Here is a 142583-nt window from a genome sequence, read left to right as displayed (position 1 = left end):
AAGCGTCAGACTTCGGCTTGCGTCACGATCTCACAGTTTGTGGGTTCCCGCCCCATGTCGGGCTCTGTGCTGACGGCTTGGAGCCTGGAGCCTGCTTCAGATTCTGTATCTCCTCTCCCTCTGCCCCTCCCCTGCTCACGCTTGATCTCTCTCTCTCTCTCTCTCAAAAATAAGTAACATTTAAAAAAATTAAAAAATAACAATAAAAATAAAAAATTGAAAACCTGTTTTTTAAAGTGGTAATTTAATAACAGTTCTAAATAAATATGTTTGGTTCATTAAGGAAGAAAGAAAGAAAGGAAGAAAGAAAGAAAGATGTCTCATCAAATAGAGCATATCAATAGGGAGATAGAAATTATAAAAAAAATCACATGGAAACTCTGGGGTTGAAAAGTACAATAAGGGAAATGAAAAAATTCACTAGCAGGATTCAATACATTTGTGACGGCACAAAAAAGAATCAGTGAGTTTGAAGGTAGAGTAATAGAGATTATGCAACGAAGAACAGCAAAAAGAAGAAAGAAAAATGAACAGATCCTCAGAGACCAATCCTACCAATGTACATATAATGGGAATCTCAGAACAGGAAGAGAGAAAGAGAAAGGGACAGAAAAGGCAAACAGAGTATTTGAAGAAATGGTGGCCAACACCTCTCTGAATTTGTTGGAAACTATTTATCTAAAATACAAGAAGCTCAGTGAATTCCTAGTAAAATAAATTCATAAGGATTTACACGGTACACACTGTAATAAAATGGTTGAAGTATGAAAATTGAAGACAGTCTTACAAGCAGCAGTGGAGAAGCTATCGTACAGATGGGATCCTCAATAATATTAACAGCTGATTTCTCATCAGAAACTAAGGCCGGTGGGATGACGTACCCAAAATGTTGGGAAAAAAATCTGTATCAAGTAAAACCGTGCTTCCGTGAAGAAGTTAAGACATTCCCACATACACAGAAATGGAAAGAATTGTTGCTAACTGAATTTTCTTGAAGTTAAGACATTCCCACATACACAGAAATGGAAAGAATTGTTGCTAACTGAATTTTCTTACCAGAAATATCAAAGGGAGTTCTCCAGGGTGCAAGGAAATGACACCAAAAAGTAACTCAAGCCCACACAAAGAAAACAAATTACCAGTACATGGTAAACATAAAAGACAGTGAAAGTGGATATTTTGTTTGTAACTTTTTTCTCCTGTATGATTTAAAAGATGATTGTATAAAGCAATAACTATAAAACTCTTTTGAGGACTTCCGATGTACAAAGATGTGATTTGTATGATAACAATAGCACAAGCGAGGGAGAAAATAAAGTTATAAAGGAGCATGCATTTATTTACATGCTATTGAAAGTAAATTGGCATTAATTTGAAGTAGATTGTTATAATTTAAGATGTTAATTGAAATCCCCAGGAAAATCTCTAAGAAAATAACTCAAAAATATAGTAGGGTTGCCTGGGTGGCTCAGCTGGTTAAGCATCCAACTCATGATGTTGGCTCAGGTCATGATCTCACAATTTGTGAGCTGAGGCCCTGCATCGGGCTCTGCACTGACAATGTGGAACCTGCTTGGGATCCTGTCTCTCCTTCTCTCTGCCTATCCCCCACTGGTGCTCTCTCTGTCAAAATAAATACATTAATTTAAAAAAATACACACACACACATATGTGTATATATATATATATATATATATATATGTATATATATATATATATATATATATATAATAAAAGAGAAAGAAATTAAAATGTATGCTAGAAAACAGTTCTAACAAAAGAAGGCAGTATGGAATAGTAAAGGAACAAAAAGACATAAGAAATACAGAAAATAACACAATGGCAAAAGTAAAGCCTGCTTTATCGGCGACGGTATTGAATGTGTATGGATTGAACACACCAAATAAAAGGCAGAGATTGGAAGAATGGATGAATAAATATAATGCTGACTCCATGAAACAACTCTATGTTGACTATAAGAGACAAACTTTGGATACAAAGACACAAACAGTTTAAAGTGGAATGCTGGGAAAAGATCTCCCATGCAAACAGCAACCAAAGGGAATCGAAGTGGTCGTTAAAATAAGAGACAAATAAGACTATAGATAAAACTTGTTATTGGGGGAAAGGACATTTATGTGACAAAATGGTCATTCTTTGATGCACATATAACAATTATAAACACATATGCAGCTAATAAAATAGTCACCAAATACACAAAGCAAAACTGACACACTTGAAGGGAGAAGTAAACAATTCAACAATAATAGTCAGATACTTTAGTAGCTCACTTTCAATACTGGATAGAACAACTCAATAGAAGTTCACTAAGGAAAATGAAGAGCAATACATAAACCAACAATACCCAACAGGCATTTATAGAACACTACACCCAACAAGAACAGAATGTACATTCTTCTCAGGTGCACATGAAACATTCTACATTTTACAGGACACGCCATGTATCAGGTCATTTCAACCTTTTTACATTTATTAAATCATACAGAGTATGCTGTCTGACAACAATAAAACAAAAGTAGAAATCAATGTCTGAGAATTACATAAATATGTGAAAATAGAACAGTATAGGAATCACAGGGGAAATTGAAAATACTCTGAATAAGGGGCACCTGGGTGGCCCAGTCGGTTGAGTGTTGACTTCAGCTCAGGTCATGGACTCATGGCTCGTGATTTTGAGCCCACTGTCAGTGCAGAGCCTGCTTGGGATTCTCTCTCTCCCAGCTCTCTCTGCCCCTCCCCTGCTCGCTCTTTCTCTCTCTCAAAATAAATAAACTAAAAAAAATTGTTTAAAAAGAATAAAAGTGTAACTGAATCATGGATTTAGATTTATGATTTTACATTAAAAAGTGTAAGTGATTTTATGAAGTTTGTGAACTGACTTGAAACATGAAAGAAGCCCATATGATAAGCGTTACTAAAGTATTTCAAAGTTTTTGTTTCCTGGGCAGATGAAACACCTAAAAATAAAATCAACTGTATTAAATTTAATAATGTAGTTTAAAATGTTAAGTTAATTGCAAAGGCCCCCTGAAATTTGATTATTAAAGTTTGCTAGATCTAGAGATAGAATAAAGATGTATAAGTTGGATTTAAAAGTTTAAGGAACTACATTTTTAATTTATAATTTTAATATATTTAATGTAAAATTAAAACTTGAAGTAAATAAAAATGGTCTTTTCTGTGTATAAAAGTCATTTTCAGGGGACCCACACTAATACTTCAGGGATGGGCACATGACCCACCAGACCCATTCAGAAAATGTTTGCCAGGATTTCTGGAAAGGTGAAGCTGTTTATTCCTCCTTTCTACAAGGGCTCTCAAGGCATACCTTCTCTCTTCTCTTAGTCAATAACGGAGATGATACGAAATCTACAAAAATGGGACCACTGTGTACACAAGAGAATCTGGGCCTATTTTCGGATGGGACAAATATGGAGTCAGAGGAAAAAACTAACCCCAGCATTGTCAGATAAAAAGAAATTAGGCCTTTGGTGACATAATTTGGGCTGCTGGATCAAACCTTACCTGAACCTACTGTTAGGCTCTTTGGTTACGTGATCCTGCAAATCTCCTTCTCTGTTTAGGACAGTCTCAGGTAGGGGTGCCTGGGCGGCTCAGTCAGTTGAGCGTCCAACTTCGGCTCAGGTCATGATCTCACACTCCGTGAGTTCGAGCCCCACATCAGGCTCTGTGCTGACAGTTCAGAGCCTGGAGCCTGCTTCGGATTCTGTGTCTCCCCCTGTCTCTGCCCCTCCCCTGCTCACGCTCTCTCTCTCTCTCTGTCTCAAAAATAAATAAAAACATTAAAAAAAATTTAAAGACAGTCTTACGTAGATTTTCTGAAGGTATCCTGACCGGTAGAAGGAGTTAGTATAGTGGTAGTGTTGTGGATTGAGTCTGGATTGGATTCAGATATATCTGGGTTTATATCCTGACTTAGCACTCACGGGTTATGAGGCCATGGACAATACTTCTCCTTTCTGGGACCCAGTCCTCTTCTGAAAAATGGCAGTAAACCCTCTACCCACATACCAAAGGTGCCCAGCATTGTTCCTCTCAAACACTGTAGGTCACTAATAAATATGCTCATTTAGCGTCTTCTAGTTGCTGGAGACCAATCAGGAACAGACACCCTGCCTCATGCATGTCTGTTCCTTTCCCTCCTTTTCCTTTTCCTTTTATTTATTTTTTTAAATTAATTAATCTTTTTTAAAAGAGAGAGAGAAGAGAGAGTGGGAAGGGACCGAGAGAGGGGAGAGAGAATCCCAAGCAGGCTCTGCATTCTCAGTGTGGAGCCGACGTGGGGCTCAAACCCACAAAACCGCGAGATCGTGACCTGAGCCCAAACCAAGAGTCAGCCGCTCAAACGAGTGGACCCCCCGGGCGCCCCTTTTTATTTTTACATGCTGATGCCACATGTGCCCCAACAGTAACTGAACAACCGAATGGAATCTTCCTCTCGTCCACTGGAATTGCAAAGCCAGAGTTGTCTCACTCTCCAAGACTCCGGCACATTCTGTTCCTCTATCAAGATTCCCGAGATCGCTTTGGTTTATGTCGTGGTTTTTTGTGTCCTTGGTTTGTTGTCCCCACTACACGCAGAGTATCTTACTGATACCCGGCATGAGGCTCAGTACACAGTACGTACTTAATAAGTGTTTGACGGATGAATCAATTAATTTAAATTCTAACAGGGACGCCTGGGTGGCTCAGTCGGTTAAGCGTCTGACTCTTGATTTCAGCTCAGGTCATGCACTCACAGTTGGTGAGATTGAGCCCCACATTGGGCTCCGCACCGACAGCGTGGAGCCTGCTGGGAATTCTCTCTCTCCCTCTCTCTCTGCTCCTGCCCTACTCACATGAGCACAGGCGCGCGCATGCTCTCTCTCAAAATAAGTAAATAAACATTTTTGAAAAATTTAAATCCAAACAAAGCCCTCTAAACTCTCATTCTGTTTTCTCATACATAAAGTAGGGACGAGAGTCACCTCCTCCTGGCTGCTTTTTCCTGCCCATGAATGCCTGCTCCTGCCCCCGCAGACTAGAAGTGGACATCTTTTCTCGGCTCTCCTGTTGGATTGTCCATTTCTCCACTGGGATCTTGAAGCTGTTGATGATTAAGGGACTAAAAGCACAGCAAGCTAACAGCTGATGTGGCAGCATCCATCACTGGCTTCATTTTGCTGCCTTGGCTTTGCCTGTGGATGAGATTGAGATACACTATTAACTTTGATGCTTCACTGGAGGGCTGTTCTGTGCCTTCAATAATGAGATTTGGCAGTTCTTTGCTATTCTCTACTGGGGCTGGAGCTGAGCCTGTTTGGTTCCAGGCATCTGGTTAAATTGTCCTTTGAATTTGTCTTTGATTCTCATAGATGAGTAAAATCAAGTCATTTGGGGAACAGTTTCCTTCATCTACCTCTGCATCACTTAGAAATGTGTTTAGTGCAAGAAACAGAAAACTGGGCTCTGGTGGTTACAATCCAAGAGAGGTTTGTTTTTCTCATGTAACAAGATCAGAGGTAGTTGGCTGCTGATTTTGGTTCAGCAGCTCAACCACCTCAGGATATATACTTCCATGATTCTCTTGACATTTCCCTCATGGTTACAAGATGGCTGCCACCACGCCAATCATCATGTCTGTGTTCAAGGAAGAAGGAGAAGACAAAAGTTTTCAGAACCCTCAACCCCATCAGCAACCCAGCAGACTTTTGCTTAGGTCTCTTTGGCCAGAACTGGGTCACGAGGCCACGCTTGGCTGGGAAAGTGGGAAATAGGACTGTAGAGATTGGTCTCGACCAATTGCGATCCATGCCATTGGTCTGGACCCAAAGTCTTCCCGGGTAATGTCTACCTCAGCCTTCTTCAGACGCTGCTGCTGTTGTGTTTGGGCGACGATGTTTGGAGTTGTAATCTCTTAGGTTTTTATTCAACTGTTGTGTTCGGCTGGGCCTCTCTGCCTCTTGGGGTCTACATAAGATTGGCTAGAACCCTTTGTCCCAAGCCCCGTCCAAAAGTCCTTTGGAGTATCTGTGGATTTCCAGGGTGGGGCAGGAGGGGTAGGAATATGGCTGACACTCTCAATGTCAGTTCTAGCCCTGGACTCCTATTTCCCCAAGGGTTGTCTCTGCTCCACTCTGGGTCCCTTCACATGTTCCCATACTGTTCTGTCCTATCCATTCTCACCTGAGCCCCTCCAAACAAAAGAAAACCGAACCACACAAAGTGAAAATGGCAGACTTTAATGATGCGTGAGAGTCACCGGGAGGACCTGCTTTGTGAACCATCCTTCAGGCACCACCACCCTGCGTTGCCCACCCTGTTCTGAAAATCCATCTGGTCTCCTGGGGGGCTTCCTTCAGGCGCTTTGCCCCACACAGTGCAGGGCACCACATCTCTGTGGCTAATCCCCTTCCCGTCTCTGCTTTCTTTTCTCTCCTTCCCTTCTCCCTCCCTGGACGAAAGCACGATTCTCAGCAAAACGAACACCTCAGGCAGAGCCATTCCAGCTTTTCCCCCCTTTGGGGCCCCGACCCTGCCAACACTGGAGCACCCCCCTCCCCGTCTTCTACCCTTTAGTGATTTATCAAGGTGTTTTTTTCCCAAATGGTGAACGATCCCCACCCCAACTCCCCACCAGAGAAATGCCAAGGATTAACAGCATTTGACTTTGTCTCTTGCCCAACCGTAGTGTGGAGTGATAGAGGTCTTAATTAATTCCTGAATTTGAGCATCTGAGGGAGAAGGGGTGAGGCCAGACCAGAATGCATTGGCTCAAAGCTATTTTATTCTGACACCCTGAGACAGGAGGGACTCCTTATGGTCTACGTCACTCACTAGGCTCTCTCCACTGGCAAAGCCAGCCCCTCATACGGGCTTATCATGCTTCCATTCTGTCTCGATGTTCTTTCCGTAGATACCTACTCAAGGAGAGATTGTAGAGGGTTTCATCTTCTTGCTTATGTGCAAGGAGCACGCATGAATCAACACGCTGATTTGTACATATATCTGTGTGCAAACGCACACACGTGAAACTCGACTTCACACAAGGATTTCACGCCCATCGTCTCCCTGGATTTTTCAGTGACACCAAAGTTCAGAGCTTCCGGGGAAGCATAGCGTTTCTAGACCTGGATATCAGATACGCGGGAATTTTGCCAAAATACTGTGAAATTCACTGAGCCATCTGGTTATGATTTGTGGTCGTACCTTAATTTTTATTTTTTAATTTTTTTAAGTTTATTTATTTATTTTGAGAGAGGGAGGGAGAGAGGGAGAGAGAGAGAGAGAGAGAGAGAGAGAGAGAGAATCCAAAGCAGGGTCCACACTGTCAGTGTGGCCCGAACCCACCAACCCTGAGATCATGACCTGAGCAGAAATCAAGGGATGGACGCTTAACCCAACGAAGCCACCCAGGCGCCCCAATTTTTATTTTTTAAATTTTTAATTGAAGTATAGTTGACATACAACATCATTTTAGTGCCAGGCGTACAACATAGTGAGTTGACGATTCTGTCCCTTACACCGTGCTCACCACGGTAAGTGTAGTTACCGTGGGTCACCATACACAATTTTTGTGATGTTATTGACTGTATTCCCTATGCTGTACTTTTTCATCCCCTTAACTTCGTGTTTTTCAATCTATGTTATATTGCAACTTAAAAAAAATGTGTTTAGGGGCGCCTGGGTGGCGCAGTCGGTTAAGCGTCCGACTTCAGCCAGGTCACGATCTCGCGGTCCGTGAGTTCGAGCCCCACGTCGGGCTCTGGGCTGATGGCTCAGAGCCTGGAGCCTGTTTCCGATTCTGTGTCTCCCTCTCTCTCTGCCCCTCCCCCGTTCATGCTCTGTCTCTCTCTGTCCCAAAAATAAATAAACGTTGAAAAAAAAAATGTGTTTCAAATGCTTCCCCAAGATCTAATCCCCGCTACAGGGTTCATAGAAGGGTAGACACTGCTTGGCCTGATGGGAAGGCACTGTATTAAAGCTTCAGAAATTTCGGTTCTAGAACAGCCCGCACCTCATCTTAACCTGCCTCAATGTCCAATGCCTGCTTTCTTTCTTTCTTTCTTTCTTTCTTTCTTTCTTTCTTTCTTTTTAATTTGAGAGAGAGAGAGAGAGGGTGTGCATATACAAGTGGCAGAGTGGCAGAGGGGGAGAGAGAAAGAGAGAGAGAGAGAGAGAGAGAGAATCCCAAGCAGGCTCCATGCTCAGCAGGGAGACCAACAGGGGGCTCGATCCCATGACCTTGGGCCTTGGGATCTTGACCTGAGCTGAAATCAAGAGTCAGATGCTGCACCGAGAGCCACCTAGGTGCCCTCCAATGCCTTATTTCTGTAAGGAGAATGTTAATACTTTTCCTGCTAAGTCCATACGATTGTTTTGAGGACAAATGAGATCGTGGATGTAGAAGAACGTTGAAAACAGACATGTGAGTTTTCTGCTCTCCACTTGAGCTCTCATAATTCTCCTTTTGTGGGGGGCGGGGGCAGTGGGAGGGGGTGAGGCGTTAGCTCAAAAGGGACTCAGGGATCCAATCCCTCCCAGGAGCAAACTTCAAAATCCTGTTTCTGATGAGGGCAGCAAGTCAAGGCGACATCGAGACAAAGCCAAGACGAATTATTGGCAGGGGTGGCCCGTCTTGACCCTCCGGGCATGCTCTCTGTGGAAGCTGACCGCTACCCTTGCCGACGTCGCGTGCCTTAGCTGCCTCCCTCTGCCATCTGTCAGGGCTGGGGCACCGCCACCCGGAGATGAGGCCAGGGTCTCCTCCTCTCTCTTCATTAGCAGCTCCTTCCAGAAGAAGCGGGTCAGCAACCTCTGCCCTGGGGCTGCAGGTTGGGGACCGCGGAAGATCAGCAGGGCCAGAAGACGAACTGTCAGGAGCCCAATTAGAAGTCTCTGGCGATCTGGGTCCTCAGTTCTCATGCCATCCGTGCCTCTGACGTTGTAAGATACGGTCCAAGTTCAAGACTGAAAGCAAAACACTGTGGCGTGGGATCAGGCTGGAGAGAGGGAGGCAGAGGGGCTGAGGGTGGGCTGAAGGCGGGGAGGGCTCAGCTCCGGATCCAGTGGATTCTGCAGAGTGCCCCCCCCCCCCAAAACACACACACACAACCAGCCCCACCTACTCTGCCCCACATACCGCGTCTCGCCTCAGACACCTGGTGCAAATTGGTTGTGGTTGTTGCTGATCGTGCATGGGGGGCGCCAGGCCCCTCACGGCTCTGTGGCCCTCTCCCTGGAGGAGGAGGCCAGATCCCCCCTTGGAGTTGAGACCCCGGAGCCCGCAGTGGTAACTGCATTTCACTTCCCTGTATAACCCCCCTCCCTTTCCTGTCTGGATCCACTCAGATCTTAGCCTCAGGGCCTGCTTCTGCCGGATCCAACCTAAGACAGTGTGTCTTCCTTGCTGGAACGTACATTCTACGAGAGCAAGGGTGTCTGTTTGGTTCGGGGATGCAGATCCCCGCGCCTAGAAATGTGCCCGGCGCATTGGGGCCCCTGCAGAAACATTTGTTGAACAGAGTGTTGATGCACGGGATGACAACTCCCAGGTGTCGGCGGAGTGCCCGCTGCCAACTCTGTGCCGGGCATCTGGAACATTCCGAGAACAGGACAGGCGTTAAGTCCTGCCCCTGCTGCTCACAGTCTAGGGGGAGGAGAAAAATAGACTGGATGCGCAGAGGACCATGGGCACGGAAGAGGCCCGGAGTGGAGACACTGGGGTGATGGACAGGAGCGGGCCTGGCTTCATGAATGTGTCACCTGTGCGGTCATACAGGGCCCACGCTTAGGAGGGGCCCAAACTTGGTTTCATGCTTTGCTGTTGCCATCTGGAAACTTTTTTTTTTTTTTTTTAAGTTTATATATATATTTTCAGAGAGAGAGAGAGTGCACAAGTGGGGAAGGGGCAGAGAGAGAGAGAGACAGAGCATGAGTGGGGGAGGGGCAGAGCAAGGGACACAGAGTCTGAAGCAGGCTCCAGGCTCCGAGCCATCAGCACAGAGCCCGATGCAGAGCTCGAACTCATGAACTTCGAGATCATGACCTGAGCCGAAGTCGGACGCTTAACTGACTGAGCCGCCCAGGCGCCCCTGGAAACTCTTAATAAAGTTTCAGCACGGTCCCACGTTTCCATTTTGCACTGTGCCCATCCAGTACTTTCTGGTGTGAGATCCACACTGAGACCCGAGAGGCTGCATGGACGGAGGGGGAAGAAAAAGTACAGTGCTCCATGCAGGGCCCGTGGCACGTGCAAAGGCTCAGAGGTGGGAGAGATCCCAGAACATTCTGGAAACGGTAGTACTCTGGTCCCGCTGGAGTTTCGAGGGCAAAGGGGTGCCGGAGAGGGTGGCGGGGGCCAGGCTGTAAAGGGCTGTGCAGGTGTCCAGAGGCCGTGTCAGGTGTTGCTTGCAGAGCAGGGGTGGGGGGTGGGGGGTGGGGAGGGTGCAGGGGCAAAACTGGAGGCAGAGAGCCCCGTCAGCTGCTTCCAAGAGTCCCGGGCAGACAGACAGGGAGAAGCTGGCAGATCTGAATGGCATTTAGGAAGTGGAAGCTGGTATTCAGTGACTGGATATGGAGAGCAAAATCGTGCCAAGTCCACGTTTACCCACCACCTTCAGATTGAGAACCCTGGGGAGGGGCTCCCATAGAGGCCTGGGCATCGCGCCCCTCCTGATGCTGGCTTGTGATGCGTCCCAGCTCCAGCCGCGGAGACGAAACCCCTGCAGGAGGGGCTTGGTTCCAGCCTCTCTTCTTGCAGCTCAAACATGCGCTCCAAATGAGCTTTCTGCCCAGAACTTTAATATGTTAAAAATGACCGTGGAGTCTGTGTCTGCCTCCCAGCACCTGATGCTGCAGGACCCACCCCCGGCCCCAACCGGGGTGTGAGAGAGGGAGAGAGAGGAGCGGATGGTACAAAGGGGACTGGCTTGACACCACCTGAGTCTTCAAGGTCAGATGGTACCGTTCTGGTGAATCCTGGAGTGTCAAAGACAGAAGAAAAGTTAGCTGTAACCTCACCCAACCTCCTTCCCATGTATGGATGGAGAAGACCCCACAGGGAGGGAAGGAAGTGCTCAAGGCATCCTGGGCTCCTGACTTCTGTTCTGCTGCTAGATCCATACCCCCAAGCTGCCTCCCTGACCGTGACCCCTGGCCTCCCTTGCCCTAGAGGATTTGGGAGGCACACAGCTCCAGGTCACAGGATGCCTCAAGGTGCTTTGGGCTTCCTAGAATAAAAATATGGACTCAAAATGCTTTCAACAGTAGTTCTCAAAGTGTGGTTCCTCAGACCAGCCAGCATCTGCATCACCTGGGAACTTGTTAGAAATGTAAGTTCTTGGGGCCCCTGGGTGGCTCAGTGGTTGGGCATCTGGTTCTTGATCTCAGGGGTCTTGAGCTCAAGCCCTGCATGGTGCTGGGCATGGAACCTACTAAGAAGGAAGGAAGGAAAGAAAGAAAGAAAGAAAGAAAGAAAGAAAGAAAGAAAGAAGAAGGAAAGAAGGAAAGAAAGAAGAAAGAAAGAAAGAAAGAAAGAAAGAAGAAAGAAAAAAGAAGGAAGGAAAGAAAGAAAGAAAAAAGAAGGAAGGAAAGAAAGAAAAAAAGAAAGAAGAAAGAGAAAGAAGGAAGGAAAGAAAGAAAGAAAGAAAGAAAAAGGAAGGAAGGAAAGAAGAAAGAAAGAACGAGAGAGAGAGAGAAAGAAGGAAAGAAAGAAAGAAAGAAAAAAGAAGGAAAGAAATAAAGAAAAAAGAAGGAAGGAAGGAAAGAAAGAAGAAAGAAAGAAAGAAAGAAGAAATAAAGAAAAAAGAAGGAAGGAAGGAAAGAAGAAAGAAAAAAGAAGGAAGGAAGGAAAGAAAGAGAAAGGAAGAAAGAAAGAAGAAGGAAGGAAGGAAAGAAAGAAGGAAAGAAAGAAAGAAGAAAGAAAGAAAGAAGGAAAGAAAGAAAAAAGAAGGAAAGAAAGAAAAAAGAAGGAAAGAAAGAAAGGAAGAAAGAAAGAAGGGAAGAAAGAAAAGAAGGAAAGAAAGAAAAAAGAAGGAAAGAAGGAAAGAAAGAGAGAAAGAAGAAAGAAAAAAGAAGGAAGGAAAGAAGAAAGAAAGAAGAAAGAAAAAAGGAAGGAAGGAAAGAAAGAAGAAAAGAAAGAAAGAAAGAAAGAAAGAGAGAAAGAAATATAAATTCTTGGCTTTGCCTACTGAATCAGAAACTCTGAGAGCGGGGTCCAGCCACCTGTGTTTTAGCAGGTGACGTTAATGCCCACTGCGGTTTGAGAAGCAGTGATGTTTATCATCTCCCAAGAGGCCTCAGGGCTGCTGACGTCAGTGGCTTGACAGCTTTGTGAGGACCCTTGGACGCTGTCTGTCTTTCCAGGCCTTCATCCGTCGTGCACAGGGCTCTGTCTTCAGGCTCGGCTCTCCCCACGCACTGGGTGGCTGCCTCCATTGACAGCTTCACCGTCACATCAGGAGGCAGAGGAGGATGCCACGCGTCTCTCTTAATCCACGAGGAAACCGGACCCCCCCCCCCCAACATGGCATCGGCTACAGGGGGCCGTGTGCCCTTCCCAAAGCAATCACTGGTCGGGGGTGGGGGGACGGGGAAAAGAGAGTGATTATGATCGATGGGGAGTCATCTCCAGCTTCCGACGGGAAAGACAGCAGAGCGACAGAGAGCTCAGGTTTTCCAGCCCCTCCACCCTTCAAGCCTGGCCCTGCCATTCGCTCATTTCGTGACCTTGGTCAAGTTCCTTAACCTCTCTGTGCCTCCGTTTTCTCATCTGCAAAACAGACGGAATACTAACACCTATTTTACAAGATTGTTCGGACTAAGTGGATTCATGTGTGTACAGCACAATTCATTAAATAAATAGCATACGCCCTGCTCTTTATCTTGATTTTTACATTTCTTTTGCCTTTTTATAATTTCCCTGTAGAGCTTGGGGATCATCCAACAATAGTACAGAGAGCACGCTCTCATTCCCTATCTATCATCTATCTATCTATTTTGGTTGTAGAATATTCCATCACATGAGTGTACATAATTTGCTCAGCAGTTCGGTTATTTTAATTTCTTTGCTCGTACAAACAATGCTGCGATGGATAAACTTGTAGATGCGCTGTTTCAAGTGTGCGTGAGTACAAATGTAGGATCACATTTTAGAAATAAAAGGAAGGCTGAGGATTTGTGCATCTATGATTTTTTTTTTAAATGTTTAAATGTTTATTTATTTTTGAGACAGAGACAGAACATGAGTGGGGAAGGGGGAGAGAGAGAGAGACAGACAGACAGACAGAATCCGAAGCAGGTTCCAGGCTCTGAGCTGTCAGCACAGAGGCAGACGCGGGGCTTGAACCCTCGACTGGTGAGATCATGACCTGAGCCGAAGTCGGACGCTTAACCGACTGAGCTGTCCAGGCGCCCCTGGGCATCTACGATTTTGACACATACTGCCCCCCGGCCCTCCCTAGCCATGATACGGGGCCTGCTTCCCCACGGGCTCACCACCCAGAGAGTCACCATTGCTCAACCCCTCCCACCCTGTGTCAATCCACGTGCGTGGTCGCTCTCCTTGGCCCCGGAAGAAATAGACTCGGAGAGGCAACATGACTTTCCCTAAGGTCGCCCGTGAGCTGGGAGAGGAGCCCAAACCTGGTAAAGCCCTCCACTGTTTTCAGAGCACTTCCCCTCCGGTAGTAGATGACCCCTTGGGTGCCGGCTCCCACCAGGCTTCCACCCCCAGCAGCCAGCACCTGTCTCTTTCAGAGGAGCGCATCTGGCCCGCATTTATGGAGAGCAGGAAGTGCCTGGAAAAGCACTGGCAGCGTCCTCCTGAGGGCAGTGGTCTCCCTCCGATCACCGATGAGCACAGGAGTACAAATACCCCAGCATCGCTGCTCCCCCAATGCGACAACTCTGAGACGCACCCTACGCTCTTTGCCGAGCACAGCTGCAGGATCGACCAGAGGTGGGACTTTAAGATGATGCCCCTGGCGTGGCTTCTGTCCCTCCCCTGCTCGATTTCCCACCGGCTCTCCTGGGAAGAAGGCTCTACAACAAGGTATATTCTATTCTGTATCATTATAATACGTGGGATTGCCGCGAAACCTTGGTTTCGTAATTTCGCGTAATTCGTTCCGGAAACATGCTTGTAATCCAAAGCACTTGTGTTATCAAAGCGGATTCCCCCATAAGAAATAACAGAACCTCAGATGATTCGTTCCACAACCCCAAAATATTCAGGTAGAAATGATTCTAATAGTGTAATATAATATAAAACAATAAAGGAAATACAAAACGAAAAGTAAATTAACCTGCATTTGACCCTTGAAACCTTTGCGGCTGGTGTGAGGGAGAAAAGAGAGAGGAGGGTTATTGGGTAGGACAACTTTCACGATCACTAATGGAATCACTGCTATTTATTGGCTCAATGGAATCTTTTTCTTTTTGGGCAACTTTAACCAGGAACTTATCCAATGACCTAGAATGAGTCAAAGCATTCCTAAGCTTACTCTCTTGTGGAAAAGCAAAGGTGCTTTGAAGTGGCAAAAAATACATTAGAGCTAGTTGTGGGCAACTTCCGGTGTTTTGAAAATCATTGATTTCTGCCAAACACCTTGGCCTGAGACCGAGCCTGAGCAGGGGAGACGATCACCCACAATTCGGCGGAGAGAGAGAGAGAGGGAGGGAGGGAGAAAGAGGGAGAAGAATCGTTGGCTCAGTTGTGATCATGTGATACCCGGTATCCGTACTACTCGTATGGCGAGACATCGCTCGTTTATCAAGTTAGAATTTTCTGGAAACGTTCGCTCGTCTTGTGAAACTCTCGCAGCACAAGTCACTTGCCCTCCAAGGATCTGCCGTAAGTGGAATTCTTTCCTTACTTTCACGGGAATCCTTGTCTCGGGGTCAACTTCTGCGAACCCGAAACTCGGGCACCTTCCGTGGTCTCCTTCCTGCTTCCCTGTCATTGTACCCATTACACAGAAGAGAAGACAGGTTGGGGAAGTGAACAGAGCTGTCAAGCAGGGCCGGTGGGACTAGAACCCAGGACTCCTGGCTCCTTATCTGTGGTCCTTCAAAAGGACTGAAGGCCAGCCCTGCCTGAGAGTGAGATTTGTCCCTTCCTCTCTTCTTACCTCCTGAACACAGCGAATCTTCTCCACGCACCTGAGCCTTACAGGTGCCTCTCTCCATACGGCGCGTCTGGGTCTCTGGGCCTCTGCCTCCTCTGGTCTCCGAAGCGATTATGCTGTCTGACGCGAAAATCAGTTCCATATTTCATGTTGGTCACATCCTAAATGCTGAGTTTGACTATGACTGCAGCGAGCAGACCACAATATATTTATTTAACAGACCCTGAGTTAGGACCTCTTGCATACATTTGCATGCTATTTGCATCTATTTGATTAAACTAGAGAAAAAAAAAAATCAACAGATGCAGCCCCGAAGTCAGGCCAGCGGGAAAGGACCCGAAGAGCACCAAGCTTCATCCTGCCCCAGGGTCTGCACTCAGTCAGTGGCTGAGAAAACCCTCCCCTGTGTTCTTCCACAGGGCTGCCCTGGGCCAGAGCTGAGGCTCCTACGTGAGTCTCGCTTTGCCCCAGGACTCACCATACCCAGGACTGGGGGGATGTCCTTCTGGGGCCAAATCCCCCCCTCCCACATGGACCAGACCATGCTTCATGAAGGCCACTCTCACCTCTGTCTGGTCACTGCTGGATTCCCAGAGGCTGTTATATGAATGAATGAATGAATGAATGAATAAGTGAATGCACATGGTCAGGTTTATCTTTCTGAAGGACAGATCTGCTGCGATCCCTCTCTTGTTGAGAAACTCTCGGAGGCCCCTTATGAACTGCAGGATGAAGTCCAGAGCTTCCTCCCAGCATTCAAAGCTGGTTGCGTCTTCTTCCAAACCTTCGAGAGAGTAGAGACACGTACCATAGCAGGCCTGTGATAATGATCCTGAAACTTGGCCTGGAGCGGTAATAGAGGTGAGTGAGCTCTCCCCGCACCCTTGGTTAGAACACCCTGAGGTCCAGGCCTGGGCAAATGCCAGGGTAGGGAGGGAAGGCTCAGAAATGACACAGAGACCCACCTGGCAGGGGACAAGCGGGCAGAAGGGCCCTGGTTGGTATCCTCAAGGATGTAGACTCAGGGTTAGGCTCAGGTCGGCGGCAAGACCCTGCCTGCACTCCCCCGCTCTGTCCAGGAGGGGGCGGCAGCGTCCCTGGTTACAGGCACCTGAGCATCTCCAAGTTTCCGGGGCAGGATGAGTCTGGGAGTGTCTGAATGCGTGAGCCAGGTGTGGATGGGCGTGTGTGTTTGCTAAGAGCGGGAGAGGGTCTGGGCGTGTGACTGAGTGCCCGGAGTGAGAATGTGTGTGTCTTATATAGTGCATTTATTCATTTGCCTCTCTCACTCATTCACAAGCATCTGTGTCAACCCTGCGCCCAGCCCCGCTCTAGATGCTGAGGACACAGCAGTGAGCCGGACGGATATGGTCCCTGCTCCCATGAGATCAGGCTGGGTAGAAGGGAGACCAATCAAAAAAGCAGGCAAATAACTAGAGTGACGTCAGAGAGCGATAAAGGTCTCGGGTGAAGGGTAGGGATGCGTTTGGACCAGGAGGTCAGAGGGCGCCCCTCCAAGGAGGTGGCGTTGGAGCTGAGACCAGAAGGACGAGGAGGAATCGGGTCGGGCAAAGCTGTGAGAGACGTTTCCCAGCAGAGGGAGCCAAGAGGGCCCAAGGGCTGGCTGGTACGAGTCTGAGTTTGAAGAGTTTGGATTGTAGTCTAACATAGAAAGTCCTCAGAGTTCAAATACAGGAGTGACATGATGTTTGGGTTGCAGTTTTTAAAACTCTCTGGCCAGTGAGTGGAAGATGATTTGGAACTGAGCAGGGTAGACAGTAAAGAGGCTACTGCAATAGTCCAGGCAAGAGCTACAGCGGCTGGGCCCCTGGACCGCGGTGGAGCTGACCAGAAGGACACAGACTCACGCACTTTGGACGGGGCGCTCGCTGACTGTGGGGCACGAGGAGGAAGCAGGGGCACCCCTGGGCTCTCGGCCTGGACTGGCCCGGACCCCTGAGTGGGGGGCAGCTGTGGCAGTGGCAGCTTTGCATTTTCTTTTCTTTTCTTTTCTTTTCTTTTATTTTATTTTTAAATATAAGTTACTGTCACATTGGTTTCCATACAGCAGCTTTGCATTTTAAAGGCTTGCTTCTGGGGCGCCTGGGTGGCTCTGTTGGTTAAGCGTCCGACTCGGGCTCGGGTCATGATCTCGCGGTTCGTGAGTTCGAGCCCCGCATCGGGCTCTGTGCTGACAGCTTGAAGCCTGGAGCCTGATTCTGTGTCCCCTCTCTCTCTGTCCCTCCACCGTGCTCTCTCTCTCTCTCTCTCTCAAAAATAAATACACATTTAAAAATTAAAAATAAATAAATAAAGGCCTGTTTCTGCCTGGGGTCTCGCTCCCTGGCTCCTCTGACCAGCTCAGACCTCCAGGGGCCGGTCCCTCCTCCAGGCCCTCCTCCCACCTCTGCCTCTGCGAGAGGGACTTCCCGGGGCTGGAGGTTCGGGGCTGGAACATTCTGCTTGGATCCTGCTGGGGGTCATCAGCTCCAGGCAGCTCCCCCCTCCCAGTATTTCTGGCTCCTTCAGTCCTTCCTGGGGGGGGGGGGACAACAGGGGCCTTGGAGACAGACTCACGAGACTTGACTCTCGGAACCCCTGGCCCCGTGTTGTGGGGAAGCCCGGGCCCCACGGCGAGCCGCTCGGCCCAAGTCACCGCTAACACCCCACGCGCGGGTGGAGAAGGCAGCAGATTCCAGCCCCAGCCCCCAAGCTCCCCCAGCTAACACCGACAGGAGGGGGGGACGCTGGTCTCCGCCGCATCCTGGCCACCTCCCACACGCCTGCATGCAGTGAGTGTTACTGTTTTAAGTCACCACGGTCGCGCGGCAACAGATTGCTGAGACGAGTAACCTTGTGTCCCGGCTCAGCCCACCTCTGCCACCAAAGCTGCGCTGAAACCCCGTCTTGGCCTCTGGCCCTTCTGCCCCTTCCCCTCCTCGGGCCACAGTCCAGGGGCTGTCCGCTGACCCGCTCCCGGGCAAGACACGTGGCCGGGCTGGGTCTCGCTTTCCTTGCCTGTACAGAACGGATGACAGTCCCTTATTTGCCGAGGGTCTTGGCAGGACGAAAGGTAGTAAGGACTCCACAGTCGTACCTGGGTGTTTCTAGGAGATGCTAGAAGGCTGGGGGCGGGAAGGACCACACGGAAATACCCCTGCAGGGGGGAAGCCTGGCTTCGGAGCCTCCGAGGACACGCTGCCCGCCTCGTCCCGCACCCCGGGGGCCGAGCTGGTCTGGGCTGGTGACGTGGGCCACAGCCAGAACCCCTTGCCACCCACGGTGTGTGAATGGTGCCTGTTGCCAGGCAACAAGCCTCAGTTCCGGCCCTGAGTCCCGAGGTCAGCCGCCCACCAGCTGGCCTGCTATTTCTGGGCCGTGGGGGCTGCCAGGGGCCTTCCAGACTTCTCTCCTCCATCAGACCCGGGAGGGAGGAGGGGGCAGGCTGTGCTTTGGGGACTCCGTAAAGCCGTCATGCCCCTGGAGAGGCAGACCTGGGAGAGGCGGGAATGAGGACTCCCAGTCTGCCATCGGGTTTGGGGACCAGTGAAAGGAGGGGGCTGGGGGCTTGCCAAGGCACAGAGCGAGGCAGCATGGGGACCCAGGCCCTGGAAACCCAGGTCTACCTTCTACTTCCCATCCTTACTGCAGAGATGATACAGATGGGACAGAGAGGTCAGAGGACTGACCCAAGACCGCACAGCAAACAAGGGGCAAAGTGAGAATTCCAGTCCCATGTTTCTCTTCCGAGGCATCGTTTCTGCTGCTTCTGTTTTGCAGGCGGGTCTCCTTGGAGCCTCAGGTGTCTGCACGGCGGCGTCTCCGGGGCCTCAGAGGGGAGGCCGCAGAGCAGCTGGGCTCACCAGTGGGACTCTGAGACTCCCCCTGCCCCTTTCATCCATTTTATTTGGCTCTCGCGCGGAAAAAAGGGAGCCTAAACCGTTTCGGAAAAATCCCTGACCCCTTCCAGCACCTCAATCACATCAGCAAGAAAGCCGAGGCCCAGAGAGGGGAAGGGGCTTACTCCGGGAGCCCAGCAAAGGCAGGGTTCCTGCCCCCCAGCCAGAAGGCCGGCCCCGGGGGGCAGAGACTAGGTCCCCCTCGCCTCTGTCTCTGTCCCCGCACACAGTGCGGGGCGACGGCATCAGGAATGATGATGTCGGGTCCTCACAACATCCCCAAAGGGGGCATCTATCGGTTTTGGCCCAATACCTGTCCCCCCCTCCCTAACAGTGCCCCGATCCCCTCTGGGGGATTACCTTTCCCACATCGCATGGAGTCTTAGTCATGTGACAGATCCCTCAGGATGACTTTTGCAGTTCTCGTCTCCCACTGCAGCACGCAGAATATAATGATGATGATAATAATAATAATAATACGAATTAACTTATCAAGGGCCTTCTGAATGCCAGGTGCTGTTCTCAGGCTTGACATGCATCAGGTCATTGCATCTTTGCAGTTAACCCAGCTCGTTTCCAGAGGACCAAAGCAAGCTCAAAGATTAACGTGCTCCTGGGGAGCAGACTGGGATTTGAGCGGAGGGAGGCTGGCTCCGGGGGCCTCATGCTTTATCTCTGCCCTGTGGCTGTCTTTTCCTTGGGCTTCTCACTGTGACGCTACAGCCCAGGCCCGGCACGTGATCTCTTTCCGCCCTATGGGATTGTGACTCCGAGGATGGGGGGGATGCAGGGGTGGAGGGACGGTGGACCTGCTCATGCTGTACTCAGGGCCCTGACAAATCTTCCAGCAACCGTTCCGGTTCCTGCTCAGACCAAGCCTGGTACTCCGGGCTTCCCCTCAATTCTGTGATCCTCAGTAATCTCCCAGTGAATTCTCCTTCTACCCCCGAACCAAAGGCCCTACCAGATACGGGACCAACAGCTGATGTAGCAGTGAGCTGCTGCTGTGGAACAAAACAGCCCCTGAAAAATCAGTGGATGCAACAGCCGGCAATTATTTCTCACAATCCTATAGGTTATTGGGAAGTTCTTCCAGTCTGGACCAGCTCATCTGGGACTAGATGGTTCGCTTGGCCCCCTGCACCTGTCTGGCAGTTGACGGGCTGGTTGGTCTGGGGGCTCGAGGCTGGGACGGCTCATGTGTCTCGTGCAGCCTCCCATCCTCCAGCAGGGCTGGCTCAGGCTCAATCACGTGGTGGCCTTGGAGTTCTAAAGAGGAGCGCGTGCTCTGCAAGCCTCTGCGTGTGTCACATTTGCTGTTGTTCCATTGGCCAAAGCAAGTGACAAGGCCATGCCCGGAGTCAGGCGAGGGAGGACTGCAAAGGGGCACGGACGGGAGGGCGGGGATATGTGTGTGGCCATTTGCACCATCTACCAGCGGCGGGAATGCTCCTCAGAGGCTCCACAGAGGGTACTGTGACTCTGACGATCGCTTTTGCACAGACGAGGCACTGAGGGCAGAGGGGACCGTGGCCGTCCCGGGGGCACAGCGTGGGGTAGCAGCAGAGGCGGGATTTTCCAGACCCTCTGGAATCCCTCACCTCAGCCTCCCTGGTGAAGGCAGGGGCCAGGTTTACCTCCCTGATGTGAAACAAGCTGATTTAATAATCCTTCTCGCAGTAAGGAAAAGCTACAGTGAAACATTTGTTGTGTAAAATTAGCGGGTCCCATTTCCCGTGTGGAGTGCTGACCTGGGATAATTGCCTTTATGCACAGAAAAATAAGAAAGGACCCTGAGAGCGCTTTCCAGAGCCCAGAAAGGTCACCTTCTTTAAGAAAATCAATTACCTATTCCCACTTCAGAGGAAACACTTCACACACACATTTTACATTCTAAGTGGAATTCAGCGCTCCCGGCTGAAATCTACCTGAAAATTCTTTTCAGGGACCGAGCGGCCAGACAGAGGACCCCAATTACCTTGGCTATCGACGTTTCAGGTGGCAAAACGCAGTGGCCGTCTCCATAACGAACTGCTTTTTTCATCCAGAAGAAAACCCCAAAGTGTAAAAGAAGCCTTGGGTTCGGATCCTCTGCCCTCCGCCCGGTCTGCTATCGACCAGGGTTTTCTGTCCCCCTTCCCCCTCCCAGAAACACTCAACCGTCTCCTGTAACAGGCTCGGAAGAAACTGCCTTCTTCTGCGTCTGCACAAGCTCTGACATCGCACAGACCTGCGTTTAAGCCTCGTCTGCCGCTTTCTAATTATGCGAAATTGGCTAATGCCTCCACTGCTCCGGACCTTGGTTTTTCTCATCTGTAAAATGGGCGCGGTCACAGCGCGTCACAGAGTCGGGCACAGCGGTGGGTGTCGTGAGGAGCCGTTCCAGGAGGCGGCACTTTGTACAAGGGCAAGGGCGAGGGCAAGGGAGTGGATGCTCGTCAAGCACTCTTCATGTTCCTCGAGTCTTAGCCCCTCCCCAGTCCCGGCTGGCGGACAGTGGAGGGTAGGGTTAGGCTCTGGAGTAGGACGGCCCGCTTCAGAGCCCGCTCACCAGCCAGCTGACTTGAGAGGCAAGCCGGCGCACTTATTTGTGCCTTGGTTTTGTCATCTGTATAACGGGGCCATCCACAAGGTACCTCCTTCCAAGAGTAGATGCAAGGGAGGGGCAGGGTCCTCACCCACCCAGGGATGGGAAGAAGAGTGTGGGTGTGCATGGGAGAGCAGGTAAGCTCTTTGGAGGTGCCCTTGAGTGGGTGGGGCTATGGGAACACCAGGGTGCAGGGCGAGGTGCTGGGCAGGTGGCTGTGGCATTGGTACAGAGAAGGCGCACGGAGGTTTCACTAGCCCTGTAATGAGATGGGGGGAGCTCTCTCAGAGCAAAGGGCCATGAGTGGCCGGAGGGAGAGTGTGCAAGCCCTGGCCTGGGCCACAGCCTCCCAGGAGAGGAAACCTGTTCCGGGGGGTGGGGAACAGAGACCACTCTGCGCCACCCTGCCCCGGGGTTCCTGTCCTCCCCTCTCACGGAGCCCCTGTTTCTCTATCTTTACAATGAGGTCAGCAAGCAGCTTTCGGGGCACTGTGGCCCTCTGAGACGTTTCCGTAGGTAAGGGCATGCCCGGGAGCGGGGACGAGGTGCCGATAGATGTCATTAGTGCACCTTGTCACCGTCTCGTCTCGTCTGCTGATCCCGGGGGCCCTGCTTTCAGGATCGCCCCCGACTCTGACCACTTCTTGGATCTCCTGGGTCCCCCCGCTGCTTCCCCGCCCCCTCCCCGCCAGCCTCTCACCCAAATCTATTACCAGCATGGAAGCTGAGAGACCCTTTGAAAATGGAAACCGGGTCCTGTCACCTGGCTCAGAGCCCTCCAGAGTCTCCCCGTACCACTGGGAGGAAAAGCCAAAGACCTTGCAATGACCGACAACACGCCCTGCGTGGTCTATCGCGTCCCACCTCATTCCCACACCCGCTTATTCTGCTGCAGCCCCCCCCCCCCCAGCTCCCACCCCATCCGGACCCGCCACTCAGGGCCTTTGCACTTGCCGCACCCCTCCCCAGCCGTGGCCTGGCTCACCCCTTCCTTCAGGTAGGCCTTACCCCCCCCCATCGCCTCTGCGGGGAAGCCTGCCCTGCCAGCCCCATGCTTTCTGTCCCGTTGCTCTGATTTCTCTCCTCTTTCTTTTTTTTAACTTTTGAAAATCTTTATTTTTGAGAGACAGAGAGAGACAGACAGACAGAGCACGAGCAGGGGAGAGGCAGGGGGAGGCCCAGAATCCGAAACAGGCTCCAGGCTCTGAGCTGTCAGCACAGAGGCCGATGTGGGACTTGAACTCACGTGAGATCACGACCTGAGCTGCAGTCGGGCGCTTAACCGACTGAGCCCCCCAGGCGCCCCTGATTTCTCGCCTTTAAAGCACTTACCGCTCGCTGCATGCTTTTATTTGTCTCTGTTTCCCTGCTCGGGGCTGTTAAGTGCCGGGAAAGCAGACGCTGAGGGCATGGATGGTTCTGGATCCCCAGCACCTGGTCTGGGCCCGGCCGACTGGCCCCTCTGTGACTGGGACCATACCAGTAGCTCTCACTTGCTGACCTCTGAGGGCGACCCACCGCTTCCTGTAACTCTGTGAGGTCTGTTACCCGCACAACTTCCTGGTAAAAGAGGACGCCGAGGCCCGCAGGGCCACCTGACCTGACCTGGGTCACTCTGTGGGGAAGAAGAGGCCTGGGGCGCTGGGTTGCACCCCTTGAGGCAGCTCAGGCCTGAGTCCCAATGCAGGGAACATCAGCGGGCACTTGGGCTGGGTTCCAAGCGAGCGCATGGAACCCGGGGCGTGTGTGGGCAGGTGGACAGGTGAGCTGGGTCTTATAGGGTCATCAGTGTCCAGGTGGGGCACACCGGGACCCGAGCTCCTCCCGCGCCCCAGGCATCCGTGCAGGCTCCTTTCAGAGCCAGTGGGCAGGCTGAATGGGCGGTGGGTCCTGTCGGGGCGATTAGAGGGCACAAAGCTGAAGGGTTGGCAGCTTGGGACGTGGCCTGGGAAGCTTCTCTGGGCAGACACAGAATAAAGGCCCTGCCTGCCCCCGTCACCCCTGCCCAGTGCCAGATTATGTAATGTGTTGATGCTGCGAGTGGCATCCACCCAACCCTCTGAGAACTCTGCCCACACCCCAGGAAATGAGTCTCAAGAGACTGACCCAGATGGCTCCCGGCTCCCCATCCCCCAGCCCGTCCGGCACACGCACACGCGCGCACACACGGCCGTCCGGAGGAGAGGGGAAACCTGGCCTCGGACGCGGTCGCTCGAGAAACCTGTACTGAGCACCTGTCGTGACAGCAGGCCTTCTCAGGGTGCGGGGAGTAGAGGAGTGAACACGACAGACCAAAATGGCTCCCCTCGGGCAACGGGCACTCTAGCGGGGAGACGGCATGACAAACCCCCGGCAGGGTGAGGTGGTGACAGGTGCTCAGGAGAAATATACAAAGAAAGCCAGCAAGAGGGACCAGAGGGGAGGGAGGGAGCTGAGTGGATATCGGCTACGGGAGGGGGAGAATTTCAGGAGAACGAGGAGGTGCAAAGGCCCTGGGGCAGGGGTGTGTGGCTGGGATGTGTGTTCTCAAAACTGCTGCAGAAGTGTGGGGGACTGGCGCAGCATGAGGGAGGTGAGGAGAGCACTTGGGGCAGGATGGGGACGGGAGCCGACCAAAAGCCTGTCAGGGCCTGTGTGCTGTAGAGAGGACTTTGGTTGTCACCTTCCATGAGACGGAAGCCATCTGGATAGGTTTTAGTGAATGGATCTTGGGGTAAACATAGTCCCGGAAGCAGACGTAATGTCACTCATGTACAAACACAGCTGGTGGCCTGGTACCTCTTGAGGACATCGCAGCCTGTCCTTGTACTGCCCGCCCCTCCCCCTCCCCCCCCCCCCAACTCACCCACGCTTTATTCTGAGCTCCAGGGAGCTCTCACAGGGAAGAACCCGGCAGGAGGGGATAACTGTCCTGTCCCGCTATCATGGTCTGATAAGACCCAGCAGGGCTGTGGCTGCTATGAGGAGAAAGAGGCCTCCAGGAGGGTGGTAAGTCGGGAGAGGCCCAGGTATGGCCTGGTGCTCAAAGGTCTGAGCCCTAAGCTGTCTCTCCAGCTGGCAAGACCCTCTGGGCTCCCTACCCTCACTGGTTCTCCTCCCTTTTTTAAAAAAAGTTTATTTATTTTGAGAGAAAGATTTTGCGCATGCACGAGCAGGGGAGGAGAAGGGAGAGAGGGAGAGAGAGAATCCCAAGCAGGCTCCGTGCTGTCGGCCGAGAGCCTGACCTGGGGCTCGATCTCACGAACCACGATCTCCTGACCTGAGCCGAAATCAAGAGTCAGACGCTTAACCCACTGAGCCACCCAGGAGCCCCTCTCCTCCCTTTTTTTTAAAAAATGCTTATTCAGGGGCGCCTGGGTGGCTCAGTCGGTTAAGCGTCCGACTTCAGCTCAGGTCACGATCTCGCGGTCCGTGAGTTCAAGCCCCGCGTCGGGCTCTGGGCTGATGTCCCAGAGCCTGGAGCCTGCTTCCGATTCTGTGTCTCCCTCTCTCTCTGCTCCTCCCCTGTTCATGCTGTGTCTCTCTCTGTCTCAAAAAGAAATAAACATTAAAAAAAAAATTTTTTTAAAAAATGCTTATTCATTTTTGAGACACGGAGAGAGACAGAGAGTGAGCGGGGAGGGACAGAGAGAGAGAAGGAGACACAGAATCCGAAGCAGGCTCCAGGCTCCGAGCAGTCCGCACAGAGCCCGACGCGGGGCTCGAACCCATGAACCAGGAGGTCATGGCCGGAGCCAAAGTCTGACTGAGCCCCCCCAGGCACCCCCCTTTTATCCCTCCTATTTTAAACTGTAGTGTTTTCATACCGGCAGAAGAGTTAAAAGACTCGTACAACGAACACCCACACACCCTTGACCCCAGTTGTTTGCACGTGGCCCCATAGGCTCTCCCTCTCCTTCACCCTCCCTTTCTCTGTCTCTGCAGGGGTCAAAGAGAGAGGTACAGCTATCATAGCATTTCATCCCTAGATGCCTCGGCACGTACCCATTTACCACCTAAAAATAAGGCCATTCTTCTCTACAACGAAAACACCGAAATAACCAAAACGTTGACCATTGTCCCAATACGATCGTCACACTCAGTATGCAGTCTGTCATCAGACAGCCCGTATCCGGAGTTCTCCAAATGGCTCGACGATGTCCTCTAGAGCTGTTTTTCAATCTAGGATTCCATCCAGGAGCAGACCCTTCATTTGCTGGTTACATTCTTTTAGTGTCAAATCAAGAATGAATAGTGCCCACTGTACTGCCCACACCGCCTTTTTTTTTTTTTTCTTTTTTTTTCTTTCGTGACACGGACATTTTTTAAGAGACAGCCCAGTTGTCTTGAATGACCCTCCATTTGGGCGTATCTGATTGTTTCCTCGTGATTAGGTTCGGGCGGAACATTTGGGGCAATAACACAGAGGTGAGGTCACAGCAACCCCCCCCCCCCGCCCCCGCCCCCCAGGCCAGGGCGTTACATAAGGAGGCATCATGCCAGCTTGTCCTATCTTTAGTGTTGTTAAATGTGATCATTCGATTAAAGTGGTTCCGACAGATCTCTCCATTGTAAAGTTAATCTTTCCCTTTGTAAATAAGAATCCGTCTGTGTAATGAATTATGATGTCTGAGACTGTGTGAATGTCCTGTGCGAATTCCCCCACAAATTTTCACACCGTGATTTTTAGCAGCTACTGAGACCTTGCCTGAATCCATGAGGGCCTTGGGGGGGCTGCAATGTGGAGAATTTTCTAGTTCTATTAACCTTTCTATATTGTTCGGTAAAGGAAAGTCTTCCCCCACCTTCTTGTAGTATTACGATGCACTTAATAGATTTTTTTTTTAATTTTTTTTTAACGTTTATTTATTTTTGAGACAGAGAGAGACAGAGCATGAACGGGGGAGGGGCAGAGAGAGAGGGAGACACAGAATCGGAAGCAGGCTCCAGGCTCTGAGCCATCAGCCCAGAGCCCCACGCGGGGCTCAAACTCACGGACCGCGAGATCATGACCTGAGCTGAAGTCGGACGCTTAACCGACTGAGCCACCCAGGCGCCCCAATAGATTCTTTTATCATCGTTACTATTCAATGGGTTTAAAAATCTGTGATGATCCCTGTTCTTCTTGATGTCCTGAGTTTGGCCGGTGGAAGTCCCTTCAAGCTGACTCTTTATGTCCCCCAACAATTTTTTTACGAACAACTTTATTGAGGCATAGCTGACATAGAATAGATTGCGTGTATTTAAAGTGTACAATTAATCCGTTTTGACATATGTCTACACCCATGAAATCATGACCGTGTTCAAGGGAGCGAACACTCCAAATGCTTCCTCGTGCATTTCCGTCTTCATCTGGTCACCTTCCCCTCCAGCCCTTCACCGTCCCCAGGCCACCTCTGATCTGCTTTCAGTCATGTCAATGAGCTTGCAGTTTCTAGAGCATTCTAGAAATGGAAGCACCCTTCTGTGCTCCTTCACGTTAGTTCCTTCCACTCAGCGTCATCGCCGGGCTCCTTCCCTGTTCCCGTGGGTCCCCAGACTTCATCCCTTGTGTGGCATCCATTCCGTCGGATGGATATATCGCAATGTGCCCACGTGTCGCTCTGGTGATCGACATTCTAGCGGTTTCCAGCTGGGGACTCTTACAAATAAAGCTGCTATGAACATTCGTGTAAATCTTTGCAAAAGCATATACTTCTCTTCCTCTTGCATAAACACCTAGGAGTGGGATGGCTTGATCATCTGGGAGGTGTGCATTTAATCTTGGAGAAACCATCAATGTGTTCCCAAGGTGGTCCTACCATTTCGTATTCCTGCCAAGCAGTGTCTGAGCTCTGGTTCCCGCATATACGCACCCCCAGACTGTCGTGGTCAGCCTAAAGGAACAGAATTGCAGCCATTCTATTCGGTGTGCAGTGACATCTCACTGCAGTGTGAAGTGTCACGTTCGCATGTTGAAAACTTAAAATACTCCAATTTCCCTTAGCGACCAGGGATGTTGAGTGCCTTTTCACGCGCTATTCGCCCTATGTTTGCTCTTCACTTGTTACACGCCTACTCAAATCTTTGGCCAGTTTTGTGCTGGGTTGCTTTCTTGTTCTTCAGTTGTAAGAGTTCTTTTTTTTTTTTTTTTTTTTAATTTTTTTTTTCAACGTTTATTTATTTTTGGGACAGAGAGAGACAGAGCATGAACGGGGGAGGGGCAGAGAGAGAGAGAGGGAGACACAGAATCGGAAACAGGCTCCAGGCTCTGAGCCATCAGCCCAGAGCCCGACGCGGGGCTCGAACTCACGGACCGCGAGATCGTGACCTGGCTGAAGTCGGACGCTTAACCGACTGCGCCACCCAGGCGCCCCTGTAAGAGTTCTTTAAGTATCCCGGATGCGAGTCCTTGATGACATCTGGGTAAAGACTTTCTCCCAGTTTGTGTGCTGTCTTCACATTCTACGAAGCGTCCCTGGAGCTGCGGGAGTGTCGCGTTTTGATGTCGTGCTGCTCCTTCTACGGTTTGTGTTTTCGGTGGCAGATCTAAGAGATTCCTGCCCAACCACGGACCACAAAGATTTTCTCCGGCGTCGGTTAAGCGTCCGGCTCAGGGCATGATCTTGCTGTTGGTGAGTTCGAGCCCCGCAGGGGGCTTTGCACCGACAGCACAGAGCCTGCTTGGGATTCCGTCTCCTTCTCTCTCTCTGCCCCTCGCCCGCTTGTTCTCTAGCTCTCTCTCTCAAAACAAATTTAAAAAAGGAAAAAAAAAGGCAGTACTTCCTCTACTGAATTGCCTTTGTAGCTGTTGAAAATCAGTTGTCCGAATGCGTGAGTCTATTTTTTTTAAGTTTATTTATTTATTTTGAGAGAGAGAGAGAGAGAGAGAGCAGGGAGGGGGAGAGAAGGGGGTGGAGAGAGAATCCCAAGCAGGCTCCACACTGTCAGTGCAGAGCCTGACTCTGGGCTCGAACCCACAAACCATGAGATCATGACCTGAAATGAAATCAAGAGTCAGTCGCTTAACCCACAGAGCCACCCAGGCGCTCCTGTGTGGGTCTATTTTTGGACCCTGTTCTGTCTTGTGATCTGTATGTCTGCATTTATGTCATACTGTTGTGATTACTATAACTTCATAATAATTCTTTTTTTTTTTTTAATTTTTTTTTTTAACGTTTTTTATTTATTTTTGAGACAGAGAGAGACAGAGCATGAACGGGGGAGGGGCAGAGAGAGAGGGAGACAGAGAATCGGAAGCAGGCTCCAGGCTCTGAGCCATCAGCCCAGAGCCCGACGCGGGGCTCGAACTCACGGACCGCGAGATCGTGACCTGAGCCGAAGTCGTCCACCTAACCGACTGAGCCACCCAGGCGCCCCTTACTTCATAATAATTCTTAAAAGCCGTCGGTGTTAGTCTCCTAAGTTTTTTTTTTTTTTTCATATCTGTTTTTTTTTTTCAGTTTATTTATTTAAGTAATCTCTGCACCCCGCACGGGGCTTAAACTCACAACCCTGAGATCAAGAGTCACATGTTCTTCTGACTGAGCCAGCCAGGTGCCCCCTTTCAGATCTGTTTTTGACCATTTTAGGTCCTTTTCATTTCCACATGAATTTTAAAATCAGCTTGTCAATGTTTACAGAGAAGCTTGCTGGCATGTTGGTTGGGATTACACCGAATCAATCCATAGATCGATCTGGGGAGAACTGCCATCTTAACATTGAGTTTTCTCATCCCCGAACAAAGTCCGGTGGACTCTCATCATTCACAGTAGTCACGGTCTAAAAAAGTCTCCGTGAATGCTGAATTAGTGCATACCGAACCGTGGCTTCCTGGGGAAATACGACGTTAGCTCCCTGGAGCTTCCGGTCCCGTTTTTGCCAATTGATCGATAAACAGTCTTGTTTTATGTGTGTTTCTGTCTCAAGGGAACTTAGGTAACATCTGCGGTTGATTTATGACCATCGAACTCACAGCCAACAGTCCTATTGCTCACGCCCGAGTGAAGTTTAACACGCACATTTTCTCAGTAAGGCACGTCACAGCCTTCTTGCACAAAGGACCTTCAGATAGCACGCGGTGGCCGTTTTTAAATCACGAACAAAAAGTACAAACGTGAAGAGCATACCCCTAAAGAGATTACGGAAAGGACCCTGGCTCACTTGCTTATGGTCTGGGAGCAGGGACGAGAAGGCAGAGAGCATTGCCTTGTCTGACCTCAGCTAGGAATGTGCATCGGGCTCCTCAAACGTTTTGCTGCCCTGCGCGTGTCTGGGAGTTCACTGCGACAGCACCGCCATTATTGATTTGGCGGGCACGAGTACGTCTTCGCGAGCGCGTGAATTCGCAAACGTGGAATCTGCGAATAATGAGCACTGACTTAGGTCCCTCCGCTTATTTAGGCTTTCCTTCATTTCCCTTGACAGTGCTTTGTCGTTTTCACTGCCCAAGTCTTTCGTATCCTTTGTCAGATCGATCCCTAAGTAGTTCGGACTTTCTGATGATACCGTAAATGCTATTTTTGTTGTTGTGGTTGTTCCTGTTTTCAATCCTCGATTATTCATCGCTGGCAGGTACAAATACAGTGGACTGTTGGGTATTGATCTCGTGTCCCGGAACCCCGCCAAACTCGATCAGCGCTAGCGGGTTTTTTTCATGGATTCCCTCGGATGTGCTCCAGAGATGGTGATGTCGTGTGCTGATCGTGACATGCTTTTACCTCTCTCTCATCTCATGCCTCGTCTTGAGTTGTAGCTCTTGTCTGCTGGCACTGGCCGGAAACTCCAGAAAAGGTGGAATGCCAAGAGGGGACGTCCCTTCTTGTTCCTGATGTAAGAGGGAAAGGATCCCGTCTTTCAACTTGAGGGGTGATGTTGGCTGTAGGTTTTTTTCACAAATGCCCGAGGGAGGAGGGCGGGGTTTAGACCTTGTTGGAAAAGGCGTAGGGCCGTCACCAGGTAGCGGGCACGTGCGATGCCTCACCAGGCTGGAGCCGGTCTGGGATTTCTGGGGGGAAGCCACAGGCCACGCTCCAGAGGGTGTGTGTAGAGGGGAGCAGGCCTTCAGCCAACCGCCGAGGGCAGCGGGAGACCGGGCGCCGGCCGGCGGGTGACCTCCAGACTCCCTGGGCCGCACATGGGCTTGGAGAGAGAGCACTGTTGTGTCTGGGAGACTCTCCAGGCCACAGGCGACTGTGTGTGGGTCACGGAGGGGCTTTGGTTACAGGAGGGCTGTAGAAAGGTTATCACCGGGCTGAGGCCGCAAGGGCACAGGCGGCTCACCTTCCGGGTCTATGCCAGGTAAGAATCCACCGCAGGACCCCCAGCCCCACCTCCCAAGCTGAAATTGCAAGAGGCCTTTCTTTTCCTTCTACAACGGCCCCCCGGAGTCCTCTGCTGAGATCTTAAAATCATGCTCACTTTGCGGGAGAAATACTTAAAGGAATTTTGTTGCTCACTGTAGAGTATTTATGGAAGGAGCCATCGGAACCGAGGGGCTGTGAATTAACTGATACGGGTTGCCGGGCGGGGGTGCGCCTGGGTGGCTCAGTGAAGCGTCTGACTCTTAGGTTTCGGCCCAGGCCACGATCTCATGGTTCGTGAGTTCGAGCCCCAGGGTTGGGCTCTTGTCCTGACAGTGCGGGGCCTGCCTGGGATTCTGTCCCCCTCCGTCTGTCTCTCTGCCCCTCCCCCACTTGCTCTCTTGCTCTCTTTCAAAATAAATGACAAGAAACTTAAAAAAAACAACAACAGGGGCGCCTGGGTGGCGCAGTCAGTTAAGCGTCCGACTTCAGCCAGGTCACGATCTCGCGGTCCGTGAGTTCGAGCCCCGCGTCGGGCTCTGGGCTGATGGCTCAGAGCCTGGAGCCTGTTTCCGATTCTGTGTCTCCCTCTCTCTCTGCCCCTCCCCCGTTCATGCTCTGTCTCTCTGTCCCCCCCAAAATAAGTAAACGTTGAAAAAAAAAATTAAAAACAAAACAAAACAAAACAACAACTGAGTGGGCAGAACTCATGATCTTCACCACTCTCCCAAGCTGGCTGGGGTGGGAGGGTCTCAAGAATAGGCAGGGGTAGGCGAGGGGTCACAGGAACTGTCCCGGGAGGCGAGCTTGGGGCCCTGAGAGCAGAGAACTGGCTGGACTTTGCAGGCATCCAGGGCTAATCACCTTTTGTTCCCTGATTACTGCTCATTCGATGACCCAGGAAAATAAAGGACGGCTTTTCTGTGCTAGAATCGGTAGCCTCCTCTCCCAGGCCCTGTCCACAAGGCCCGGCTGGGCTGCCCGTCCAGAGTCACGGGACACAGGCGTCCACAGGCGGCACCCCACCAACGGAGCCGGGGCCAGACCCCGGGTCTCCTAGGTCCGTGTCTGAGCCAGGGTGCCCACCGTATGCCCTCTGCGGGTCCTGCCCCAACGCCACACCTCTGCCCCGTTCCCTTCGGGACGGTCTGCTTGTGACACGGAGCTTGGCACACCGTAGGGCCTCAGGAAACATCCCTGTGGCGAAGGAATATGGACAGGTCTGGATGCATTGCATCTCTGAATCTCCAGGGAGCAGCCGAGAACGTGCTCGGTGAATGGTCAGTGCGGGCAGGAAGGAAGCGGAGAAGGTATGGACAGGCTTGCTGGGTCCATTGAAGAGATCGGAGGGATTTTTTGGGCAGGGTTCCAAGCCCTTTATTTGTATTCATTCCTTTAGCTCTCCGAATCACCCTGTGATGGTGTTTCTCGTCTTCTCCATCTTAAAGGCGAAGACGACAAAGCCCAGAGAGGTTAAGGACATCGTCCAGCAACACACAGGAAGTGGCAGACGTGGGACTCTAACCCAGGCCCTGGATTTCAGAGCCTGCTCTCCATCGCCGTTAAAAGAAACACTGGCTCTCCGCCCGTCTCCCCTGGGTCCCCAGCCCTAGAGGGTGGCGCCCCATACACACGCACGGAAGAAATGACAGGCCGGCAGACAAGAACGCAAGGCTACAGCTTTCCGCATCGGGCAGTTGTGCTGGTGGCACCACATGGCCGTCACCCCAGCTCTGTCTGAGCCTCCCTAGACGCCCGCTGGCTAATTTGGTTATCTCTTTTCTTTTGAACCCAGGTCCGCAGAATGGTAATACTTGACCTTCCTTAGCATCAGCCTCCCTCAACCTCAGTAACAAGACGGCGGCCGCCTCTGTTTCCCAGCCTCCTTGGCACCGGAAGTGGGCATGCTAAGCTCCAGCCAGTGCTGTGTAAGCAGAAGGGGGGGGGGTGTGGGACTTCAGGGAAGTTTCCACGGAAGGAGGGGGCAAGCTCTCTTCCTCCCTCCCTCCTTGACGTTGCCCGGGATGAGAACAGGACCCTCCCGCGGCCATCTTGGGCTGGGAAGTGACCTTGAGGGTGAGCCACTTGCTGAAGAGGTCAGGACGGGAAGGCAGGAGGAGAGGGGATCCCCTGTGACTTCACCGCGTGACCAGCGCGACAGCGCTTGGATTGCCGCCTCACCCTTCCTTCACGGGAGAGAGAGACCCAGCTTCTCTCCTGCTTCGGCGGCTGCTGCTTGGGGTCACCTGTTCAGGCAGCCACACCGAGTCCTCACAGCCACGCTTTTCATAGGAGGAAACTGAGTCCTGAAGAGGTAAAGCAACTTGACCCCAGGCGGTCTCCCCGGAGGGCCTGCGGGCGTATCCCCCAAACTGCAGGTGCCTCCCAGCGGAGTGCTAGATCTGTGCTGGATCAACACTGGCCGCAGAGTGCCTGGGCTCCGGCCAGACGGGCACCAGGAGCGAGAGGGCTTTGGCAGTGGCCCGGTCTGCTGGCTGGGGCCACTGCTCTCTCTGTTCTCACCACATTCGAGCCGTCCGGGCCAGGGCCCTACAGCATTTTGGCAGGGGGCCCGGACCGTGGTTATTAAATTCCTCATACTCCGATCTGGCCTCAAGGAACCAGCAGACCAAGCAGAGGCAATTATTGGAGGCTTTTGCAGAGGGAAGTCACTCCCGCCCCATGGGAAACCGGATGGGGTGGCTAAAGTCCCCTGATGGGGAATTAGGATCTGAGAGCTGCAGAAATGGTCTTGTTTAGCTCTCCAGAACCCTGACGTCAGGAGACGTTAGTAGGTGTTCGATGTGGGGGCATCGGCGAAGCTTGAGAAGCTGGGCTCATACGGACCTTCTCAGGGCCTTTAGTGGGCACTGGGACACGGAAGGGGTATGAGACACACAACATTCCTGAACAATATCTGCACTCTGAGTGCTTTCTTTCTTTGGAGAAGCACCTTAAAAAGGATGTTTTTTTGCCCCTCCAAAAACTATTATCAAGGGGCGCCTGGGTGGCTCAGCCGGTTAGGCGTCTGACTTCTGCTCAGGTCACGATCTCGCAGTTCTTGAGTTCGAGCCCACAGGGGGGCTCTCTGCTGTCATCGCAGAGCCCGCTTCAGATCCTCGGTCTCCCTCTCTCTCGCTCTCTCCCTGCCCCTCCTTCAAGGCTCGTGCACGTTCTCTCAAAAGCAAAGAACATTAAAAAATAGTATCGATAGATACCATTTATGGATTAATTTATTTCACGTCAGGCACCACGCTATGGATGACATACGCATTATCTCATTAATTCCCAGAAACACCTATGAAGTGGGTACAGGTATTGCTGCCATCTTCTAGGTAAGAACAGGCTCAGAGAGTAACGTGCCAAGGTCACGAGCCTGTCCGATTCCTTCTGTCCGATTCCTAGCATCTACCATACAATTCGGCCCGGAGAGGAGAATTTGCCACACCCCACACAGCCGGCAGGAGACCTTGCTGGGTCTGGATCCGCGTTTCTTGATTGCTGTTCCAGTTGGGTTTTCGTACTTTGCTGCGTCTAGATTCACGAAGATAGGTCAGATGGGGAGTGACGTCCGTGTCCCTAACAGGGCACTTCCCTCCCACACACCCAGAGCTGTGGCCAAGGGACCAGCTGGAGATAGAGCAGAAATTCTGGGCCCGGTTCTTGCCCCGTCACCGACACGCTGCATGCATAGCCTCTCGTTCACCTTTACGGATGTGACGCAGGGACACATCCCTGAACTGGCTCCATCGGTTATAGGCCGTGCTGTCCACCGTCGGCCGCGCTCGCAGACGCTCGCCCCCACCCTGCAGGCGCCCAAGCAGGTTCCTTCCCCTGGGGCTGTGTTCCTACCAATGCAATCTGATCTCATCCATCTACCTACTAAATATGTATTGAAGGCCCACCATGGGCTTCAATGTCAGGCACTGTTTAAGGAGAGATTATTTACATATACACACACACTTGCATGGGTGATGTATACATGCATGCTATACGAAAGCTTCCTCCTACTGACAGGGCTACCCAGAAACAGAGAGCATGTTAAAGAGATGGTGACAGTGGTGAGGTGTTTCTTTAAATAAGGAGGCCAGGGAAGGTCTCTCAGGTGTGTGAGCAGAGACTGATATGAAGCGAGGAGGTAATAATGTGCTGCAGGCAGAGGGGACAGCAGGTGCAAAGGCCCTGAGGTGGAAATGTCCCGTGTGTGTGTGTGTGTGTGTGTGTGTGCACGCTTAAAGGACAGCAATCAAGCCCAGCCCGCCAGAGGGTAGAGCCTGGGGGTGGGAGGTGCTGGGCAGCAAGCAGGTCTGAGGAGTAAGGGGAGGAGGTGGAGAAGCGCCTTATATAGGCCAAGGAGAGGGTCTGGGCAATACTCTACGGGCAATGGAGGGCTACAGAGAGTTTTGCGCGTTGGCCCGTTTTGATGCTTTAAAAGGAAATCTGTGGTGTTGGGGGCTGGGTTGAGGGCTCGGTCTCAAATGCCATAGACCCTCCTTGGGCTCCTCTGGGTGGGACGTGGTGCAGGGACCTCCCAAGCCAGGGAGGTGCTGCAACCCTTCAAGCGGAAAGACCAGCGAAGGGCGAGGGTGCCGTGCCGCTGCGGTGGGTTTGTCCGGGCCTCGCAGGCTCAGGGCCCAGGCCGGGCAGGTCTGACGAGCGTGGCCTCCCGCCTTCAGTGGGTCTCGGTGGCCTGGCTCCACGGCCCCCGGAGCTCCCCTCTTTCCCGGTCCGGCTTCTCTGCGCCCTGCTTCCTCTGGCCCCGGAGCGCCTTGCCGGCAGGGCCCGTCAGGTTCAGGTCTGGAGGGGGTCAGTGAGGCCCCGCGGGGGAACCGGGGGGGACACGCCTCTCTCTGCTCGTGTGGCCAGTGACGCAGACACACTGGGAGCCCCGGGAGCCTCTTCGTTTGTGAGCCCTGCCCTAGTTAGGCCCGGTGCCGGGGACACAGGGCCAAGGAGGCGCCCTGAGGAGTGCCCACCATGTAGCTCGCTGGACAAAACTTTAGTCTTGCCAACTACCCTGTGCAGGGGATAGTTACTCCTCTGCAGAAAGGTCATCTGCCTCAAGGTCAAGGGAGCCAGTAAATAGAGTCAGCCTGCGTTCTTTGAACTCTGCTAGGCACCTCGTATTCGCTGGGTCAGGACCGAACTACCTATTAGCTCTTCTCCCCTTGTCTGCCGTCAACAAATCGCACAAGGGCGTAGACGTCTTTACCACGCTAGGAGAAGCACAATAAAAAAAGCAGGGTTACGAGTGGGGGCCAGGGTATGGGGAGAGCAGAACCCTTGCGCGTCCTTGGCGGGAACGTAAGATAGCACAGCCTCTTTGGAAAACAGTTTGGCAGTTCCTCAACAATTGCACAGGCCCCACAGGCCCCACCAGTTCTGCGAGATACGCGTGTGCCCAGGGGAATTAAAACCTTGGGTCTGCATAAAGCCTTGTCCACGAACGTTCACGGCAGCAGTATTCTTAAGAGCCCCGGACGGAAGCAATCCGATGGCCATCGAGGACGAAGGGGTACATTCTAGAACACGACGTTTCCCCGACCACAGAACACAATTCCACAGTAAGCGGGGACGAAGCCCGGACGCACGCTAGGACACGGACAGGCCCTGCAAACACTGGAAAGTGACAGAAGCCAGGCACAAAAGGCCACCGGGTGTCTGATTCCACTCACACGGAATGTCCAGAATAGGCAAATTCACCGACGAAAGGTAGATCAGCGGTTGCCCAGGGCTGGGGGTGCGTGGTTGGGACGGGGCATGAGAAGTGATTGCTAACGGGTGTGATGTGTTTCCTGAGGTGATAACGTTCCGGAATCGGCCGGTGCGAAAGTTGCGCAGCTCTGGATATATGAGAAGCCACGGGCTCGTGCACTTCAGAAGGGTGAATTATCTTGACCAAGTTATTAGAGAGAACTTGCGGGTCGTCCTTCTCCGAAGCTTGCAGGCTAAGCCCGGAAGGATCCTTTGCAGGAAGCTCTGTTCCCCCCCCCCCCCCCGCAGCCTCTCAGACACCAAAGCCTGGGCCTGGAATGCGGCGTGCCCACTCTCAGATCAGGCAGGAAGCCTGACTTATCTGTTCCTCTAGCGCACATTCCAGAAGCCTGACTCAGCCTCCAGCACTTTTAGTATTCCTGGGTCAACAAGGTCCCTCCGTCCCGAGTCGGAGGCCGAGTCGTGGGCCCCACGAGCACCACCACCGGCCCGTACGGATTGATAAGCTTTCCGGAGGCCGCGTGGTACCTTATCAGTCGGCAGACTCCGGGAAAATCCCAAACCTGTCTCCCTGGGAAGAGGGAACTATAGAAGCGTTTGCTGGGAGCCTAAGTGCCGGGCCCAATACGAGGTTCCTATTTAGTCTCGGGTGCCCTGGAGGTAGCGATCATCACCTCCATATTGCTTGCGGACCTCACTTGTGCGGCGAGACGAAATCACCCGTCCCTGCCCGCCAAGTGGCATTAGTTCCCTTCTTCCCCGGTGCGCCAGGCACTCAGCCAGCAGTCTGGATTATTCTGGGCCTCAGTGTCCTCGTCAGCAGAGGGGCACACCCCCCGAATCCACCATGCAGGTCGGTGGTGGCAACTGAAGCACCTGCCTTTTTTTTTTTTTTTTAATGTTTATTTACTTTTGAGAGAGTGTGAGTAGGGGGAGGGGCAGAGAGAGGGAGACCCAGAATCGGAAGCGGGCTCCAGGCGCTGAGCTGTGAGCCCAGAGCCCGACGCGGGGCTCGAACTCGCGAACCTCGAGATCATGACCTGGGCGGAAGTCGGACGCTCAACCGACTGAGCCACCCAGGCGCCCCGAAGCACCTGGCTTTTAATTAACGCCAGTCCCGTGGAATTAACTGGCTGCTGTTGGCCAGGCAAAGGGAGAGCGGCTCTATGGCCAACCAGTGCGGCCTAGCTCGGAGAGAGCCCTCTGCTCTCCGGACGCGTGTGGTACCCCCTCAGCTCGCAGAGGTGCTCTGTGCTCCTCTGTCAGCACACCTCCCCCAGAGCTTTTCAAGGACAGTCCCCTGTCCCCTTCCCCCTGCAAGACCCTCCTTATCTCTACATTAAAAATCCTGAGGGCCGGAGTACCTGGGTGGCTCAGTCGGTTCAGCGTCCGACTTCGGCTCAGGTCATGACCTCACGGCTCAGGAGTTCGAGCCCCACACCGGGCTCTGTGCTGACAGCTCAGAGCCTAAAGCCTGCTTCGGATTCTGTCTCCCTCTCTCTCTCTGCCCCTCCCCTGCTCACGCTCAGTCTCTCTCCCGCTCTCTCAAAAAGAAACATTAAAAAAAAAAAAAAAAAAAAGGAAATCCCGAGGACAGAACTTTGTGGAAGCAGTGTTGGGGGCTGGAAGGGCGTTTGAGTGCCTGGTAACACTGGCCGCGGCCCTGGAATCCGCTGGAACCCCTGTGGCGGGCTGGCCAGGCTGGATGGGGTGGGGCGGGAAGCCCGCTCACAGGCCACCAGGGAGATTTCTCACCCAGCGGCCAAGGTCTTCTTTCTTGTCTGGTGCTGTGCCCCGCCCCCCCCACCCACCCCGATCCTGGGCCCGGGGAGCCACCGCACGGGCTGGCCTCTCCCTCCCCCAAACAGGTGGCAACAAAACCACAAAGCACTCGTTTCCAAATCACGTATGGCTTCTTTGACCCCATCAAATAACTTTATTCACACAAACGTCCCTTAATTTACAAAGCCTCAGTCATTCATACACATTAGGGGGATCCACAGTGTTCAAGGAACTTAAATATAATGTATCATACCAACCCGAGTAAACCAAGTACAAAAAATAGTCATATAAAGTTGTTCACACGTAGGTCCTAGATTACCAGCTTCTGTGCAAAACAAGAAAATAAAGAAAAATAGATTTATCAACTAGTATTCGAAGCTAACTTTGTGCCTGGGCTACTTCGTGCCTCCCTCACCCCCAAGTCAGCCCCACATGAATGTGAAATCGCCCGCAAATGCTCCCCTGCTCTGCTGAAAGAGGTCCCTGGGGCACGAAGGATTTCTTTACAATGTTCCCGAACATTCCTTTCCTCTTGTGGCCTCTCGCGGAAAGTGGGGACCCCCTCCCCCCCCCCGGGGCAACCGACAGCAGCTGGATTCACTTCTCCATGGGTGGCCGTGGAGGAAACCCTCATATCCCACCTCCTGCTTTCCCTTCTGAGGGCATCGCTCTAGACAGGAGTCAAGTCCCTGCCCACCAAGCCCGGCGGGCAGGAGCAGAGACCGGCCCAGCGTCCCAAAGGCCTGGCCTCAGCCCCAAGCTTGGCTGTGGTCAGGCTGACCGGTTCCTAGGTGACTCCAGTAGTGCTGTGTCTGTCTGGGGGCCACCGGACAGGCCAAAGAAGGGGAGAGGAGTTGGGGGAAGCAATCGCCCAGGAGCCCCCGGATGTGTTTCGGGGGAAAGGGGGGGGGGCGCGAGCAGGATCGAAGGTGAGAGGCGCACTTCGGGGGCAGGGCGGAAGCCCAGGCAGCAAAGGGCAAGCTGAGGGCAGAGAGTTGGGGGGGTCCCCTGCTTACGGGGTAGAGGCCCAACTCCTGCGGTTCCAACTTTCCGCAAGAGACTCTTGAGGCTGAAACCCAGACATCCATCCTATTAAGATCGTCTTCTAAAAAGGTGAACTGCGACAGCATAGAAAGAACGTTCCCACCATGCCAGCTCCACCTTTTCTTAGAAAGACTCAAGCAAAAAATAACCTAGCACTGGTTTTCTAGGAGCCAGCTGATATGTCAAGGAGCAGAGAACCTTGGAGGAAGGGAATGGTCGAGGCGGGGAATGTCCAGGGGGCAAGAAGGCTGCGAGGAAGGTGGTGAGTGGGTAGTCTTAGCACCGCGGGGTCAGGGTGCGCGCCCGGCCGTCTCTGCCCTCATTTGCTCTGGGACCACCCCTGGCAGTGCCGTAAAGGAGGCCAGGCCCCGTCGGGAGGCAGATCTCCGCCAGCGTTGGGCACGTTTCTCCTCCAGCTGTAAACAGGGTATTTCTCAAGTAAACATTGAACACACTTCCTCGGAAGGGCAGCCGTCGGGGGCAAGCCACGTCCAGGTGGGAGGAAAGAATTCCCACCCTCCCGTCCTGATGCCTCTGGGAAGAGAGGAGGCTAAGGCCTGGTCCTCAGTCCCCGGTGCCCAGAAAGGGGTCAGGCGGAGCCGGTCTTGAGCGAACAGATGGCGGCATCCTCCTGGCTAGAGGTAAGAGGGAGGGGACCTGCTGGGGGGGGTGAGAGCCAGAGTCCAGTCGGTGGTTCTTTTGTCCTCAGCTAAAGGACACCCTATGCCGAACACCCTATGCCTGGCCGCAACCCTCGGGGTGGGATGGGGCGAGGGGGCAGGGGGACTCTTCCTTCGTGGCTCTCTGTGGGCAGGGATGAGAGTGTGACAGACGGGCACGACACGGACACGGACAGGGAGAGGGATGCCGCGGGCTTCAGGCGGAGCCAGCAGGTCTGGTCAAGGGAGGGCAGTGGAATAAGGCACTATGATCTGTCTTGCTGAGTCCTCGAGCCGAGGGGGGAACTGAGCCCCACACCCACAGGGCTCAGGCCCAGAAGCTCCGTCCTCCGGGCTAACCTTTTCACAGATCCAAGAAGAGGACGACTGCTATTTTAAGGTCTGGAAACTCCTAGAACTTGGACGGGCCTTCCGAAGGCGGTGGCATGGAGAATGAGGTGCCCCTGAGCTGCTGCGCAGGTGGAGAGGATGAAAAGGCAGGAAGCTGGTGGGCGGGGGCGGGGGGAAGAGGGGGAAGGTGGCCGAGGAAGAGGATGGGGCTCCTCGGGTCCAACCCTAAGCTGGTCCACTGGCCGCGGGCAGAGCCGGCGCTCTCTTCGGGGTGGAGAGGCAGGCACTTGGGGCTAACGAGCGGGCCATCCCGAGCCAGGGAAGGAGGCCCCGCCACCAAGCAAGGATCAGCTGAGCTCTGCGAGGGAAGGGCACGCAGAAGCCGGCTATCCCTACCAGGCCACCCGCCTTGTCCAAGGGCACAGACACCCTGGGACCTACAGGGGCTACTCTGATGCCAAGAGAAGTAACAAAGGGGGACCGCGGCAGCTCCAAGACCTCGCCCAGATGGAGGGAAGGGACCTGGGGAGAGAGGGGGAAAAGTCGAGCAAAAGGTAAATACCTTGTTAGGCCTGAGCCTTCACCAGGGACTTGAGGGCAGGGGCCGCAGGCAGGGAGGGCTGGGGTCGAGTTCGGGGACTGTTTTTCCCATCCGTTCACATACAGAGACAGCAGCCCCCTGAGGGGAAGTGGGGGCCGGGCGACAGGCAGAGAAGGGGAGTGTGCTGTAATTAGGGACACTGCGCTGCCCAACCCCGAGGCGCCTGAGAGGAGACAGGAGGCAGGTGGGCACAACGGGTCTCACCAGGAAGGGAAGGGCCCGGCTCGCACCTGCAGCCCTGCTCCCAGCTGCCAACCACCTGCTCGGGGTGGGGGGCCCGTGGGGAGCAGTACGAAATGTGTGTTGCGGGGTTGCAGTCTGGGGGGTGGCGTCGTGTGGGTCTCTCCCAAACTCCCGGGGCCAAAGGACGGCTGCTTTGGGGTCGGGGGGGGGGGGACCCCCACCTTGGTCACACACCAACCCGAATGCCCTCCAACTACCTCCCCCTATCGATCCTATGCTGGTTTAGAGAGAACAGAAAACAAACGTGAGACAATTCCTTTCCCCTTCCCCCAACACCCTTTCCTGCTTGGCCGTTAGGGGGTGAAAAGCCTCTGAAGCAGCCCCAGCAGCTTCTGGGTGACAGGGACCACACAAGGCCAGTCCCCGTGCCCCTGCCAGGGTTCAGAAGCCCGAGAGGAGGGAGCTGCGAGAGCACTGCCAGAGGGCACGGACGGCCAGACAGACCACAGCCCGAGCAGACACTGGTGGTGAGGTCCACGGGGTGGCGCTGGGGAAGCTTTAAGGTGGCAGGTCACAAACGGGCACCTGACAGCTGCAGGGGGTCTACCCCGTCCCCTTCTCTGCTCTCCGCAGGTCCCTTCTTTCCTCACCAGACACGCTTACGCTGAGCGGGGACACCTAACAGTAAGTCCCTAGGGGTGAGGAAGACGGCACCCAACCCTGTCTCCAGCCATGAGACCACAGGCCCACACGCGGGGCACACCCTTCACGGGGCGAGGACAGTGGCAGGCAGTTCAGGACACCCTGTTCTTATGGCAATGGTCACAACGGGATCTCAGGGACTCAGGCAGTCTCTGTGACAACGGGGACGTTTGGCGGGCACATGTGGGAAGGGGACGATCCAGGAGGCAGGAGGTGACGGGCGCTGACCTCACAGGAGTGACAGCTGCCTGCGGAAGACCTGGCCGTGTCCCAGGTAGAGGTTTGGCACAATAGTTTTTTCCTGGGGCGGGGCGGGGTGGGGGGGTCTTCCTCAGGGAGGGAGACCCGATAACAGAAAGGTAGGCTTGTCGAGCTGGGCGGGGCTGACACTCAACCACTAGGAAGCTGGGGGAGGGGGGGGGGGGAAGTCACCTCGATCCCCCCGCCTGCCCCCGCCACCCGCAGACTCCCACCACTGCGTGTCCTGCGTGGCCCAGAGTTTCCAGAAGCCGAAAGAGAACAAACCCGCAGTTTGGACTTTCTTGAGTTCTCCTGGCCAAACCCTGTCTTCCTCTTCCAGGTGGTTCTTCGCCTCTGATCATTTCTAAGGCCCGAGGGCGAGCGAGGAGCAGCACGGCAGTGCCCGCGTCTGGTGGGGGACACGGAAGGACAGCCCGCAGGCTGCCTCCTGTCTTCACGCCCCCGTGGTGGGACCGACCCCCCGCCCCGCTCTGAGGAAGTGAGGTGTTGGAAGCAGAACCGGGGGATGGGTAAAACCAAGAAGACAGAGGGAAAATAAAGGAACAAAACAAAATAGCTCCCTAACCCCTTATAAAAATTAAAAATGAAATTTACACATATGCTTTGTCCGTGTCGTTTCTCCACAGCATTAGTTTCTTGCTCTTCTGAAGTCTTAATCGTTTAAATTAAAAAAAAAAAAAAAAAAAAGAAACAAAGAAAAAAGAAAAAAAAAGGACAAAAAATGAAAGAAGATTAAAAAAAAAAAAAAAAAAAAAAAGAAGCGAAACTAAAAGGAGGGGGGAAATCCCAAACAAAAGCTTCACATTGTCGGAGATCCAGCTGTTGGGAGATCGCCAACCGACCAAGCCACCACCTGCATGCTCGCCGTGCTCTGTGTGAGACGTGATGAGACTGTGGGTCCCGAGGATCAACCTGGAGGACAGAAGGCAGGGGATGAGCGGACACAAGGCTGGCGATTTAGGCTCCAGCATCCGACCACAGGACGGCAGGACCTGTCATGTGCTGGGGGCCGGGGAGGCTCCTATGTTCTCCCCCTGCTAGGGAGTAAATCTAGTTATGCTATAACCACCCTGCTGTAGGGACACATTATTCTTTCTTTCTTTTTAATTTTTCTTAAATGTTTATTTATTTTTGAGACCGAGAACGAGTGGGGGAGGGGCAGAGATGGGGAGACACAGAATCCGAAGCAGGCTCCAGGCTCTGAGCTGTCAGCGCAGAGCCCCCACGCAGGGCTCGAACTTGTCAACCGCGAGATCATGACCTGAGCCCAAGTCAGACGCTCAACCCGCTGAGCCACCCCGGCGCCCCGAGACACATTATTCTTTCTCACAGAGGGAAACTGAGGCACAGGTTAAATTACATGACTGACATCACGCACTGACCGAGGGGCAGGCCCTGGCCGGGAACCCAGGCTTGTGGGCTGCAGCTACAACTCTGATCACGAACTCCTTCCCTATGCTATTAGGAAGAGTTGCCACGGGACCCCAGCTGTCCGTCCCTGCAGGCCCTGGCCCACTGTCCTCCTCGCCCTGATTGTGCCTCGTGGCCATGCTCTCGAGTTGACTTACCCTATCTCACAGACAAGTGAGGTTCGGGTCCCTGAGAACCTGTAGCCGAAGCTCTCAGGTCTCCAGAGGATACAGCATCCCACAGCCACGGACGAACAGGGGTGACTCGGGGCCGTGGTTTAAGAATGAGGCTCTGGAGCCAGAACCCGCAGTGGTGAACAGGTCCTGCCACTTGACCATGAGGTAGATTTACGTCCTCCGCCCTGTGGTCCCATCGCCTGTACCAAATCGCAGGCTATGATGAGGACCAAATGAACGAATACACGTGACATTAGAAACATTGCCTGGGGCGCCTGGGTGGCTCAGTCGGTTGAGCGTCCAACTTCGGCTCAGGTCATGATCTCGCGGTTCGTGGGTTCGGGCCCCGCGTTGGGCTCTGTGCTGACAGCTCAGAGCCCGGAGCCTGCTTCGGGTTCTGTCTCTCCCTCTCTCTCTGCGTCCCCCCACCCCAACCATCTCTCTCTCCTTCAAAAATAAACATTAAAAAAGAAAAGAAAGAAAGAAACTGCGCCTGGCCCTATTATGATTAGCCGTTGTTTGGGAACGGCCTTGGTGCCAGGTCTCGGGAGCAAAACCAGCCACCAGCCTTTCAGGGACCTGTTTTCTTGGAGGCCGAGAACACAAGAGCCTACGGAGATTAGCCTTGGGCCAGCCCCTGGCTCCAGCCTGGCTGTCCCCGTCTGAGCTAAGCAGAACCCCGTCCTAGGCAGGCCGGGCACCCAGGGCAGCAACGTTCCATCTGTGTGGCACACGGCCTCATCTCGGGGTTTTGGAGTGCCTGCTCTCACCATGAACAACTGAATCACACAAGTCTTCCATGGCACGCTTGAAATCCCTCCAAATCCCCCCCCACGGGCCTCACTGTTGGATACGCTCCGTCCGGCCTGAAAGGTCTGCCCTCCCCGCCCAGCGCCCTGCCCACCGTCTCTCGCTGCCCGTGCAGCCCGACCACACAGGCCTGTCGTCCTCAGGTCCCGGGGAGATGCCTGGCTAGTCCTCACGAGAGGCCGTGGGGTCCGGCGGTTTTAGACAATTTGTTTCCTGTCAGCCTGTTTCCTCCTGGGCGAAATGGGGGTGGGGGGGGGGGTGCTTCTTTAAGGTCTGACTTGAGTAAATGACTGTAAACTACCTCGCCCACGGTGGGAACTGACTTACTCCGCGAACCTGTCCTCCCCTCGTCGCTGGCCAGAAATCGCGAATGTGTGAGATCTGAGCAGGTTGTAGTCCTGTGACCACCAGAACTGCTCCTAGCTGTGGGTGAGGGGAGCAGGGGAGTCCCTGCTGGAGAAGTGCACCGACGCCTTCGGGAAAGCCATCTGGCCATGTGTTCTCAGAGCTTCAGATGGGTGTAAGACCTCTAGACCCCAAAATTCCACTTCTAGACCTAGTTTAATGGATCATCTTAAAACAGGAAAAGGGCTTTACGAATAAAGATGTTCACCGGAGTGTTATTTAAATTTTGACGCAACAACCCACAAATCCAAAAATAAAAGATTGAAGCCAACGATCCATCTACTCAGTGATAGAATTACAGAGGAAATGAGGCTGCGTGGTGTTTTGAACATACTTCCCAGGGTTAAGAAAGAAGCTGGTTACGAAGTTCCGTGGCAGACGGTACGGCCATCACTGGGCAACAACCAAAAACCTCCAAGTGGATGGAAATTGGCACGAAATACGTCGAAACGTGGTACTTGTCACGGGTGTGTTTTCTTCTACCCCCACTTAGGAGCGAGGACACGTCGCATTTTCATGCTTTACTTTGTGATGGGAAAAATCGCGCACTCTAACGGATAAGAAAAGCGGGCAGCCCCCAAGGAAGGTTGGGGAGGAGCAGCCCAAGATGCCAGACCCAGGCTCTTTTCTGGGCTCTTCCACACACAGTGCACGGCGAGGAATTGCCACATCTGTCAGGTGCGGTTAGACCGTGCAATTCCTCCTCTAGTTCAAGGCGAGGGAGGGGGCTCCCGGGGTCTGTAGATGAGTCAAGTGGGGAGTGCATTATAAAGGCACTTTTCGGAAAAGTATTTGATCTGGAAGAAAACACTGGACTTCTCAGCCCCAACCTTTTCCTCTGCTGCCTCTGCTTCCCTGCAGTTAGGTCCCCTCAATCGACGACAACAAATCCACTGGCGGGTCTGGTATCCCAGTTTCTGACTTGGAAAAATAAAATCATCATTAGCACACCCTGGGATGATGTAGAAGCCACCTCAAACTCTGGCTTTATTCAGCTGTGCCCGCTGCCTCCCGGCCCCATGCTTTCAAGATGAAGCAGAGCAACCAGCAGCCAGGGGGCGGGAGGGCTTGGGGGGAATCTCACCATCCAGGACATCCTAAGTCCGTGTAAAATAGGACAAGAAAAGCCCGGGAAATTGTAGGCTCGTGTGTGATCTCCTAAGATACTCTTTGGGACCAGTGACGACCAGTTTCAACCCTGCCTTCCTCCCTCCCCTGGCAGGACGCAAGCTGAGGACAACCTGCTCGAAGGGATGCCCATCAGCAGAGAGGTGGCCCACGGCAGCAGCAAAGCAGTGGTCGAGGAGGCGGAGAGATTCAGAACCCGGGACTCCCTTGTATACACTGAACGAGCAGAACCAGAGTGTGCCCATGGAAGGTCAAACCAACAGCACAGCTCTCTGCAAGCGCTCCCGAGACACCAGCGTGTAATGACCGCTGTGATCACCGGGTCCCCTGCCAGGAAGCCTGGCGGACATTTCCCACCGGCTCCTCCCCCCTCCCCCTGCTTTGGCACTGGGTCTGGTCCTCCCGGTAGGATGTCCCAGGACGGCTAGAGGTCAGGGTCTGCTTCTTCTACGGGGTGGCGGTGGGGAGGTGAGGGGGGGGGTGGGCAGGGACAATGAAAGTAAGAGGGCTGTCTTCCAGGAAGAGGACCTTGGCTTTGGGTTTCTCTCCCATCTCCCATGACAGAAGGTCCTCCGACCCTCTTATGGAGCCAATGGCAGCGGCCACACCAGAACACAGAATCTGCGGTCACGAGTGGGAATGGCTCAGACCACCCAGTTCCGGGTTAAAAGCAGCAGCGGACCCTCCCGGGCACCTGCTGGAACAACGAATGGGCCCCCGGGCTTCATCCTAGCAGACGTCAGACCCAGCTCCCTGACTGCCCCTTCCGTTCTCAGCTTCACCCAGGGGCTGCCTCATCCCTCCCAGTGGAAAGCTTACCTCTGACCACAGAGCCCTCTTGGGAGGAGGCTGGGGCACAACCAAGAGTCGTGTGTGATTAACCTACAGATGACGTCAGCAGCACACTGCGCCAGTTCGCCTCCCTGGCCATCTCATTCGGTGAGGATGACTGCCCCATTTTAACAAGGGAACAGGCCCAGAGAGAGGCCACAGTTCACCCCCCGCCACAGAGCTGCTGAGCAGCAGATGCGGCACCGAATCCAAACTTCCCCAGTGTCCCTGCCCAGTCTTTCCGCTCTGACGGTTCGCACTTGGTACTCCCAGAGCTGCCTGGCCGGTGGCTTCCGACAGCCCGAGTCTGCGATGGTCCTGGGTCGGGGGGAGAGGGGCCGGTGATCCGGGAAGGCGTGTTGGCAAATCCTGCGCTTTCTTATTTCGGCTCTCGGATCAGGGCCCCTCAGCATATCCAACCTTATTTCTCTGTACTTATCGTAACAGCAATCACTCACGGGGCACTAACATGCACGTGCTACGGGTTTTGTAGGGAACAACCTATCAAGGCGGTGTTCAGCTCTCTTACGCTGCCACCCAGCGTGTCCCCTCGCGGAGCCCGTGGGCTACGGCTACCGCCTCAGCTCAGCCAACCACCCGGTGACGCAGGACCTATCGTCACCCGGTTCCAGAGAAGCTCAGAGAACAAGGACTGCATGGCGAGGGGGGCAGGAGGGGAAAGGGTTTGGGCCTAGGTCGGCCTCCCCCCACCTCCCCCCAGCCCCTGCTTATAGCATGTCACGGTCACGGGAAATCCCTTCCTGGAGCGACCGGAGCTTACGTGGAGCTTAAAACCCACGTAATCCCTTCATTTACGGACACGGTCACCCAGGAAAGGGTTCACGGACGGCCTGGCTCAGGCACCGCCGCACAGGCCTGGGGTCTAGAGCACATCACGGGATGCGGTGTTCCTCTGCCAGCAAAGCGGTTGTGTGGTCTGATCAAGGAGACGGGGGAGCAAAGTGCTCCCATTAATGCCACCAGCAGTGTGGACAACGGAAGTGGGGGGGAGGGGAGCGTGGTGGCAGCGAGGATGACGGTGCAGGATGGATGGGCTCCCACGTCCCCCCCTCCCGCCCCCCAGGACGCAGACGCGGACCTCCCGGGTGAAGAGGGGCCTGTCCCGTACTCCAAAGGTGCGGCCTTCCTACTCTGTTGATGTCAAAAGGTCATGTTTTGATGGAACCAGTTGGGACTGGTTGGTGATCCCCCAACTCCTATACTCCGCCTCCTCCTTTCAAACTGCAGGGGGTCCTTCAAAATGCGCAGGTCTGGGAGAGCCGCAGGATTTAAAAGCCTCCAGGAGCCACGCCTATGTTTTAACTCCGTTATCTTCACTCAAGTGCTCTATGGGGAAACAGCACAGCCTGAGGTGGGCGGTCCTGGGTTCAAATCCTGCCTCTGCCGCTTACCAGCCATTTTTAATCATCTGAGCCTCCTTTTTCCTTACTGGCCGATGGGGTTTACCGTTTCAGGGTCTGCCGCGAGGATTCAAGGGAACTGCCTGCCCCAGCACTCGCCACCGGGCGGGACACCGGGACGGGCTACCGTGTTGTTAGCTGTGTTAATGGTCACTGCGGTTCTCAGACCCAACTGTACAGCTTATCCAGAGATGGGGCTTAATTCAGGAACTTTCTGCCCTGTAAGTTCCATATGGAGATGTAACATGAAGGCAGCGGACGGGGTAGTGGAGGAGAGGGGCGCTCTCCAAGCACCTTCTCTGAAAGCGAGCCCCTGCCTCAAGGAGTGCCAGCGGGCAAAGGTACCCTTGGCACCCTTCAACCTGCTCAGGCCTCAAGATGGAGTTTTAATGTTTATTTTTTGAGAGAGAGAGAGAGAGAGAGAGACAGACAGACACACAGAGCGCGAGTGGGCGAGGGGCAGAGAGAGAGAGGGAGACACAGAACCCGAAACCGGCTCCGGGCTCTGAGTTGTCAGCACTGAGCCCAAAGCGGGGCTCGAACCCACGGACCGTGAGATTGGACACTTAACCGACTGAGCCACCCAGGCATTCCTCCTCTCATCTGTTCAACAGAAAAGGAAACCATCTGGTTGGCAGGCCCATACACTAAATACAGCACAAACTCAAGTTGCAGTGTTAAGAACTCAACTCTTACCCAAGTTCTCCCCGCAGTCCGGGGTGGTCGTGTCACCATGGAGTTAATGATGCCTCTGACACGCTACACACCATGCAAGGCCTCATCAGTAATGTTTCCTTTGCCCCCAGCGAGGGGCCACGTAGGAACCGTCTCCACTTTACAGATGGGCAAACCAAGGCTCAGGGATTCGTTTTCAGCCTATCATATGCCGCGGAGGCACCAGAGGCAAGAGGACGGCAGGGTCACAGAGGGGCAGTCCCCTCCCAAGTAGGATCAGCTTCAAACCAAGTCATTCCTCACCTGTTTAATACAGCAGAGCCGCTGGCTTTTCTCCTATTCAGCAATCGACATGCCCGCCCCACTTCAGCGGCCACGGCAACACTGTCTGTCCCCTCACTGGCAGAGGGACCGAGGCCAGGAGCCAAGCTTTCTGACGTACCATTTATCTAAGGCTTTGTTAGCAACCGTGGGGCTCGGAGCGGGGCTGTTCCACTAGGGAAAACCTTGCCACGAGCGGCCCATGGCACAGCACACGGGCAGGGTCCTGGCATGCGTTACGGTCTCTGAGCCCCGACCCGGAGGCCCAACGGAGGCGCCAAGTTTAGAAGCAGGTGCCGAACGTGGGGAGAAGATAGATCATTCGTGGAGCATACTGTTACAGAGTGGCAGAGGGCTGGTGCTGTGTCGAGGGTCTGGGCTTTGAGGGAGAAGATCTAAAACGGACACCCCACCTTTTCCCATTACTAGTTGGGGCCCCGGAGCCTCGGTTTTCTCAACTTACAACGTGGACGTGCCCGCATGGGTACATGGGCACGGTGAGGGGTGCGGGAGGTCACGGACGTGCGGGGACGGCCACGTGAGACCACACCCCAAACCAAAACCTCACGGCACCACCAGCTGAGGCAAAAATGCCTGGCAAGGCGACTTGGCTTCAAGTCAGCCCTCTCTCGAGGGGACAGCCTCCTTTCTGCTTGGGGCCTCAGCAAGTGCTGGTCTGGCTGCGTCTTCCCCTGGCCCTTGATCTGCCCCCTCGCCGTCCCGAGACCACACTCACCCTTCCAGGCCTCTTCCACATGCTTCCTCCCGGAGGCCCCAGTCCCTGCGCTCCGGCGAGCAGACACAGAGGGACCACAGACCCCCACGAGCCAAGCCGTTGTGCTCCCCTCTTTCCACCGCTAACCCCAAGCTGCCTTAAAGGACAGGACCGTCCTGTGCTTCTCCTGAGCCTCTCGGGCTGCCGAGCCCAGAAGGAGTCCAATCCTGGCTGACGGACAGGAACCGGGAGTTCACACGAGGCAGGAAGAGAATTAATTTACAAACTCCACAGAATCATTCAGCGTGACAAGATCTTAACGCGAAAATATGGTTATGAAATCCCTGCCTGTAGTTGGGGTCCCACTGAACGTCCCCCACCAAGCTGGGTCAAGAGAGATGCTCGCCCTCACCTTGGAAAACCAGGCCACGTGCCCAGGCTCCAGCAGGTGGCAAGGCAGGAGCTGGGATGCTGCTTGTGCAAGCGGGCCACACCATGCCGCCCCCACATACCTTCCGAGCTGGGTGGAGAGACCAGGCGCATGGGGATGAAGGGTTTCCCCGACATGACATCGCCTACCCGTTACAGGACCGGGGGGCTCCCCGGCCGATTTCGGCCCTCTCCCCCATCCCCTCCCTTACTGCCCTTCTGTTCAGTCTAGAGAGGGAAGCCTGAAATCCAGGGGTGGCCACCTGGAAAATGCAACAATGCTCAACGACGCGCCTTAGCCGGCCAGGGGTGGGGGGTGGCGGTGAGCCGGCCGGGGTCCTGTCGGGCAGGGCGGACACCCACACTCTACACTCGAAGCACGCGGGTTGTTGCGACAGGTGGTGGCAGGGCAGAGAGGGGCAGGGCAGCCTCCCCCCCTCCCGAGGAAGCAAACACCAGCTCTCCTGCAGCCAGCGGCCCACCTCTGTCTCAGAGGCCACCTGCCCTGTCTCCGGACTGCGTGTCCGGAGGAAGCAGCCCCAGGAATTCTGAAAGGCAAATCGTCACCCAGGCTGTAACGGGCACAAACCCAACTACAGGAATTTACTCCTGTGCTGCAATCCGCTAAGAGACACTAAGGTAAAATGCGGAAAAATGATACAGGACCTCGCCTGGCCTTGGGAACCCGTTTCCGGTCATCTAGCTTTCCCTGCTCTTTGCCGAGGACCTCATTTCTTCCTGGGCCACCAGGGCGCTTGGGAGCAGGGCAGGGGTTCTAAATCTGAGGTCTTCGGAACTCCCAGGATGCACGGGGACTGCAAATGCCCTGAAGCCACATGAAGTATCACAGCGCGTGTCGGTCCTGGGCCTTTTTCTGGAGGGACAGCTCCAACACTCAGATTCGGAGAAGGGCCCACGATGCAAGGAATCTTGAGAGCCATGGGCACCTCTGCGGGCTCCCCATCTATCAGAGCAAAAACTCTAAGCAGAAAGCAATGCTGGAGGGCTTACTGGGGTTCCCCACCGCACAGGTGAGCACGACAAGCCAGGCCGGGGCTCAGGGCTGCGGGGCGCGCTGCTGGGGGGCAGGCTCCGGCTTTACTGGGCCAGAGCCCTTCCTCCAGGTGGGCTGGGGAAGATCCCCTCCCTGCAGATGTTCAAGGCAAACCACAGACTCCTCTTTTTTTAATTTTCTTAATGTTTATTTATAATTGAGAGACAGACAGAGACAGAGCACGAGCATGGGAGGGGCAGAGAGAGGAGACACAGAATCCGAAGCCGGCTCCAGGCTCCGAGCTGTCAGCACAGAGCCCGACGCGGGGCTCGAACCCACCAACCGCGAGATCATGACCTGAGCCGAAGAGTCAGTCGCTTACCCGACTGAGCCACCCAGGAGCCCCAAACCTGAGACTCTTAGAGCGGACAAAGGCCGTGGGGAGGAGACAGGCTCTGTGCCGAGTCAGCTGAGCTCGATCGGTGGCCCACTTACCACAGTGAGGACACACACTGTCGTGGCAACAGCTGGCAGGGCCTGGTTTGCTGAGCGAAAGGGGAGCGGGCAGAGCTTGGAGCCAAGATGGCGAGCGGCTGCAAACAGATGGCAGCCTCATCCCCAGGATGTCAGCCAGGTCGTCCAGGGCAGGGAGCGTTTCCGCATACGATGCAGCCAGCAGGTACCACGCAAGCTTGCAGACTCCGAGCCCGGGACGGATTACAGCAGTGTTCCTGTCGTCACCGCTGTGGACTTGCCTAATAGTGTTTCAAACCTTCCCATTCCTCCAAGTGCGCGGCCCCAAAGCTTGCCAGATGCCCAAAAGGAAGTATTTCAATTTTTAAAAAATATTTTATTTATTTTTGAGACAGAGAGACACAGAGCATGAGCAGGGGAGGGAGAGAGAGAGAGAGAGAGAGACACAGAATCCAAAGAAGGCTCCAGGCTCTTAGCTGTCGGCACAGAACCCGACGCGGGGCTCGAACTCACAAACCACGAGATCATGACCTGAGCCGAAGTCGGACGCTCAACCGACTGAGGCACCCAGGCGCCCCCCTCAAGAGGAAGTACTGGCAAGACCCAAGAGTCGGACATCTGGAAGGTTCTCTGGTGACCAGCAACCACAGGACTGTACCGCATCACCCCCACCTGGGTCCAATCTGAGGATGCAGACCCACTTAAAGCCGGTCTTCCTGGCCTTGGTAAGTCACCTCGGGAGACCCTCAGGAGCCGGGGAGCACGTGACCTGGTAGACAGGTAAGGGCTGGCACTCCAGATAAACTAAGGGGGAACTTTCTGTCCGCAGAAACAGCCCTGGTAATTGGCAGTCGGCTACAGGGACACCCTAACGAATTCCCCTCCTCAACTGATTAAGTGTGGGGATGAAACGATCGCTGCCAAGGGCCTCAATCGGTCCCCGAAGAGACGGAGGTGCAGCTGTGGCTGCTGTGATGAACAGACAAAGGGCTCCGGGGAGAATTCTCCTCGCTGGCCCCCTGCCAGGAGGAGATCTAAGGTGCGGGCACAGCTAAAGGGAAGAGGTGGTTCTTCCATATGGTGATGGGACAGTTGGTGGTTATAAAAGGCAAGACTCCCGACGAGGTCGTGCCCACAGTGGTCTGGGCAAAAGGAGACCATATGGATTTCTGGCTACAGCCGCCAGGCGGAACGAAGCCCGGCGTGCCCAGGGGAACTCACTGGGGCCACTTGCTAAGGGGCCTGGCGCTCTCTCAGCGGAAAGAAGAGCCCTGCGGATCGCTAGCGGAAAGCCACGTGAAAACGAATGATTAGCCCGTACGGATTTGGCGAAAACAAACAGGCGGATCGAAGGCCAACGCACCGAGCTGCCGGTTAACCGAGCTCTCCCCGTGTGCTACGACTTGCGTCGGGCCCTTCCTGCTTCTCGTGCGTGGAGTCTTCGCAACAGCGGACGGTGAACGGCCGTGTCCAACGGGTACCACTGAGCAGACGGGAAGTGGGGACCCAGAGAAGTTAGGGGGCTTGACCAAAGTCACCCAGCTAGGAAGCGGGAGGGCTGCAATTCAAACCTAGATTTATCAGCATACCAGATCCCCAAGCAGGTGCCTTCCTGGCACCAGCGTGGAAGCACCGGGCTCCCGATGGCTTCCCCGGGTGTGGCCCCATCGCCCTTCACGGGCTCAGGAAAGGGCTGTGCCGTCTCGCACCTTCTGGAGGCTGGCACGGTCGGGTGTGGCATCTCCTCCCTCCCCCTGTGCGGACTGGCTCATCTGCCGAGAATAATACAGCCTTGTATACAACCACTGCCACCCACCCCCACCTTTTCTCCAGGGTGAAGGTCACCCTCCTTAGGTTGACATTCAAGGCTCTCGGCAACTTCACGCTATTTCGCTCTCCCACTGCACCGCTGTGTGAACCAACCCAAAGACCCGCTCTTGACACAGATTCTCAATGTTCTCATGCGGTGTCCCTTGCTGAGAACACCCGTCGGCCCTCCTTTCTTCAATGGCTACCTTAAGTCACAGGTCCCACGTGTTGCCATTACCCACTTTCTCAACCAAAAGCCAGTGCTACCTCTGCTGAGCTCCCAGGAGCACTGAGCACCAGGCCGCTAGACTTGCTAACGTGACCTGTCTTCAGAAGCGGGTGGAAAAGAGCAGGGACACCTCTAGCCCTGGAGGTGGCATTTGCTAGCCACGTGGCCAGTGGGGCAAGTCACTTCCTGTCTCTGGAGTGGAAAGGACGCCATACCCAGGACGCACGTGAGGTTTTAACAAGATAATAAACATAGTGGGAGAGTACGAAGTCTGGCCAACGGCATGTGCTCAGTAAGCGAGTGAGTGAGAGAGAGAGAGAGAGAGAGAGAGAGAGCCCCCCATCCCCTGCCCTCACGCCTTACAATAATAATAAAGACTCCAGGCTGTACCAGGCCTGTTCCTACGCAGAAACAAATACAGCAAAGGCAAGGCCACCAGCTAGCTGCAAAAGCTCTCAGGAAGCATCTGTAAAGGAGTAAAGAAACGGACGGTTCCAGGGAAGGAGATGTGAACAGGTGGGGCCAGCTTCTACCCTGTGCCCCACATGCCTTGAAAACCAAGGCGTCTGGGGACAGCTGAAGGACTGACTTTGAAGCCCCTTTCCCCGTGTCAAGTTCAGGCCATGGGGCCGCCCCGCAGCTCTTGGTTCTTGCACAGACATGCCCAAAGGCAACCGAGAGCAGAGGACTCCCCCGCACCTTCTCCCCCTGTACTCCTGTCCTTAACCCAAAATAGAAAGTAGTTCCCAGTTTACAAATTAAAGTAGCTCTCAAAATCAATTTTATAGCCAGCAATCATGGTCCTGATGTTATATAACCACACACACACACACACACACACACACAAACCCACAAAGAGCGAGATGCCAGCGCTAGAAAGCTGCTCTCTGGCAGAACCAGCAGCCTGCCCATGTGACAGGACGCTGCACAGGTTTTCAGCTCTGAAAAAGCAAAAGTAAATACAAAAAACAACAAAACGCTATGTTCTTGGGACATAATTATAGCAGAGTGCATATGCAAATCAAGACAGAAGAGCCAGACACATCAGTCACCTAATGAGAAGCTGATTACAAAAGAACAGATCACAGGAAGGCACGGTAATCAAACGAGGGCTGCGAAGGCAGCCTCGGGTCTCAGGGGGGCTCTCGGGGCTCAAGAAGGTTTCCCGTGTTTAGCCCCAAATTTGGGATCCAATGGCACCTCAAAAAAGACCCAGAAAATCACATACAACTTACCAGTTGCCTGTCTAGAGGAGAGAGGATGGGTTTATGGCCACAGCTCCAAGATATTATCTGTGTATTTTCCACCCCCCAAAGCCCCTCTCCTCCTGCAGGGTTCATGGTCTCGTACATGGCTCTGACCCCCAGCCCAGAGATTCACGGAGCCACCCCTACCTTCCTCTCCCTCATTCGGTCCACCTGCAAGCCTCCGGCGGTTTCCAAACGCACCTTGAATTCACTCTTCCCCGTCCCATGCACCATCCACCCTAACCTGGGAAACTCGACTTCCCTGTTGCCCACCCTGTCCCACCCGGGTCTGGACTTGCCCTCTCCAACCCTGGCCACAGAGCCACAGTGCTCCTGTAAACATGGAAACCGCTGGTTACCGGTGCAGGGACTTACCACCTCCAGAGCCTCACAGATCAGGCTCCTGTCTCCTCCACCTGCCCCTACCGATTCATTGCCCCCCTGCCTGGCAGACACCTCATTCCTCAGGTCTCAGTTTCAATGTCACCTCCTCTACAAGACTTTCTCAGACCGCCTCGGGCAGGTCCCCTATCTTCTGCTATTTCCTCTACCCGTACATGCTTGAAATCATAACTCTAGTTTTCCCTTAGGACCTGACCTGTCTCTCAAACCATGGTCCAAGTACCTGGAGGGTGGGGACCAGATCTGAGCTGTCCCCGATATACTGCAACACCTACAGGCTATCAAGAAATTTAACGGGGGGGGGGGGGGGGGGGGGGGGGGGCGCCTGGGTGGCTCAGTTGGTTGAGCGTCTGACTCTTGACTTCGACTCAGGTCATGATCTCACGGTTCGTGAGATCGAGCCCCCACATCGAGCCCATGCGCTGACAGCACGGGGCCTGCTGGGGATTCTCGCTCTCTCTGCCCCCCCCCCCCCCCCCACCTCTCTCTCCCTCTCAAAATAAGCAAACTTAAAAGAAATTAAAGAGCCCCTCTGGGGTGTGTGTTTTCTTTTTATCGGTGGGGGCAGGTGGGAAGCACATGAACGCACACACATTCTGAGACTGCTTCTAGCTGTTACCGGCGTGGCCAAGAATTAGTATGGAAAGACAACAGAACCCAACAGCTATGGAGTGGCTAACGCATGCCTAGCCATTCCTAGGCTAGCTGTATATTAATTTTCCTTTTAATCCACATGCAAACCCTATAGGGGACGTGCTAGCAGGCCATCTAATAAATGAGGGCTCCAAGGCTCAGAGAGGTGCCGGAGGTTTAGCCGGACTGAGGTCAGGGATTAGCTTCATCTCCATGGCCCAAGCTGGGCACAGAGCAGGGGCTCCGTGCGCGCCTGGGGGATGAACAAGTGAAGGTTTCGAGTCAGGATTCAAAGCCACGTCTAAGACTCCACTTAGACATCTAAGCCCCACCTGCATATTGTTGCTCCCCCATTCCCTCGGTCCAGCTGCCTCTCAAATTCCCCCCCTTTCTGGAAGGGCGATCGCCCGTCCTACCACAGAGACCTCACAGGGCGCCGTATTCCCCTGGCGGTACTTGCTGGGGATCCTCCCGAGAGGCCCACTGTATTATTATGGCTCAGCAGTCTAGTCTCCCAGGGCCACGGAAGCCCATGGAGAAGTTCAATTATTTCCTTTCTCCTCCCAGGAGCAGGTGGCTGCAGGAACTCAACCTCACCCTAAGGACACTTGCACAGAGGGAGAAACCGACAAAGAATCGGGAGTCTTGAGTCCTGGAAACTCCTCCACCTTGGAGCCCACGAGTGCGCCAGGGCTGAGGGAGCGGGAGAGGGGGGGCCGCCAGCGGTCCTTCAGCTGCCCTGGTTTTCTGGATGAGGAAACCACGGCCCACAGAGAAGTGACTTGCCTGAAGTCCCCATGCTAGGTAATTATGGAAGGCAGAGACAGGATCAGGACCCGGTGGCGTCCCTCCTCCTAGTGCTTAAGCCTAAATCTAAGCTTTTTGAGGGCAAAAGGTTAAGAGGCAAGGTGCAACAGACAGCAAGGTAGGCAGGCCGTGCCGTAGCCCTCTTTTGTGCGGCCCGCTCGCAATCCTGAGTGGGCATCAACTTCGCCCAGAGGGCTTGCCCAATACCGCTCCCTGGCTTCCAGCTCTATAGGACCGAAGTGGGGCCAGAGATCCGCATTCTAACAAGTTCCCAGGGGATCCCGCCAGCCTCGGGACCACACTTTGAGAAGACTGGTCACCAATGCCGTGTGTGCTGGGGCGTGGGAGCTCGTGAGGGGTGGCGGGGAGGAGCGTGGCAACAGCTTGTCAATATCTTCAAGTCCACGGGATAGAACCTCGATCTATCAAGTAGGAGACTTCTCACTTAGGTCATTCACAGTTCCTGCCACTGCTGCAATGGAAGCAATCTTTCGGACCCTCGTTAAAGCCTACCCGAGGCCACGTAATCAGGCTGCAGACCCTGAAGACTCACATCTGGGTCTGCCTACGGCACCACCAGCTTACGCCCAACTCCAGGACACTCTAAGAGTGGGCAGGACGCCAGAGTTCCAGAACAGCTGTCCTACCGCCACAGGGCTTCCAAAACACTGGGCTGGAGCGAGGTGCTCTGCCGAGGTTCCTCGTGCTACACCTGGTTGGTGCCCCTGCCCTGAGCATCTGAGGGGCAGGGGAGAGGGGTGGATGTCTGGATCCCATCAGCGGGGACATCTGGATTTCAGCTTAGGCAACTGGCCTAACCTCCCAAACAATTTTTTTTTCTAGAAGGTAAAAGCCACTCTGTTGTTTGTCTGGGGTGTGGTATACTCACCCTCGTTTCTGTTGCCCCATGCGAACCAAGGGTTCCTTCCAAACATTCGTCAAACCGAGTATGCAATCTGGTTACTAACAACAAATGAGTCTTTACTTGTGACTTCCAGTTCTCCTTATGTCTGCGCGAGGCTGGGCTGGGCCGCGAAGGCCCACGTACTCTGCCAAGATCTGACTGCATCATACTTCCAGCCCAGGCCTCAGATGTGCCCTAGACCAGAGCCTTCTTTCTGGAAGGACATGTCTGAGACACGGCTGAAAAAAGCAGAAAGGAAAAAACAACAGCAACGGCAACAACAAAACCTAAAGGGTGCTGTCCATGACATTTCGGGGTTTCCTTTCTCCAGAAGGATGGACGTAAACGCAGAACGAGTCCACTGGAACGAGTCCATCGCTGTGACTTTCCCGTTGGAGCAGCTGGCCGATGCCAAAATCCCACATCATATACCAAAGCTGACCTGCTCTCCATCACTGCTACAGTACCGACCAGGCCTTGGAAAGACGAAGAGCCAAGGTTTACCACGCGGGAGGTTACCTGCCCAGGTGCCTTCCAGGCTCCTTTTTGCTTTTTTGCAGCCTAGAAAAATAGAGGCATTTTCCTCTTCCTCACTATGCCCTATGGTGTGCCTGGGTGGCTCTAATCCATTCCTCCCGAGTCCCTAGACATCATTTTCTTTTACAAAGAAACAAAACACAGAAATCTGACCTGTGTATGATGCAGGCTGAGTTATGGCTTTCCCCGGGCACCTCTAACTGAAAGTGAAATTCCTTTAAAGTTGGGAAATTCATTGCAGGATTTTATGGTATTGATTTATTTTAAACTTGGCTGGCAGTTTTAAGGCCTGCCATGCCTCTGAATCCCAGAAATGCTGGAGGAGGTCTCCATTTCCTTTGATTCGGTAATACCACAGAGGACTCACTAGTGGAAATGAAAGGAAGGGCTGCGATACTGTATGTTGCTGCCCTAGTTTATCAAGACAGCACCCTGGGCGTTCTCCCCAGGTCCTGGGTCCACAGCGCATCTCTGGTTGGGATTTTGCTACCAGAACCGTATCCTCTCTCCTCGCCAGCTGGGTCCTGTACCCAACAAAGCCTCGGTAAAGCTAAGGCGAGTTTCTGGCAAGCCCTGAGCTGTGACCTACTCGCTTATCACCTGGTTTACAAGATGCCTCTGAACTTGCCTTCGGGAACTAGCTCAAGGTACCACCTCCTCCGGGAAGCCCTCCCTCCACTCTCTCCAGGCTTCCTGTAGCTCCCCGGAGCCACAGCGACCACAACTAAGCACCCGTGTCTCATCCGCACTGCCACACGGGTCAACCGCCAGGGGGCAACACTGGAGGCCATACGATCAACACCAAATGTGACGGGGCCCCATTGAGAGGCACCAGATGATGACATCCTCTGCTTTAGTCAAGATTTAATAAATGCACTGGAAGTTTCGTCGGGGAGAAACCCAACCAACTACTGCCATTTTGCTTTGGGTCCAGAGCCTCAACTGCCCAGGCTACTTCCACTTTTACTTGGGACGGGTTTCCACCAGGATACCTGGCAGATGGAACGGGCAACAGGTTGCTTCGGGTCACGTCGGAGCCCCTTCCGCACACTGGTGCCACAGACGGTTCCAGCACTCCCTCAGCGCAAGCGCCCTCCTGGCGGCCATCAGCGGCAGTGGGCTTCGGGTCTCCCACGGTCCAACCTTTGGCTAATTCTCACTTCTGCCTGCTCATGTGGCCTCTGCCTCCCGCTCCCCGACCCCTGGTTAGGTGGGTGCCTCCCGTCTCCCAGCCTCGCCTCCCCTGCCCACGTTGGAGGCCGCGGCGGTGTGACACAGGAGGAATCCGCACACAGGTGAGGTCACCCGAAGGGGCGGGTGGCGGCCAAGATCGGCTGTCAGACTGAACGCTGCCCACGGGCGGCACCGTGCACGAATGTCTTAGGGGTCACCGGTGCGGTGCTCCTTGGAGAGGGACCCTGTCATCTGCCTGAAAACGTCAACCCATCGAAAGCTGCTTTTGAAGAGGCTGCAGGAAGCAGAATGGAGCAGGGAAACCTCCGGTCGGACACCCTGCTTCAAATCCTGGCTCTCAGCACTTAGTAAAAGTGGCTCTCTGCTTCCTCAACTGCAGAAGGACGGCTGCCCGGGACAGGTACGCAGGTGCTATGGGCTGATTATATACGGAGTGTCCACTATAAAAAAGATGTGGAAAGTATTTAATTCAGAGGTGAGGAGAAAGGACAAAACCTCTGCTCAACACCAGTCAGGGGCCCCTCAGAGCAGGTTTTGATAACCAGGGGCTATGATCGTGGGTAGGAGTGCCTGTGTCCTGGAGTGGGGGGTGGGGGGTGGGGCAGGAAATGGGACTTGGAAGGACCCCAACCATCAGGCAGGCCCGCTTACAGCTGGATGATTACAAAAGCGATTTTGCTGTGCGCTGCCCAAAGGGATGCCGTCTGGGTTCAGAGGAGCCAAGGATGCCAGGGAGGAGCAGAATGTGAGGAACAACAGCCCTGGGGCAGGCCTGTCCCCTCACTGAGGCTTTGATGTCCCGAGGAGCTTCAAGGGACAGATTATCCCTGGGGGCCACCAGCCCCATTACATAACCCACGGCTCAGCTTAGCTTCCTCCCGTTGATACAGCTGGAGACGGAGCAGGGATGGCGACAGCAGGGGCAGAAGCCAGCCCCTCCCAGGGAACCGTCTGGTCTCACAAACACCAGCCTTTGTGACCCGGGGGAGCCTCCAGAAAACATGAGTGGACGGACCAGGCCCTGCGGCCTCCCTGTAAGCCGGTACCCAGGGCTGCCGGGTCCTCACAGTGAAGGCTGAAGTTTAATTTCCAGGGGAAAGGAGAAGCGAACCTTCTGGATCTTTGCTCCCGACCCCTGCACTCTTACGCAGCCCCGCAGTGCCGTGGAGTGCGAGCGGGGAGATTTCCATTTTACAGACGGGGACTCAAGAGGGGCTCAAGACTACAGATCTGCTTGGATCAAAGGATTGATAAACACCCACTCAATCTATTCCCCTTCCAGTGAGCTCTCAATTTTAATGTTTTTATTTTTTTTATTTTTGAGACAGAGAGAGACAGAGCATGAGCAGGGGAGGGGCAGAGAGAGAAAGGGAGACACAGACTCTGACACAGGCTCCAGGTCCTGAGCTGTCAGCACAGAGCCTGACGCGGGGCTCAAACTCCCAGACCGTGAGATCGTGACCTGAGCTGAAGTCGGACGCTTAACCGACTGAGCCACCCAGGCGCCCCTGAGCTCTCAATTTTAAATAAGACCCCCACTCTTTAAGGATCTAGGTCATCTACTTAGGGCAAGGATGGCGTTTCCCTCCTCCCATCCTCTCTTTGGAAGGGTCAAGGCTCCACCAGAGACTAAGTGGGATGAGCCTCTGGGGTGGGAGGAATCAAACGGACTCCAGTCCCCTCAGCAGCTAAGGCTTCACGGACAAAGTGTCCTTCTTATCCCTCTTTGGGCTACCTAGCTGTTCACCAGCACGCAGTGCTTTCCTGGAGAAGAAACTAGCTCCCAACTAGAAACCTAGTACCCATATTACTCGTCTCAGCCTTCACTTGGTGCTCAACCGTTTGCCGAACACAATTACAAAGACCCATGAGTTCAGGGCGCCTGGGTGGCTCAGCTGGTTAAGCATCCGGCTTCGGCTCAGGTCACGATCTCGCCGTTTGTGAGTTCGAGCCCCGTGTCCGGCTCTGTGCTGACAGGTCAGAGCCTGGAGCCTGCTTCCGATTCTGTGTCTCCCTCTCTCTCTGCCCCTCCCCCACTTGCATTGTCTCTCTCTCTCTCTCTCAAAAATAAACATTAAAAAAAAGAAAAATGCAAAGACCCATGATTTCCATAGATGATTCAATGAGGCAATACCCCATATATCGGCTGACACCAGGGACTTAGACCTGGGTTTAAGTCTAGACTCAGCTCCAGACCAGCGGTGACCTTTGGGAAGTCACATGAGAAGAAATAAATGAAATAATGGTCAAAAACACTTGGCCCACGGATGGCCAGTGACTACCCCCATCCTGGCCACCTTCGGAACTGTCGCCGTCCTTCAAAACCTACCCCCTTAACCTTAACCTCACACGCACAGGGTCTCCAGGTGGGGGTCCCATGGCCCGGAAGCTCACTTTCGTGTGTCTGCTTCCCACAGGGCCTGCAGTCCCGTGAGGGAAGGGCAGGGCTTATGTGCTCCTGGATTCACAGCTGGGGCAGGAAGTCACCCTCAACTGAGAGGGGACCCAAATGCCTATCTGTCCCAGGTTCCCAATGTCCCCCTGACAACCCGTGTTTTAATTTACCCTCCAGGGATCCTGTTCTGGAAATTCAGCTGTTTAAAAACGAACCACGTTAAGCCTTTCTTTCCCATCTTTTAGTCTCCAGCATCACTTTTGATTAACTGGACACTCAGAATGCGACACAATTTGGGTAGGATTCTGCCAAAAGCCAACAAATGATCTGAATAGATTTCTATAGCTCCGATGCGAACGAACATGCCGTTGCCTGTTAGATGATCTGGAAAAGGTTGGGAATCTGCAGAAGACCGTGAGGGGCCCCGCCAGGGGTTGGGGGACCGTCCTCTCAAATCTCACAAAACAAGAAAAATCTGAAGCCCGGGTCAAGGGGTCAACTCGGGTCATCCAGCATGCGAGGCCAGAGCCACGTCTTTGGACCACAGGCCAAGGATAAATATATCCTTTATTACTTCAACAATAACTTAAGCCGGATTCTTTTTTCTCCGATGTTAGGCAGCTACCAAGATCACATATGGAACAAAGAGTATTTTCTATGACCCTTCAGGTCACAGCAACATCTGATTTCCTTCAGCAGGCCTGAGCCACCCGCTCCAAGTAAATGTCACTCAAGGGCCCTGGCTTCGTCCGGCCCTAGTAACCGAGGCTTGTATAGGAGACAGCAAACTTGGACACAAACGTGGATTCCCTCATCTTACAGCACCCTCCCTGGTTAACATGGGCGGTGGCACGCAGAACACCAGTCTGGCTTACCCACTTTGGGTAAGGTTTGTGGCCAGCTGGGAGGAAACGTTAGGAATTATTAAACATCTTTAAAAAATGACAAATAAGGGAGCGATAAGACCCACCATTGAGTAATCTTTAAAAATAGAGAAGTTTTCTGGAACAAGCAATCGGACAGAGTTGCCTCTGAGCCCAGCTTTGTTTAAAAAAAAAAAAAAAAATAGAAAGAAAAAGCAGTCTGGTAATCCTCTGAGGCAAGGCTACTAAAAACCATGGTCTTCGGAGAGGAACAGAAGACAATACTTTCGCCTCGAGCCAAAGTGTGTATCTAAAATTTAGCATTGCACTTACAGTTTACACAGGGCGTTTGCACAACCTCTTGTGATTCCAGCCACCTCAACAAGAAACATCTATCTCATTTTATGGACAGTAAAACCTCAATAAGATAATTATGATCTACCCCATTTAATGGAGGATAAAATCCAGAGAGGTAAAATAACTTGCCCGAGGTCCCACAGCCAGCCAACCACAAAAACGGAACCACTTGGTCCCGGACGGTCCACCAGGCTCTTTTCAGAGGAGCCCTGTGTCGTCAACCCCAAGTGCATGCGTTCAGTGCTGCAGAGAGCTAGAGCCAGGGGGACCCTGACTTGGACATTACTCTGAAATCTACAACCCCAGATTACGGAGGCGGTTCTCCATCATGCCAGTACCGGGGACAAGAGTGTTGCCTACACGTGGTGGGAGTTTGAGCCACGACAACAGGCCGAATGGGAAAGCTGGCAAGGACTAAGGACACACAAGTTCCCTGTCTTCATTTGGGACCTTGAATAATTCCTTCTTTCTAGGTCTCCAGCTGCCCTCCACACAAAATTCCTCAGGGAGAGACATCTACACCCCCGGTTCTCCAAAGTGTGGTCTGGAGCGCGGGACTCCATGAAGCCAAACCTTTTCTTAGTAACACTGAGACACGTTTGCCTTTTTACTTTCCTCCTCTCTTGCATGTACCGTGGAGTTTTCTGGAGGTTATGTGATGAGGGACGTGGCACCAGGTTAAACATCAGAAGCAGACAGGAGAACCCAGCTGACTGTTAAGGCAGATGGTAAAAAGACTTGCAAGAATAGATAGAAAGCACGGCCACTCTACTAAATTTTTTTTTTTTGAAAATATTTTTCATCAACTATGATGCTTACATTAAAGCGTAGCTGATTTTTATTCATTTGAAAAGAACACTTAAAACGCTTCTCAGTTTTAATTGTGAATTCTGCCAGTATCCATAGATAGAACCCAAACCAGGACCTCTTTGGAGTCCTCAATTTCATGAGTATAACCGAGCCTTTAAACCCAAAACTTGGGAGAATCAATGGTCTATTCTCTCACTGTCTCCAACTCCTCTTCTTTCATTTCCTCTCAAACCCACCCTCACCAGGGGTTCTCCCCATTATGCGCCACCAAAATTGCTGGTGAGCGCTAATGTCTTCCTGATCGCTGAAGCCCAAGGTCAATCCTCGGTCCTCCTCTCCCTCAACCCACCGCCACAAGGACCACAGCTGATTACTTCCCCCTCCTGATGTCTCATCTTCATCCGGCTTCCAGGACACCAGACCCAGGTCTCCTCTCTCTCTGGCTCCTTTCCTTCTCCCCAGCCTCACTGTGGAATGGCCCAGAGCTCGGTCCCTCTTGGAAATCACTATGCCCGCTGCGGTGCCTTGGCAGTCTCTAAATTTGTTATCTCTAGACCAGATCTCACCCCTGAACCCCAGACTCCTCTAGCTCCTGTCCCGCCTCTGTGCCTGGATTCCACTTAGGCATTCCAAACTTTCACACGACAGCAAAGCCTAACTTTCTCCAGCCAAACCTGTTCCTCTCGATGCCCCTCCCATCTCATTTGGTGGCAACTCCATCCTTCCAAAGGCTTCCAAGGCCAGAAACCTCTAAGTCCTCCTGGATCCCTTTCTCTCGTACCATTCGCTCCAGCAGGAAATGGTTGGCTGACTCCAAAACTCATCCCCAACCCAATCTCCCCTCCCTGGCTCCATGGTTCCAAGCCACCATTCCCTCTCACAGCTGGGTTGCTACAGTAGCCTCCTATCTTATCCCCTATCCTTTTAGGGCAGCAGCCACAATGATCCTTTCAAAAGATCAGTTCTCACACAGCTGAAGGACATACCCAGGACTTCCCATCTTACCCAGGCACAAAACCCCAAATCCTTACAATGGCCTCCAAGGCCTACCCTAGTTGACTCCCAGTCACCTTTCTTGCTTCTTTTCGTACATTCCCCTCCCTGCTCTGTCCAGCTTCTGAGCCTTTATACTGGTTTTGCTCCCTGTCTGGGATGCATCCCCCCCCCCCCCCCCCCCCCAGAAATCCTCATGACTCACTCCCTCCACTCCTAACCTTTACTCAAATGTCACTGTCTCGAGAGACCCACCCCGATCTCTTCCACTGAAAAGTACACCTCCGCCCTCCACCTCTCAGTAGTCTGATGTCCCTTGTCCTGCTCTAAGGCCCCCAGAGTACTGAGTCTTTTCGAACATATTACTTATAAGTCCATCTCCCCAACAGAATATAAGCTCCACGACTGCCGAGAATATTTGTCTAGTGTAGCTACTGACGTATCTTTTGTGCCAAAGAGTCCCGGGCAAATAGTTTCCCAACGGTACGTTAAATATGTGGAATTAGCTTCTCCGTCTATAGAACTTAAGTGGGGAGCAGGGGGAGGCTGCACAATAGTTCATCCCAACTCAAGCCTCCGATCCCTGAACTGGCCAGATACAGCTCACAACTATTGTCCTCACTAGCAGTCAGAGCCTGGGGCACTCTGCAGGGCTACGTGCCCCATCTTATCTTACGTCAAGGTCATCTATTTCTCCTACCTGAAGGAGTCACCCCTATAGGAGCTAAAACTGTGCCCTGCGAAATAGCACAAATCCCAACCGTGGCTGTGCAAACGGAGCCCCGATCTCGATCAGTTGCGACAACCCCACGATTCTAACCCACATTCAGGTCTCTCTTCCAATGACAACCGTCATCTTACTCCAGGGCAAACCTGAATTCTAAGAGGTTTTTTATAAGCGGAAGGGAGGAGACGTGACGGCCTGAAATACGACGAAACCTGGTCTAGCCAACCCTTTCTGGGCTCTGACCCGGCACTGTCTCCTACTGAGCTTTAGGGAGCACTCCTTTCTCGGTGGGCAGTGGGGATGAACTGGCCTGGCATCTGGAAAGTGCTCAGGGGTTTTGGAAAGGATTAACCTGGTGACTCAATCCAGAAGTTCACGGAGAACACTGCAGATGTGACCAGGCTCAACTCGGCACTCAGCACCACCAACTAGCACTCTGAGGGTGATGAAGGGGAAGGAAGGGACTAAGAACCAACGCCGGGTGACCGATGGCTCTGTGCCCAATGTGACCCCTGGGATTAGCACCACCCCTCATCGCCTCATCTCAAGGATTCAGCGAATTTAAGAGGAGCTCGTTTCCAACCTGCCCTCGTAAGAAAAAGAAGGTAGGAGGGAGGGAGAAATACACCTGCAACTTAAATTAGGACGGTGGAGAAATGACTTAAGCCCCTGCGGAGTCGCAAAGGTGAACCAAAATGCTACTGTGTCCCCCTGGCGTGTCTGGCGGTCGACGTTCTTTTCCCTTCCCACAAAACTAGGCTGGACGATGTGAGCTTCATTCACATCTGACCAATCCACCAGCCAGCACTTGTGTCTGCTGCCACGAATCTCCCCAAATTTAGGAGCTCCTTGTGCTTCCACATCCGGCCAGCTGTCCTGCCAACCGCCTGCCCTGAAGACCCAGGCACCGTTCCATCCTCACGGCTACTCAATTTCAGGTTCAACGACATCCCTCATGGTGGGAATAAACGAATTGGTCCGTCTGGTCTCCCAGGCTCCAGTTCAACTCAACTCGCACGTGCCGGAAGTTCTTAACTGCTGCACTGCTCTGCTCCGCGGGTGGCTCCCAGATGCCTACTAAGTCAAGGCCAAAATTCCAGGGTCCCTGGTGCCACCTGATTTCTGATTTCATTTCCCTCGCTCACACCTCAGACTCTGGTCCAGGTGAACTCCCACCGCCACTGCTGGTACTCTGGGATTTGCCACCTCAGCTCCGTCTGCTCTCCTGGCAGGCCACGGTCTCCCTGGTTACCACCGGTCTGCTGTCTCCGCGACCCCAAACCAGGGAAGGTACTCAAAGGCGCAAGGCTGCCTGTCTTCAGGTCCTCTGCAGAGGCTAGTCCTTTTCCCTGCAATGCTCCCCTGACCCCCAATTCCCCAACTCCCCTAAAAGGCTCATTTCCCTTCCTATCAGTTCTCCTTTGTGGTAAAGCAACTATGGTAAGTACCGATCAACGTTTCTCTCCCCAACTAAGCTGCAGAATTCATGGGGATGGGGCCATTTTCTGAATTTGCTGACCACTGCTACCCCAGGGCCCAGCACAGCACTCAAACGAAAGCCCGAATCAATCTCCTTAAATAAGCGAAGCCTTCCACATAAGACTATTCACTCGCACGTCATTTACAGTTATCTAAAATGGAGAAAACCCATCAGAGGTCTAAAGCAGGAGAAAGGTTACGTTATGGCACATGTAACGGAATGCCAATGTTGGAAAACTGTACTTTCAAAGGATCACATGGGGGAAATGCTCAGATTAGCGCCGAAAGGGCAGGAAACAAAGCGGTGCCTAAATATAGCACGCTCTAAACCGTGCAGAATTGCACGTGTGACCAGGAGGGATACCATCAGGGGTAGCGTGTATTCTCTGAAAAAAACCGTCCGTACCTCTTTTGCACATTTATTGATCAACGGATGAGGAAAAGGGATTTCTAAAAACCTCGAGACGCCGCTCAAATGCAGCGTTCACTCGGAAAACCTCGCTAGACTTTCGGGCTCTTTCTTCCTCCACCCCACAGATCTCCTCCTCATGACCTGTGGGGGGTGGGGGCGGGGGGGGGGTCTCTGATCACAAGCACTTTGTGGTCTTTCACCCTACAATCTGCCCCCCCCCAACTCCACGGGGCTCCCTCAAGGGCCCAGGATGAAGGATCCAGTCCAGGAAGCGTGCATGCAGAGCAAAAAGAGTACACTCACCTAGTTTCAAAACACTCAAGATGCTTTGCCCTGAATTTTAAGCAGCACATGTGACCTGGTCCATTCTGGTTTCAAGTTCAAAGGCATCGGGCCGGTCCTGTGGGTTAGCAGCTAACATATCTTTCAAGAGCTGCTTGATCCCCTCAGACATGGAAGTCCTGCGTTTCTGGGGGATGTGCAACTCCATCTTTGGGTTTTCTAGCAGCGCCTCGCCAACAGGGACGATTTCGGTCCCCTGTTTGATATAGGTCCCCAGGAGCTCCTTCTTGGTCTCAGAGTCAATAAAAGTGATTCTTTCTATCATTGCCCAGATGATAATGCCCAGGGCAAAGATGTCGGCCTTGGCTGTGTAGTGTCCCTCCCAGACTTCGGGGGCCATGTAGAAGTCGGAGCCGCAGGCTGAGGACAGCCAGTATTTATTCACATTCACATTTTTGTGGTCTTGATGGCCCTCTTTTCCTCGGGGGGCTAACCCAGCACAGACCTTGCTTAGTCCAAAGTCTGCCACCTTGAGGATGGGGGTGCCAGACCGCTCCGTGATGAGGATGTTGTCTGGCTTTAGGTCCCTGTGCACGATGTGGTTTTTGTGCAGGAAGGCAATGGCGCTCGTGAGCTGTAGCATGAAGCTTTTGTTGGTAGCTGGGTCCGGCCTCCGGGACAGGACGTACTGATTCAGGTCTCCACCTTCACAGAACTCCATGACAAACCAGAGATAGCAGGGCTCCTCAGCATAACCCAGGATCCTTTCTCCTAAATCAAAGAAGACCGGAAAGAACTTGAGTGCCACGGACACATTCGCGTCACCGGTAAGGCGACAGGCACGCGGCTCGGGAAGGGAAGAGTGACACGGGTGACAACGCTCCGGTCCAAGAGGACCCGCCAAACTGGCACCGAGCCAACACCGCACAAGCAGACCCATCTCTAAGCACGCAGGAGGAAATCAGGGTCAACAAGGTAGGAGCGGCACGGGCTGCAGGGGCGGGTGTCAGACATCTGGCTCTGGAATCACCGGCGCCTGGGTACCAAGGGGCTTACTGCTGGCTGGTTGGATGAATAACCAGGAGGCAACTGCCCTCGGTCCACTTGTCCAAGTTTGCTTCCGCTGCTTCACCTGTAAACGGCCACATGTGATCACTCGCAGAATACCGGCACCTGCCATTCTATTCGGTATTTACCACCGCCCAGGAGGTGGGAGGAAATAGCCCCATCTTACAAGATGAAGAATCTGAGGCTCACAGAGACTTAAGAGTCCACGGACTCAAATGCGTGACTAGGAAGCCATGGGATCTCATTACCGTGCCTCCAGACAGCAGCACGCCCCCCACAGCTTGCGGGGCTGCGGGCCAGACAAGGGCAAGTGTGCACGGAGGCCATCAACGGTCTGTTCATCCCCTCCAAGCGAAGGACCTTTCCCCCACCCCGCTCTCCTATAACCGGTGAGGCTCTTGTCAATGCACTTAGAATGGCACCACAATTTTATTCCAGAGGCATACTCCAACCAGAGTTTCCTGCTCACCCACATCTGCCCAGCACAAGCTAGTTATATAACAGGCCCCTGTCTCCATGAAGTTTAGCTTCAGGGACATAACAGGTACCTAGAACGGCAAGCATCTTAAGCATCTGCATCGAGGTCAACTTTCACGAACAGGGAAGGGTGGGTGGGAGTTGCCAGACCTGGGAGTCAGGAGGGAGGCGGAAGACTGGAGTTACACCTAAAGGACAGGCAGATCAGTGGGGATAAGCAAGAGAATTCTAGGCTGCGAGACGGGATGGATAATGGAACACAGGAACAAACGGACCAGAGGCGTAAACAGGAAGTCTGGAGGAACAGTGGGGTCCAAAGTAGACGAAGGGGTTAGAATCAAACTGTGTCGGCTGGAAACTCCGGCTCTGCCTTTCCAGAAGTCTTTCCTTTGGACCCAAAGAAACTCCAGGAAAGTTGGTGATTGGCATCTACCGACAAATCCCAATGTTCTTTATAAAGCAATTAATGGCCCGTGGAGTCCTTTGGTGGAAGTCACTTGAGGACTGGAACTGCCCCCAGAGTCTAAAGAGGCAGATGGCTTATGTTGCTGATGAAAAGGCTGGGCCCACCGGCGGGGGGGGGCATATGGGTCATTCATGATTGAGCCAATGCCCGAAGACAGTCCTCAGATGCCTACCAGTGTCCCCACTCCCCCGGAAAGCAAGAGTCACACCTCTTCACGCAGCCTCCACCAAGGCAGAGTCCTCCAGAAGCCGCCACTCTGGGCGCTCTAGGGTGAGGCAAGACCGATAGATGAACAAGGCAAAAGCTCTAGGTTTTTGACCACGATCTGTCAGACCACACTTCCCCTGTAATTATATAATTTGTTTAGATTACTCACAATCAAAGCAATACAGGTAGAACCAGTTTAGGGCAGATGGGTGTTGTTGTTATTATTACTTTTTTTTAATTAGCTTGTTCCCACCTCCTAATCCTCTTTCTAGGTCACTGGCTCTGGTGGGCTGAGGTTCTTTATCTGAAAACACTGCAAGATGATGCAGTGATCTGAAGCCCAAATCAATCCAGACTCCAGAGTAAAGACTCATAAAAAGGAGGGCAAGAGAGGTTTACTGGTGGTACAGCCAGAAAGGAAGCGATTAAAAAGCCATCAAATTCCCTCGGCAAGGGCGACCATCAGAAAACAGTGAAACTTTTTCACTGAAAGTGGGGAAATAGAGGGTGGGGAATGGTGATTACTTTATATACAAAGTTGGTAACCACGGCAACTAAAGGCAAAAGAAAACAAGTCGGCAAAACAGACTACACTGTAGGTCCAGGTTGGAAGAACCCGGGGGGCGGGGAAGAAGGGTACGTAAGTGCCCTAAGCAGGGAATGGTGGGGAGGGGAGGGGGGTAGACGGGCCCCAGGACTGAAGAGCTAGCACTGGGGGAATGATCGAAGCCCAGAAGGTGCTACAAGGGGGGCTGCTGGATGAGAGGTCAGGACGAAGCAGTCTCAGAATCAGACACAGACAGCATCAGCGAGCATGACAGAATGGAAAACTGGGGAAGGCGGCTGGCTACTTGTCCCAGACGCAAGAAGCCATTTCCCTGCACAGGCACGGGGCCGTGGGCTCCTTTCGTAAGAAAACCACAGCATGTGTTTTCACGCAGGAATCCCCAGCTACCTACTCATAAACGTAAGAGAGGCATGTGAGAATTCCAGTCCTTTCCTCCGGGAAGACTGCCTACCTGAGCCCCTACCTACCTCACAGCAAGAGGGAGGAGGGAGGGCACAGGGCACTTGATGCATTTTTGTGGAGATGCAAGGCCGGGCAAAGAAATGGGAAGGGTTAGGAGGGGAGACTTAGAAGATGAGGAGTCTGGTTTAGACACCAGCTCTGCCCACTGGTTAACTAGGTGGTTCATTAGTTCAATGGAAAACAAGGAGGGCCGGAGATACCATGGAAAGATGGCTAGAACCGTGGGCAAAGGTTGGGAGAGATGGCCGAACCCCTCTGAGCCTCTGCCTCGTCTGCCAAACGAGAGGGACACCTACACCACATATTCCTGGGAGTTAAGTCTCAGGCAAAAAATACACTTCGCAGAGCCTAAGATACTTTGGGGAAAGGACATCCTAACCATCGGTAACATCCCTCCTGGGCCTCAGCCAAGTCCGAGGAAGCCACCGATTCCAATAACCCCGGTGCTGTAGGCCAGAGTGAAGCTCCCACATGTTAGGATCCTGGAATCAGAAAATGAAAAGTGGAAGATTCTGTCGCGTTGCTCAGGTTCTTACGAGCCAAACCCATGTTCTAGCCAGACCAGACGGTTTTGAGGTGCTCTCTCCCTAGAAGACCTCTCCTCTTCCCAGATCTCTGCAGGTGCATCTGAATGCGTACCTTTGGGTCCTGCCTGAATGCCAACCGACTGGATGCCTGCCTGATCCCCCAGTAACTTCCTTCTTCCCACCGGCCACCGCCCAAGCCTTGTAATTTACCAGCCCTAGCCTTGTAATTTACCAAGGTGACTGCACACCGGGAAGGAAAAAGGCTCAAACCTCCAGGGATTACCAAGCACGGATTCCCGGAGACACATTGCTGGGGTCCACCAGTCAGCAGGGGGCTCACGAAGGTCAGGTGATCCAAGGGAGCTTTGGCACCCGTCCATCTCCCGGTGGGCCCAGCGGTCACCAAGCCGCCCCATGCTTATCCCCAATTTCAAGATGTATAAGTGGAATACACATGCGCCGTCTAGTAGAAACCCCACATGAAGCTTACAGCTCTTTGGATGGATAGAAATGAAAGTAAATTTTACAATTCCTTTGGTGCAGCCTGACAGTTCTGTAAGGTGAGGAGTTAAAAATTTAGCTTCCCCAAGGCGGGAGAAAAGACTGGTACCTGGAACTGTTCAGGATTTGGGAGAGGCCACTGGGCTCTGGGTCCCAGGCACCATTTAAACGTCAATGTGGGAGCAGTCTCATCTCTCTGGACACTGTTTTATAAGGTGGGGAAACTAAGAGGAAGGTTAAGTAACTTGCCCAAGATCCCCGAAATGACTGGTTGGGTAAGATGTGAACCTCCATTGCCAACTCCTTCCACCACCCAAGGCTGTCGCCTGGGTCCCAAGAAATGCAGCTTGATTAAAGCGAGACAGGCCCACTTTCAGGATAGTTTGGTTACCTTCCCCTCAAGGCCAACAGCCAGGAGACCACCACATAAACTCTATGTCAAAACGTATGCTAAGCCACAGCTCACAGGAAGACAGAGAAAATGGGAGGGGAAAAAAAGCCAAGCAGGTGTCTCCTATCTCATTACTCAGGGGAATAGGTACTGTCGGCATCTCCCAACAAAAATGGGGCCTGCTTTGTTCAGAGACTCGAGGCCAGTAGGCTCAGCATTAAGGGTAAGTCGGCATGAGCTTTGGGACAGCAGCAACCTCCTAGAAAGGGATACAAAATCCCCAGGGATTTAGAAGCCTCTACCCAAAGCTGCCTCCAGAAGTTGGATCTCCTTGCTCTAGTCCATTCCATTTAAACATTTCCTGGGCACACAGTGCTGGTCAGACACCGGCCCCGAGATAACCAGTGGTCTCTGCCCTCGCAAGGGATTCTGGTCTTTTGATGTAGAATGACCAACCGCAGCTAAGAGAGCAAGGAATAGGCCACAGTTGTGCCCGAGGAAGAGAAGCGGGAAGGGTGGTTAGGAGAGAAGGCAGGTTGCAATCACTCAAGAGCGACCCCTGAGCTGGGTCTCCAAGGATGTAGAACGAACACATCTCACAGGGCGGGTGTGAGCTTGCAGCAAGGCACCCAAGGAATCTGGGGGTCAACGCAGAAAACGGAGGAGGAGGTGGGCAGCAATGAGGCTGGGAAGGATGCCTGAGTTGGGTCCAAAGAACCGGTGTCTGGCCGACTGAAGGATTTGAACTTCGGCTCTAAGAAACAGGCAATAAAGAGGCGCCTGGGTGGCTCAGTCAGTCGGGCGACCGACTTCGGCTCAGGTCATGCTCTCACAGTCCGTGAGTTCGAGCCCCGCGTCGGGCTCTGTGCTGACAGCTCAGAGCCTGGAGCCTGCTTCAGATTCTGTGTCTCCTTCTCTCTCTGCCCCTCCCCTGCTCATGCTCTGTCTCAAAAATAAATAAAAACATAAAAAAAAAAAAAAAAGAAATGGGCCATAAAAGTTGTTGGCATATTTTAGAAGGATATACTACTTCCTGAATCTTAAGTCACTGATTTGGAGACATACCGTTTACGTTAAGACGTACGGGCTGCGGACAACCCTACCACACGCGACTGTTGAAGCTGGGTTCTGACCGCCAAGATGGCAGGGGAGGGGAGAGACGGGCACGGAGGGGGAGAGGGGGAGGTCTCAGGAGGTTTAGAATCAACAGAACTTAGGAACGTCACCCGTCCTCCGTGATGGAAAGGAAGAACTGAGAGAGAGCTCTGGCCAACCCTCTTCTTACTCCGAACCCCTATCTACTTAGACCATAACTGTATCCCCATTTCTGGGTGAGGACACTAAGGCTCACGATTACATTACTTGCCTGTGGTCTCACAGCTAGTAAGAGGCAGGGCCCAGTCTCTACAATCTGGATTCCTTTTTAAGTTTAGTTTTGAGGGAGAGAGAAAGACAGAGTACGCGTGGGGGAGGGGCAGAGAGAGAGAGAGAGAGAGAGAGACAGAGAGAGAGACACAGAGACAGACGGACACAGAATCCGAAGCAGGCTCCGGGGTCCGAGCTGAATGGAACCCCTAGCCGTTCTACACCCCCTGTGGCGCAAGGTCCCTGTTAAGTTCAGGAACGTATGCCCCCAAGGAGTTTAACGTTCACCAAGTCCCTAGTGTTGATAGACCAACCACGCAATTTTCAGCGGAGCACTAATTAGGATTTTGACAAGTCTTCAAGATGCTCCGTCCATGCGACATAAAAAAAATCTCACTCTAGGAATTTATTCTAAGAATACCAAAAAGACAAAAAATAAATAAATAAATAAAAATAAAAATCCTATGGCCGACAGCAACAAGAAGGGCACGGCAAGCGCCCAAAGCACCAGAACTGGTATTTGATACAACAAATTATTGGACTGGATGGGGCGCCAGGGGTGGCCCAGCCGGTTGCGTGCGTCCCACTTCGGTTCAGGTCGTGATCTCGCGATCCGTGGGTTCGAGCCCCACTTTGGGCTCTGTGCTGACAGCTCAGAGCCTGGAGCCTGCTTCGGATTCTGTGTCCCCCCCCCCCCCCCCCATCTCTCAAAAAATGAATAAACATTAAAAAAAAAAAAAGTGAACGACTGGAAACAAGAGCCCAAGAAGGGTTAGTGGATAATTATGGTATTGCCGCTTGGCTGAATGCTTTCAAGGGTCGTGTTATACTTCTAATTTACTTAAATAAGTCAAAAGAGGAGGTCACATACCACGTCGGATGCCAAGTTTAATACAAAATTTTAAAAATAGAAAGTTATAATTTTTTCTAAGAAAAAGGGTTAGGAAAAAAAAAAATCGAGAAAGATGAACTCCCAGTCTCAATGACCTTGGGCTGTGTCAGGTTACTATAAGGAGGCTGGGTCCAGTATCAACACACAGGGTGTGTTCAAAGTACTTCACAAGATTAGTCAAATGTCATTGTGCTCTGGACAATCAACCCCTGATGGTGGCCGCCAAGACAAGACACAGCATCCTACAGAGGCCAAGAGGCCAAGAACCCAAGAAGCCGCAGGCCTAACAGAAAAGGACAAGGGCTGTGGAGCCAGCCAGGCCCAGGGTCGACGCCCCCACTCTTCCACTTACATGGCTATGTGACCTCTGGGCGAGTGTTGTAAGACCCTAGGAGTTGGTTTCATTTCCATCAATTGGGAGACATCTACCTCCTGAGGCTATTGGAAGGCTTAACTGTGACACAGGAAGCATTCTGCATGGTACCCGGATGCCAGAACAGACAACTACTGGGCGTTAATTATGTTCCTGTGTCTGGACACCACTGGTGGCCCTCTGACAGTCATAAGGCAGCGTGTCAAGGATGCGGAGATTGGAAAGAGCATCTGGATGTAAATCTACAGCTGACCCTTCGCTGATAGTCCTGGACGAGTTACTTGACCTTCACAGATCCGGATTTTTCCACGTAGGAGACCCGGCTACAAACACACACACTTGCAAGTGGGAGGATTAAAGGAGACAAGGAAGCATGAAAATACTGAGGCCGGCTCTTAGTTCTAGAACATTAGAGGGGTCTTGTTAGAACGCAGACTCCACCAGCCAGGCAGGGAGTGGGAAATAACCCTTGGCGGCCCAATTCCTTCCTCTCTCCACCCGTGAGGGCCTTACCGCTTCCCCACGCCTCACCTCTTGCCAAGATTGCTTCTGTTTACCCTTTCACAGCTCCTCCTTCCCTCCCCTAAACACAGTCCACCTTCCTGGCCGCCACTCATCTAGAGCCCCTCTCACAGGCCATCCTGACGTAACCTCTGCTGTGCTCTGTTTATCTCCTCCATTAGACTGGGCACTCACGGCGGAAGGAAACCAAGTCTCTGGCCTCCTCACGGTGTGCCTCACACACAGTAGGTGCTCAGTAATTGGGCGAAATGAAGCCAGATGAGAACTGGGAGAGGCTTACAACAGCAAGGAAAGTTCCAGTAGGAAGCATGCAGAACATGTACATTAAAGACAACTAGGTAAGGGTCCAGAATTCTGGAGTCACTAAGGACTCTACCAAAGGCCAAATCGGAGTTGAAAGTGAACGGATGTTTTATAGGGGGTTGAGCAATTCTTAGGAATTTCCACTATAAAAAGCCTACTCAGTGCAACTCAATTAGCCAAAACTCTCGATTAAGCAAGGGCTGTTCCTGTCTCCCGAGGCCGATATCTACAATTCCCAGTGCACACAGAAGGCAGTCAGTAGTGAGGGAAGTCTGCGTGGTTGTCTCCGGACGTTCAAGAGCAGACCAGAAGGGAGGTAACAGGGTCCCCGGCAGCTGAGACACAGGGGAGGCCCCAGTAGAAATCAGCAGTGCCAAGTACTGATTAGTACATAATTAAAAACAAACAGTAGCCATTAGTTTCGGAGTAAAATGTGATTATGCCCATTTAACCACCAAGAAAAACAGAAGTGCACCCAGAACTTAAGCCACCTGTCCCAAGAGCGCGGCACAGCTGGTCAGGAGAATGGAGTCGAGCCCTAACGCCCGTGCTTGGTTATTTGCTTGGCTGCTTTACACCGCGCAAGTTCACAAACTTCAGTCTCCCCACTGGTAAAACGGGTAATTGCAGGACTCACTTCTACAGTAGAGAATTCACAGTTGCTTTCTAGGGGTCTGGACTAAGGTTTTCCTAGGCACTCAACAGGCTGGGGTGGGGGCAGCTAAGACCCTGGTTTCCCATCCCACAGGAACTCTGGCCTCAACTTACTTACTCTAGTCTACCTTCTCTGTTTCCCCCGTGTCTCCCCACTCCAGAGGGAAACCTCTGCCGTTTGCTAGTCTACCCATCACTCATGACCTTGAACTGCGGTCACTTGGGCCTGTGTCTTCTGCACGCCCCATGGAGGGAACTATGCAAAGCCTCTCTCAATGCAGTGCCTGACTCACCGTCACCACTGGGCATAGATGCACAGACAAGACTTCCCAAGGACCTATTGGGGCGCCTGGGTGGCGCAGTCGGTTAAGCGTCCGACTTCAGCCAGGTCACGATCTCGCGGTCCGTGAGTTCGAGCCCCGCGTCGGGCTCTGGGCTGATGGCTCAGAGCCTGGAGCCTGTTTCCGATTCTGTGTCTCCCTCTCTCTCTGCCCCTCCCCCGTTCATGCTCTGTCTCTCTCTGTCCCAAAAATAAATAAACGTTGAAAAAAAAAAAAAATTTAAAAAAAAAGACTTCCCAAGGACCTAGATTCCCACCCCTGTGAAGCCACCCAAAGATCTCTTAATACAGTAAACATGAAAGTTGGTGAAGCAGAACTTGTGTCTTACCAAGACGGCATAAGCCAGACCCCCAGCTTTTCCAAACTTACTTGGTTTAACAAGCCTTGGGTTCGTCCTGGAGATTATATATTATATATAAAAATATATATATTTATATATAAAAATTTATTTATAAATATAAATTTATTTATTTACATATATAAATTATATATAAATATATACATAAATATATTTATTTACATATATAAATAATTTAATTATGTTTACATTTTATACACATTTTATATACATATATATATAATTTATATATGTAAATATATATATTTATATATACATCACTTGTTGCTGTTTGTCAGAAGGATCAGCATGTGCATTAGAGTGTGCCGGAATTTGAGTTTAGGTTGAGTTTAAGTCTTAGACTTGTCTGCCGTCTCCTAAGCGGCAGCCACCTTGAACTTAGTTTTAGGTGCATTTGGGACAGGGTCCTTTGGCAATGGAAACGGGATAAAAGCAAGCTGTTGATGTTTTAACTCCTGTTTTTTGTGAAAAGTACTAAAAAAGCTAAACAAAGACATCAACTCATCAGCCAAATAATTTACAGGATTGTTAATCTGGTTTAAAAAAGCCTAGGAGGCTGGTTTGAATGCTACCACTAACTCTGTAGGGGGGCAAATCCTCATTTCTAGGCTTGTTTCCGTCCACGGACTCTGAAACTTCTGTTCTCTACTTAACACAGAGACTTGTTTGGTCCATGTTCAGAGAGAAGGGAACGACATAAGACCTAGAAGCTACCAAAAAAAGTTGGACAGAACCAAGAACTACATTAAGTTTCTCTTTTCAACATTGGATTTATAGGTCAAATGATTAAGACTGTAGAGATGCCTACTGTGTATTCACTAGACAGCAGATACTGAAGAGGGAAAAAACCCAAACTATTCTCCATTTGGCCCAACTGTGAAATAAATCCCCTTTCTTTACCTATCTACATGGTCCTACGCATCCTTCTTTCAAGCCTACCTTCTCTGCCAACTCCTGGCTAACTCTAGATTATCATTCCTGTTAATTCTGTGCAACGCTCTGTAGAAAGCCCTCGTTAACCAATTTACCTTTTCCTCAGGTGACCCTGATTAGCACTTAAAGTCTTCTACAGGTCCTCAAACTTTCCCAATTTAGGTTGCTTTGGGGCAAAGATTGTCCTCCCCCCTCCCCCCCCCCCAATCCCCAGAAATACTACTATGGGGACTAAGAAAAATTATGTAGATTTGGTTCAATTGAGCCTTTAAAATCAGATAAACACTTTTTTGGCCTATTTCAAAATTAGTCTAAATTGCAGGAGACTGGGCAAAAGGTGACCGCAGAAGAGTTTGTTTAATGACAGGGTTGAACCAGATTATCTGTAAGATTCCTTCCAGCTCGGACATTTCTGAGTGATAACAGCATACTGCAGCACCCCAGGGCAGTTTAAGACTGCAAATTTTGGAAGCTGAAGGCAAGGAAAGCTTAACCTAGAGTAAAGTGGGCCTTTTTGTTCTTTACTTTAATACTAATAGCAGAAAACAATGCCTATTTACGGCTTGCTAAATTTACATTTGACATGTAAATGTCAATGTTAGTTTCAACAGCTAGGCTGTCTACATTTCCTTTATTGCTCTGAGCCCAGAGGGTTACCCGACCCACAGTAGAGGCTCCCACACTTTATAGAAGACTCCCTACAACTGAAAGGGACAATTAAAGTGTGTGCCCTAAAGCAAAATTAATTTCCTTTCTCTAGACCGGTTTTAATTCACACAAAGAGGTAGAAAATACCAGTTTTTCCCTCCACCTGGTGTTATGGACAACGCAGACAACAGGATGGGTTCCATGGTCAGACAAGTTTTTCCGAAACTTGAACAAGAACACAGTGAATCTCAAGAGGGATGATGAGAGAATTCAAAGTGTGGACTGAACTTGCTGAGGCTGCTAGTTCCTCCTGACCTGAGCACTTAGGGACATTCCCAGAGTGCACCGCAAGCTTCAGGACATAGGCACACTTATCTTGCGGATAGAGGAATGCTCCCCACAGGTTTTAAACAACTTGTTGTAGGTCTCATGTAGTCAGTTCAGACAAGCCAGGACTGAAAGCGAGCCTAACGCCAAAGCCTATGGTATTAACCATCAGACTAGGCTGCGGCCGTTTACCATGGAGTTTTGACAAATCCCACACGCGAGAGAATTCGAACAGTATCTATAGGCAAGGAGAGGAAGTCAAGACTCCACACCCAGGTGGAAACTTCGAGATTGGCATCGCTGAACTGAGGGTAGAAGGGGACCACTGGCAAAGTGTGAAATCCCACATCCCAAGGCAGTCCTGTATCATGGAAATCCAGACTATCCAGGGGAGAAGACAGCCTCAGAACGGAAGCGAAGAGGGAGCAGAACACAGGTAAGCTCAAATCTCCTGGAAAGTCTTTTCAAAACAAATGTCTTTACCCTGGGGAGACAGGGTGGGCTTTTTAAGGTGGGAGGCAGGGCTGGGCATAAAAAGTGAAAACCTGTTTTGAAAAACAGGACCCCAGGTGATACGGATCAAGTCCCTCAACCCACTGTCAAACAACTGAAATGGGACAGAGTTCTCTTGGGATGGGCTGTAGGAGATTAAAATCAGGCAAAAGCTTCAAATAAAATGCCCTATCCAGCCCCACCCCAAATCCTACCCATTCTTAAAGGTCACTTCCACCTTTTTCTCTGGGGAAGTGAGGGCATCATTACCCATTTCAAAGAATCTAGGCCTTGAATCAAGACACATCTGGGTTCACTGTCACTTAAGCTCTGAAAAACTGTAAAGAAACCCTACTTTCCTGTACAAACTGATTAACCTCATCAACTTCTATTTGTTCACCTCTAATCCTTAGTTTCTTCATTTATAGAAAGAGGAAAGGGTTTACCTTTAAAATTACCCAAAGTCTAGGACCTAGCTAGGACTCAGATTGGTGGCCTCTCCCTTGAGAAGGTCTCCTAAGACCTTTCTAGCCCAGCTGCCCTCTCCTCTCTGAAGAGATCCTTGGCTACTTGTAGTCTGAACAAACCTGAACACTCAGCATGAACTCACGCCCTAACAGCAGCTAAAACCCAAAAATTAGGATTAGCTCTCCCATGACTGCAAAGTTCCCTTGCCTCCCTGGGGCCCCATCTTCACTATGAAGAAAAAGACCCCAGACAGCCAGTCTTAGGGAGTTAAGAAAAAGATTAAGTATGTAAAACAGAGGAAAGGAGGAAAAAGGTGTAACAAGTTAGGTGACAGCTCTAGGCCCTCCTGGGGGGTTATTATTCTGCAGGCCCCAGAGGACTTAGCCAGGGAAACCCACCAGTGTGTTTGACTGTCCTGGGATGGGCTGGGGGGTCCCCAAGGAAAATGGAACACTAGAAAGTTAAGAGTTTGGGGGTGGAGCTGGAGGGTGTCAGGACATTTGGAACCAGACAGGGAGGAGGTGTGGGTGGGTCCAGTAAAGTTCTTTTTGTTTGCTTTGGGAGGGAAAGAGAAGAGGCCCTAGAGAGGGGGCTGTGAAGTTCTTGCACCAACTCTGAACCCAATCCCCTTCTGGCCCTGTGGAACTTCCAAGTGCTAGAAGTTTAAAAACAGTTCGCCTTTATTGAGCACTAAGATAATAGTTAGCACTCAAGGGGCCCTTTTTACGAAAATACCAGCTAACGTGTGCACCAGGGGCTGATCCCGGGTCCTGAGAGGAGAAGAGGGCCCAAATGCCTGGGCCCTGGGAAGGAGGGTGTGTCTGGGCCCAGGGTGACAGGACCAGGACCAGGGCCTACGGGTCTAGGGGTCAGCCGGGGCCGAGCCATCCAGGGGAGCGGGTCCAGGCCCCATGGGGGCGGGACAGCCGGCGGCGCTCCTACCTTTGAGCGAGGTCTCCACCAGGCGCAGGTAAAGCTGCGAGCTCTTGTTGCCGTGGCTCATGCGCTGGGCTAGCCCGTTGCGCTGCAGGACGCACTCCTCAAACTGCACGACGTTCTGGTGGCGCCGTTTGAGGCTGGTCAGGGCCCAGAATTCGGCCAGCGCCAGCTCCACGTTCTCGGGGGCGTCGCAGCGGATCTTCTTGACCGCCACCCGGGCCCCGCTGCGCCCGGCCACTGCCTCGTAAACCACGCCGTAGCTGCCGCGCCCGATCTCTGCCAACAGGCTGTACCGCGGCCGCGCCGACCCGCCGCCGCCCTCTGGCCGCCGCCGCGCCAGGTAGGCCTCGCCCGGGGCCTCGGCTGCCACCGGATCCATGGCCTGGGCCGCTGCCGGCCTCAGCTTCGCGCTGGGCGCCCGCGGCACAGGGCTTCGCCTTTTCCGCTCGGGGCTTTGTGTACCTCTGCGGGCGCCGTCCTCCTCCCCCGTTTCCATGGCTGCGGGCGGCGGGGGGAGCAGCAACGGCGCTGCCCGGGTCCCCCCTGCCTCATCCCTCCGTCCGGCCCCGGGACGTGGAGGAGCGGGACCTTGGATTGTGACCTGCGGACGAAAGGATTGGTTAACCAACTAGGCCGAAGCAGGGAGGCTAGGAGCGCAGGCCGCAGGGCGTCCCACCTCCTCCTTCTCCTCCTCCGGCCGCCGCGGCCCCTTTAAGACGGAAGCTGCCGCTGATGACTGAACAGGGGAGGGGAGGGGAAAGCGGGAAAGACGAAACCACTAGACTGTGGCTCAGAGGGGGAACCGGAAAGAAAAGCAAAACATCCCCGTCTTCTCAGCTAAACTGTCGCCTAAAAACAGAAAAAACAAGGACCAGCAGTCTTTGCAATTTAAGAAAATTGCCTTAAGAAGCAATTCTGACTGTGGAAATCTTCTTCCCTGCCTGGTCTCCTCTGGGATACCCCTCCCCGCATCCCGCTTTAGGTTCTCCCGGGTGTAAACAGTCCATTGAATTAAGCCAGAGCTGAGCCCGGCGGACCGACCCAAGTCCCCGAGGGCGGCGGGTTGGATTAAAAATTCCGCGTCCCTGAGCCCGCCAAACTGGGGGCCCGATTGCCCTCCCCAAGCGCCCGAGGTGATGGGGGTGGCTCCAGCCTCGGCGCCTGCTGTGACTCCGCAGACTGCGCCCTTACCTGGCCGGCGCCCCTCCACTTCCGGGCGGCCCGTTTCCCCCCTGGCGTCCCGGGCTGGGGATGGTCCGCTCCCGGCCAGGGCTGCCTCCTGTACAGAGCGGCGCCAGAGGCGGCGGCCCGGGCCGAGTGTGCTCCGAAGCCTGCTGCCGCGCGGGGGGTGGCAGCGGCGCTGGCGGGGGAGAACCGGGTGTCCGGGCTCCCGCGGCTCTCCACGTGTTCGCGCCAGCTGAGCCCTTTACATAACCTGTTTATATAAGCCGCACCTCCCGCCCGTACTCGGGCCAGCGGGGGCTCTTGGTGGCCCATCCCCCGGGAGGCCGGTCGAGTACCGCGCCGCCTGGGTCTTGCCAAGGTCGACAGAGCAGCCGCAGCCAGGCGCACCGGGCACGCCGCGCCGGGGCCCAATCACAGGCGAGAACACCCAGCCGACAAAAAATAGGCGCCAAATTCCGCGATCCGCTGCGTCCTCCTGGCCTCCGCGGCCGACTGCGCGCCGCAGCCCCCTCCCTCCTCGCCCTCGCTTGGTGAAGTGGGGCTGCGCGCAGTAGGCGCCTAATAAATACTGATTGGCTGATTGGATTGGTCGGTTTGATTGATTCATAGGTAGTGCCTGGGAACCGCCCGGCCTGGGTTGGAATCCACACCCTGCCCCCCATAGCCCCTTGAGTCTGGGTAAATCATCGGCCCGTTCCGTGCCTCAGTTTTCTGTTCTGCAAAATGGGTGATTGGACCTTACCTTGCCAGTGTTGATAGCGCCAAATGAAATATATATAATTTAAATGCATATATTAAGAGTAGCAAAATGTATATAAGGTGGCTAATAGGATGCAGGGCTGAAAGTGCTAGTTTGTTCACTGCTTTGTACTCCAGTGCCTAGGAGGTGCTCGTTATTTTTAAGCTGAACCTGTACTAATTGAACTCCTGTAATGTGCTAGGCACTGTTGTAAGTCGCTGCGGAAAGAGCAGTGAACAAGTCAATCTCTACCTTAGTTGAGGTTCTAGGCCCCTGGAGGAGACAAACGATATGGGTGACCTTGTGCAAGTTAATTAACTTTCTTGTGTCTTTAGTTCTCATCTGTAAGATGGGAGGAACCGTAGTTGGAGGGATCACTGTAGTTATACAGTTAAAACAACAGGACAGGGCCTTACACGCAGTAAATGTTAGATATTATTAACTAAACAATAGAATAATTTTTGACATTGGTAAGTATGATGGAGAATGTGAAAAAGTGCCTTGGGTTTGGGAATAGGCCACTTCTGATAATGTGGGCATCCATCGAAAAGACTAATTGTGTGTGTGTGGGGGGGGGGGGGGGGGATTTCAAATTTACATGTAAATTGCAAGAATAGTAAAGAATTCTCATATACTTTTAACCAGAATAACAAATTGTTATATTTTGCTACATTTGCATTACCATATTCTCTCCTGTGTATGTGTGTATAATATGCACATACACTTTTTTTCCCCACAAATCATTTTAGAGTGGGTTTCAGACATTATGCCTCTTTCTCCCACATACTTCTGTGTATATTTCCTAGAAACATGGACATTCTCTTGCATAATCTCTGTATAATTATCAAAATCAGGCATTTCAACAATGGTATGACTCTTTTAAACACCCCTTTAATATTTAAATTATGCCAATTGGCCCAATAATGTAGCCATTCCCCCGGATCCAATTCAGGATCACAGGTTTCCTTTAGTTGTCCCCTCTTTTTAGTTTCCTTTAATCTGGAGAAGCAGTCAATTACTCAGCCTTTCTTTGTCTTTCATTACTTTGACATTTTTGAAGAGTACTGAGGAGTTATTTTGTAGATGTCCTTAATTTGTATTTGTCTGATATGTTCTCACGATTAGATTCAGATTATGCATTTTTGGCAGGAATGCCACTGAAAGAAAGTTGTGTCCTGAGTGTATCACATCAGAAGGCACAGGACATTGGTTTGTCCCGATATTAGTGATATTAGTATCAACTAATATCAAAGTTCAGCGTATGAATTTAGGGGGCAGACCTGAAGTCAGCCATGCTAAAAACTAGTGGTAAGGCATTTAAGGAAGAAGGAAAAAGTATAGAAGCCAAAAGACAGGAAGGAACAAGCTTGATGTTCAACTTTAGCCAGTTGGTGAGTGTGTAAAGTGGTACAACCACTTTGGGGGAAAAAAAAGTTCGGCAATTTCTTATTTTTTTCTTTTTTTTTTTTTTTAATTTTTTTAACGTTTATTTATTTTTGAGACAGAGAGAGACAGAGCATGAACGGGGGAGGGTCAGAGAGAGGGAGACACAGAATCGGAAACAGGCTCCAGGCTCTGAGCTGTCAGCACAGAGCCCGACGCGGGGCTCGAACTCACGGACCGCGAGATCATGACCTGAGCTGAAGTCGGCCGCCTAACCGACTGAGCCACCCAGGCGCCCCGGTTCGGCAATTTCTTATGAAGTTGAATACAGATCTACCCGATGGCCCAGCAACTTCATGCCTAGGCATTTACCCAAGATACACGAGAGTTTATGTTCACAAATGCACTTTCATAAAAATGTTTATAGTGGCTTTTGCCATGAGAGTCCCAAACTAGAAAACACTCTAATGTTCATCAGTAAGTCAATGGATAACTGGACTGTGGTCTTCCTAAACCATGAGATGCTGCTGGGGGTGGGGGCGGGGCGGTGGGGAGGCCTGAAGTATTGATGTAACAACATGCATGAATTAGAATAATTATGCTGAGTGAAAGATGCCGGGCACAAAAGAATACATACTGCATGATTCTGTATATGGTTCTTGAAAATGCAAACTAATATACAGTGACAGCAGATTCGTAGTTGGGGTGGGGAGGGAGGTACACGAGGAAACTTTTGGGGGTGATGGATATGTTTATTATCTTGAAATTATCTTGTGGTAGAGGCACCTGGGTGGCTCAGTTGGTTAACTTTTCCACTTCAGCTCGGGTCATGATCTCGCTGTCTGTGAGTTCGAGCCCCGCGTCAGGCTCTGGGCTGACAGCTCAGAGTCTGGAGCCTGCTTCAGATTCTGTGTCTCCCTCTCTCTCTCTCCCTGGCTCAACGCTCTGTCTCACTCTCAAAAATAAATAAACATTAGGGGCACCTGGGTGGCTCAGTCGGTTGGGCATCCGACTTCGGCTCAGGTCATGATCTCACGGTTTGTGAGTTCGAGCCCCACGTCGGGCTCTGTATTGTCAGTTCAGAGCCTGGAGCCTGTTTCAGATTCTGTGTCTCCCTCTCTCTCTGACCCTCCCCCATTCATGCTCTGTCTCTATCAAAAAATGAATAAATGGGGCGCCTGGGTGGCTCAGTCTGAGGTCAAGCATCCGACCTCAGCTCAGGTCATGGTCTCGCGGTTTGTGAGTTTGAGCCCCGCGTCGGGCTCTGTGCTGACAGCTCAGAGCCTGGAGCCTGCTTCAGATTCTGTGTCTCCCTGTCTCTCAGCCCCTCCCCTGCTCATGCTCTGTCTCTGTCTCTCAATAATAAATAAACGTTAAAAAAAAAGTTAAGAAAATTAAAAAAAATGAATAAACATTTTAAAAAATAAACATAAAAAAATTAAAAAAAAAAGAGGTTATCTTGTGGTAGTTTCAGGGGAGGGATATGTTAACATCACTTCAAATTGTACACTTTGAATAAGTGTGGTTTTTTGTACATCAGTTTTACAGCTTAACCTCATTAAAGCCGTACAAAAAAATGAGTTAAAAAGAGTACACTAGATGATTCCATTAATATACGGGCAAGCAACGCTGATCCACTGCAGCAGAAAACCTATCAGTGGTTATCCTCGGGGTGGGAGTTGGACTGCTGAGGGGCGCAAGGGAATTTTCTGGGTGATGGACTTTTATGGGATGTAAATTATATGGCAATGAAGTTGGTTTAAAAGGTGAATACAGGGGCGCCTGGGTGGCTCAGTCGGTTAAACGTCCGACTTCGGCTCGGGTCATGATCTCACGGTCCGTGAGTTCGAGCCCCGCGTCGGGCTCTGTGCTGACAGCTCAGAGCCTGGAGCCCGTTTCAGATTCTGTGTCTCCCTCTCTCTCTGACCCTCCCCTGTTCATGCTCTGTCTCTCTCTGTCTGAAAAATAAATAAACGTTAAAAAAAAAAAAAAAAAAAAAAAGGTGAATACACAAACCCAAATCCCGCCAGGCCATGAACACCAGTGTCCTTACTTAGCACTTCTCAGGACCAAAGGCTGTGTAGTGCTGAGGCAGGGCTGGCCCTGTTCGTGCTGTTCCTGGCCCCAGAAGCTGAACAAGGCCAATGGAGTCTTTCTTCCAGCTAGTTTCCCAACGGAGCCTTTTTATTTTTGTTTGTTTGTTTATTTGAATGTTTTATTTATTTCTGAGAGCGAAAGAGAGAGAGTGCAAGCAGGGGAGGGACAGAGAAAGAAGGAGACAACCCAAGGCCGGCTCCAGGCTCCGAGCTGTCAGCACAGAGCCCGATGCAGGGCTCGAACCCATGAACCGGGAGATCATGACCTGAGCCGAAGTCAGAGGCTCAACCGGCTGAGCTACCCAGGCGCCCCAAGCAGGTGCTATTTTCGAATGGCGGCTTGGGAAACCCTCTCTAAGGAGGTGCCCGTTGAGCAGAGACCTGATAGAATCCACCAAATGCGTATCTATTGGAAGAGCATTTGTGTCCGAGGGAAACAGCAGGTGCAAAGGAGGCCGGTGTGGCCGGAGCGCAGGGAACAGGAGAAGCCGGAAATGGAGAGAGAGAGATGTGGTAGGTGGGTGGTGAGGCAGGGATGCATGGGCCCTATGAGGACTTGGGATTTATTGAGCCTTTGTGATATACGGAACCTCAAGGAAAGCGAGGGAGCGGGAGGGGAGAGCTGAGGCTCTCACAGATGGTTACTCTCACAGATGGTCACAGATGCCCAGGGGGAGGAGGCAGAGTGCTGATGCTCCTGCCCATCCTGCAGTATTTCAGGGGGAGGAGAATGCCCCAGGGGCCACCCTAGGGGTGACTCCCTGGGACAGTGGAGAGCTCTGGCCCTGGAGGGGAGAGTTGGGTGGAGTGGAGGGGTGTGGAAGGAATGGTGGGGAAGGGGGAGAGCTGGCTCTGTTGGGCTAGGAGGGAAGGGGGAAGTGGAGGGAGGGTAGGGCTAGGCAGCAGAGGCAGAGAACGGTGTGAAATGGTGGCTGTAGTAGGGGGAGGGGAGGATGGGAGGCATTAAAAAGAGGAGAGGCTCCTACAGGGGTGCCGGAGGGGGCTTCACTTTGGAGGTGCTGACAGACAGAGGCTTGAGGTGGGTGCTCAGAGGAGGGCTGATTCTGAGCAGGAGACCCTAGAAGACTGGGGGAGGCTTTGCAGCTGGCTTGCATTCCCCTCCCATAAGGGAACTGGTTCTACTGGGCTCTAGGAGGGGTGTCTGCAAGAAAAGCTAGAGCTTGTGGCACCTACCTTCCTCAGTGGGTTAAGCCTCCGACCCTTGATTTAGGCTCAGGTCATGATCTCACAGTTCGTGCGTTCAAGCCCCACATGGGGTTCTGTGCTGACAAAAGCACGGAGCCTGTTTGGGATTCTCTCTCTCTCTCTCTCTCTCTCTCTCTCTCTCTCTCTCTGCCCCTCCCTGCTTATGCTCCATCTCAAAAGGAAAAAAGCAATGCTGAAGCCAGTTATGCTGCCCAGCTATGTGGGAGGGACACTTTGTCCCCATTTTATGGATGGGAAGATTGGGCCCTGGAAGCTGTTCCATCACAAACGGGTGCAATAGTTGGGATCCGAACCCCAGTGGCCTTGGGTTTGGATATCCGAACTCGTAACCATTGTCCTGGTGCTCTCGAGCGTGAGTGCGCGTCGGCATCCCTTGGAGGTGGAGGGCTGGTCAAAAAACCAGATTGCTGGGCCCCAGCCCCAGAGTGGTGGCTCATCAGTAAGTCTTGGGTAGGGCTTGGTAATTTGCATCTCTAGCTAGGTCCCAGGTGATGCTGTTCCTGTTGCTGGTCCAGGGACCACACGTGAAGAACCACATTACATTACGCTGCCCCTAGACTGAGCACAAAGCTGAGACAATTATAAAGGATTGGAGTTCTGGCAAAGAAGTTGGAGATGGATTGGAGCTATTATAGAGAAAACTAAGCAAATAAGACACACAGTGATTATTAAAGCCAAGAAAACAAAAGCGATTCATAAGAAAAACGTTGTAATTATCATAAGCATCAACACTTAGCTGGAGATAATATTACATTGTCATTATAATGTGAAAACAGCACGTTGATTTAACCAAAAATTATGATGTAATTATTTGGGGAAAATTGGAGAGAGTGTGTGTGTTTGTGTGTGTGTGTGTGTGTGTGTGTGTGTGTGTAGAGAAAGAGAGAGAGTGCGAGAGAGGAAAACGAAATTCTTTTTCTCCGTAGCTGCAGATCAATACAAAAAGCCTAAAATGAAAAGATCTTGGAAGTGACCCCATAATCAGGTTTGAAGAGATAACTACAGAATGAGTTACTGCTTCATGGCTGTGACTGGGGGTAGCACGGGAGGTTCTTCTTATAAGCCTTGTAGTAGGGTCCAGTTTGCAGTAGCAACTAACTCTTCAACATTATATATATTTACTGCTTGGATTAAAATGAAATTAAAAATAAACATGGGCACGGGATTTAGCTACCACTGAAGCAGCCTGTCAGCTTGGTGGCGCTGTTCAGCTTCTGGCTCTGACATCCACCTGTCGTCCTGGTATTACCTAAAAGCATCAGAAGAGCTACAAGTAAGTTACGTACTCAAATCACACCCTGGGGACGCTGCACTGGAGACATCGCATCTCCAGTACGGCTCAACAAAGAGGGTCCGAGTCACGGAAAATAAAGATGGAAGCAGTTAGAGGCACCTGTTTCCCAAACTTAATGGATTGTTGTAATTTCGAATGGTCTTCCTATTGGCCGCAGAAGAGGCTCAGAAATTCCAACCTTTTCTCTTCTCCCATCTGAGAATAGCGTAAACATTCTTTGTCAGGCCGTGTGTCCGCAGAACACTGGTTGCTAGGTTCTTAGGAGTTGTTTATGATTTTTGGAAAGATGAGGGAATATAACGCAGAAGTAACAGGGCGAAGTCCCTGATTCTGGTTAACTACTGGGACGGTCCAAATAAATGGTTGGGGGAACCCGGTTAAAATATCCACAGGCACAAGGCAACAAAGTACACTCGTTGATAAAAGGGTAAAGGATACAGCCTTTGGGGGAGGCAATTTGATAACTCATTGTTTATTAATATAGTTAAAAATTCATACACTTGGATCCAGCGATCCCATTTCTAGAACTTATCCTATAGAGATACCCAAGGATAAAGCAATATATAGGCAATGGGGATTTTTATTGTGGTTGTTTGTAATGGTAAAATATTAGAAATACTCAGGTGGCAGAGACAGGAGATTACTTATATACACATTTGAATATAATGTAGGCATCAGAAAGAAGGAATTGGCTCCCGGATGTACTACCACAGAACAAGTGTTTGCAACATATTGTTACATTAAAAAAAGCAAATGTAAACTAGGATCTATAGGGTGACTTCAAATTTTGTTTAAATATATGTACGTACGTAATCGCTAACCTTCACCGAGTTGTTTCTCTGTATGTGTTGCTATCCTAAGTGCTCTATTTAGACTTATAGCCTATAAGCCTATAGGGTAGGTTTCATTATCTTCATTTTCCATAGAACATGAGGCACGGGGAGGTTATGTGACTTTCTCAAGACCATGCCACTAAAAAGGTAGAGCTTGATTTAAAAAAAAATTTTTTTTTAAATGTTTATTTATTTTTTGAGAGAGAGAGAGAGCGCGCGCGCGCAGAGGAGGGGCAGAGAGAGAGAGAGAGGGAGACACAGACTCCAAAGCAGTCTCCAGTCTCCGAGCTGTCAGCATAGAGCCCGATGCTGGGCTTGAACTTACAAGCTGTGAGATCATGACCTGAGCTGTAGTCAGACGCTTAACCGACTGAGCCACCCAGGCGCCCCAAGGTAAAGCCTGATTTTAAACCCCAGCATATCTGATTCCAAAGCTCGTGGTCTTAAACCAGTACATGATATAGCCTTGGTACTTACATGTTAGATTATGCATACATAAAGGAAACATTTTGATAAAGAATACTCTAGATGCCGAGAAGCATTCTCTCCAGGTGGTCCTTCTACTCTCAACATTTATGTATGATTTGAACTTTTAATGTATGCCTTTTTGGGATTAATTTTTAAGTCCTTTTTTATAGATGTGAAAAAAAACAATACAATTCAGTGAAAAATAATGTGCAGTAACGTAGACAGCACCTCATTCTCACTTGCTCAATGAATACTGATTAAGCACCTACTGTTTGTCATTTGGGGACTGAGATGAATAAAATTCAGTTCCTGTTGTGAAGAACTCACTGTAGGGACGTAAAGAAATATCCAGTCTAGGCTTTTTTTTTTTTTTCTTTAATGGAGGTGTAACTGACACATAACATATTAGTTTCAGGGGTGCAACATAAGGATTCACTATTTGCGTGTATTATGAAATGATCACCTCAGTAAGTCTAGTTAATATCTATCACCACGCATGGTTACACAATTATTTTTCTTGTGATGAGAACTTCTTAAAATTGTTTTTTTTAACATTTTTTTATTCTTGAGACAGAGAGAGAGAGATCATGAACAGGGGAGGGTCAGAGAAAGAGGGAGACACAGAATCTGAAACAGGCTCCGGGCTCTGAGCTGTCAGCCCAGAGCCCCACGCGGGGCTCGAACCCACGGACCGCGAGATCATGACCTGAGCCGAAGTTGGATGCTTAACTGACCGAGCCACCCAGGCGCCCTGATGAGAACTTTTTTTTAAATAATTGTTTTAAGTTTACTTGTTTATTTTGAGAGAGAGAGAGAGAGAGAGAGAGAGAGAGAGAGAGGGAGGCAGGGGGGAGAGAGAGAATCCCAAGCAGTCTCTGCACTGTCGGTGAGGAGGAGGAACCCCACTCAGGGCTGGAACTCACCAACCATGAGATCAAATCAAGAGTTGATCGCTGAGCTGAAATCAAGAGTGGGTCACTTAACCGACTGAGCCACGCAGGCGCCCCTGTGATGAGAACTTTGAAGATCTCCTTTCTTACCGACTTTCAAATATGCAACAGGCTATCATTAACTATAGTCACCATCCTGTATATTACATCCCCATGTTATTTTCCAACTTCAAATTGTACCTTTGACCCCCTTTACCCGTTTCCCCCACTCTCTGCTTCTGAAAGTGACCACTAATTTGTCCTCTGTATCTGAGAGCTTGGGTTGTTGGAATATTTTTTTGTTTTTGTTTTTGTTTTGTTTTGTTTCTTTTCGTAGGGTCTGCATATAAGTGAGATTATACAGTATTTGTCTTAGTCTGGCCTCTTTCACTTCCCATAACGCCCTCAAAGTCCATCCCTGTTGTCACAAATGGCGAGATCTCCCTCTTTTTTTACGACTGAGTGATATTCCGATACATGTATCACATTTTCCTTATCAGTTTATCCACTGACGGATACTTAGGTTGTTTCTATCTTGTGGCTGTTGTAAATAATGCTGCCATGAACCTAGGGGTGCACGTATCTTTTCCGGTTAGTGTTTCCATTTTCTTCAGATCAACACACAGAAATGGAACTGCTGGATCCTATGGTAGGTCTATACTGAATTTTTTGAGGAAACTTTGTCCTGTTTTCCAGAGTGGTTCCACCAATTCCGGTCTACAGCTCTGCCTGTGTGTGAGTTGGGAATCCTGATGAGCAAGACGGGTTCCCTGTTGATGACGAAATCTCGCTGCATTGTGAAGAAAGGTGCCATGTTCATCAATAGAGTTCTCCTTTGCTGAACGTCATGGTAACAACTAACATTTAAGAGACACTTACCAGGTACTGGTTCAAACACTTCTTACATATACCGATTTGTTGAAGTTCTAACCACGGGAGATACTCTTATGATCTCTAGTTTACGGATGAGGCACAGAAAGGTTAGGCAACTTGCCCAAGATCACACAGCTAGGAAGTAGCTTGGGGAATTTCAGTCCAGGTGAGTGCTTTCAGGAGCACCGCCAAAGATCCCAGCTGGTGGTGGAACATTCAGAATAAAAATAGTATTAACAACCGTAATATTTCTTGTTGCAGATCACGCAGAGCTATGTTGAGTTTTAAGTGCTTGCACATTCTTACCTCAGTATTTGGTAGTTGTAAATATAAGGCGACCCTCCCATTTTTCACAACGAGAAGATTGCAAAAAAGAAGAAACTATTTGGGGGGTCAACTTGAATATACAAATTCCTTTTTTTTAAGTTTATTTATTTATTTTGAGAGAGAGAGAGAGAGTGTGTGCACGTGGGCATGGGTGGGGGAGGGGCAGAAAGGGAGGGAGAGAGACAATTCCAAGCAGGCTCTGTGCTGTTAGCACAGAGCCTAACACGGGGCTTGATCCCACGAACTGTGAGCTCATGACCTGAGCTGAAATCAGGAGCCGGACGCTAAATAACCCCACTGAACCACCCAGGTGCTCCTTGAATACATAAATTCTTAAGGCCGTAGATGAAATAATCAAATGTCCATGTGCGATATTTAATTTATTATTTTAGGTATGCATGTACTTTCAAGTTTATTAATATATTATTTAAATAATATTTAAATATATATTAAGAAATAATATGTTAATTGAGACGTACTGGGTTTTTTTCCACCCTCACATTTTACACAATGATTTTTTTTTAATATAATTTACTCTCAAGTTGGCTAACATACAGTGTATACAGTGTGCTCTTGATTTTGGGGCTAGATTCCCCCCAAAGTGAATCATTCATCACTTACATGCAACACCCAGTGCTCATCCCAACAAGTGCCCTCCTCAATGCCCATCATCCATTTTCCCCTCTCCCCTAGGCCCCCATCAACCCTCAGTTTGTTCTCTGTATTTAAGAGTATCTTATGGCTTGCCTCCCTCTCTCCCCGTTTGTAATTATTTTTTCCCCTTCCCTTCCCCCATGGTCTTCTGTTAGGTTTCTCAAGTTCCACATATGAGTGAAAACATATGATGTCTATCTTTCTCTGCCTGGTTTCTTTAACTTAGCATAGACCCTCCAGTTCCATCCACATTGCTGCAAATGGCCAGATTTCATTCTTTCTCATTGCCAAGTAGTATTCTGTTGTACATATAAACCACAACTTCTTTATCCATTTGTCAGTTGATGGACATTTAGGCTCTTTCCATAATCTGGTTATTGTTGAAAGCGCTGCTATAAACGCTGGGGTACATGTGCCCCTATGCATCAGCACTCCTATATCCCTTGGACAAATTCCTAGTAGTGCTATTGCTGGGTCATAGGGTCGTCCTATTTTTCATTTTTTGAGGAACCTCCATACTGTTTTCCAGAATGGTTGCACCAGTTTGCATTCCCACCAACAGTGCAGGAGGGTTCCCATTTCTCCACATCCTCACCAGCATCTGTTGTTTCCTGGGTTGTTAATTTTAGCCATTCTGACAGGTGTGAGGTGGTATCTCAGTGTGTTTTGATTTGTATTTCCCTGATGAGGGGTGACGTTGAGCATCTTTTCATGTGTCTGCTGGCCATCTGGATGTCTTCTTTGGAGAAGTGTCTATTCATGTCTTTTGGCCATTTCTTCACTGGATTATTTGTTTTTCGGGTGTTGAGTTTGGTAAATTCTTTATTGATTTTGGATACTAACCCTTTATCTGATATGTCATTTGCAAATATCTTCTCCCATTCCGTCGGTTGCCTTTTAGTTTTGTTGATTGTTTCCTTTGCAGTGTAGAAGCTTTTTATCTTGATGAGGTCCCAATAGTTCATTTTTGCTTTTAATTCCCTTGCCTTTGGAGACGTGTTGAGCAAGAAATTGCTGGGGCTGAGGTCAAAGAGGTTGTTTCCTGTTTTCTCCTCTTGGGTTTTGATGGTTTCCTGTCTCACATTTAGGTCTTCCAACCATTTTGAGGTTATTTTTGTGTATGGTGTAAGAAAGTGGTCTAGTTTCATTCTGCATGTTGCTGTCCAGTTCTCCCAGCACCATTTGCTAAAGAGACTTTTTTCCATTGGATCCTCTTTCCTGCTTTATCAAAGATTAGTTGGCCATACATTTGTGGGTCCAATTCTGGGGTCTCTATTCTATGCCATCAGTCTCTGTGTCTGTTTTTGTGCCAGTACCACACCCCGCCTTGATGATTACAGCTACAAAATGATTTTATTCCATCTCTTTCTGTGAGTCCTATATTTCAGGATGTTTATTATTGCTGGGGATGGTTTCTGAATCGCCTGGATTGCTTCCTGGATCGCATAAATTTCCCTCCTATTTAAATTGTGTGTGATGCAGCACTTTTTGAGCCTTTATTGATTCTCTTGCCGAAAGATTTTAATCTCAAAGTCCTGATTCACTTAATCTTAGGACACTATTGTTTTTCTGTTTGTTCTATTGGTTTCTGTTTGCAATCACAGCATCTTAACATTTAATTTATTGCTTTCAAAGTCATTTTATAAGGCTTGCTTCATTATAGGGGGTATGAGGCCAACCGCAGTATAATGTATCAAAAATTGTTTTTAATTTTTTTTAATGTTTATTCATTTTTGAGAGACAGAGCGTGAGTGAGGGGAGGGGCAGAGAAAGAAGGAGACACAGAATCCAAAGCAGGCTCTAGGCTCTGAGCTGTCAGCACAGAGCGCGATGCTGGGCTTGAACCCACAGACCGTGAGATCATGACCTGAGCCAAAGTCACTTAACAGACTGAGGCACCCATGCGCCCCTGTTTGCTTTTTTTTTTTTTTTTTTTTAAAAAAAACTTCTTTCATCAGGTGGCTTCTATAAATGGGTCTTCCTGGGAGAATACTTTGTTGTTTAAAAGCAAGTAATTGAGAGTCTAGGGAACATGGAACATTCTATGAGCCTTCAAAAGATCCTAAATAGAAGACAGCTCTCTTGGGGCGCCTGGGTGGCGCAGTCGGTTAAGCGTCCGACTTCAGCCAGGTCACGATCTCGCGGTCCGTGAGTTCGAGCCCCGCGTCGGGCTCTGGGCTGATGGCTCGGAGCCTGGAGCCTGTTTCCGATTCTGTGTCTCCCTCTCTCTCTGCCCCTCCCCCGTTCATGCTCTGTCTCTCTCTGTCCCAAAAATAAATAAACTTTAAAAAAATATATATATATAAAAAAAAAAAAAAAGAAGACAGCTCTCACTTTATGCTGTGGGGTGATTTTTTAGGGAGGAACACCCTGCCTCATCTCTAAGTATACACCACGTGTTAACCTCATCTATTAAATGTGGTGAACATGTCTGCTCAAATCTGTGATGCCACTGTCCTCACGTAGCCCATGTGCAAACTGGGAGTCAGAAGGTAAGGTGACTTACCCAAGGTGCCTAGCAGACGGCAAAGCCAGGACACCACGCAAATCCAAGTCTGTCTGGTCCTCTCGCCCCCACCTCTGCCATTAAAGCCCTGGGAAAGTTTCTACGCCAACTTCCTAATGTAGATTGCTGGCCCTGGTAAGTCTGTGGGGCTGTGTTGACAGAATGCTAACACTGATTAATTTATTATTCTTTTATTGCCTTCTGCTGGTATGGCTGTGGCAGTATTTCATAAAGAGAATGGCAGAACAATTTGCAACTATAAAACCCAGATGCTTAATTTTAATTTCGGGGTGTCTGTTTCAAATCCGTTGCAGAACAAGCCAGGCTATTTACACCGCAAATAAATGCTCTAGCATCTATGTCTCAAGACCCCCAGAAGCTGCCCTTAGGTCCTGAAGTGGTGTATTTTACTTACATTTGTTTTGCTCTTGAAAAGCAGCCCTTTCAGGTGTGAAGCGGGAAGCCACGGGTGCCTTCCTTGGCAAGATCCCCAACAGACATGTGCTGGAACTGGTTCCTCCAGGCCCATTAGAGCTGATCGTGTGCGTGTCTTCCCAGCGTGTGCGTGTCTTCCCAGCTCTGCTCGGTGGTGTCCCATTGGCAGCTTGAAATTGGCCACGGTGGGAGAAGTTACCCCATGGGAACTGGCAAACCCTACAGATCAAGGCTCCTTCCGCCGCCTCCCCACCCCCATCCTTCCCCCAAATGAGTGAACGTCCTTGTGGCTTGGAAATAGTAAGAGTACTTCCCTTCTAGGTTATTCAGTTCGATAAAGTATGTAAAGCATATGGCATTGTTTGTATGTTTATTTATTTAAATAAATAATGCATACTGAGGGTTGAAAAAAACAGACAAAAAAATGTTGCAGTGAAAGGTAAGTTTCTTTCTCACCCTGGACCTCCGTTCCAATTCCTGTCTTGAACAGGCAAGCTGTTTCTCCAAATCCTTCCAGAGATAGGTAAGCATATATATATATATATATATATATATATATATATGTATATGTGTGTGTGTATATAGATGTGCTCTTTTCTTCTTTACACGTGTATATTTTTTAAATGCGGGATATCATGGCAGTATTTTGCCTCTTCCTGTATCTGTGTGTGTGTGTCTGTGTGTGTGTGTGTGTGTGTGCGTGTATCTCCCTTTCTCTCATATGTATACATATATATATATATTACATATAGCCTCTTCCTGTATCCGTGTGTGTGTGTGTGTATCTCCCTTTCTCTCATATATGTATATGTATATATGTATTACATATAGCCTCTTCCTGTATCTGTGTGTGTGTGTGTGTGTGTGTATCTCCCTTTCTCTCATATATATATATATATATATATATATATATATATATTACATATAGCCTCTTCCTGTATCTGTGTGTGTGTGCATGTATCTCCCTTTCTCTCATATATATATGGAATATACATATATATATGAAATATACATATATATATATGAAATATACATATATATTGAGAAATACACACACATACCTATATATATTTATCCATGATCATCATCATCACCATCATCAATCTCTGATAGGGAAACTGGCTTGTATAGACCTAACTTATTATTTTGAAGGGCTGTCCATTATTCCACTTGTGAATGCACCATGGTTTATTTAACCAGCCCTCTCTGGGTGACATCTAGGTTGTTTCCCGTCTCTGGCCAGTACAAACAATGGGTGTTGAACAACCTGTCTTTTGCACATAAACGTGAGCATATCTATGGGCTTATTTGCTGGAAATGTAGCTCTCGGATCAAAGGGCATGGGCATCTTACATTCTGGTTTGATTGTCAAGTTGCCTTTCGGGGGGCATGCCATTTTACTCTCCAAGCTACGGTGCCATGGGTCTGTGAGTCCCCACAGCCTCAGGACATTGGCCAACTTTTTGATCTGTGCCACCTGACAGTCATCGGCACCCCAGATAGGTAAATGCTCCTCATGAGTATTATTGGTGAAGAAACCCAGGGCCAGGGAGGAAAGGCACTTGCCTACCCTCACCCCTATCCAGGCTCCTGCACTCAATGCCAAGAGCGGGTCGATCCGGGTTGGTACCGATGCCATCAGCCCTGCCAGGAAGTAGGGAGTGACCCGTGAGCACTGGCGTTCTGTGAAGTCTGCTTTGCAGGCTCTTTATCATCCCGGTTTTTCTTGAGTGAAATTTCTCAGGAACACGCAGGAACAAGAGGGTGAGAAGTCCTAGTGCTCTGGGGAGGCTCCAGTACAGCTCGTTCTCTATCCCTGGACAGAAACAGCCTTCTGAGGTACAGATCTTGTCGTCTCGTTCTTCTCTTTAAAACTTTCTGCGACCCCACATTTCTCAGTTCCTGTAGCACCGGGGGGAAGTGATTAGCAATGTGCATTTGTGCCCCCCCCCCCCCCCGCCGGCAGATTTGCTGAATCAGACACTCTGGGGGGGGGGGCGGCTCAGGATTTGGGCTTCAACAGGCCGTCTGGTGATGCTGATGGGTGTGCTCAAGTTTGGGCCCCACCGACTTCCAGAATGAAGGGGCCCTTCTTCACCGGAGGCCCCCAACCCATCTCTCGTTTTTCCTGCCCGCAACTTCGAAACACACCTAGCTACCGGCTCCTCGAACCTCCCTGCACTTTCTCCCCTCTGTGCCTGGGGCAGAGACCTCCAGTTGTCCCCTGGTCTCTATAGAGCAATGGAAGCTCGCGTTGTGAAACCACATTTCCCAGCCTCCCTTGCAACTGTGCTCTGGCCCATCGGGAGGTGAGCAGAGGTGAAGCGGGAGGTGAGCGACTTCCTACGCGTGCCCTCCTTAGGAAAGAACTTGTCTTCCCTTCTGCTTCCCCTTGGAAATCCACTGGCTGGAGTTCCTGGCCCCCTGATGCTGTGGGGGTCACCATCGGGGCCCTGGACCATCTTAAGCCCCAACTGTGACAAAAGAAAGGAAGAAACTTCCATTTTATTTAGCCCACTGTTCCTTGAGGTCTGTGTCAACACAACTTTCCTAACACACCACCTTTAGGTGTGCTGACCCTTCCTCTGCCTGGCAACAGCCCTCTCCTTCCTTTTAAGGCAAAAGCAAATGTACCTCCTGTCCCTGATCCTAGGAGAGAGGATTTCTGTCTCCGCTTCAGAGCCCTGTTGCCTCCTCACATGGAGCCAAGCTATCTCCCCACCGGAGCAGGACTTCCTGCTGGGGGCGGGGCATGAGCCTGGTCATGGCGGAAGAGCCCACAGGCCTGGCTCAGTGTCTGACACAGAGTGGATTCTAACGAACCTTTCTCAGTGGCGACTCGAAGTCCGCTTCTGCGTCTTTCTAGGCTCCCTGCTGTATGCTCTGGTGAATTCTTGGGATGAGAAATGAGAACCAACTTGTAACCTGGAGCGGTGGTTAGAACGGGTGGCTGTGGACCAAGTGGACAGACTGGTCACCAGTGGGTGCTCCGGGGATGACCTAGGGACTGAGGGGTAGGAGGATAATAGAGCGGGAGAAGAGAATTCGTTATGTCTCGGCACAACCCACAAAGCCCCCATCTCCCCAGGTTTACTCGGGGTGGTGTGGCAAGGCTTCAAGGTCAAGACTTGTGAGAAGTTGTGACACAGCGAGACCTTTTTCCAAAGGCCACTCAGTCCTTGCAAACCCATGTTTCATGCCCCAGGAGCCTCCTGGTTTCTCAGAACAATGTTTGTTCTTTGGGACCGAGCTCTGCCAGAACAGTCTGACCTTTATTCTGACTCAGAACTGAAAAGTCTAAAGCACATATTGTCAAGCAGATTGGTGATCTCGCTCATTCTCTCTTGCTCTCTCTCTCTCTCTCTCTCTCCAAGGGCTGACAAGCTGTTAATATTCCAGTGGTTCATCAAATATTTATTGGGTATCATCTTTTTTGCCAGGCACGGTATAAGGTGCTTGGAATACAAAGATGACAGAGATAGTCTCCCTGTCCTCACTCACTAAGCACCGGTGTGGATGTGGCAAAGAATGATCGCGATAATACAAGAATTTCCAAAGTGTGGCGCCAGGATACCTGGGGGGCCCCTGAGACCCTTTAAGGGGGTCCATGAGGCCCAAACTATTTTCATCATAACACTAAGATGCTGTATGTCCTTTTTCACTCGCAATTTTTCACGTGGGTAAGATGGACTTTTCCAAGGGCTGCATGAAGTGTGTTATCACAACATATTTTAATGCAGAAGCAGACAGGAGAATCAGTTGTCTGTGAAGCAGACATTAAAGAGAATTTGTAAATTTGCAAAACAAGGTCACTCTTCTCGCTATGTTTCGAAAACTATGCTTGTGTTTCGTGAAAAGCGGTTTGTCTACATTAACACGAGATGGGCTTATTATTGTTTTGAAGATAAGTTAGGGTCGCCTGGGTGGCTCAGTCGGTTAAGCGTCTGACTTTGGCTCAGGTCATGATCTCATGGTTCGTGGGTTTGAGCCCCGCGTCGGGCTCTGTGCTGACCGCTCAGAGCCTGGAGCCCGCTTCTGATTCTGCGTCTCCCTCGCTGTCTACCCCCCCCCCCCCCCCGCTCGTGCTCTGTTTCTCTCTCGAAAATAAATAAACATTAAAAAATTAAAAAAAACAAACAAACAAGAAAAATCTCCATTTTAGTGTCTAATATAGTAAATGCCATCGCTTCTCGGCCTTTTGGCTAAGATCAAGTGTAGTATCTGTTCTTATCAGTTTAATATAGCAAATGCCAGTTAACACGGCTCACGTCAACAAAATCCCTTTGCGGACCATATATGTTTTTAAACTTTCACTTTGAGACCATGGGAGGTTCATGTGGGGTTGTGAGAAAGTACAGAGAGAGCCTGGGTGCTCTTCACCCAGTTTCTCCCAATGGTTAACATCCTGTGTAAGATCGGCAGTGATACAATCCAGCTTCCTGATCCGGATTGCATCAGTTTTACGAGTGCGTGCGCTGAAATTGACGCCACTTTATCCCATGCAGAGATTTGTGTGACCCAAACCACAGTCAAGATGTAGAGCAATTCCGTCACAGACGTGTCCCCTACGACCTACTTGGACCCACAGTCCCCTCCTTCCCCTTCCCCTCCCTGACCCCTGTCTCCCTCTCTGTAATCTTGTTATTTCACGGATGTTCTGTAAGTGGAATATATATTGTGTAACCTTTTGAGATTGGCGTTTTCGCTCAGCGTAAGTCCCTTGAGATCCCGCTGAGGGGTTGTGAATATCAATGGCGCCCCTTGTACTATGGCTGAGTGCTCGATGCCATGGATACATGATGGTTTTGCCTCGTTCCCCTTCTGGAAGGACATTTGGATGGTTTCTGACTTCTGGCTGTTGCAGATAAAGTTGCCATGAACATTCATGTACAGGTTTTCGAGTGAACAGAAGCTTTTACGTCTCTGGGGTAAATGCCCCCCAGTACAATTGCTGGGTAATACAGTAAGCACGTTTCGTTTTGTACGAAGTCACCATACTTTTTTTTTTTTTTTTTTTTTTTTGCCGAGTGGCTGTACCGTTTGACATTGCTACCAGCAATTTATGAGGGATCTAGTTTCTCCCCATCTCCACCAGCATTTGGTGTTATCACTGTGCTTTATCTTGGCCATTGTGATAAGTTGTGTAGTGATAATCTCATTGCGATCTGAATTGGCATTTCCTGATGGCTAATGATGTTGAAAATATTTTTATGTGCTTACTTGCCATCTGTATATCCTTTTCAGTGCAGTGTCTGTTCATGTTTGCTGCCCATTTTCTAATCAGATTGTTTGTGCTCACTCCTGGGTGCGGAGAGTTCTTTATGTACGTGGTTTGCACATATTTTCTCCCCGTGCTTTTGTCCTCTTTATAGGGCCTTTCACGGAGCAGAAGGTTTTCATTTTGCATGGTCCGATGTATTATTATTATCATCTTGATGACTCATGCTTTTCCTAAGAACTTTTCACCCGGCCCTAGGTCACAAAGATTTTTGTAAGTTTTTTTTTTCCGAAAAGGTGTGTTTTTTTTCCCTAAAAGTGTTACATATTACATCTAATCCTTTTTTGATGAAAAATTTTTGTACAAACTGTGGGGTTTAGTTCGAGATTCATTTGCCTCTGAATCAATAAATTCTAAGGGATCCTGGGACCAAAGATTTCAGAACTTCGATAATAAGGCATATGAGGTACTCAAGATAGGTTTGTGCGAAATGCTACGGGAAGGTTAACTTTGAGCAAGGCAGTTAGTCTTTTTTTTTCTTTTTTTTTTTCTTGTAGTGATTATGTTCATTTTTGAGAGAGAGAGAGAGAGAGGGAATGAAAGTGTGAGCAGGAGGGGGGTAGTACAGAGAGAGAGGCAGGTAGAGAGAGAGGAGAGTACCAAAGCTGGGTCCACACTAACAGCAGAGAGCCGGATGCTGGGCTCAAACTCACGAACCACGACATCATGTCCTGAGCCGAAGTTGGATGCTTAGCCCACTGAGCCACCCAGGTGCCCCAGCGAGGCAGTTCTTAAAGACTTCCCAGAGGAGGTGAAATTTGGTTCTGCTTTGGAGGATGAATAGGATTTTACCAAGCAGAGGAGAAACCTTGTTTTCATTTCTGTCTTCCATAGCCAGCAATATTCTCAAGTGTTGAGGAAAACAGAGAGAAGGGCCAATGGAGTCAGGCAGACCTTGGTTGAAATCCTTCTTAGTCAGCTAAGTTACTTACTTTTCCTAAGCCTCAGTTTTCTTATCTGTAAAATGGGGTGAATAATCCTTTCTTTTCAAGGAAACTGTAAGGATTAAATAAGTATGGAAACTGGATGGGGCGCCTGGGTGGCTCAGTCGGTTGAGCGTCCGACTTCGGCTCAGGTCACGATCTCGCGGTCCGTGAGTTTGAGCCCCGCGTCGGGCTCTGGGCTGATGGCTCAGAGCCTGGAGCCTGCTTCCGATTCTGTGTCTCCCTCTCTCTCTGCCCCTCCCGCGTTCATGCTCTGTCTCTCTCTGTCTCAAAAATAAATAAAAAACGTTAAAAAAAAAAAAGTATGGAAACTGGAAAGCACGGTATGTGACACATGGGAGGCACTCAGTGAATTACTGTCTCTCCCTAGTTCATGATTTCCTTTACATTTTATCCGTGTTACGAAGTTAGACCCTTCCTTTGATGTTCAGCCTATACTTGATGTCTCTTTTATTCTTTAATTCCCTTTTTACTTATTATTATTGTTAGTTTTTGAGAGGGAGCGTGAGCACAAGTGGGGGAAGGCGCAGAGAGAGAGGGAGAGAGAATCTTAAACAGACTCCATGCCTGACACAGAGCCCCACACGGGACTGGAACCCCCGAGCCGTGAGATCATGACCTGAGCCGAAATCAAGAGTCAGGCACTTAACCGACTGAGCCACCCAGGCGCCCCAGCCTGTACTTGCTTTCATTCTCCCCTCCCCCCCCCCCCATATTGCTGAAGTGAGTGGTTCTCAAACTTTATGTGTCAGCTGTCACAAAGCTAATAGGCAATATTTAGTCATGGAGGGCCTCAAAACACACATTGCAGAACTTCTGAGTCAGTAGTTCTGGGGTAGGACCTGGGAATGTGCATTTCTGGCAAGCTTCCAGGTAACGCCAGGGCTGCTGGCCTGGGGACCACACTTTGAGGACCACTGCCGTGGGTATTCCCAGTAACTGTCTCCATCGATTGTGTAGACGGAATCAAAATATCCACGTGTAGCAGGTAAATAGGGTTTCAAGGAGATGGCTTGTTGCGTTTGGCTTTTAGAATCCATAGAAAACTCAGCGGGGAGACTTCGGGTTTGAAGATGGCTCAGTTTTGTTTTGCTTTTCGTGGCAGTGAACACCACATGACGGTGCATGCGCCGTCTGTTTACCATTTGCGAGTGTGCAGGTTAGTAGCGTTAAGTATATTCAAGGGTGGCCGGGTTTTCTTTCTCTCTTGTTCTCCGCTCGTCAGCTCCACTTCAGACGATAAGAAGAATAAGCAAACACCCTCTACATCTTTGATGAGATCAGGAGACACCTCTAAGCGTGAAACACAATAGGAAGACAGTAACCGGGCTGGCGGAGGGCAAACAGTTTGGCAGAGTGGAGGAGGGTCAACCATCCTGCCGAAGGAGGAACACATGTAAAGGAACAGCCGATTCACCCCGGAATCCTGGAAGGCTCTAGAATTGCCAGAGAAGCAAGTCCTGCAGGAAGTGGAGGGAAATCGGGTTGCCAAAAACGAAGAGGACTGACTGAAATTCTTTGTCGTGGGGCACTTGGAACCCATGTCGTCAGGTGCTTCTCTCCTCGGAGGATACCAGGGGTTTAGTCTCTGGAGGACTTTAACCAGAGAGGTTCCAGATTTCGGGACCACAGTCCCAGCATATGGGAAGAGAGGGGGGTGCTGAATTTAGACACAGGGGTTGCCTAAAAAAGGGCTTCAGAATATTTGCGTTGAGGCTCATTAAGCAACACCCCCTGCGGCTCCCTTGCCCCAAGCAGTGGCTTGGAGCTTCCTTTTATGAAGAAACCCAACTGCCCCAAAGAAAAGACCTGCAATCATGACATTTGGGCCTCCTCGCCAAGTCTGGCTGGGCACTCGTTTGCCCTACAGCGAAACACATCATCGGTTGTCAAACCGCCTCCAAGCTCGGGAAGCTTTCAGTTGGCTTTTCCTTGCCTCCCTTTGAAATAAAGATTATTAGTCACTAAGTTTCCGCTGGAGGAGAGAGAGGAACGAAAACAATGTTGCAGAGGCAGGGGGTTGCTGCAGTTGCCACACTGGCCTTCTCTGGGGGCTGTTTGGGTAACTGCCACAGACCGGGGTGGACCTAAGGAACGGATCCTGAACCTGGGATCCCTGCTGCCGCTGGGTGCCAGTTTCTGCGTCCGTGTATATTTGAGCTCACAACGGGGCTAGAACGCATCAGGTTCTCCAGGGGGGAGGGAGTCTGAGGTGCGAGAAGAGATGAGCCGCTTACCGACTGGATTTCTAAGCTCTCACCCTGGGCTTGTTTCCTAAGTGTATTTATTTTGCCTTCTCACACCTCCAGGCTCTGCATACACAGACACTTTGGGGAGCATCTGTTCCTTGTCAATAGGGTTAATTCCCGCCCCTCCTTCCAGACTCATCTGAAATACTGGGTTTCCAGGAAGTCTTCCCTGACCCCCAACCTGCTGTCTGGGTTGGGTGACCCCCTTGGTGCTTCCCTGGGCCTCTGTATGCCTTCCTCACCTCCTTTAGAGGAATACATCTGCTGCCCCTGGATGCAGAAGCCCAGGCTGGCTGGAGAACCGAGTAATAATATCCCAGCAGCACCCATCTGCCCAGTCTCAGGATAAAGTGCTTGTTAATTGGGCAGAGAGCTGGGCTGGGCAGGTGCTTGGGAGTAAATCAGCTCTGGCCTTTGAATTATACTTCAAAGCTCAGCAGAAGGCAGAGTGAGCTGACTGGAAAAAGAAAAAGGGGAAGACAGGGCAATCCCTAAAACTCTTTTTGCCTCTGTCCTTAGGTTACCTACTAGGGCTGGGTTTAGCGAGGCTCTTCTGAATACTGTGAACTTGAACCTGAACTTGGTAAAGGGCAGGTGAGGTCAGGGCAACACCTGACCCCTCTGGTTCAGCACCAGATACTAATATCTACCAGGAGAAGAGTGTGAACACATGATGTGTTGAATAGAATTATTGTCTGGGGGCCACCCCGCATCTGAACCCCTATGCTATAGTTGTTCACATAACCCCTCGTGTTATGTGTCTTGAAGGGAGGCAGACTTCCTTTCTGTTACAGGGTTTTTAAACTCTAACCTTTCTCTTTCCGTTCTTTGTTAGAATGTCTACGTCTCTGCTTATATTGCCCATCTGTTCTTGCATGATGTTTACTTTTTCCATGAGCGCCTTTAGTATATTAATCATGTTTTATTTTACTTATTTTTTAATCATAGTTATTTTAAATTCCCAGTCTGATCATTTCAACATCCTGCTATCTCTGAGTCTGGTTCTCATGTTTTCTCTGTCTCTTTGAACTGTGTTTTTGCCTTTTAGTATGCCTTGTGATTTGTTTGTTTGTTTGTTTTGAAAGCCCTACTGGATAAAAGAAACCCCCAGTAAATAGACCTTTAGTGATGTGGTGATAAAGCGTAGGGAGGGCCAGCATGCTATTGTCCTGTGATGAGGTCTCAGTCTTGTAAATGAGTCTGTGTCTCTGGGCTGTGGACTTGACAAGCATTTCTCAGTTTTTCCCTCCCAGAGAGGGGACACGATGGCTAGACAGTTGCTGGAGCTGGATATTTCCTTCCCCTGGGTCAGTTAGGCTCTGATAAAACCCAGTAGGTAAAGCTCTGGAAGAAATAGTTTCTCCTGAGGGCAGGCAATGGGAGGATGAACAGAGTGCTTTGGCGAATTTCCTACTTGCCCTGGCAGAGGCTTGACGGGATTTTCCTTCCATAGTCACTGAAATTCCAATATTCACCCTGAGAACCTGGTCAAGCTGCTGGAGGAAAAACTTGTAAAAAGTCTCGGGGCTCCCCGTGACTGGGTGCCCCTGGAGGTTTTATCTCTCAGTCTTATTCACACCCGCTGCAAGTTGTCGATTATGGCTCAGGTTTTCCTACCCTGGCACTGGTTCCCATAGAAGTTTCTGCTTCGGCAAGTTGTGATTCTCTGGATCTGCCTGTCTGTGCAATTTGGGGGCAGGAGTGTCCCCTGGGACCTCATGTCTCTTACAGATTTAAGAAGAATTGTTGATTTTTCGGTTTGTTTAGCTTTGTCCTTGCTGTCGGGACAGAGTGACGACTTCCAAGTGTCTTGGGTGCTGGACTGGAAACGGGAAGTCGGGGATTTTTTTTTTTTTTTTTTTTTTTACATTTTTTTTCCCATTGTAGTAAAATATACATAACATAAAATTTATCGTTTTAACCATCCTATAGTGTCCAAGTCAGAGGCATTAGGTACATGCACATTGTTGTACAACCATCACCAACCATCCCGTCTCCAGAACTTTCTTATCATCCCAACTGAAACCCATTAAACAGTAACGCCCTGTAGTGTAAGTGCTAACTTTTATGCTGTGGTTGATGTTATCATTATTATCATGCAGCGAAGGGCTGCAATTGTGTGGGTAGGTCGGGCATCATTCTCCAGAACATGTTTCGGGTGGGGCATTGTGATTTGCTTGATTTTTTTATTTTGAGAGAGAGAGCGAGTGACGGAGCGGCAGAGAGAGAGGGAGAGAGGGAAGGGGAGAGAGAGGGAGAGACCGAGAATCCCAAGCAGGCTCCGCACTGTCAGCTCAGACCCGGGTGCAGGGCGTGAACCCGTGAACTGTGAGATCATGACCTGAGCCGAAGTCGGATGCTTACCCGACTGAGCCACCCGGGCGCCCCTCGATTGGCTTTTAAGAAGCCGGCTGATGGGCTCAGTGTGCCTGGTTTAGGAAGGAAGCGTCACCAGCGGAGAACAACTGGGGACAGAGTGCGCTGTGGCTGCTCCTTCCAGTCAGAGCGAAGCAAGCCCTGGAAGTCAGTCCTACATGAAAACACTCATCAGGGTAAATGTCCTGGCTCCACACTGACTTCCTCTCACCGGTTTTGTTTCACTGTTTCATCTGCCCGGGAGCGGAGCCTTGAAACTCCCAGAGAGATGAATGGGGGAGATTCCACATCTCATTTCCAAATGTAATTGGTACCTGAATGACGAAGCTCTCCGCTTCCAAAGGCTGTGTTAACAAAGCCACCCGTTCTCCTCTCCGGCGAGGTGGGCCAGTGATGCATGTTCATTGTTCCAGCGACGGAGTCGGTGCCACCTTTCTTGGAGGGCGATCTGGCGGCGTGTATCAAAAATTTTACATGTGCAGCACCTTCAGCCCAGCAATTTCATTTCAAGGATTTAATTGATCTCCAAGAGGTAATTGGACAAGTGGGTAAGGAGGTTTGTACAAAGACGCTTTCATGCAGCTTTGTTTACAGTTGTGAAAAATGGGAAACATTCTAAATGTGCGACAAGAGAGTTCCCGTCAATTATGGCACCCACAATGGCATGTTTACTGTGGGACTGTTGCCAAAGATGGGGTCAGCTGTAAGGAGGCGCGTCCACAGTATTCAGGCGTGTCCTGTGGAATGTTCTCCCACTAGAATGACTGTGATTGATAGCATGGATGGGTCCGTCAGTAACAATGCTTTGGGGGGGCAAATATTTATATAGGAGAACATTTATATTTGATTTTTTTTTTTAATTTTTTTTTCAACGTTTATTTATTTTTGGGACAGAGAGAGACAGAGCATGAACGGGGGAGGGGCAGAGAGAGAGGGAGACACAGAATCGGAAACAGGCTCCAAGCTCTGAGCCATCAGCCCGGGGCCCGACGCGGGGCTCGAACTCACGGACCGCGAGATCGCGACCTGGCTGAAGTCGGATGCTTAACCGACTGCGCCACCCAGGCGCCCCTATTTGATTTTTTTTAAATGTTTATTTATTACTGAGAGACAGAGAGACACAGAGCGTGAGCAGGGGAGGGGAGGAGAGATGGAGAGACACAGAATCCGAAGCAGGCTCCAGGCTCTGAGCTGTCAGCACAGAGCCCGATGCGGGGCTCGAACTCACAAACCAAGAGATCATGACCTGAGCCTAAGTTGGACGCCTAACCGACTGAGCCACTCAGGCGCCCCAGGAAAACATTTATATTTAGATCCTAAAATTCATTAGGACATTTGAAACAAAATTATTTGGGAGAAAAAAGTTTCATATGTAATATTCCAAATAAAACAGATAGATGAGACACTCACGTACAAGTGTTGAAAACTCAACCAAGCGACCCAGACTGTCCAGCTCCTAACAGGATGGTTTAAAAAAACATCTATATGTATATGTATATATATGCATATGTGTATATGTATATCCAGAAAACGCATACATGCATGCATACATTTTACTGAGTTTTTTTTGACCTCAGTAAAATTTCAGGAAATTGGTTGAGGGTTTTGAATTAATGTGTGTTTAATTTTTCCTATTTAATATAAAGGGATTAGGTTCCCTTTTGGTATTTTTGTTAAGGCCATCTGTGTTTGAGGACCTGGTTAGTGAAGTGAAGTGGGATATGCCAGGACCCTGCTGCCTGATGGCCAATTCCAACCTCCACGGGCTCCCTGGTCCCCCGTTCCCATTCTACCCGTTCTGCCCCCAGGGCTTGGGATCTGCTGACCTGCTGATCCTTGCAGGGGCTCCTGACCCTGATTGACCACATCTGGCACAGCCCCTGGACCCCTCGCTGCTGAAGCTGAGCTCAGCCAACCCCCCTTCAAGCATCTCCCCACTTTGCCCCCCCCCCAGCTACTCCCAAACCTGGGGAGAGTAGCTACTTTTCAGGTCCCAGGCTGGAGCCTCTCAACTGCCTTGCCAGCTTCCCGTCCTCGCCTCTGGCAGTGGATCTTCCTCAGCAACCAGAATAGGGGCCTGGGAGCAAACCAGCAACAAATGCACAACTGTAATAAAACTCAAAACCAAAAGCCAACTAAGTTGAAAAGCAGGTTATAAAGAACAGCTACGCTCATCAGGAAGAAGCTTTTGGCTGTATGTGACTCAAAAAGTGCTGAAAAACTTGAAGGAAGTCTTATTATCTCACTCAAGAAGTTCAGATTTGGCAACACGATGACATCTTCAAGGACGCAAGCTCTTTCCCTGTTTCCACTTTGCCACCTCCAGGCCATTGGCTCATCCTCTGAGTCTACTCCCCGTCCTGGTCCCCGGGTGACTACCGTCGTGCCAGGAATGGCAATGTATAGAGGCAGAGAAGACCTTAGGATGCCTTTCTCTGAGACTAAGGAAACTTTCCCAGAACATCCATCAGTTTCCCCTCATTGGTCCTGGCGAGAACTGGGCTATGTGCCTCATTCTTAAGCCAATCAACGCCCACGGGGGAATGGGCATATCACCAAGAGTTGAGACCAGCAGATCTCAACCCGAAGTGACTATTAGCAATCCCTTCGAGGTCTGGGTGCCCGAGTCCACAGCAAACCCAGTCTGCGGTATCTCTCTGGGGGTGGGACCCAGGCTTCACACGTATCTTTTAATCCCCTAAGTATTTATGGTGGGCGGCAGGGATCAGAACCATTCTTTCGCGCTAATAATTCATCTCCTGGGACCAGGGAAGGGACTATTTTCCCTGAAGCACTTGGCCACTGGACACCTGAAGAATAATCAGGCCTGTTGCAGAGAAAATGATGGAAAGCGTTTGTTGTGTTGATGGACGATAGTGTTAGACAAATATGGTGGGCTCCTGTTTCTTTAGGTTCAAAAAATCATATAAATTTGTAAAATGACATATACGTGAAAAAAAAAAAAATGTCTGGAAGAGCATGGACCAAACTCGTACTAGTGATTATCACGGTGTGGGGTCGGGGAGGATTAATTACGGCTGGTTTTCACTTACTCGTTGAACTTTTACAACGAACTAATCACTTACACAGACTACCAATGAGGATATATACGTCTTGGGGGAAACGATTAAAAGAAGACAAAACACGAAGTTGTAAGGGCTGAAATGCTGCTTTATCCCTGTGAGATAACTTCTGTGGGGCGGGGGAGTTCCCTGTTCAAGAATCGATTGCTACGAGCTTAGAATTTGTCACTAACCCACTGAGGGTTCCTCTTTTTCCCGTGTGACCAGAAGGAAGGTAAACTCTGATCAGGACAGTCTCCTTGCCAGTGATTGGGTGAAGCCAGGGCATGTGATCCAATAGTGACCAATAAGATGTGAGGAGGCACCTGCTGAAGGCATGGTGTGTGTTTCTGGGAAATGTTTCTTTACTTTCCAAAGAGACCAAAAAAAAAAAAAAAAAAAAAAGAGGGTCTCCTCTTCCCTCAGCCATATTCTTGACTCTGGGTGATGCCTTGACATTGGAGCCACAATCTTGTGATGGATCATATGGGGACCAAGTCCACGCCCAGAGGAAGGCAGAGTGTTTTTAAACCTGGTAGCCATGTTTTTAAACCGGAAGTGTGATTCCCATACAATACAGTGCATAAGCCTTAAGCGTACAGCTTGGCAAATTTTTATGTACGTATACAAGTAACCACCGCCGGATCAAGATGCAGAACATTTCCAGCACTCCGGAGGGTTCTGTCATGCTCCTTGCTGGGCAATATCCAACACCCACTGTTCTGATTCCTAGCTCCATAAATTATTCAATTATTTTAACTGAAGTTCATATAAATGGATTCACACAGTAGATACTATTTTGTGTTTGGCTTCTTTTGCCCAGCATGTTTTCTTTGACATCCATTTATGTTTTTATGTACATCTGTAGTTTATCTTTAGAAAAAAAATCACTGTCTAGTGTTCCAATGGTACCATAGTTTTGTTTATCCATTTCCTGCGGATGGACATTTTAGCTATTTCTAGTTTTTGGCTATTAATGGGGAAAAAAGGTGCGGTAAGCATTCTCTGTGCCCATCTTTGGTGGATGGGTGCCCCCATTTCTCTTGTGTGTATACCTAGGAGTGAAACCGCTAAGTGAGAAGATAACACTTTATTTACTTAGTAGATACTGACAGTTTCCAAAGAGGTTTAACCAACCTATACTACCACCAGAAGTGTGTGAGATTCTCAGTTGTTCTAGAAGCTCCTCAACACTTGATGTTGCCAGTGGGGGGAGCAGTGGTATCTTATAGTTTTAGTTTGCATTTCTTTGGTGAGATTTTCAAGTGCCTTTTGGTCATTTCCCCTTCTAAGAGGTGCCCGTTCAAGTCTCTTTCCCTTCCTAAAAGTGAGTTGTTTTGTCTTTTGCTTATTGACTTGTAGGTGTTCATTTATGTTTTGGGTGGAAGTTCTTTGTCAGATACGTGAAATGCAAATCTCTTCTCCCGGTCTGTAGACTGCCTCTTCCCTTCCTTTATAATGTCTTTTGATGAATGTACATTCTTACATTTAATGAAGTCCAAATCAGGATAGTGGTTTTTTTGTGTGTGCATATGCTCAGTTTCAGAGATATTTGTTTACCCTTAGTTCATGAAAGTATTTTTTTTTTAATTTTTTTTTTAATGTTTATTTTATTTTTGAGACAGGGAGAGACAGCATGAACAGGGGAGGGTCAGAGAGAGAGGGAGACACAGAATCTGAAACAGGCTCCAGGCTCTGAGCTGTCAGCACAGACCCTGACGCGGGGCTCGGACTCGCGGACCACGAGATCATGACCTGAGCCGAAGTCGGACGCTTAACCGACTGAGCCACCCAGGCGTCCCATGAAAGTATTTTTTAATAGTTTCTATTTTTAATATTTTCCGTGAGAAGCCTGATTCTTTTTAACTTTTACATTTAGGTCTGTGATCCACATCACATTCCTTGTTATATATATGGTGTGAGGTAAAGATTCATTTTTTCACCCCATACAGATTATTTTCCATATGGATGTCCGATTTCAATCAAATCAAATGAACATACATGTTTGGTTCCATTTTTGGACTCTCAATTCTGTTCCACTGGTCTATTTGTTTATCCTTGTGCCAATACCACACTGACTTAATTACTATGGCTTGATGTTTTTTAAAACTAATTTATCATTTTTTAATGTTTATTTTTGGTGGAGATACCGTGTGCACGCGTGTGTGCGAGCAGGGGGTGGGGGTGGGGCAGAGAGAGAGGGAGACAGAGGATTCAAAGCAGGCTCTGCACTGACAGCAAAGAGCCCAACGTGGGGCTCAAACTCACGAGCTGCGGGATCATGACCTGAGCCAAAGCTGGACGCTTAACCGACTGAACCATCCAGGTGCCCCTACTATAACTTGATGTTAAGTATTGATATCTGGTAGTGTATGTTTTTCTTCAAGATGGTCTAAGCTGCTCCTTTTTGTTTTCATATAAATTGTAGAATTAGCTTGATGATTTCCACACATAAACTTCGTGGGAATTTGATTATGATTGTATTAACTCTATAAATCAATTTAAGCAGGATTGACTTAACAATATTCAGTCTTCCAATCCATGGTTTAGTTCTCTATTGAGATCTTGTGGATGACTTTGTTGAACATCTGATTTTATTTAATCAACCCCGGAGTTACCTTGCCTTAGTCTTCTTGTTGTTATATAACAAGATTATATAAAGGTATTATACAAATATTTTCCTTGCTGCTTAAGTAATTTTTTTTCCCCTGGCTATTTGCAGCCCCAAACATCTCAACTAATATAACTAATATAAACTTGTCCTGTAGTGTGATGGACTAAGCAGAAGGCTTGAGTCAGTGCTATTCCCTCTGTGGCCACAAGTAAGTCACCTAACCTTTGGTGGCCAGTCTCCTTATCCATGGAAGCCTCACGAGGCTGGAAAGTTCTTCTCTGTTTCACAAACTGGCCAACACGGACTCATCTTTCTTTGTTTCAGTTTAAGTATCATTTTCTTTGGGAAAGCTTCTCTGATTCTTCCATTTAAAACCGAGATATTTTGGGGGCACCTGGGTGGCTCAGTCAGTTAAGCATCCAACTTCGGCTCAGGTCATGATCTCGCGGTGGACAAATTCGAGCCCTGCGTCGGGCTCTGTGCTGACAGCTTGGAGCCTGGAGCCTGCTTTGGATTCTGTGTCTCCCTCTCTCTCCGCCCCTTCCCCCCTCAAAAAAAAAAAAAACCATTAAAAAAATTTTAAACCTAGAGATTTTGGGGGCGCCTGGGTGGCTCAGAACTCACTCAATTCATGAGTTCAAGCCCCACTTTGGGCTCTGTGCTGACAGCTCGGAGCCTGGAGTCTGCCTGGGATTCTGTGTCTCCCTCTCTCTGTGCCTCTCACCTGCTCATGCTCCGTCTCTCTCTCTCTCTCTCTCTCTCTCTCTCTCAAAAATAAATAAACATTGAAAAAAATTTTTTAAACCTAGATATTCTTTTCCTATATACACCTTTCAAAGCAGTCGGGACACTGTAATGTCATCGTTTGCATGTATATCTCCATCAGTGCCTTACTGAATCAGTCAGAGGCTTGGTAGGGAACAGAGGGCACACTTAAAGGGCTTAACTGAGGAGAGATGAATAAAGAGATGATTATAGAGGACTGGAGGGATTAAGGAAACCCATAAGGGATGATGAAGCGTCCCAGGGATTAGCCACAGAGGCAAGCCATTATCTCTGAAGAATGGAGACAAAGGAAAGGTTGCTGGAACCCAGTGGGATCTGTAGCTATGGAAGAGGAGCTGCCCAACAGATATTCTGGGCTATAAGGGAACAAAGCCATCATGAGAACCACGGGTAGATGGGGAGGGGAGAGTAAATACCCCCTCCCTTCTCCCCTCACCCTCTGACTTCAGCTCCCATTGGCCCTTCCATTGGATCAACCAACCAGAACAGAGGGCAAAGGAATCCAGGTGATACAGTGTGTAGAGGGCACCCTCTTGGGGCACAAAGCAGAGAAGCAAAAGGCGGAAAACGGATATGGGAGGGGCGCCTGGGTGGCGCAGTCGGTTAGGCGTCCGACTTCAGCCAGGTCACGATCTCGCGGTCCGTGAGTTCGAGCCCCGCGTCAGGCTCTGGGCTGATGGCTCAGAGCCTGGAGCCTGTTTCCGATTCTGTGTCTCCCTCTCTCTCTGCCCCTCCCCCATTCATGCTCTGTCTCTCTCTGTCCCCCAAAAAATAAATAAACGTTGAAAAAAAAAAACAAAAACGAATATGGCAGAAGTAATGCTCGTGACTTCCAAGGCTAGGTTATAAAAGGCGATACGGCTTTACCTGGAGATCTCTGTTTCCTGGGATGCTCACTCTGGGAACCCAGCCATCCCATTATGCAGAAAAGCCGTGGTCACATGAAGAGGCCTCGTGCAAGTGTCGTGGCTCATTGCCCAGCTGAGGTCCCGGCTGATAGTCCGCATTAATTGCCAGATAAGTGAAAGAATGCGCTTCCAGACGATTCCAGCTTCCAGCCGACACTGCGTGAAGCAGAGGGACGCATCTCTCCCAAGCCCTGCCCAAACTGAAGAATCGTAAGCAAGATAAAAGAAGTTTTTAAGCCACTGGGAGTTTGAGTAACTTGTTAGGTAGTCATACTAGCTAGAACAGAGGTCACGTTAGGGGGTTAAACTCTCAGGCTCTGGAGTCAGGCTTCGTGAGTTCTATTCTGCCACTTTTCCCCTGCATAGTATCGGGCAGGTTGTTCAAATTCTAATTCTCACTTTCTTCATCTGTAAAATGGGAACAATGATATTAACCAGCTCAAAGAGGAAGGTTAGCGTATAAAACAATCAGTTCAGTTCCCAGCACATATTATTATAATCCTTGATCATTGATTCCCTAAAAGCCCACCAGGAAAACGTGCTGATTAAACAAAGCTGAGTGTGGGAAACTTCCTGCAGAAAGGGAGAACACCACTTTGAGGGAGTTCTGGTGGCCTCTGAATGTGATGACACGAAGGAAGGATCCTGACCAGGGGTTCAAGGCTGTGCTGGGCGATTTTAAGGTGGGTCATATAAGGCAGGTGACTGGTTAAAAGACTGGGCAAAATTTATGACCTCAGAGCTTTGGACGGGTGGGCCCAGGGAGGCAAGGGACTTGGAGCGAGTCCAGATGAGCAACTTTTGTTTCGATAAGTAAAGTGTTTTGTTGGTTCTGTCTTATCTTCCGAGAGCAGGTACTTCCTAGAGCAAGCAGCTAAATTATGACTTGGTCGCGGTAGTATTTAATGCAGGGACAGAAAAGTGTCTTGCTTTCAGTCCTCATTATTAGACATTTTTTTTTTTTTCGTGGAAAAGGGCTCATAGCCTACCCCACCTATTATGTTAAAACTTGCCTTTGCTTTGAACGACGTTTCTTGGATATCTTTCCTTATCGGTACATACCAGTTCATTTTATTCTTTGTAACAGCTGCTTGATATTCACTTGGATGGCTGCTGCATGATCTGTTTGCCTTTTCACGTATCAGCAGACCCCTGGTGTGTATATATAGTGGGGTGAGGGGCCCAGACCCTTAGCATCGTGCCTGGCGCAGAGTAGATAGTCGGGAAGGGTTTGTGATTGAAAGGAGCGTGTGCCTCAAGTCCGTACAAGTAAGGTCCGGGTGGATGGTGGGGCTCCCCTGTTACTGCCATCCTGGTGTTGTCGCCTGTGTTAGGAATCATCTCAGGGTATGCACAGCACGGGAGAGAGACCCAGAGGTCCCCTCGGTGCCCCCAGGGAGGAGTGGGGAAGAAGCATGAAAAATAGTGAGCCTGAAGAGGAGCCAGGTGGCAAGCTGAGACTCTGAGCCGCTCAGGTGCCCAGGAGAGAGGTGGAGACATTGAATCGGTGCCAGTGGGAACAGATCACGAGTTTCGGCTCACGCCATCAGGCAGGGCGAGGGGCCCCTCATGGAACCAGCAGGGCCCCAAAGGACAGGATAAGAGCCACTTCTTCCTGTGGCCAGGAGGACAATTCTCCTACATCTAGATAGCATCAAAGAGGAAGCATTTGAAGACCAAAAGAGCATCGCTGTAGGGGTTTTCAATTTGTAACTCGACACAACATTGAAGAAGAGGCTGATGTAAAATGAAGTCCTAGGTTTTTCTTTATTATTATTATTATTATTATTTGTTTATTTATTTATTTATTTTTTCTCTCAACGTTTTTTAATTTATTTTTGGGACAGAGAGAGACAGAGCATGAACGGGGGAGGGGCAGAGAGAGAGGGAGACACAGAATCGGAAACAGGTTCCAGGCTCTGAGCCATCAGCCCAGAGCCCGACGCGGGGCTCGAACTCACGGACCGCGAGATCGTGACCTGGCTGAAGTCGGACGCTTAACCGACTGCGCCACCCAGGCGCCCCATGTCCTAGGTTTTTCAACAAGGGGCGGTACCACGCCGGTCGGGGGCATTTGGAAGTGGGTGGGGTGTTTCCTCCCACTTGTTGATGATGAAAATTTTCTTTTTTTCAAAAAATTTATTTAGTCTGAGAGAGAGGGAAAGAGAAAGAGAGCGCGCCCGTGAGCGAGCAGGGGAGAGGAAGAGAGAGAGGGAGAGAGGAAATCCCAAGCAGACTCTGTGTTGTCAGTGCAGAGTCCTGCTCGGGGCTCGAACTCACAAACCAGTGTGGTCATGACCGGAGCCGAAACCACAAGTCCGAGGCTTCACCGACTGAGCCACCCGGGTGCCCCTTGATTATGAAAATTTCCAAGCAGGAAAGTAAGAGTAATTCAACAAACGCACACATAACCATCATCTAGATTTCTCGATTGTTGTGTTTTTGTCCCCATAATTGTTTTACCTACTTTTTGAAGTAGTTTAAAGTAAATTACAAACATCCTGACATTTCACCCCAAACGCATTTCTGAAACATAAGAACGTTTTTTTCCTGCATCACGCGAGGCGTTCTTAGTCCACATGGGGCAGCTTTACCGGCAGTTACGTGGGCGAGGGGCAGGGAGGCTAAGTGTCCTGTGATGCGTGGTTTACTTCAGCTCAAGGAAGAATTGTCAGCCCAAAGGTCTGATAGCATCATCCTGTGCAAAGCCTGCTCTACAGAAAGACAAGTTTTGTGTGGGAGGATGTGTGTGTGTGTGTGTGGGGGGGGTACGTGGGAAGGGTGCTATCATCTATTTATTCATTTGTCTTTATTACAAAAGTAATACATAAACTGGGAAGATACGGGGAGGCCCACAAGAAAAGTTATAAAGGAGAAGCTGGAAACAAATCACCTATGGTCTCATCTTCCAGAGTCAACCACGGTTACCGTTTTGGTAAATTTCCTCTGGCTTCTATCTTTTCATAGGGTTGACATCACACTCTCTCTCTGTACTATCCTATATATCTATATCTGCATTTTATATCTATACGCATTTTCTATCTTAGGAAGGCCTACTTTTAACTGGTTATTTAAAGGCTTCTGACTCCTGCCTACTCACCACAACCTAGTAGGGTGGGGAGCTGGACAGAAAGAAGAAATCTGTTTCTGAAGTGAAAAATATGCCATATTAAAAAAAAAAAATGAGCCTGCTGGGTCCTCAGCTAATCCTCAGATTGACTTTGTGATGTACGGCATATCATACCCATTTTCTGGATGAGATACTTAAGGCTGAGGGAGCTTAAGAAGCTACCCAAAGGCTCCGCAGCCTGTGTGCCTCACCATTCTGACTTACGGCCCTGAAGGCAAACATGGGTTCCCTGACCGGCTCCGGGGAGAGGGAAACAGGGACCTTGGGGATGAACAGCGGGTGCTTGACCCAGGGATCTTGGGAGATGCGGGACTCTCTCCCCCTGAATCTGGAACAACAGATCGGACTTACCCAGTCTGGAGGAGTTCCCTCTGTCCCCCTTTGATCATCCACTTCCCGGTTGGGGTGTGGTGTGGGGAAGAAGATCTTACCACGTATGTCTTTGTTTGTGGACCCGAGGCCAGTCCCTGGAATGAAAACACAAACTCTCTGTAGTAGATGAAAGATGGCTGCAAATTCTTCGACATTCTTTCCATTCAAGAGGAGGAGTCTATCTTCCTCCCCTTGAGACGGGGCAGGCTCAGGGAGTGCTTGACTAATAGAACACAGGAGAAGTGAAGTTGTGCCCATTTTCAGGCCAACACCTTTAGAGGCTGGAAGCTCCCCATTCCGTCTCTTGGAACACTTGCTCTTAGAACCCAGCTGCCATGCTGTGAGGAAGCCCAAGCAGCCCTATGGAGAAGCGCCCGTAGAGATAACATAGGCCACTGGTCTATAGCCCTGTGGAACGCTTAGCCATCGGCTAGCACCAACTGGGTGCCCGCAGGAGTGAGCCATCTTGGAGGTGAATCCGCCAGCCCCCCACTGCCCCTCCCCAGCTGAGGCTGTGTGGAGCAGAGATGAGCCAACCTTGCTGAGCCCTGCCCAAATTGCAGAATTGTGAGCAAAGTGACCGATCGTTGTCATTTTAAGCCATGACGTTTTGGAATGGTTTTTTAAATGCAGTGTTAGATAACCAGAATTCCACCACTTTCCGGGCTGATCTTCTAAGGCAAATGCTACGTGAGACCTTACACCCATACTGTCTGCTTTCGTCCTCACGCTTCTCTCTAAGGTAAGAAAAACAACAGCTAATGTTTATTCAGTGCTTACTATCTGCCTAGGGCAGCTCAAAATCCTTTTCCTATGCCAATTCATTTAATTGTCCCAGTGACCCCATTTCATAGGTGCTCTTATCCTCACTTCACGGATGTGGAAACAGGTACCGAGAAACCACACAAGTTGTGGTAGAGGCGGGGGCTCAGTTGTCTGACCTGAAAGCCAGTGATGCTAACCACTGGAGCGTTCTGCCTCTCGGGCAGACGGCTGATGAGAAAGCCGAGTCCAGAGGGGCAAAGTGACTTCCCCAAGGTTGCACAGCTAATGAGTGCCTTTGGAACTCGTCCGCTAGGCTCCTCCATTGGAGCTGCCATAGTCCTCACAGTGTTGACTGCCCTCTGGGGCCCGTCTCTGTGTGAGCAGGGCTGGCTCTGACCTCTGATGGTGTTCCCCTAGCTTGATCTGCTTCCTTACCCTCCGATGTGACACCCAGTGGCCATTGGCTGTTCCCACATGTTCAGTTCCATCCTCAAAGCACTGGATTTTTCCAATGAAGAAAGTGCCGTAGAAGAACGTACCTCAGGCTAGGAAGGACTTTCCAAAAACACTTAAAAAAAAAAAAAGTTTATTTATTTTTGACAGAGAGAGAGAGAGAGAGAGAGAGAGAGGCAGAGCATGAACGGGGGAGGGGCAGAGAGAGAGGGAGACACAGAATCCGAAGCAGGCTCCAGGCTCTGAGCCATCAGCACAGAGCCCGACGCGGGGCTCAAGCTCACGGACCTCGAGATCATGACCTGAGCCGAAGTCGGACGCCTAACTGACTGAGCCACCCAGGCGCCCCTCTGAAAACACTTTCTGACATTCCAAGGATAGTTTGTGCTTTGACCACGGCCTGGCTCCGGGAGATCTCTCTGCCCTTCCTGCCCACTCTCTCCTTTCCTGCACCTTCTGCCCCCTCTGCTTTGCAAATGAAGGATGGAGGTGTCCAGGGCAGGATGTCAAGGGTAGGGAATGGTGAACGTGAGCTTTGCAGTCACATAGACTTGTGATCTAGGGCGATTATTTAACCTCTACTTACTCAATAAAGTGGGATTATGAACAGTCTCTTCTTCACAGGGTTGTTGTGAAAATCAAATGGGGTGACGTATGTGTTTTCCAGAGCCCCTCCCAGGGTGCGACTCATTGCCTGTAACTCCCCAGTTGCCTGTACGTCCCACGGTTGTAAGAGAATGTCCAGAGGCTTCTGCAGAAGCCTCTGTGGTCATCTGCCGACTAGTGTCTGCCCACTAGCCTGACATGTGTCTGCCCACTCATACAGAGAGACAACATGTGCCTTCTGCCTCATTTCTGCCTCCCAGGTGTAGGCAGAACTTCCAGGCACGTCTCCCAGAATGTATTAGGAGGATCGGTCCGCCACAGGAGCTTCTACGACCAGGAAGATGAAGGTTCGGGAAGTCTCTGTTTCGGTTCCTGGCTCCAAGGCCACGTTGCCTCCGCCGAGATGCGTAGATCAGAAAACTGCCACCACTCTGGGTTCCAGGGCCACAGTGCCTCTGCCTTGATTGAAGGCAACAAAACGGATGTCCCATGACCTTCCTCTCAGCAACCCAAAGTGAAGCCCCGGTCACTGGACCCCTGCTGTCACTGCCACAAGAAAAAAACCCGAATGCTCCAAGAACGTTCTGGGTAGTGCCGGGAGTGGAAATCCAAATTCCACCTCAATCCTAGCTTCCAAACGGCACGTCCAGTTTTGGAGGACAGGTTAGTCAAGGACCCAGGCTGTAGACGTGGGTTTGCCAGCCTCTGGTGTGTGATAAAGTATGCACAAAGCGGGGCCTGGGGTTCGACGAGCCAACCCACGATGTCAGAAACACACGGCAGGTATATGGGAACCACTCTTGCTGCTCACTGCATTGGTTTGCACTTATCTCCGATCCCTTTTCGGCACCTTACTTTGCTGGTACCCTAGGCACACGCTCGGCCTCCTCCGCTAGGCTCCAAACCCAATGAGGAGAGGGTTAGCAGCTACAGCTTGGGCCTTCCAAAGCGGCAGGACACAAAGTAGGTAGCGTGTCTATTTCGTCTGTGCTCAGACGAACCAGTTGACAGAACGTAGAGCCTGCCCACGCGAGCCTGGAAGCCCGGGCTCAAAATTAATTTCCCCCAAGGAGGCCCTCCAAAGGTGAGGCCATGTGATGCCTCTGGGCCATGTGTGGGCAGAAGGGGACAAAGCCCGAGGCAGGGAGAAAGAAGAATTTCTCCCACCCACCTGAGCTGTCTTGGTGGGACACCAATTACGAAGGAAGAGAAGCAGAAGACATGTCAGTTCCTGGCAGCAGCTTCTCCCAGAGCTAATCTGGGTCGCGTCTGGCAAGGGCAGATGCTGGCTGAGGCATCCAGCACCCGGGCTCCTAAATAAGCACATGGGCTAGCATGTTAGAAATCAGCCCCCGGCAGCTCAGTGCATCACGAGGCTAAGAGCTAGGGCGCTGGAGTCAGACAGTCGTGGTTCTCATGTGCACAGTGACCTGGAGAAAGTGACTCAAACCCTCTGAGCTTCTGTTTCCTCTTCTGTATAGGATGGTTGACACTTGGATGTCAGAAACGTGTAGCACCAAGCACAGTGCCTGGCACAGAGTAAATCCTGGATACAGGGAAGCGATGACTAAAATGAAAAGGGAGAGGGAAGAGACTCGTGTTGAGGATGGCCTCTTTGTCAGCTGCTCTCTCTACACCGTCTCTCTCAGCTTTCCCAGCAATTCAGGGATTGATAGTCCTGGAGAGTCACGTCCAAGGACTTGGATAGTAACTCCCAAGTCATGGATAGTAACTCCCAGAGTTTGCAAGTCAGCGGCACAGAAACGACCTTGCGAGGCAGGAATTCTCTTCCCTGTGTTGGAGGGAAGGAAACCGCAGGGAAGCAGACATTTTCAGGGCCTCACCTGCATCCACCTGTCCTTACCGCCCCTTCCCACAGCCGGCACCTGCATTTCTTTGCCTGGGTGTTTCCCGTTGCCATTGGCCTGGCAGGCTAACAGTGGAACATTAACAGCCCCCTGCAGTTTTCAACCACTGACTGGTGGGAGTTTGTGCAGAGAGAGTCTGTGTTGACCCTCGGGCGACAGGGGGAGGAGGGGATAACCCTGAGAGGTGGGCTCTATACTGCATCCCAGAAATCCCCAATGGGATTAAATTTTCCATCTAATAAGATATAGCTATCCTTATTACACGTGAAGAAGTTCTCACCCTCTCTCCCAAAAGAGGAGAGGCACCATCCCAACAGGCACTGTATCCATTGCTAAGCTGTATTAGTTGTCCCCCAATTCTGTCACAGTCCCACTGAATATTGTCACCTGAAGGCCCAACTGAAAAATGAAGTTTCAAAAACTTGTATATAAAACAAAAATAAAGGGGGGGGGGGCGCCTGGGTGGCTCAGTCGATTAAGTGTCCCACTTCGGCTCAGTTCATGATCTTGTGGTTCTTGAGTTCGAGCCCCGCGTTGGGCTCTGTGCTGACAGCTCGGAGCCTGGAGCCTGCTTCGGATTCTGTGTCTCCCTCTCTCTCTACCCCTTCCCCACTCATGCTCTGTCTCTCTCTCTCAAAATAAATAAACATTAAAAAATAAATAAATAAAACAAAAATAAGGGAAGAATAAAATAGCTCATCAGATCCAATTAACAAAATGTCATCAATGTAGTGAACCGGTATGATATTTTATGGAATGTCAAGACAATCAAGATCTCTATAGATTATTATTTATGGCAGAGAAGAGGAGAATTGATGTATTCTTTTTTTTTAAACACTTTTTTTTTTACTTTTATTTATTTTTGAGAGCGGTGGGGGCAAGGGGAGAGGCAGAGATAGAGGGAGACAGAGAATCCAAAACGTGCTCTGCGCTGTCAGCTCAGAGCCCAATGTGGGGCTCCAACTCATTAACCTCGAGGAGAATTGATGCATTCTTGAAGCACAACCCGGAAGGTAGACTGTTGTCCCTGCTAGGTAAAAGCAAACCGCTTCTAATTATCCTTACACATTGATATGCAGCAATCCAATAGCTGCATACTAAGTGCCCAGGGCTATGTTGATTTCTTCCAGGAAAGATACTAAATCTGGAACAACATCTGGAGTGGGAAACATCACTGGTTACATATATAATAGATCACTCTCATTTTTCAAGATCTGTCTGACTTCCTCATAGGTCAAACTAGTGAGTTAATTGGGGGATGTGATAGTTATCACCATCCCTACTTTTTTCAAGTCTTTGAAAGTGACATTAATCTTTGCAATTTCCCCAGTGATGTGGTATTACTTCTGGTTTACCATAGTGACCAGGGGGGAAGTTCTAAAGGTTTTCACTTAGTCTTTCCTACCATAGTGATCCTCCTCCCATCGGTCAGAGTGCCAGTGTGAGGATTCTGCCAGTTGTCAAGTATGTCTATTTAAATGATAAATTTAAACCCTAGAGGAGAAAACAGGAAACAACCTCTTTGACCTCAGCTGCAGCAATTTCTTGCTTGACATGTCTCCAAAGACAAGAGACATGAAAGCAAAAATGAACTATTGGGACCTCATCAAGATAAAAGGCTTCTGCACTGCAAAGGAAACAATCAACAAAACTAAAAGGCAATCGACGGAATGGGAGAAGATATTTGCCAATGACATATCAGATAAAAGGTTAGTATGCAAAATCTATAAAGTACTTACCAAACTCAACACCCGAAAAACAAATAATCCAGTGAATAAATGGACAGAAGACATGAATAGACACTTCTCCAAAGAAGACATCCAGATGGCCAACAGACACATGAAAAGATGCTCAACGTCACCCATCATCAGGAAAATACAAGTCTAAACCACATTGAGATACCCCCTCATACCAGGAAGAGTGGCTAAAATTAACAACTCAGGAAACAACAGATGTTGGCGAGGATGTGGAGAAGTGGGAACACTCTTGCACTGCTGGTGGGAATGCAAACTGGTGCAGCCGCTCTGGAAAACAGTGTAGAGGTTCCTCAAAAAATTAGAAATAGAACTACCCTATGACCCAGCAATAGCACACTAGGAATTTATCCAAAGGATACAGGAGTGTTGAGTCATAGGGGCACATGTACCACAATGTTTATGTCAGCACTTTCAACAATAACCAAATTATGGAAAGAGCCTAAATGTCCATCAACTAATGAATGGATAAAGAAGATGTGGTTTATATATACAATGGAATACTACTTGGCAATGAAAAAGAATGCAATCCTGCCATTTGCAACAATGTGGATGGAACTGGAGGGTATTATGCTGAGTGAAAAAAGTCAGTCCGAGAAAGACAGATAGCCTATGTTTTCACTCATATGTGGAACTTGAGAAACATAACAGAAGACCATGGGGGAAGGGAAGGGGAAAAGACAGTTTCAAACAGAGAGGGAGGCAAACCATAAGAGACTCTTAAATCCAGAGAACAAACTGAGGGTTGATGTGGGGGGAGGAGAGGGGAAAATGGGTGATGGGCATTGAGGAGGGCACTTGCTAGGATGAGCACTGGGTGCTGTATGTAAATGATGAATCACAGGAATCTACCCCTGAAACTAAGAGCACACTGTTCCACTGTATGTTAGCTAACTTGACAATAAATTATATTTTAAAAAATAATAATAAATGATAATTTTAGGAGCTGGGGAAATAGCCTACAGGGTGGATTTGTGGATCAACTGGGTCTAATGTGAGTCTGACTTGAGCTAAGATCCTATCACCTGACCACTATAACCCCTACTTTCGGCTGCAGTGGTGTTTTGGGTCTCCAGGAATAAGCATCAGTTCAGAGCTGGTGTCGAGTTATCTCTGAACTTTTCTTTTTCTTCCTAATACAGTCACTCTAGCAAATGACTGTAGGTCCCTTTGGGAAATTCTTAGAGGAAGATTTGCTGTGCCTATCTGAGGCAATGTTGTGGCCATTCTTCAAGGGTACCCCACCACCCCTTCGATCAAAGGGCTCTGACTGTGTGAATTGGCCTAGGCTTCAAAATTGGGTGAAAGCCATGACCCTTGACTGTGGACACTAGGTCAGATTTTTGGCTATCAGACCTCGAGCCTTTTCCTGTTACAGAGGTCAAGCAGCTCTCTGCTAGGATGGCCATCTATTTCATCCTTGGGATTCCATGATCAATTAACCATGTCCAAAGATCTTGTGTACCGAGACATTCTGGTTACTGGTACATTCCCGCTGCCATTTAAAACAGATGTACTCACCTGGTCTTTAGCAGTTAAGTAATGCCATTTGTCCTCTGCTGCTTCAGGGTCCCATGATTTTCCCTGAAATCAGGGAGCCCATATCAATGGTGACCTTCCCTATAGTCGAACCTATCATTCAAAAAGAGCAACCACGGAGATTTCAAGATTGCAGGTGCACCCCTCTCACATGTATTTCTCAATGCCTTAATCAAGGGAATGTGTTCTGGCTGTTCTCATGGAACACAGTTGGTGGGTGGGTGTGCAAGTTGTACACGATAAATCCGATCATATCTACTCATGCCCCTACATCTTTGAATTTCATCTTCCATATAATTCCGGGCATATAAATCCAGGCTGTGGCCTCTCAATCTCATTACATGTAGGTCACTGTTGAGTTCAAGTTTCAGTCAATCACCAAGCGAGCAGTTAGAGACACCTCCAGGGGCATGAGATAACATATTAAATCTGGAGTCTCTAGTAGGTTCATCTACATCAGTGAATTTGCTCACTGTAGTGTTAGGGTCCACCGTCCTTGGTCTAACACTCTTCAAATCCAGACCCACACATGATCCCAGATCTATGTTGATATAGATTAGTATGATTTTGCAGTTCTTGTATACTTAACCTTTTTCCTCCATGGTCATAATGTGTACCTGTGTCCATAAAGCATATTGATATGTGACCCTAGTTATGAGTTTAGTGGCAACAGGGGGTGGTCATGGTGGGTCTTGAGGAAAGAGAGTGTACCCTCTCAACACATTTGCCTCAGATGAAGTTATCGAAGGGTTCAAGAAAGAAAAAATGCTAGTGTCGTAATACACCAGAGGGAAAGCTACTGCCATGGGCAAAGGATGCTCAGAATGACGTGGGGGCTCAAGACCGTCAGTCCCAATTGGATTCAATCAGAGGATCTCCTTTCACGTTCTAAGATCCCTTTCTTGCCCAATCCAGTTAAACATGAACACCTTGATGAAGCTGTGAATTCAGCTGTTATTGAAATTCAGCAACTTACACAATGAAATTGTGTGTTTTCAGTCATATCAACTTCGTGTCCTTAAGAAAGAAAATATTCCTCTAACTTCTGTTCATTTTACTACTCAGACCATGGTTTGAACTGAACTTGGCATTCTCTTCTCTGTAAGCATGCCAGTCCACGCAAAGGAATATATCCCACACTATAATCATTATGGTCGCCATTACAGCCATAATAGTCAAGCGAAGCATCTAATTGGGCTCCCTGGGTGCCCGCTTCCGTTGGCGCTTCATCATAATCAAGCACAGGTGATAGCTTACTTAATTGGCACTGCACACAGTGGATTACTAGCCTCCCATTTCCCATTGATGAGGAGCTCATTATTTCTCTCAAAGCCCAAGGGCATGACCACACCGACACCCAAACCCCATGTTTACGGGTCTGTCTCCTGAGACGACTCCTATAGCAGCCAGGGTCCAGTCCAGAGATGAAAACTACACAGACATTTGAACAGAGAAAGTTTAATGTACAATTAACCATAAGAGAAGAATGGAGTAACAAAGAATTGGTTGGTAAGAAGCAAAGAGCTGCGAAGGATACAGGTGTAGTGTAACCAAGGCTCTGAGGGTAGTCTTATCCCTGGGACTAAGAGAGTGTCCTAGGAAAGGCCCCCAGCCCCAGAGCTGTGATCCAGACCTTGGAGAGGGCCTGGATGAGGCCAATCGGCTAGTGGATGAGTCTCTCTGGGCTACTGTACCTGGAGGATGTGCTGGAAATTTGCCACCTGGGGTTCTAACGGGGAGTCATCTGCCCCGAGACGCCATGCCTTAGAACTTGGGTAAAATTGCCCGAAGGGGAGCCAGGGGAGGCTGTCCACAGAGAGGTGCTTCATCTGCAGCATTTCACCCTGAAGTCACTTGAAGAGGTTCTGGAGCTTCTTGCCTCTGGGTACCGTTGGCTCCAGTACACTCTACCAGCTGGTGCCTGCTCTCCAGTGGTTGAGTGTTGGAGAAGGCACTCATGTTCCTGGAACCGGGCACTGGAGAGGCCACAAGGGCTGCCAGAGTCTGGTGCTGACAAGCTTCAGAAGCCTACTCAGAAGAGTGGGCTGGAAACGAGAAGAGAAGCCCCTCCCTCCTTCAGGGTCCCTCCTCTGCCACCAGTGACAAAACTTAACATTGTACCAGCTGGCAAAGGAGAATGAATTCCGAGGCCCGCCATCAACATCGCGGGCCAGGCAATGCGGGGTAAATTTCTAACTGGCACACCGAGAAAGCATCGCGAGTTATCTAAGGTTGCACTGTCCACTACAACAGCCACTTGTCACATGGGGCTATTCCGATTTATAATAATTAAAATTAAGTGAGAGCTTAAAGGTCCAATCCTCAGCCACACTGGCCACGTTTCAAGTTCTCCATAGCCACACGTGGCTCGAGGCTACTACTCTAGAGTGGTGCAGATACAGAATATTCCTGTCTTCACAGAAGTTTCTATCAAACACTTCTGATCTAATGAATCTTGATTGCCTCTTTGCTGTGGCTGCTAGAAATCTTGGAGATAAATTCAATCTCCAAGGTCAAGGCTAAGGTTAATCTCTAGCACAGTAAAAGCCTGTCTTCCTACCCTTGGCCTCTTTCATCTCAATTTCCTAATCAATTCATTTTTATCTTGCTCCATTCATTTTGGTAAAAAAAAATTTAACATACATTTTGGAATGAGGATGGGCATCTTAAAAACCTTTTGAGGAGAATTCACTGATTTTAAAAGCTGGGTGAGTCCATAGAGATCAACCAGCTCATTTTCCAAACGTAGAAGTCAAGGCCCAGGGAGTGAAAGTAAGTCACCCAAAGTCAGAGAGTCAGAGCTGGGATGATGATTCAGGTCTCCTGGCTCCCACCCCAGGCCTTACTGCACAAAACTCACTCTGTGTCCGAGATGTGAGAGGCAGGGTAATGTCATCTGAGGAAATAATTAGACTTTGAACTATGGCTCTCCTTTGAGGCTCAGAGGCTCTGATGAGAAGGGAGATATAAGCAGGTACAGGGAGGGGTCGTGGCAGCCGAGGACAGACCTGTCAAGATCACTTGTCACCCTTACATTGGTCTCCTTATTCATGGACAGAGCTGGCTGTGTCTCTCCGGCCATCGCTCAGGACCCTGTCCACACCTTAGGTGTATCTTGACTCCAACCGGCGCTGCTCTCCTCCTGTGAATCTCCCTTCCACTCTGTCCCCAATGATGCCTCTGCCCCCTCCCCTGACAACTGTCCCCCATGAACCTTGCAGCCCATAGCACGCTGTGACTGGCAGAAGTTGCAGGTGCGTATGTGAAAGTTACCTATGTAGACGTGAGGCTCATGTAAATGACACACAGACGGCAACTGAGAGAGAAGCTGTAAGGTGCCAGCCTCACGCTGGGTGGCATTTTGTGTGTATGCTCACCTCTGGGCCAGTTCTTGTATCTGACTACTTCTCTATCCCTACTGCGCCCCCCGCCCCCCCCCCCAGCACAGTCTCGTCATCTTTTATCGCCGACATATAAAAGCCTTCTAACTGCCCCCCCATCCCTATCTATTCTTTCTGTAACAAACATGCTTTAAAACAAACAAGCAAACAAACATAATTCACCCACAGTAAAATTCTCTCTCTTTGGTGTACGTTTTTGTGAGTTTTGACAAACACACACAGTAAGGTAACCATCACCTTAATCAAAATACAGTATTCTCCTGAGTCTTCTTTCGCACAGCATAGTTCTTATGAGAGCCCGCCATGGGCTGCATGTATTTGCAATTTGTTTCTCTTTGCTGCTTAGTAGAGCTTCACCCAAGCGAGTGGTTTATCCCTTGACCAGTCACTGGGCATCTGGATTGTTTTCCAGGTTTTGGTCATTTTGTGCAAGGTTGCTACAAATGTTCCTCTCCAGTGTGTGTGTGTGTGTGTGTGTGTGTGTGTGTGTGTGAACATATGGTTAATTTTACCCGGGTAAATCCCTAAAAGTGGGCTGCTGGGTTAGATGGTAAAAGTATTTTTAACTTTACAAGAAACTGCTAACTTGTTTTCCAAAGTAGTTGTACCATTTCATACACCCACCTGCGGTGGAGCATTCTAGTTGCTCCATAACCTCACCAGCACATGATGTGGTCTTTTTTTTTTTTTTTTTTTTTTTTTTTTTTTTTTTTTTTTTTAAATACAAGTGTTCTTTAAAAAGCTCAGATTTGATCACCTCATGCCCCTGCTGAAAATCCTTTATTACTTCTTCTTGCTCAGAATTCTCATGGTGGCCTTCAAAATTCTGGAATTTTGCCCGAGTTCCTGCTCTCAGACCAAACGTTACTATTTCCCCACCTGTCCTTACCCTCGCGCATCAGAGGGAGTCCCTCTTACGTCATCGGGTATCTGTCACAATTGTAATAAGGTAGTTGGCCTTGTACCTGGATGTTGAATATCTCTCTCCCTCATTTGAATGTCTGTTCCACGAAGGCAGGGGGACATCTGTCTCGTCACTGCCATACCTGCAGAGCCCGCATATAGTGCGAGCTTACTAGGGGTCCTCATTTCATTGTCTCAGCCACCTACATGGAGGGATAATTATTTTTGTTTCACAGAAAGGCACAGAGAGGCTTAGTATATCTGCCCATGTCACTTAGCTGGAACCAAGTTTTGACTCTTGGTCATTCTGAAGTCATTCCTCTTCCCTCACCTGGTCTGAAGGCCCTCTGCCTTCCGTATTTATAACTCCTGGGAGGAGCCAGATCCCAGGGAGGGGGAAGCCACTGGCTGAGAGCGACCCAGACACTGTTGGTTTTCTCTTCACAGGAAGGGTCTGCCCTTTTCCAAAGCCAGGGAACCAAACTGCGGAATCAGCTGGGGCCTACCTTTGGTCCCGGGGACATCTTCCTAAGGTCACCCGGAAAGACAAACCAGAAGCAGGAGAGGTCATCCAGGCTTGTCATATTCCTTATATCGTTGGCCTCCCACACCAGCCCTGTATTTTCATCCATTTCACAATGGAAAAGACCTGTCCTAAGTCACATCACACAGCTGATGCTGCCATTTTCATTCATCTTAGGGGCTGACCAGTTATGAGTGTTTTAGAAGAAACGGAGGGATGCCATCCAGATGTCATCGTGTATCAGTGTCATCCAGTGGGCTTCTTAAAACCCAGATTTATGGCTCCACCTAAGAGAGGGTCTGATTCAGTGGGTGTGGGTGGGGTCTGAGAATTTGCATTTCTGACAGGTTCTCTGGTAAACCTGGGGACCACACTTTGAGGACCATTGCCTCAGGTCTACTTATTTCTTCAGGCCAGTGGGAACTCTCACTATGCATGGAATCCTAATAATGATAACGATAAGATCCCACATTTTGTTGAGCTGTTACTATGTGCTTGACACTGTTCTTATGACTTCGCAGACAATAACTCCCTTAAGCCCACAATATCCCCATTTTCTACATGGGGGAACTGGGCACAGAGATGTTAGGTAACTCGCTTAAGGTTGTAGCACCCACAAGAACCAGAGCTGGGCTTTGAACACAGACAGTCTGGGGGCGTCTGGGTGGCTCAGTCAGTTAAGTGTCCCACTTCAGCTCAGGTCATGATCTCAAGGTTCATGAGTTCGAGCCCCGCGTCAGGCTCTGTGCTGACGGCTGGGAGCCTGGAGCCTGCTTCGGATTCTGTGTCTCCCTCTCTTTCTGCCCCTCCCCTGCTCACGCTCTGCCTCTCTCTCAAAAATAAATGAAACATAAAGAAAATGTTTTTTGAACCCAGGCAGTCTGGCTCCAAGCCCACACCCACAAATACCACATGATAATGCTTCTTCCTCTTCTGCCAAGGTTAAGGAGGCCAGCCCTACCTGAATAGACTTCAGGACACAAGCCAGAGGCCATGTTCCCCATTTGGTTTACAAGCCTCCCCCGCCCCCCGACCCCGTTTAGTTCTTGGACTACGTTTAAATGGAATGCAGACCTTCCCCAGAGTCTCAGCCAAGTGACAGTTGACGCATATGCTGCCATTAAGAGAGCCAGTCTCCGGCATAACGCTCCTTGTTGACAACGCCTCAGCTAGACGCAATCAGCCATTATGCACCCTCAGAGGCTTATAAATAGCTTCCCCCTTGGAGTTAGTGGCTCCGGAAGGCAAAGGTGTCTTGAAGGGGATTCTGGAAAGACAAGCTGGTGATGACACACGAGGGCTGGGAGAACAAAGCTTTCTGTTGAATAGTGGCCAAAAATAACTCTTTTATGTTGGGGAGGAAGAGCCATTGGAACTTCATGGCGGTGGGGGAAAAAAATGCAGGTGTCAACTTTCCTGAGGCTGTTAGGAGTGGCTGAAAGTGACACATTTAGCTGCGTAGTCCCAGAGAACATCAGAGGGACGTATAATGTCAGAGCTGGAAGAGATTCTTAAGGATCTATGAGCCACCCCCTTCCTATAAGGCATCTGAAACCCAGTGGAGGGGCAGGTCCTGCTTAAGGTCCCACAGAGAAACAGATGTTCTGGCGTCCGATCCAGTGAGTGGGCTCAGGGACCTGGGAGGTGGGATGCGGGTTGTCTAGGCAGAGGGAGGCACGCAGGAGAGGCCAAAGGTGGGCTTATAGGACAGACCGGTTTTGTCTTACTCTGCCCAACTCCCATAGTCACCAGAGGGGACATAGCTAATGTACACATTTGATTAGGTTATCCTCTGTTCCAAAACTTCCAATGGCTTCCCATTAGAGAGGAGGAAGTCCAAATCCTTGCGCAATGGCTAGAGTTGTTCAAGCCCACACATGGTGGTTTAGGTGTGGACTATGGAGTCAGAAAGACGTGGGTTCACGTCCTGGCTCTGCCACCTGTTAGCTGTGTGACCTTATTAAAGTTACTCAGTCTTTCAGATTGTTCAGCTGCAAAATGGACGAGTAGTTAGCAGCTAATCTCACCTACTTGGGAGGATCAGATGAGCTAATACAAATAAAGGTACTTAGGAGAATGCTTGACGCCTAGTACTCATTGCTATTCATATTACTATTAATTAGTCTAGATGTGGCACTCAAGGCCCTCCTCCACTTGGTCCCAGCCTACATCTCCAGCCTCCTCCCTTTTCTTGCTTCTCTCTCACAAGGAGGAAGGATTTGTTATGTCTCCTCAGTGCTGGGCTCTCTGTTCTTTCTACCTTGACAGCCCTGTCTTCTCCTGGCTTTTAAGACTCAGCTGCGGTGTCTCCTTCCGTGGAGCTCGATGAGGGGCTCGATCCCACGGACTGTGAGACCATGACCTGAGCCAAAACCAAGAGTCAGACGCTTAACCAACTGAGCCACCTGGGCCTCCCCCTACCCCCCCCCCCACCCCTTGTTCCCAGGAAATAGTTCTTGACTCCTCGCTGGTGCTATAAAGCTTCTTCTGTGAGGAAGAAGGTCAAGCAACCACAGAGGTTAAGGACAGGAGCTTGGCGTTTTCAGCAGCCTGAGTCTGAGTCCTGATGCTGCTAACTACTCCCTGTGCAACCTGGCGATGTGCCCCTTAAGCTCCAGTTTCTGTATGGGTATGACAATGATGACCTCAGGATTTTTGTGAAGTGCTAAAGGGCTTAGCACAGGCTCTGGCACACAGTGAGTACTCAATTATGGCACTTATTAACTGCCATTAAGTAGCTGTTAGTCTGTGGTTTCTTTTTTTATCCCCCCTTCACCCCGGGCTCATGCTTAACCTATAGGTTGCATCTCATGAGCATTTACATATGAAGCAAATCTGTGTCTCTGTCCATCCAGCTGCCATCCCTCCATCCCCCCACCGTCCATCCATCCATCCGTCCGTCCGTCCGTCAACTATCCATCCACCTTCCATTCTGCCAGCCAGCCACCCACCCACCCACCCGTTCTTCCATCTACCATCCCTCTATCTATCCCTCATTTCCCATTCATGCACCATCTACCGTCTCTCGTCAATCCACCCACCACACACCAGCCGCCCACCCTTCCATCCCTTCCACCCACTGTGCTTCAGAACAGTGGCGATGTCGACAGAAGCCAGTGATGGCAGTGGGACATCCTCGAATGGCCTCAGGTAGACCTGAATTCTGGGCCGGGCGAACCTCATGACCTACGTCTTCCGTGAGAATTTGGCGAGACGCTTCCCAAAACCGTATCTGTCCGTGACAAACGCCCTCGTTCTCACCATCTGAACACGTATGTGCGTCTGTGTTCACCGGAGCCTCTCCTTGGGCTTGAGTCTCTGCTGATGCCCAGCTGGAGAGGAATGCGCTCCCATCCCACCCCGTGGAGCTCGCTCCAGGGCCTGTACGAGCATCTGGGCATGCCACCTGGAAACATCTTTTCCAGAGACCCCTTTTTAATTGTTTGCAGTACTACTGTGCTCGCTCCCGATTTTTGTCCCCTTTCCCCTCCTAGTTGTGAGGTCCTTGAGAGCAGAGACACTTATCTTGGGCCTTGTGTCCGCCTCCATGTTGAATATCATGCTTCTGCCTGGAAGCCCTCCGAGATTGCTTACCTACCTTTGCCATCACCGGCTTGTCTGCAACAACAACAACAACAATAATAGCTAATACTTCTTGAGCCCTTATCGTGTGCCAGGTTTTGCCACTGCGTTCATTATTTCATTTGAGCTTTACCACCATGCCATGAAACAGGCGCTTCTGAGCCCCTGTTTTACAGATGAGGGAACCAAGGCTCGGAAAGAGCTGAGTCACCGGCCCAGGATTACAAAGCCTCTAATTGGCAGAGCCAAGAGTGAACGCGGGAGTCTGACGCCAGAGCTCGTGTTCTCCTCCGTGGCGCTACACCACTTCCTCTGCTCTCGGAGGGACAGATAGGACTATATTTGTCCCACATGCGTCAAAGGATGGTCTGAACACAATAAAATGAGATGGCTGGAGAATGCTTTAAAAAAAAAAAAAAAAAGAAGTTAGACGTTCAAAAGGGAAGGCATTGTCATCAAGCCTTGGGGATTTCCAGAACTTATTTAATAGTGCCGATCCCCTGACACGATCATCCGGTGCCACCTCCCCTCTACAGTCTCCCAGGGGAATGGCGTTGAGCAGCTAGTGGTAATTGGGAGGAAATTGCTCCTCGCCGGTCTTTTAGAGGCAACCTTAAATCTCCGCCGTGCAGATAAAGCAGGTTTCGGAGAAGTTCACTTCGGGTGCCTCATTTGGAGGAATGACAGAGAAGTGAAAAGTACTGATCTTTTGGGGAGCTGGGGTGCTAGGGAGCTGCCTCTTCATATTGTCTGTCTCCCCTTTCTAGACCTAAGGATCAACTCTGTCCGGAGATGGGCAGTATCTATTTTTTTCAAGTTTATCTATTTTGAGAGAGAGAGAGGGAGGGAGGGAGGGGCAGACAGAGAGGGAGAGAGAGAATCCCAAGCAGGCTCCACGCTGCCAGCGCAGAGCCCCACGTGGGGCTCAAACTTACGAACCCTGAGATCACATCCTGAGCCGAGATCAAGAGTCGGACGCTCAACCGACTGGGCCACCCAGGTGCCCCTGAGCTGGATCTATTTCTGTATTTCTGGTTCATCACAGGTGTGCCAGATCGTGTTGGCAAACGACTCCTAGGAAGGCTTCTGCCTAAGGGGATGCTTATTCTTAAAGTAACCGCCACAACCAGGAGGAAAGGGCTTTGTCTAGGACTGGGTGGGTCGCTGCCCCACTGGTGTTAACACAGGTCACACCACATGGGATGGGTTTTCCTTTGAAAAGGAAGCTCTTGGGGCGCCTGGGTGGCGCAGTCGGTTGAGCGTCCGACTTCAGCCAGGTCACGATCTCGCGGTCCGTGAGTTCGAGCCCCGCGTCGGGCTCTGGGCTGATGGCTCAGAGCCTGGAGCCTGTTTCCGATTCTGTGTCTCCCTCTCTCTCTGCCTCTCCCCCGTTCATGCTCTGTCTCTCTCTGTCCCAAAAAAAAAAAAAAAAAAAAAAAAAAAAAACGTTGAAAAGGAAGCTCTTACGCAAAGGAGGTAGGGAAAGGGGCAGGTGTCCACTGACCAGGCATCGAAATTCGACAGTCGGGCGAGACCTCTTTCTGCTCCAATCCCTGCAGACAGCACGCACTGTGGTCATCTCATCATGCGCTGACAAGAGCAGAGCTCATTAGCTGGGTGGTGACTTTCCTGCCAAATCAAGAGACACTCAAGACAATGGAATTATGCATCCAGTAAAGAGAACGAGGCAGATGATTGTGACAGTTAACGTTTGCTATGTCAGGAGCCCTGAGAGGCATTTGCAGGCATGATCTCATTTCATTCAACAGGCTCATGAGGTAGGTTCCATTGTTCTCACTCTTGACAGAGGAGACACCTGGAGAGACTGAGTCTCCTTCCCAAATGGATCGTGTAGATCGGTCTCCAGAGGTCAGCCACTTATCCCCCACCTTTTTATTGTGAAACATGTCAAACTCACAGAAAACTTGCAAGATAGTACAGTGAACATCCGTATATTCTTCACCCACTTTCACCAATTGCCAACAATTTTTCACGTTTGTGCCACACTCAAGAAATACAACAGTAATACTTCACATTTTCTTTTGAAGTTTGCTTATTTATTTTGTGTGTATGAGAGAGAGAGAGCACACGTGAGCTGGGGAGGGGCAGGGAGAGAGGGAGAGAGAGAACGTCAAGCAGGCTCTGTGCCGTCAGCCCCCCACACGGGGCTCGATCCCATGAACCCCGAGGTCATGACCCGAGCCGAAATCACGTCAGACACTTAACCGACTGAAGCCACCCCAGGCGCCCCAAGAAACACAACCGTAAGACTTTAATTAATACGGTCTATATACATTCTATATTCAGATTTGTAGTCTGTATTCAAATTTCCCCAGTTGTCCCCCAAATGTCCTTTTAGCTAGCTTCTTTCCAGTCTAGGATTCCACTGCATTTGGCTGTCGTATCTCTTTAGTTGCCTTCCATCTAGAACAGTTCTTGGGGCTGTTTTTTTTTTTTTTTCTTTCTTTCTTCTATTACATGGACATCTCTGAAGAGTCTAGGAGACCATCTCACATTCGAGATTTGTCTGTTTCTTCCCAGCTAGATTCAGGATGTGCGTGTTTGGCAATGTCTTACAAGTAAATGTGTGCTTACTAATACATCACGTAAGAAGGCGTGTGGTATTAGCGAGCCCCTCACTGACGATGCCAGATTTGATCCTTTGAAGCGGTGGTCACCAATCAGATTTCTCACCGGAAAAGCGCCCTCCTCCCTCTGTAAATAAGTAACCTGTGGGGTGACGCTTGGAGACTGCATGAACGTCTTGTTCTTCTCACATACCAGTCTACCGCACAGAGAGACTTAGATATACAGACACGGGATGTGTCCACAGCACATTATGAAATTTAAAAAGCAAAAGGGGGGCGCCTGGGTGGCGCAGTCGGTTAAGCGTCCGACTTCAGCCAGGTCACGATCTCGCGGTCCGTGAGTTCGAGCCCCGCGTCGGGCTCTGGGCTGATGGCTCAGAGCCTGGAGCCTGTTTCCGATTCTGTGTCTCCCTCTCTCTCTGCCCCTCCCCTGTTCATGCTCTGTCTCTCTCTGTCCCAAAAATAAATAAACGTTGAAAAAAAAAATTAAAAAAAAAAATAAATAAAATAAAAAGCAAAAGGTAGGGGCGCCCGGGGGGCTCAGTCGGTTGAGTGTCCGACTTCAGCTCAGGTCATGATCTCACGGTTCGTGAGTTCAAGCCCTGCGTCAGGCTCTTTGATGACAGCTCAGAGCCTGCAGCCTGCTTCGAATTCTGTGTCTCCCTCTCTCTCTGCCCCTTCCCCACTTGCACTCTCTCTCTCTCTCTCTCTCTCTCTCTCAAAAAGAAACATTAAAACATGGGCTGCTCATTTTTTCTACAACGGAATCTGCCAGTGGCCTGGTGGGGTAAAGCCTGACCTTCTCAGAGTAGAGAGAAGAGTAAGGCCTCAGCCTTCAGATTATGCCTCTCACTTAACTCAGCCCCTTCCTGGCTTCCGGATGCAAACTCCCAAGGCCAGAGTCACTTGCCTCAACCCAGAAAGACACCCTGTAGTCTTCTGCCTGGGTGAGGGGTCCCCACGCAGAGACCTGACTGCTGCTTTTTACAGACTTCCAACACACCTGCCATTTCCTGCCCTGTCTGCACCCTGTTTCAGGAGGCGCGTGACACCTCCAATTCCTAAGCCTTTTGGGGCGTCCAGGCACAAATTAGATGGCTTGCCTGGTCTCTGCGGTCTTACCCGGGCTTCAGATCTCTTAGCTCTGCCAGGTCGGTCACCCTTTGTCAATTTGCTGCAGAGCTTCTGTGTTTTGCTGCTGCCGTCCTCTCCCTCCTGGGCTTCACCCCTGTGTCTCACCCCTTCCATCTGTTTCCTTTCGCCGTAATGGGAATTTGCAAGGAGCCCTGCCGATGCTTCATCGGTTATGCTTGACCTCAGATCCACACCGCACACAGTTTTGTATGGCTTCAATTTTTCTTTTTTTCTTTAAAAATTTGTTAATGTTTACTTATTTTTGAGAGAGAGCGCACCCAGGGGAAGGGCCAAGAGAGAGAGAGAGAGAGAGAGACACAGAATCCGAAGCAGGCTCCGGGCTCCGAGCTGTCAGCACGGAGCCTGATGCGGGGCTCGAACCCACGCACTGTGAGATCATGACCCGAGCCGAGTCAGACACTTCACCAACTGAGCCACCCAGGCACCCCTGGTTTCGATTTTTAAAATGAGCCCTTAGTTTGTAAAATTAGCAAAAATGTTATATATAAAATATACATATATTAACATTTAGTTTAAAAATAGATGATTTATATATTTTTCTAAAATATATATATTGTGGTGTATGTGTGTGTGTGTGTGTGTGTGCGTGTGTGTATTAAATATATATTAATATATTAAATATATGCCCACATATATGAGGCATAATAGTCAGGGATATGTATATGCCCACATATAAGAGGCATAATAGTCAGAAGCCTGCTGGCTGCAAGTGAGAGAGATTCACCTCGACCTGGCTTAAGTAAAGGAAAGGATTTATTGGCTCACGTGACCCAGATGTCCAGGGTGAAGGCCTGGGAGCTCCACGGACCCCAATAATGTTGCCAGGACTCTCTCTTTCCATCTTTGGTTTTCGGTTACAGCCTCTCTGCCCTGCTCTGCGTCGGCACATTTTTCCACCTGCAAAATGGGGCTGTCAGGAGGCATGAGTGATGGAAAGGGTTGGGAATTCGTGCACTCTGCAAACAGAGCAGGCTTCTGAAATCCTAACCAGTAATAAGCATAATTGCTTTTCAGAAATCCACCCAAAGCCCCCGCCCCCGAGAACAGGCACACAATGAGGCAGAGGAGAAAGTTCGGCTCTGCGTCAGGAGCTGCCTGAGCTGAGCGAACGGGAAGGCATCTGGCTGAATGAGTCACTTGCCAGCCTCGGTACAGGCTGATCTCTACCTGTGGCCCGAGGAGCCGTGAGCCCCTCAAAAGTTACCCCAGGTCTCCCGTTCTCCAAGGCTGACCCCGGGGGGTGCCAGACAGAGGGGTCTGGAGGTCACAAGCGGCTCGCCTTTCATGCTGACGCGGGCGTGTGTCTGTGACTGACCTCTCCAGCTCTTACGGGCTGAGCTGTTTTGGTGGCTGCAGGATGCGGAAAGATGGCCCTACCGGGCCCAGCAGATATTGGGAGGAGGGGAGAATGTGGTACAGCCCGAGGTCAACCCCAGCAACCGCAGGAGGGAAGGCCTGCGGTCAAGTTTAGGGTGAATAGATTGTTCTTGTGCAAGTGGCAGCATCCCTTGGAGTTTCTTAGCCTACGTAAGCGTAGGACCTCAGACAAATTATTGTATTTTTTTCAGCCTCAGTTTTCTCATCTATAAAATGGGGCAGCATCAGCCCCCCAGCTTAGAGATGTGGACAGCCTAGAGAACATTTTATCGTCCACTTTTTTCCCCTCTGTATGCATGGAAGTAAATACCTCGATAAGCCTGTGAAGGGGGAGAGACACATACCCTTACCAGGGCATGCCAAAACTACCAACGGCGATTCCTAGGCTGCTGTGTGGACAGAGAGGGATGATGTTGCTCCTGAGAGGGAGAGAGAAAACAAGAAATGGTGACGTTGGCCAGAGCACGTGCAGTAAGCCACTTGTCTACCTCCTGTGGGTCTCAAGTCTCTAAGTGAAGAGGCTGACTAGGCAGGGGGTGAAACGGAGACGCTCCTGCGGAAGGTACAGGAAAGAAACCTCTTTGCAGAAATACGAGGGAGGACTTTATAGCCATGAAACTGCAGAGGTCTGAGTGAACCTCTACAAGAGGGGGCCCAAAAGGAAGGCGTCACGTATGATGTCGGAGGAGGTTAAATGCAATGACGAATGGACAGTGTTGGGCACAACGCTTGATCATTGCAAACGCTCCATAACTGTAGCTACTGTTTAAAATTATCGCCCCCGTTAGTGTGGTGGTTACTCCCCACTGCTTCTCAGGGATTGGGAGCTGCGGGTCTTGAGTCAGTCTGCCCTCGCCGGCATTCTGCTTCTTTCACAGGAAATGCAATTAATGGAAGGAAGTGAAGGGACGCCTGGGTGGCTCAGTGGGTTTGCCTGACTTCTGCTCAGGTCATGATCTCGCGGTCCGTGAGTTCAAGCCCCATGTCGGGCTCTGTGCTGATGGCTCAGAGCCTGGAGCCTGCTTCGGATTCTGTGTCTCCCTCTCTCTCTCTGCTCCTCCCCTGCTCTCTCTCTCTCTAAGATCAATAAACATTAAAAATGTTTTTAGGGGCGCCTGGGTGGCGCAGTCGGTTAAGCGTCCGACTTCAGCCAGGTCACGATCTCGCGGTCCGTGGGTTCGAGCCCCGCATCAGGCTCTGGGCTGATGGCTCAGAGCCTGGAGCCTGTTTCCGATTCTGTGTCTCCCTCTCTCTCTGCCCCTCCCCCGTTCATGCTCTGTCTCTCTCTGTCCCAAAAATAAATAAACGTTGAAAAAAAAAAAAAAAAAAAAGAAAGTACAGATATCTCTTTAAAAAAAAATGTTTTTAAATGTAAAAAAAAAAAAATGGAAGGAAGTGAAATTCATTGAACCTCACTAGCAATAAGACAAGAAAAAAAGAAAACCACAAAATACCATTCTGTCTCTTTGGCAAAGATTTTGTTTTTAGTTTTAGTATCCAGTATGGGTCTGGGCGGGAAGAAATCACCACCAGTCTTAACTCATGTGGGTGGGAGTAGAAGTTGCTACAACTTTTCATGAAGGCAGTCTACAAAAAAAAGGCATCAAGAGAGTTAAAACCATGCGTGTCCTGGGGTGTGTGGCTCAGCCGGTTAAGTGCGCGACTTTGGCTCAGGTATTATCTCGTGGTCGGTGAGTTTGAGCCCTGCATGGGGTTCTGTGCTGGCAGCTTGGAGCCTGGACCCTGCTTTGGATTCTGTGTCTCCCTCTCTCTCTTTCTCTGTCCTTCCCCTGCTCGTGCTCTGTCTCTCTCTCAAAAATAAATAAACATTAAAAAAAAATTAAAAATATGCATGCCCTTTGACTTGGCAATTCAAAGATTTAATTAAAAGGCGAGCTAGGGGCCTTTTAATAAATGGCATAAGTAGAAAGTTAATTGGACAAAACCAGGGACCCAGGCTATTCAAGGCAGGCCATGTCATGAGAGGAGGCCCTGGACTCCTGACTCAAGCTGGGCCAATGAAGGCCATCCCCAGGATGATGCTAAAACTCTCAGAAGAGAAGCAATTCTCTTTCTATAAGCCTAAGGCCTGAGAATCACACATGCCAAATGTGGGAGAGCTTGCCTGAGGTGACACCAAACAAGGGAAAGTAGAACCAAGAGATGTGATAAGACAGATCCTGATGACATTCATTGAGCCCCTGGATCCACCTGTTCCTGAAGTCCCTGGGATTTTCAGCTCCGTGAGCCAGTGCGTTTCTTTTGTTGCTTACATTAGTTTGAATTGGATTTCTCTCACTTTCAAGTAAAGGGGTCTTGACTAAAATGAGCCCAGTTTTATAAAAATAAAAAAGTATTCATAAAGGTACACACTGAGATGCTGACTCTGATTTTCTCTGGGTGGTCAGGGCTATGTGGCTGCATATCATCTTTTTTTGTTTGAATATTGTAGGGATTTTATTTTATTGTATTTTTTATTTTTTTATTAAATATAATTTATTGCCAGATGGGTTTCCATACAACACCCAGTGTTCATCCCAACAGGTGCCCTCCTCAGGGCCCATCTGTAGCGATTTTAAAACATGTTCACAAATTATTTGTTATCTCTGCCAGGAAAAGATGGGGCCTCCGTTCTCTCCCACTTAGTGACTCGACGACCTTTGTGACTGAATGCCCTCTGGACTGTGGTAGAAACTATGTCATGTGACTTCCAATGCTAAGTCGCCAAATGCCATGAAGCTTTGGAGACGTACGTTCTTCTGGGACCTAAGTCTTGGAACCTTGACCTTCCATGTAGGCAGTCTGAGGCAGACAGGCTCCAAGGAAGCCCAGACCACATGGACAGCCCCCCTGTACGTGTTCAGCTGAGGTCCCAGCTGACAGCCAGCATTTACGTTCAGCCACTTCAAGGTAATTCCGCCCCCAGCAATCAAGTCAATCCCAGCCTTTGGTTCTCCCTGTTGATGGTCCATGGTGGTGCAAGTACAGGCCATGGCCACTGTGTCCTTCCCAAATTGCTGACCCGCAGAACGTTGGCCCACAGAATTATGGTAAGCTGCTAAATCTTGGCATGGTTTGTGACACAGCAATAGATAGTTGAAACACAGGTATTTTCCAATTTTTCTGTGATGAACAAGGTTGTTTTATATTTAAAAAGAAAAACCAGGGGCGCCTGGGTGGCTCAGTCAGTTGAGCGTCCGACTTCGGCTCACGTCATGATCTCACGGTTCATGAGTTCAAGCCCCGGGTCGGGCTCTGTGCTGACAGCTCGGAGCCTGGTGCCTGTTTCTGATTCTGTGTCCCCCTCTCTCTCTGCCCCTCTCCCATTTGCACTCTGTCTCTGTCTCAAAAATAAATAAACATTAAAAAAAAAAAAAAGAACCAACAGGAAAAGTTACTCTTAAAAGTTGCAGACATTAAGGAAAAAAATCACAGTGCTGTCTGGGAACAGAGATTGGTCTCCAATTTACCTGTTCCTCCAGGTCAGGGTGACAGATATTGTTTGACCTTATATTCTGCTGCTCACTGGGAGGGGGAGCAGTATGAATGAATCAAAATTCTGGAGTCTTTGTGACCCCTGATCTCCTGAATTATTGAACTCTTAGAAGCAGCTGTCTTATCAAACAGTTTAAAACAATTTCAGCCTGGGGCGCCTGGGTGGCGCAGTCGGTTAAGTGTCCGACTTCAGCCAGGTCACGATCTCGCGGTCCGTGAGTTCGAGCCCCGCGTCGGGCTCTGGGCTGATGGCTCAGAGCCTGGAGCCTGTTTCCGATTCTGTGTCTCCCTCTCTCTCTGCCCCTCCCCCGTTCATGCTCTGTCTCTCTCTGTCCCCAAAATAAATAAACGTTGAAAAAAAGAAAAAAAAATTTAAAACAATTTCAGCCTCATTGCAAATGTTGACAAATCCTTGGAAAACAAACTGGCAGCACGTGTTAGGATGCTTATGTTTGAAAGGAAAAGTGAAAATGCTACTCAGAAACCTGACTGGCTTCCCCTGATGGCCACAAAATGGATGTCACCAGCATAGGAGCCATATGCTTTCTGGCTCTGGTCAGAG

At 50.3% G+C, this 142583-nt stretch overlaps 1 protein-coding gene, 1 long non-coding RNA gene and 1 pseudogene across 5 annotated transcripts; 2 read left to right on the top strand and 1 right to left on the bottom strand.

Annotated features, from left to right (window-relative positions):
• Window positions 1-39723: 39723 nt before the first annotated feature.
• On the bottom strand, window positions 39724-82902 carry STK35 (serine/threonine kinase 35). Of its 3 annotated transcripts, none has more exons than XM_045445081.1 (4): window positions 82536-82902; window positions 81348-81945; window positions 68084-68833; window positions 39724-43105 (listed from the first exon to the last, which is right to left on the bottom strand). In XM_045445081.1, exons 1-3 carry the CDS (start codon window positions 82839-82841, stop codon window positions 68121-68123), a joined length of 1617 nt encoding a protein of 538 aa, XP_045301037.1. In that variant the 5' UTR covers window positions 82842-82902; the 3' UTR covers window positions 39724-43105; window positions 68084-68120. The 3 variants fall into 3 exon arrangements, with proteins under 3 accessions (XP_045301037.1, XP_045301040.1, XP_045301038.1); XM_045445084.1 differs by lacking the exon at window positions 82536-82902 and adding an exon at window positions 82021-82448; XM_045445082.1 differs by lacking the exon at window positions 39724-43105 and adding an exon at window positions 67775-67921 and having other exon boundaries at window positions 82536-82876.
• On the top strand, window positions 81571-96646 carry LOC123580408. Of its 2 annotated transcripts, none has more exons than XR_006703289.1 (3): window positions 81571-81684; window positions 92195-92380; window positions 96298-96646. It is a non-coding gene; the product is annotated as an uncharacterized LOC123580408 (long non-coding RNA). The 2 variants fall into 2 exon arrangements; XR_006703288.1 differs by having other exon boundaries at window positions 96295-96646.
• A 3829-nt stretch (window positions 96647-100475) lies between these two features.
• On the top strand, window positions 100476-100693 carry LOC123581804 (annotated as a pseudogene).
• Window positions 100694-142583: the final 41890 nt, after the last annotated feature.

Source organism: Leopardus geoffroyi, chromosome A3 (genome assembly GCF_018350155.1).
Source record: "Leopardus geoffroyi isolate Oge1 chromosome A3, O.geoffroyi_Oge1_pat1.0, whole genome shotgun sequence".
NCBI lineage: Eukaryota > Metazoa > Chordata > Mammalia > Carnivora > Felidae > Leopardus > Leopardus geoffroyi.
The sequence above is the reverse complement of the archived record's forward strand: the minus strand, read 5'-3'. Positions and strand labels throughout refer to the sequence as shown.

What these genes read in the sequence shown, in the direction of transcription:
- STK35 (XM_045445081.1), bottom strand. Translation starts at nt 82,841, where the DNA reads ATGGGCCACCAAGAGCCCCCGCTGGCCCGAGTACGGGCGGGAGGTGCG. An exon ending in AGTGGAGGGGCGCCGGCCAG is followed by an intron (nt 81,946 to 82,535) that starts GTAAGGGCGCAG and finishes TTTCGTCCGCAG; the next exon opens with GTCACAATCCAAGGTCCCGC. An exon ending in GGTGGAGACCTCGCTCAAAG is followed by an intron (nt 68,834 to 81,347) that starts GTAGGAGCGCCG and finishes TCTTTGATTTAG; the next exon opens with GAGAAAGGATCCTGGGTTAT.